Below are 117666 nucleotides of genomic sequence, written 5' to 3'. Positions count from 1 at the left end.
CCCAGGCAAGTCAGGAGTGTAGCATGGATTGGAAATGCTTTGAGGTGCCTATGTATAGATTTCTTTTTATTTATCTCGCCGGGGATTTGTTGAGATTTTTGAAACTGAATTTAAGCCATTCGTTTGGTTTCAGAACAATTGGAACCATTATACTGTCACATATTGTTTCAGTTCCATTTTCTCACTGTTCAAGGGCTCTAGTTAAATGTATGTTAGACCTTCTCAATGTATTCTTTATGTCTCCTCTCTTCTGTGTTTTTCTTTCATGCTTCTTTGGGGCTGTATATATGTACATAAGTGAGTATTCACTTATTTTTAACTGTAATTCAGTTGACTAATTTCTCCAGCAGCTATCTATTAATGGCTGTTAAAGCCATGAGATTATTTATTTCAGTTTAGGTTTCAACTTCAGAATTTTATTTTGGTGACTTTTTAAATCTTCTGTACCACTTTGTATAATAAATTAGAATGATACTACTATCTTTATTCTTTAAGCTATTGATGAGTAAATAACCTTAAATATCTTCTAATATTAAAATACTTTGCATTCTTGGATAAACCTGATGACTTAGTCATTGGTGTATTATTTTTTTATATACTTTAGAATTTGCTAATATTTTGCTTAGGATTTCTGAATAAATATGCGTGAGTGAAATAGGCGTATAGTTTTTCTTTATTGTGTCTCCTAGTCTGGTTTGGACATTAAGTTATACTAGCTTCCTAGAATAAATAAGAGAGTATAGAAGAAGAAATGACCCTTTATTAATTTTATATACAATTAAAATAACATTTGAATATTTGGTAGAACATGTCTATAAAACTTTGTTTTTCCCCACACTGTTTTTCACTAAATGGGAAGATTTTTAACTACTTCTTTAATTTATTTGAGATTTATAGAAATATTCAGAAATTTTATTTTTGCATTAGTTTTAGAAAATTTTATATTTCTAAAAATTTTTCTTTCTAAGTTTTCAAATTTACTGGTATATGGTGATTGATATTCTCTTATTTTAAATGTCTACTTTATTGTAGTTATGTCAACTTTTTATTCATAATATAATTTATTTCTGGCTTGTTTTTTTTTTACCAGAGACTTGTTAATTTTGTTAGTGTTTTTGAAATTTTATTATTTTTATTTTTATTTATTAATTTTTTTGGAACATGGAATTTATATTTTTTCCATGTTTTTAAATTTTATTGTTGTTCAAGTACAGTTGTCTGCCTTTTCCCCTCACCTCTCCCACCCACCCCAGACATCCCCACTTCCCTCCACTGATTTCACACCACCATTGATTTTGTCCATCTGTCATTTACAGCTGTTCCTGAAAACCCTTCACATTTTTCACCCCATTATCCCCTCAAGTTACTGTCTATTTGTTCTCAGTTTTATTGACTCTGGTTATATTTTGCTTGCTTCTTTGTTTTATTGATTAGGTTCTACTTAAATGTGAGATTATATGGTATTTGTCTTTCACCACCTGGCTTATTTCACTTAGCGTGATGCTCTCCAGGTCCAGCCATGCTGTTGCAAAGGGTAGGAGCCCCTTCTTTCTTTCTGCTGCATAGAATTCCATTGTGTAAATGTACCATAGTTTTTTGATCCATTCAGCTACTGATGGACCCTTAGGTTGCTTTCAGCACTTGGCTATTGTAAATTGTGCTGCTGTGAACATTGGGGTGCATAGGTTCTATGGATTGGTGTTTCAGGGTTCTTAGGATATAATCCCAGCAGTGGTATTGCTAGGCCAAATGGCAGTTTCATTTTTAGTTTTCTGAGGAAACTTCATACTGTTTTCCACAGTGGCTGCACCAGTCTGCATTCCCACAGATGGTTTACTAGGGTTCCCTTTTCTCCACATCCTTTCCAACATTTGATCATTGATTTGTTTATGATGACCATTCTGATTGGTATGAAGTGGTAAGCCATTGTGGTTTTAATTTGCATGTCTTTGATAGCTAGTGATGCTGGGCATCCTTTAATATGTCTCTGGGCCCTCTGTATGTCCTCTTAGTAGAAGTGTCTATTTCATGTTGTTGTGATTACTATGGCCTTATAGTCTACTGTGATATCAGGTAGCATGGTTCTTCCAACTTTGTCCTTTTTTTCACAAGATTTCTGAGGCTCTTAAGATTCTTTTTGGATTCTGTATAAATATTTGGAATATTTGTTTGAGTTATGCATTATTAGCTGCTTTTAATCTTTTTTATCTTATTTGAGTTTGCTATTCCTTCAGCTTTCTTTGAGTTTACTGTTTGGTTCTTTTATTTTTTTAATTTTTTTTTAGTTACACTTAGCTCATCAATTTTCAGTCTTCTTTCCTGATGTAAGTATTGTAAGCTATAAATTTCCCTAAAGGCATCATTTTAGTTGTATCCCAGAGGTTTTGATATGTGGTATCTTCATTATCATTTTGCTCTAAATTTAAAATTTTTATTATTATTTCTTCTTTGAGTCATGAGTTTTAGAAAGATGTGTTTCTTCTGATTGTGGAATATTCTTAGCCATTCTCCATTTGAATGGCACCACTCCCACCATTTTCTGTAACCTTTCCTTTCTTAACTCCTACAGGTATCTCCCCTGTATTTTTATTTATTTTAATGTTAAATATATCTATTTTATAGCTTTTTTTGAGTAATTCATTCTCTCCAGCATTTATGATGTCAATTCTCTTTTTTGGTTATCTGCTACTTTCTGTCCTGTGAGCCATATCTTATGCCATTTTTATTATTTTACTGTGATTTCATCTTTAATGGAGTATTTTCCCCCTGTGGGTATCTGGTTTGTCCATGGCCTATGACATAGCCATAGCCATAGACCTATGATTCATCTCCAGCTATGACTTTCTTGAGGAAATCTGGTTCATTGGTAGCAGGTCGAATCAAGTCATTAGCAACTGCATCATTATGTTCCTTCTGCTCTGGTAGCAGAAGCTGCAGAACAAATTTTGCCATGACACATTTCATGCCAAGATTTTGTGCCAAAATTTTTGGACATTGTAGTTTTTGGAATCCCCAGATCAGCTTCTAGTTATCTCACTGTCAGTTGCCAATCTTTGTTGGTTGCAGCCCATTCATGTTCAACATTCTCAGGTGTTCTGTTTGTTGTAGGACTTCCAGAACATGGATCACTTTCAACAGATTTTTGACCACCTTTGAAGCATTTGTGTCACACTTTTATTTGTGTTGCACTCGTTGCATCATCCCCAAAAGCCTTCTGAATCATCCAAATAGTTTCCATGGAGGAATGTTCAAGCTTAATGAAAAATTCGGTGTGCAGATTTATTGTTCTTGTCACCCATTTTGGATGCAATGGCCACATAGTACACATGCCCACTCAACAGTGTCTACCATTGTCACTGACTAGTATAGTGAAGTTGTCATTGTTTACGCACGCACATTCCAGTTCACTCTCCTTGGCTACCAGGTTCCATTGATGTCATGCAAACCATTCTCATTATATTAACAATGGCTGGACTTTTTCTGGACAGACCTTATATATGATAAGAGCAAACCTACATTACTTAGACCCTGAAACTTCCTAATGCTTCCATTCCCTGTGGAACATTCTTAGCCCTTATCTTTTTGAATAATGCCTTTTCCATATCCTAATCACACAAACCATACATTTGGAGGTTCTTTTTAGGCTCTAATTGAAAACCATTTGGTTTCTATTTGGAGGAATTTCCATTCTAGTTCTGTGGATTACTGTGGCTGTGGAGCCAGTCTTGCAGCTTGGAATGGTCTTTTGGCCATGCTGACTGAGGGAACCTGTGTGCATAGATATCTGTGAACCTGCAATAAGAATGCTAGTTTTTTTAAACATCACTTTTTAAGTCTTGATAAATGACCATCTTATGTCATCTCACCACAATCCTGGAAGTGGGTAGTGCTGATATCAACATCCACATTTTACATATTAGTAAACTGAAGGTTATATAGGTAAAATAACATCCCAAAGTCCATGGTTAAGTTAGAGGTAGAGCTGAGTTTATATTTTAGGCATCTCACCTCTGAGTATGGTGATTTTTCTCTCCACTCCATTCTTGCTGTGCATGTTTTTGCAGGCTTAAATGGAGATACCTAAATCTACACCCAGCTTTCTGTCGACTTTACCATAAACACACTGGGAAGATTCTCTGCTCCTCACTCCCACCCCATGGTGGTGTACCACACACTAGAGATTTAATATTCCTTCCTCCCCTTTCTCTTGCGGTCCCTGTATCTAAAGACATCCTCTACTGCTGCTAACACATCTCAGATAAAGGCAAATGAATTGTTGACCCAGATCACAGAATTTATAGCAAAATTTTAATAGCATTTCTGGGTAGAAACAATAGCCAACACCATCTTTCTTGGCATTACTTTTTATTGAATACAGACTTACAATCTTTAAGTAATTTGAATATAGTGTTTTAATATATAGTTCTTTAGTCATATATATTTCTTTAAAGCACTAAACTATAACTCAGAATGAATGGCTATAAATGCTCATGTACATATCACCATGAATCTAAAACTATTTTATAAAAATAGAACTCAAATAACTATATATTTTGGCAACATAGCAGTATTGTAAGGTGGCCACATACATTTTTATTATGCAGCACTATCCCAAAATGACTGTCTCAAGTTTCATTTTCCATCTCTTTGAGGATAGTCTGCTTTACTAGGGTCCCCACAGAGATGCCCATGGCCATGGCTCAGTGTCGCTTTTGCATAAAGATTCTGTGCAGCCACCTGTGCATGGAGGGGGAAGACCAGCTTCCAGCCCCTTCCTCTGAGAGAGGAGGTATCCCTCCTGCCAGATGTCACCATCAAACTTCTAGAAGCCCTCACAATGCATGGTTAATATCTGAACATACAGAGTCAGTTAGTTTCCTTTCCCTATACTCATAAAATGGCAGATGAGAGTTTGGTTCTGTCAAATCGGTATAAAATATTTGAAATAAAGACCACTCACATGGTGTCCACTGGGGAAACATCCTGACAGTGGGCGCCAATGCCCACCTGTTTGTGCAAGGCCTTTACACATGTGAGACAATCCTCATAGTCTTACAAGGTTGGGACATTCTTGTCCCTATTTGATGAATCTCTTGGCCAAAGTCAGCAGGGCTCCCTGACCCCAAATTCAGATCTTTCTACCTGCCCAGAAATCCCTGGAGGGAAACCAGAAAAGAACAGATCTGCACTATGGTCATTGGATGAGGGCAGACAAGTGGCTTTGGGTCAACTTATATCAGGTGGACAGGAATTCCCAATCATTCTCAAGATTCTTGGGCTGCCACTTCCCAAGTAGTACAAGAAGATGGATGTCTGAGAGACAGAGCAAGGCCCTACAGACCAATGACTTTGATGGGCAGTGCTGGAATCTCCAGGATTATTCAATAGAAGTCCACAATCTAAAATAGGGTCTTGAGGAATTGACTGCTTGGGAGTGCATGTATTTTTGAAGAGCTAAGCAAAAGTCAAAATGCCTGCTCCCCTCTCTACCCTGCCTGCTTCAAAACAGGTCAAAGTGCAGACAACATACACAGTAACCCAAGGAAGGGACAGGTGCAGGGTCCCTGGGCCAGAGTGGAGTGTTCAGGATGCCACAGAGCACAGTAGGATGGGTGGTGGTGGGGTGAGAGTGGGAATGACTTTTTTAGGACTCCCCCACTCCCACCCAGGAACCTACAGTGATGAGAGCTGAACTCTGCAGTTTCTCTGGTCAGAGACAGGCAGCCTCAGCTATGTGCCATTTGATTTTTCTGGCTGCTTTCCTACTCCTTTTTCCTTTTAGATTTTCTGTAAAAACATGTCCAAGTGGGAAGATCTCCTCTACAATCACAGCCTCTCAGGACAATTCCACTCTGGTTTTGTAGACTATCTGCCCTCCAATCAGGGTTGGCTTTGGATGTGGCTGTACCCCCATCTGGCCAACTACCCCTCAGCCTCTAAGGCCATAGGAGAGTCCTGCTCTGGGCTCCTCCATGTAGGTTTAAGTCCTAATCCCTGGACAACATCCCTCACATAAGGAAACCCACCCATCTGTCCAAGGATGTCCTACTTGGGCCACTGAGATCATTTCCTGAAATTATTGTCAGAACAGTTTTTTTAAAGCATCTCTTAAAGATAAATAAAACAAATCAACAACAACAGAAAACTCTCAGTGCAACCCTCTCTCCTCTCTTCTAAAAGGCAAGTCACCAATGGGGCACTTTTTGTGTGAAAGGGAGTAAGAAAGCAGCCAGAAAAACAGAAGTGGCAGGTTCTTTGGGGAAGTGTACTGGTCCTCCCTCCATCTCCACCGCTTTCCCTGGGCTACACTAGTTTATTCAACAAGGATTGTCCCTGAGGCCCCTGGGGAAGCAGGGAGCAGCAAGTACTCCAGAGCAGTGACAGACGAGTTTTTTTTCCTTTTCAGTATAGCCAGATCAGATTTTATGAGTTCAGTTGAAAGCTGTCCCTGGGAGGCAAAAGGTGAAATGCATTTGTGGGTCCAGGTCACTATATTTTAAATTAACTTGGGTGCTGTGTGTGTAGGGCAGTAAGAGCTTACAGAACTGTATGGCTCAGCACAGGTCACTCTGAGTGATTAGACTGTTCGAACCCAAAAACAAATCCTCCTACTCCTCCCCAAAAGAAAAGGGGTAATGACCTGGAGTTAGCCTCTTTCCTCATGATTCATTAGGTACATTGCACTCAATAAGGTAATTCATTCTTCTGTTGGGCAAAAATGTGACCTAGACATGCTAGGTCCTTTTGGGGAAGCAAATACCAACATTAAGCTTCTGAGGTGGTGAAGGGAAGTCAGTGTGCATTTCCCCAGTTCACCCTAGCCACTTCTGAACCAGGCTAATCAGATTTCCTTATCACCCATTTTATCAGTGCACAGGCCAGAGGGCAGCTCTACAACCAATGACAATTCCATGCCTAATGAGAAACAATTTCTCATCACTCAATGTGATGCCCCACTGTGGTCTGTGCGTTTGGCCCTGAAGAAAGCTAGGGTGAGGGTTGAAAGCAGGGGTTCAGCAGGGTCTGGTAGCTGTAGAATGCTGGGTTTGGGGAAGTGATATGCAGTGGTAGGAGTCAAGGTTGGTGGCACTGGCTGGGCCTTGTTGCTTTTCCTTTTGTCACCAGTGGCTTGCCTGTAGCAGACTGGGGCAGACTGCAGAGGTGTTTCATTTCAGTCAGGCTTTCTTCCACAGCTTTTGCAAACTTGGGAGAAGAGGTTTCTTTGCAGCTGTGGAAGCTTGAGATGCAGAAAAGGATGCTTTCAGCCTGAGGGTTGTAGCAGGCACCATACCCTTCGGGCATGACTGGCCCATAACAGCAAAACATCTCCATGGCTGTGGGCACCTGCAGGAGAGGACAGGTCAGGAGCTGATTGTTCTGAAATGCAATGTGTGAGCCTGCCATAATAAAATATGTTCTAACAACCCAGGGGTCTCAATGGAGTATTTGCTTCTCTGACTATTTTCCGCTTGGACATTTGACTGAATTAACCAAATCAACTGACTGCTTCAGCATAGATGGCCACACCAGAGTCATAATGACAAACCCATCTAACTGCATGATATGAGGAGAAGAGGGCCATAAGCCATTCCCTGGTGTGAAATCTGCTCTTCTTGTGGAGTTAGAAGCTCCAAAATTCAATTGCTGCTGGGTCTCAGGTGAGTTTCTCCTTCACCTGGGGGCCATTTGAGGCACTGAGGCAATCAGAGTAATTTACTAAATGGCACCCTGGTGACATCCAATGGTTCAATGTCTTTCCAAAAGGAGTAATTTATGAACTGGAGGAAATCTAGCCTGTCTCCTCTGTCAATTTCCCCCATATCCTTAATTACTGTCAGCATCGCCTATCTGGTCTGATGTTTTTTCCCCACAGTTTGGTCATGCACAATTACTCAACACTGGGTATTTCAAAGTTTGCCATCAACTGGAGTTTTAGTTCTGTATCTAATATGTTTTGAATTCAGAGCACCGATATTTTGTAATCCAGATCACAAACCCAGAAAATTGTTTCTGAAAGCATTTAAGTCATAAATGTTCATTTCCCATTGAAACAAAAAAGCCCCAAACCACTGCACTCCAATTAATTATATTAGCTGGTCTTAGGGAGAAAATAGAACACATTTTGGATCAGGTGCAGGGTAGTTTGTTTTAAACCCATAGGTTTCTGATGCTGTGTACTCAGGCCTTCAGAAATGGCACTGGTTGTTTTAATGGGGCAGAACAAACCATTAGTCTTGCTAATAGAATCACCTCATTGTCAGATAAATTTGCCATGCAACAGCCAAAGGCCATAAAGCCATTCCAAAGCACTTTTTGCCCATGGATGGTTTCCTGAAGAATTTATGTTGTGTTCTGCCCCCATTTAGTCACGTTTGTGAGCTCACTGCAGTAATAAGAAAATCAAATTACTGAGAGGACTTTTATCCTCAAACATGAGTTCCTTTTAATGACTTCCTTTTATTGCCCATGTCCAGCCTTTCACAGATGAGGTGGAGTTTAGGAAACTGACATATCGGGGCGGGGAGGGAGTGATGCTTTCTTTCCTAAACTTCTGCCTTTCTCTAATGGATTTCATTCTGTCTTTGTGACAGTGGTCCTCCAACAGAACAAGCCTGTGGTGCTGGTTAGGAGATGCTAGGCTGTCAACCAATCACCTACTATTGGTCACTGGCCCCTTATAATGACTGTGGCCTGTTTGGAGGATCCTGTCATACCAGGCACTGGGCTGGGCTTTCTACCTACATCATTACATATAGTTGAGTCAGGACTTCATTCTAGGCCTGTCAGATTTCAGAGGTAACACTGAAAGAGAGTAAGTATAATGGTTAGGGCACCAGGATAGGTGCCTTCCTGTTCTGTCCATCTCTACTAAGGTCATGTCTGTGATTACTCCCACTTAGAAGATGAAAACCATGCTCTGACCAGTTAGGTAATTTTTCAGGTTACAAAGCTCATGAGATGTAGATACAGGACTTTCTGAAATCCAACCAGTGGGCTATATTCACTGAGCTCTACAGAAAGCCCACTGGTTACACTAAGTGGCTTCTTGGGTGATGGCCACAGTAAGACTACATGTACCTGGCTGGTGGAGAGGGCAAATTGATTGCTCATCAAGTATGTTTCATCCATGAATATCTCAGGTAGCTCCTTGCACATTTCCCGGGCCAGCTCCCGCAGTCCCAGCAGGTGGTTGTCAATAGCCATCCCTGTTATGGCCTAGGCAGTAAGGAACAAAGAATAGTAAATGAGATGTCGGTTCCTGTTACCTCCTGCCTTCCTCTCCAGTTTACAGTACTAATGGAAACTCTAGTGGCCATAGTTACTCAGTTCTTGCTGCAGACAGTATGCATGGGAGGGAGACCATAACTGACCATTTTAACATGTGGCTCTGTTCCTTAGGCCCTTGTGCATTTGTTATGTACACAGGATGAGTCCAGATTCAGCTGTGTTCTAACCTGAGTCCCTTTCATGGTTACTACTGATATGTATACCATGTATGACCACTTAGTGCTGTAAGTGAAAGGAGCAGAGTTGCTGGGCCATCCTCAGTACCTTCTCAGATAGTGAAGGAGTCTGGGGAGAGGATAAGTTTTGGGCCCAGAGACTGCCAAGCCCTACAAATATGGTGAGGGGTGCCCTAGGCTGTCACTGGGCAGACTCTCACCATAACCAACAATTGATCCTCCTGCCAGAGCCCTAGGAATGAGGATAGAGGGTGTTAAATCTGTTCCTGTATCTTGGCTGCTATTTCATGGGCTCAGAATCAATTCAATTCAACTGCATTCAAAGTCTAAGAAATCATTTTGAGACAGAAAGTAGACATCTTAGCAGAGGCCCAGCTGATACTTTCAAGGGAAAAGCTCTTTAAATGGAGAAAGGTTTTTTTTCCTTTTTATCACAAGCTATCATCAAAGGATAAGATAATAGCAATGGGGGCTCCAGAATCTCATTGTAGGAGGCACTCAGTATGGTGGTGTGGCTGAAAGTGGGACAGTGGGTCAGGACACATATTCTACATCTTTCCCACTTTAGGCTGCATGTATAGGACACATGCTGGTTTTGCTTGGATTACATGTTTGTTTGGGACAACTTTTGGGGTCTGATGCAGGCATGGGGTCCACCTCTGGCCTGTAGCGATAACCTCTGGGTCACCCTCAGAGCAGTTGTAACTGTTACAGGGTACCCCCCTGCCCCCCGCAGCTATTAAAGCCTCCCATCACAGTGAACTTCGCTCAGATTTACAAAGCACATTTGGAGATTTTGACAGCTATTGTCTTTTAGTTGGGAATGAATGAATAAAGATGGCTCAGAGGCCCTAGTCTCTCCAAATTCACCTAATTATAGGCTGAAAAGACATGTTATACAACCTCAGCTGACTTTATTATTATTATTTTTCTCTCTCAGAAGCACTACTTTATTTTTTATTGATTATGCCATTACAGTTGTTCTATTCTCCCCTTCATTCCCCTCCACCCTGCACTCCCCCAACCCCTACCATTCCCCCCTTTAGTTTATGACCATGTGTCTCAAGTTCTTTGGATTCTATATTTCCCATACTATTCTCGCCCTCCCCTATCTATTTCCTACCTACCATCTATGCTACTTATTTTCTGTACCTTCTCCCCTCTTCTCCTCCTACTCCCCTGTTGCTAACCCTCCATGAGATCTTCATTTCTATGGTTCTGCTCCTGATCTAGCTGTCCTTTTAGCTTGCTTTTGTTTTCGATGTGGTTGTTAATAACTGTGAGTTTGCTGTCCTTTCACTGTTCATCTTTTTTATCTTCTTTTTCTGAGGTAAGTCCCTTTAACATTTTATATAATAAGGGCTTGGTGATGATGAACTCCTTGAATTTGATCTTATTCAGAAGGGTGAAAGGAACAGCCACCAGTGGAAAACTTATTTGAACAAATCATAAAGGAGAATTTCCCCAATCTGGCAAAGGAAATAGACTTCCAGGAAATCCAGGAAGCTCAGAGAGTCCCAAAGAAGTTGGACCCAAGAAGAAACACACCAAGGCACATCATTACATTAGCCAAGATTAAAATGAAAGAATCCTAGAAGCAGCAAGAGCTAAGGGGACAGTCACCTACAAAGGAGTTCCCATCAGACTGTCAGCTGATTTCTCAAAAGAGACCTTACAGGCAAGAAGGGGCTAGAAAGAAGTATTCCAAGTCATGAAATCCAAAGACCTACAACCAAGACTACTCTATCCAGCAAAACTTTCATTTAGAGGAAGGAAAGATAAAGTGCTTCTCAGATATTAATATTATTTTTCAATCTTCAACTGAGGACATTTTTAAGAGAAAGAGAAATGTCAGTGTGAGAGGGAAACATTAATTAGTTGCCTCTCTTGGCCTCACAACCTGGGGTTGAACCCGCAACCCTGATATATGCCCTGACTGGGAATCAAACCCACAGCCTTTCAGTGTATGGGACAATGCTCCTACTGATTGAACCACATCAGTGAGGGCAAGCAAGCACAGCTCTCTTTAGCCTTACACTGTTAGGACAAGGGAAGAACTGAGACCATCTATGAAGTAGAGTGAACTTCTAATTTCTCTGGTTAATTCTGTTTAATTGCTGATTTCTGTGGATCTGTAGAAGAAGCCAACTTACCTCTGTTTTCACCCTCTCTGAACTGACAATGTGGCAACTTGCATTGGTGTAACAGATTGTTTGGATTAGAGCTGTGAGTAGTGATGAGTAAAATGACAGATCATCAATCTTAATTGAATGCCTACTATGTGCCTGATGTTTCTTGGCACTGGAAAGACAACAGAGAACAAAGCAGTCCTAGATCCACACTCACTGGAGCCTTGTGTGTGGTGGGAGGCAGATATTAACTAACCATTCAAATAAACATGATCAAAACTGAGTTAAGTGTTATGAAGAAAACCATAAAGTGCTGTGAAAAAATATGATGGGGGTTCAGATAACATTTGCTCCTTCACTGTAATTTCCTTTCTTTATCACCACTACCAAATATATTTGCTAGATATTTGCAGGATTCCTTGATTCCTTCCCTTGTTCCTTACCCTGCATGGTCAAAGAAGAACCAGATTTACTTATAAAGCATCGTCATAGTTCTCCTCTACTTGTACTCTATTTTTTCAGTTGTCCCCATGAACTTAAAACAGTTAACACAAAATAACCCCTGGCAATGCTTTGGAGAACAGTTTTCCAATTTTTTCCCTAAACATTTAATTATCTATTTACGTAGTTTAAAAACCCCAATAAACCAAAGGCTTATGTCACCTTGCCAGCACTGATTCCCACCCTGCAGAGGCAACCACTCAGAACAATTCTGACATTTACTTTCTTAATTCTAAATAACATGCTTTGATAGTCATTGCTGCATTTTTTTGTTCTATCATAATCTTATGATAGAAGATGAACTTTGACTCTTTGGTACTCCTGCTCCCCCAATACACTTGCACTCTCCCACCTTCCCAATAGTTACATTTTAACCCTTTGTTGCTTAATCAGCATTCAGTGTTTACATGATTACAATTATGCAGTTATTCACAGATGAGTCCTTAGTGTATTATGATTAGATTTCCTTTCTTACTCAACTATTTTTTGTTTTCCCTAGAATTGATGACTTTTAAATTATTTTTCCCACTTGCTGAGCTTTCTATATATCTACAACTAGTTGATTCCTAAATGCTCAGCCAGCAGTATAAAACTTCTCTTAGTTGAGATGTATCTGAAAATTATCAGGTTCATTTCTCCTCTCAATTCTTGCTCTTCTATGGACTGCTGAACAGCTGCCAACTTGGAATCTCCCTTTACTATCATCCTCTTTCTCTGCCTCTTGTATTGATCCTCTTATTTTTGGATCCTGTAACTTTTACTTTTCTTTTTTGTTTTATTCTTACTTTAGTGGTCTACATCCTCGAACAGCTTTACAAGAAACAGAGCCTAATAAGTAAAAATTTTGAAATTTTATCTGTCTGAAAATATCCTTATTCTTTCTTCAAATTTGGCTGGGTATGGAATATGTTTTAAAAATTATGTATCCTTTAGAATTTGAAAGCATTGCTCCACCATATTTCACCTTTCAGTGATGCTGTTGAGAAGTCCAATTACATTTCCACCATATTTTCCCCCAGTTATTTTTATTTATTGAAAAAGAAATAAAATTTTATTTTTAAGTATGAATGCAATAACATCATTTATCTTTCAGAGGATTTCATTTATAGTTTTAATGAGTCCTTCTGTTTCCTGCATTGTTTTCATTCAATTTGGGCTTTAAGTTATTTTTAAAATTACACAAAATTATTTGTTTGTACTGGTTTTAATCTTTTGCATTAGCAGCCCTCCTCAATGTCTGATGATTTATGGCCATCTATTTATACTTAAGAATACAGCACTGAAATATGAATAGAAGAGTGAGATTATGTTTGCCAACTGGTGGACTTCCCTGTGAAGGAAAGTATAGGTTAGCTAGCTAGGTTTTTCACTGGGGATTCCCACTGTCAGTATTTGTGGCTCTGTTCTCTTGACCATATCAGTTTTACCACATAGAAACCCTTTAATCTCCTGCTTGGGGAGAGGTGGTAATAAAGGTCGTTAGTAGTGTAACTGGAGCTGAGTGGCTGGAGGGTCTATTATTAGGTAAGCCAACTTTGATTAATCCTCTCTTTTGGGGAAAATATCCACTCCCTCAGATGTACCTGGTGTCCCCAAATCTAGAGTGCTTCTTTGACTTCTCCAGAAGATATGCTTTTAATTTACCCTTGGGGAAGAGGAGGGTACTAGCCTGGCTGTGTAGAGTAGTGAAGGGGAACTGGAAGTCTGTTTCTTATATAAATCATCAACCAATCTTCTTCAGTACTACATGCACTCCTACTTTTTTAAAAGTATATTTTATTGATTATGCTATTACAGTTGTTCCATTTTTTCTCACCTTTATTCCCCTCTCCACCCTGCACCCTGCCTCCCACCAGCATTCTCCCCACCTTAGCTCATGTGCATGGGTCGTACATATAAGTTCTTTTGCTTCTCCGTTTTCTGTACCTCTCCCTGTCTATTTTGTACCTATCATTTATGCTTCTTATTCCCTGTATCTTTTCCCCTATTCTGCCCCCAGCCCCCTCTCTTTTATAACCCTCCATGTGATCTCCATTTCTGTGATATTGTTCCTGCTCTAGTTGTTTGCTTGTTTTTTTTAGATTCAGTTGTTGATAGTTGTTTGTTGTTACTTTACAGTTCATAGTTTTGATCTTCTTTTTCTTAGATCAGTCCCTTTAACATTTCATATAATAAGGGCTTGGAGATGATGTACTCCTTGAACTTGACCTTATCTGGGAAGCACTTTATCAGCCCTTCCATTCTAAATGATAGATTTGCAGGGTAGAGTAATTTTGGATGGGGGTCCTTGCCTTTCATGACCTCAAATACTTCTTTCCAGCCCCTTGTTGCCGACAAGGTTTCTTCTGAGAAATCAGATGATAGTCTAATGAGAACTCCTTTGCAGGTAACTGTCTTCTTTTTTTCTTGCTGCTTTTAAGATTCTCTCCTTATCTTTAATCTTGGGTAATGTGATTATGATGCGCCTTGGTATGTGCTTCCTTGCTTCCAACTTCTTGGGGACTCTGAGCTTCCTGGACTTCCTGGAAGTCTATTTCCTTTGCCAGGTTAGGGAAGTTCTCCTTCATTATATTTTCAAATAGGTTTTCAATTTCTTGCTCTTCCTCTTCTCCTTCTAGTACCCCTATGATTCGGATGTTGGAACGTTTATAGTTGACCCAGAGTTTCCTCATCCTTTTCTCACTTTTTGAATTCTTGTTTCTTCATTTTGTTCTGGATGAATGTTTATTCCTTCCTTTTGCTCCAAATGGGTGATTTGAGCTCTGGTTTCCTTCCCTTCACTGTTGGTTCCCTGTATATTTTTCTTTATTTCACTTTCCATAGCCTCTGCCTTTTTCTCTATTTTGTGACCATACTCAACCATCTCTGTGAACATCCTGATTACTAGTGTTTTGAAGTCTGCATCTGATAGGTTGGCTATCTCTTTGTCACTTAGTTGTTTTTCTGGAGTTTTGATCTATTCTTTCATTTGGGCCATAGCTCTTTGTCTTGGCACATCTGTTACATTGTAAGGGGTGGAGTCTTAGGTATTTACCTGGGCAGGACAGTTCGCGTCACTGCATTGTGGCACTGTATGTGTGGGAAATGTCAGAAAGGGAACAACGTCACTTTCTTGGCTCTCCGCTGGCTTTTAGTGACTTTCTCTGCTGTCTAGAAGCAAATTGGGCCCTTCTGGTGCTGATTCCCAGGTGGATGGGCTTGTGTACATTTTAGGACCCTACGGGTCTCTCCAATGAACTCTGCTATGAGGCTGGAAGTTTCTCCCACTACTGCAATCCCCACAAGTTTTTATAGCTAGAGGTTTTGAGGTTTTCTTTTCCCATGCTGGAACTCTGGGTTGCACAGTCTGTCTTTCTCTCCAGTTGTTCCTCCCAGTTTATCTGCATGCAAATGTGAGACCACCAGCCACCATTTTGTCCACATAGTCCTCCAACTGCCACCTTGCCAAGCATCCTCTTCAACCTTGCTGCCCATCTCTACCCCTCCTACCAGTCTGTATGAATATTTCTTTTTTAACTCCTTGGTTGTTGGGCTTCCATACAGTTTGATTTTCTGGCAGTTCTTGTTGTTTTTTGTTTTTAAATTTGTTGTTGTTCTTATTTTGGTTGTGTGAGGCAGCAAAGTGTATCTACTTATGTGTCCATCTTGGCAAGGTGCACCCCTACTTGTGGTGGGACCCTCCAGTGTCTGAGGTCTTACAGTGTAAGACTTGTTAGCTTTCTGAACCTCCCTCATGATTTGCTTGGGTTTCAGCTCCCTCAGATCTGCTAAATTAGTTGTCACCTATTTTACTTTTCAGCTCTGAAACTTTGCTGGCACCTCCTTTTCTATTCTCTTTTTCCTAGTGTATTTGTGACTTAAGAAATTCCTTTGCTGGCCTGGCTTGTGTGTCTCAGTTGGTTGGAGTGTTGTCTCATAATTTAAAGTTTGCAGGTGTGTGCAAATTCCTGTCCAGGTGTGTACAATCCCAAGTCTGGGCACATATGGAAGGCAACCAACTGATGCTTCTCTCTTGCACCAATATTTCTCTCTCTCCCTTCCTTTCTCTCTAAAAGCAATAAAAAATGTCCTCAGGTTAGGATAGAAAATTTTTGAAATCCCTTTGCTGATATTGGTGAGGGTTTTAGAAGGAGTGACAGTTAACCTTTGTGTTCAAGTCACCATATTTAATCAAGAGTTTGTGCTTCTTCTTCATCCTCCATCCCTGGTCTTCTTCAGTCCTTATACCAGCTCTTTGTAAATATATATATATAGGTTCTTGTACATAATCAGTGTTGCTACCTCTTGGCAGACCACTCCGTGCTCCAAACACTCCTTCTACCTGGTCATCAGAGTAGCTTTGTGACAGGAAAATCTAAAATCATGACCTCTCTTGCTCCTCTGTTCTATTTATTTATTTATTTATTTATTTATTTATTTACTTATTTTTTTAGACAGAGGAGAAGGGAGGGAGGAAGAGATGGAAAGAGACATCAACATACACCCTCTACTGGGGACCTGGTCCACAACCCAGGCATGTGCCCTGACTAAGAATCAAACCAGTGACCCTTTGGTTCACAGACCTACTCTCAATCCACTGAGCCACACAAGCCAGGGTACTCCTCTGTTCTTTGCACATACTGAACTACTTGCTTTTTCTCCAGTGTCTCTCAAGATTTTGTCTTTGCACATGCTGTTGCCTTCTGGAGCCATCCTTTGCTTCTACATCTGTTACAAGTACTTCCTCATCCTTCATGTCTCATTAAGCACCATGTCCTCCATGCAGTCATCTTAGCTTTCCCAAGCAGAAGAATGAGCAGTTCCTCCATGCTCTCTGCTGCTTCCTGAGGGCTCCTTTCATGTGGGGTTGAATTTATCATTTAAGGGCTTCCTCTCCTAACTGCACAGTAAACTCCCAATGATGGGCTTATTGACTACATTGTTTATTTCCTAATTCTCAGCACTTTATCTGGCATAAAGCAGAAAACCAAAAATTACCCATTAAGAGCATTTTTTAGAGTAAGCTTGATTTTCCCCAAACAGAACAAACACTTTAATCTTCAGAATTAGAGACCTATATTAGAGAACATAGTGAATTAGGGGAAAGTCTACATTGACTAGTTCTAAAACCCAAATATGCATTGTACTTGTTTTCAACTACATAGAGTAAAATCTGGTGAACTTTTCTTTTGAAAGGCTGTATGAGGATGATTTGCAATTAATATATTGATCACTGGCCCCAGTAATATTCTCTGTTTGCATGTTGGCTTTCAGAGCTAGAAAGTAAATTATTTTCCTAAACTAGGGAAATATTTTCCTTATGATTTTGATGTCACTATTAATTTTCAGAAAAGACTTTTTACTTACAAGCTGTATAAAAAAACATGAAGAATAAGATGGCAAAATGAGTATTTATTCCCTTGGTGGGAATAAACACTGCTTCATCTATGATAGTGTGAGGTATACAAGCACTACAATTTGGCAAGCCCAGGTGCAATCCCTCACATTTTACTTCTCTTGTAGTATAAAGTATAAATTGCTATATGTATTTGGTGCAATTATTATTGTTGTTGTTTCAAAGACTATTCATTGTATTCTTGTAAAATCCATGTAAAAAGTAGGAGAGGTGTGTTATCTAGGTTCTACAAATAAGAAGAAGGAGACTCTAAAAGGCAGGGAGGCCTTGCCAAGTTGCTGCACAGTTAGTTGCTCAGCTCTTACCCAGCTTGGGTGGTGGCCCTGCTCTGGTGGACCCCCCTCTGGCCCAGCCCGCAGTATGAGCTCAAGCAAGGAGGTGCCTTAACACTTACCATGACTGTGTACTCGGTCTGGGCTCGGATAGCATCCTTCAGAAGCAGCAACTTCTCCGAATCCTGAAAACAGACCGGACAGGTCTCAGATGGCAGACACTAAGCATATGGATTTTTAAGAGGCTGCTCAGTGACAAACAGGTCAAAGGAGCTAACTGTCACAGAGTCAAGACCAGGGCCTCCTTGCAACTTCTCAGATGGAGTAAGACTTACTGTGAGATCAGCCTTGTGGTCAGTGATGGCTTTCACAAAGCTCAGTGCCTCTGGAGTGGCTGATCGAATGTTGTCCACCCGTCCCTCCTGGAACCGGCGAATGGATGCACTCTCATAGGTGGGTGTAAGTCTGAGATGGAGCCTGCATCAATGAGGGATGAATAGTAAATAGTGATGCATTCTGGGGTATCTTGAAATGCTGAGAGAATGATAGTCCAGCTGGGTTTATTTTTATAGTCCTGACTTTACTTGGCATGGTATGTCATTTTAACCTTAATAGAATTTTAGAGGCAGTTTCCCAAAGATGAATGTCAGTGAGTCTAATATGAAGAGCTATGTATCTTTCCATACACTGGTGATACTGCAAAGATATAAAATAAAGAAGTGACTGGTTGCTTTAAAAAGAATCCCAATCTGGTGGGAAACCTAGCATTTTCTACAAGACCTGATGAATGTTTGATTAATGGCACAGAATAGGATAATTGTGCAATTAATCATTTACACCCTTGAGAGAATCCTGTTTTATTTAGAACAAGTAAAGCATGAACTATAGATGGAGGAAGGGAAGGGCCTCAGTGGTCACTGGAGTAAACTGTTGCAATGTATAGGGGTGGCTGGGCTTCCTACAGACCCATGGGCACTATGGCTATGCCTCTCCTCCTTAAGCCTATGATGGGAACAGTAACAGCCACTGCCCCTGCCACTGTCTCCTCCTTAAGCACGTGAATCAAATGAGTACCCCTAGGCTTGTGTACCTGGCTGGTGCACACCTTTGTTTACTGGTCAGTAAAGTCCTTGATGTTGGGGTTAAAAGAAAGGAAAGACACAGAAGTCAGAGAATAGTAGTGACAATCCAAAATTACACAGTAAGTCATGGCCTCCTCAGGACATGTCTGTGCCACACTGGGTTAGCTCCAGGAGGGTGGAGGTCAAGTCTGATTCAGCCTGGTTCTGTATTGCTTGGTGACCAAGTGAATAAACTTCTATTACACTTATATCTCATTTTCCCAGGGCATGGGCAGGGAGCTCATTTTCCATATCTCTGTGGCCCCTGGAGGCAAATGCTCTGCCAAGCACGAAAATAGTTGCCATCACTGGCTGGCAACTGATCAACCCCAACTGAGGCAGCTTCCAGTGTTTTGCTGAATCTAGATGTAGATTTTTAAAAATTTATTAAAGCTTAGACTGTGAAGAATGTTCTCCATGGGAAGCAAATCGTGTTTTTGCTTTTCAATGAAGTCCGGGATTGTCTGGCTACAACCATCTCTGGCCATCTCTGGTGACAGCAAAGATCATGTGAGGAGTGGGTGCTCTGTGTAGGTTACTTTTGGTTTTGGATCAGAAGCTCTGAAGTGCTCATTGAGTAGAGTCCCCAGTCATAGCTCCAGCAGGGACCTGACCTCACGGCCCATTTTAGCCCATTGATATCTGAGTATCAGAATGACAATGACTGCAGTTCCAGACACCAGGTCCTGCCACGGTTGTATGCTGGCAAGGTCTCTGTGTCCCAGTGATGCAGGGTGACATCAGACTTTACCAATGACTTGTAAGAAGATAGATGCTCAGAGTGGCTGCTCCCTTTGCTGTGAGTTACAGCCCCACATGGGACACTAGGATTAGGATACCGTGTCCACAGGGGTGCTGCCTGCTTATTAGTGAGACTTCCTTGCTCCAGCTTTAGACAAGATCACTTCTTGTTTCCCCCAGTTTTGCAAACCGAAAGCAGATCTGGTGAGACAACTGCCATTTGCCAGCCATGCCAGTTTATGACCAGTTGCTTCTGAAATTCTGGACCCAACTGAAGCCAGTCCTATCTTGAGGAAGATCTGCTTTGTATGTTAGTTTTAGGGTTCTATAAAAGTTGAGTCAGGTGCCCTACTCTACCTTCAACCATTACTTCCTACAACTATAGAGGTTTTTCTAAATCACAGACCTGACTATACCAACCCTAGCTAACACTCTTTTGGTGTCTTCTCATGTTTGACTCAGTACCTGATGCCTGCTCTGTGCCAGGCATGCAAGGTACCCAGAATGTCATGTTTGGGAGAGACAGTCTAGAAAACAAAGTTGACAAATTAATGAACAAGGTAGTTACCATGGAAAACAATTGCCATGAAAGAAAAAGAGAGCACATGCTAGATGTGTATGATAGAGAGCTGGGTGTCAAGGTTCTCTGAGGGCTGACACCTGAATAGTGGGAAGGAGCAGGCAGGTGAAAAGTGGTGGTGACAGGTGAATAGGCAGAGGCACAGTCAGAGCAACAGTCTAAAGGTGGCAAAGAGATTTGGGGAGGACCCCAGATGAGGCCAGGGAGCCTTTCTAAGTCTGGACTTTGTTCTAAACATGGTGGGAAGCCATTGGAAAGGTTCAAGGAAGTAAATGATAGAATCTGATTTTCATATTTCCAAGTTTATGTTTTATGAAGATAGGTTATAGTGAGTAAGATTGGGGGCAGAGATCCCTGGGAAGCATGTTGCAGTTGACTGAGCATGAGATGGCAGGGGCTTGGGAGAGGCCAATGGTGATAGAGGTAGAAAAGGAAATGAAGGATCACTGGCTGGTGTAGCTCAGTGGATTGAGCTTGAGCCTGCGAACCAGAGTGTCACAGTTCGATTCCCAGTCAGGGGTCATGCTTGGGTTACAGTCCAATTCCCAGCAAGGGACGCATGAAAGGCAACCATACATTGATATTTCTCTCCTTCTCTCCTTCTTTTCCCCTCTAAAAATAAATAAATAAATAAATTGTAAATCTTCTTAAAAAAAGAAATTGAAGGGTAGAGACAGGGAAAATAACTGACATGGTGGGAGGTGAAAGATAGGGACAAATGAAGGGGGAATCTAAAATCTTTGATTTGATCCACTGAAGGATGCTAGTCCTATTTCATTATTGAGGCCAGACTAATGGCCTCAATCACAACTCCAGAGGCCCAGGTGGATTGGATGGGATCTGGAGGAGGAACATCTTCTCAATCTTATGTCCCCATCACCTCCCTGGCCTTGGTTAGCTTTGCTCCTGCTCTTTGTGCTCTGCAGCCCTAGGGCATCACTCAGGCAAGTGACTGACTATGACATCCTTCCTTTTCTCTTCTGAGAAGGTTTCATATTTTGCAACCCAGTTAGGTGGCACCTCCTACCAAGCATTCTGCCCTGGTTATTCTCCCATCCTCTAATCCCATAGAAAGTCTTTCTCCCTCCAGGGTACTTCTAGACTTTAGAGTTTAGAGCAGCTTGTCAGTTAGCCCTTCTGGGCAGGTTTTGCTCACCTGTAGAAGGCCAGTTGGAGGGCCACCTGAATAAAGGCATCAGGGCTGCATTTCTGCTTCTTAATGAATGTCTTCCCATAGTTGTCAAACTTGTAAACAATAAAGTCGAGATTCTTTACTATTCTGTGGGGGGGGGGAGATGCTTTTATTTCATGCAAAATAGAATGCACAGAACACAGAATCTAGCACATTTCTTGAGCCTTGTCTATGTCCTACCATCCCAGAAGTTCAGGATAGTTCCTGCCCTCCAGGAATGGATCAGTATGTCAGAGACAGTCCTTGACATATGGAAGTGGCAGAGGGTGTACTGGACCAAGTTACTCTGAGTTGAAGATGAGGTGTGGCTGAGCAGGCTGGTGGCCCAGCTCTGAGGCTGGAGGAAGGTGGGCTTGGCTGCAGGGAGGAACATGGGGGAAAAACAGACATTTACATGGGCAGGGAAAACACTGCTAACAAACACAATCATAAAATCCCACTGCTCACAGAAGTGAACCTGAGAGAGGTCACTCATTTGACCTGTTTGGGAAGGTGTGTCAAGCATCTTTGTGGGTTTTTTGGGGGTGGGGTGGGGAGGGCATCCTGGCCATCCTGCCAGATCCACAAACCCTCTGTGCCCAGGGAAAAGCCAATTTCTTGGATAGCTGAAAGTAGTGTCTCCTCAGTGAGACTCATCCCTGTGCTTTGGAAAGAAAGGTGTGGGGCCTGGCTACTTAGCACCACAGTGAAGGCTGCTTGTCAGTAATTAAAAGTCCATTTTACTCAGACACTGCTATTGTGGCTGCCATGACATGCTCAGGTCTTTGCTGCCCAGGAGCCATTGTAAGAATAGTAGGAAGATTCCCTGAGTCTACACTGAGACCATTGAGCACCCCAATGATGACTAGTCTCCTCCTTCAAAATCAGCTTGGGATCTGGGATGACTGCCCCCTGGAACAATGTCCAGCAAGGTTCACATCATCCATCCACCAACCATATGTAAAATCAGAGTCTTGGGGGAGCAACCTGGGCCCCCACTCACACACTCACTCCCTTAGGACTTGACACTCCCTGCCTGCCCCTCCTTGAATTATTTCTCCTGCCTCACAGGACTTCAGCTCTTGTGGGGCCATGCCAGGTTCTGGGGACTCAGCAGAATTCAGAGAACCAGTTCCAATGGGAACTCAACCCTCATTCTGGCCTGTTGACTCACTGCCTTCACACAGGCTGAGCACAGAGTCACCACAGCCCCCTGGAAACCTTTTGCTCAAGCTCTGCACACTCAGACCCCACCCTTTCCTCCTACTTCCCCATCCTCCAGAAAGAGGAGCTGGGGGCCTTGGGATCAAGTGGAACCTGCTCAAACCCCTAAAAGTGTGCAGATTCCTCCTTCCCAGGGCTCAGCAATGAATTCACCCTCCTAGTGGCCTGCTTATCCCCAAACAGCTTCATATGGTTGAGATATGGACACCCTCTTATCAATGATCACCTAAGGCCACTTTTCCACAAAAGCCAGTCTCCACAGCAGCTTGCAGGGGACTTGTCCTCCCTGCCCTTGGCCTCAAGCCCAGCCACACTATATCCAGCTCACCGACCCTATTCCCACAGTCTCCTCCCTGGCTCTCTGGAACCTTCTGTACAAAATCTGCCAGGGCTCCTCACAGCTTCCAGGCCCTATGACATAAGGAGCATAAAGCTCTTCACAGTGTGGCCCCAGCTTCCCTTTAGTGTCTCCAGCTTTGACCACTCTCTCAGTTGCTGGTCTCCAAAGTAGTCTGGATCTTTTATGAACCCCTCTCCCCCAGCTGTCTGCAACACAAATTCCTCTCCCTCTTTCGAGGCCCATCTTTGCAAAGCCCTCCCTCAATGTCCTGGCAGAATTCAGCTCTTGTGTCCTCTGTGGGTTCATGTCTGTATGCCTTTGTCTGACTTTGACACTTAATGTATCACACATTTTTGCTCTGGGGATCCACTTCCTCCACTAAAGTCTGGAGAGCAGGTCTCATGCACATTCATTTGAATGTGCCTCATGGCACATTCATTTCTTTGTTTTTAGTGCCTTACCACAGACCTGGCACAAACCTGCCACAGAGCTCTGCACACATTGGATGAATGAATGAATGAATGCATTCATGCTCACTTCCTGAATGAGAGAATGAACAACCGAGTTCCAGACTCAGTTGTCAGCCTGTGGCTGACAGCCTGTGGCTCCCCTTGCCACTGCCAATTCTGTGCTCCTTAAGAGGGGCCCATACTCATCCCTGCACCTCCCCGCCTGGGTTCTGTTAAGGGTCCTTGCCACTCTGTTAGGGCCTTAACTGCCCTTGGGAATAAAACCTTCCTTGTCAAGATGCAGTGAAAATTCAAGCAAATTGAAATAGCTTGGATTCAAATGACCTATTCAAACCAGTTGTTTATTATTCCCCCAAACAGGATGATTTCCCCTTCTTGACTGTGCTCAGTCAGGTGAAACCCTTGAAAAAAAATAGCTCCATGTTTACATTTTATGGAAATGATGGATCCTTCAGCAAGGTTATGTCCCCTAGAGTTATAACTCCCCTTTAGTTTGACTACATTTCCATGAAGTCATGGGGACTGGAGGAACTGGGGTCTCTGGAACCTTTCAGAGAATCTCAGCAGCCAGGGTGGGAAGAAGGACACAGGTTACCCCCAGGGCATCACCCCAAAGGAGAGTTGTGCTTTTCCTCACCGTTGAAGTCTTTCTGCTGAAGAAGCTAAGAAACCTTGAATTACTGGGGAGCATTTCCACCTCAGCCTCCTAGGGGCTGGCAGCTCAGTGACGGAGTCAGCTCGAACCAGCTTCTTGCTATTCTTCATCCTACAGGCACAGAGAGATGACCTCCTCAGCCCTGTGAGCTGAGGCCTGCAGGCAGCATGTTTCTTTGCCCTCTGCAGTCATATCAGTTGTTGGGGGTTCATTGGTATGAGCTGCCCCCAGAGCACTGCACCAATGAACAGAGTGAAGCTCAGAGAGCCCACCCAGATTAGCAAGTGGCAAAGTGAGGATTCCATCCAGTTCTACAAGGCTGCAAAGCCTTTTTTTTTGCATTTTCCTGTTCTACTACATTGCACCATGACAATTATAAAACATTTGGAAATAAATTGAAGCAAATTATGTCATTTTGTTTGCGAGTGTTGGCTTGGGTTTTCAGAGATCCTAACCCATGGAAGAGGTTTAGAACTTAGAATCATGGAGAAGATTCTAAAAAAAGAGAATGAAGGAAGTAGTAAATGGAGGAAGGAACCCAGTGTGTTAAAAGTCGGAGAAGCCCTTAGTCAACCAGCTCAGAAGCTAGGGAGAGAGACCCTAGGGAGAAGCTAGGGAGAAGATGGAGAGAGCTGCGCGCTCAGAAACCTTCTGTCTGTGCTGGGTCATCAGTCAGACCATCCTGGACTCAGGACAAACAATAGGGATTGACTGGTGCTCCCCTGGTCAAAGCAGATGCTCCTTCTTAGCTAGAAATTCTTCGCCAAGCTTCTCCTTAACTGCCTGCATGGCCCCTTCTATCCATGGCTGATAAAATGTACAATGTTTCATTCTAGCTAGTTTGCAAACTCATTTTTGACTAAGACACTTTCTAGGCTAATGCAGTCCCCATGTGGCCACTGCAGTTTTTCTTGGCCTAGCTAGGCAGTCCAGTTTTGACACCATGGCTGCTCTGGAGGGGTCCTGTGCTCCAGACTCACATGTGCTTGAGCAGATGTTCCACACACTGTACCAGGACAATGCCATCGAATGGGGAGTGCTCACACACCACACCACAGGTGCCATCCTGGCCCACCACAAACTGCAATAAGGAAGAGAGAGGTGAGCAGACCTATGGTAGAGTTAGCATTTCAAACCTGCCCCTTGGCTCCAGGTCAGGTGCCCCTGGCCTCTCAAGGGGATCCCTCCTTAAGGACACCAAAGCACATTATTTTCTGAAAAGAACATGCATGCAGTTGCCAGGGCCTGAGAATATAGGAGTCTCAAACAGCACCAAACAGTGAAACCCCATTCCTAGAAAAACTCCAGGCAGTGAAGGTGCAGCATGAAGTTCACTGGCTGAAGTATCCCAGGGATTCCTGAAAGGCTGTACTTACTCTCCGCAGGTCATGGGTAAACTCCTTCAGCTTCATTTAGCCCTGTTTCTCCTTTACAGTGAGTGACAGGATCACCCCCCTACTACACTGTGTCATGATGTGCCTGATGGCCCCTGTGGTTTGGGCAACATTGACTTTATTCCCAGCCTCTAGACCAGTGTCCACCCTGCAGTAGGTGCTCAGTAATTTTATTGGATGACTGAATGAAAGATAACAATCCTATTTGAATGGTGAACAGATTCCTAGGGAGAAATAAAACTTCCCTTGATGGGAGTGAGGAAAATTGTGCTGAGGGTGCCCCATCATCTGCTGCCTGGGCTCTTTTGTGTCTGGGATCCAGATTTCAGTTCTGTTGTTGTGGCCAGACAGCTGGGAGAACTTCAACAAGACACTTCATCTCTCTGACTTCAGTCTGCTCTTATCTAACTTGGACCCAATAAGGCTAGTTCACAAGGTTGATATGAGGATTGGAGAGAAGATATATGAAAGGACCATGGGAACTTTAAAGATTACTTATGGTCTTTTTATGACCTTACAAAGGTTGTATTTAGCTGACATGGAAAAGGAACATACTCAGTGCTGAAAAGTACTGGGAGAAAATAAGAATGAGGTTTGATTCTTCAAGCATAATTCAAATAAAGTAGGGCTGCCTTGTAGCTTGTCCAGTGCAGCAGCGCACTCAGGAGGTATTTGCCTAACATTCATAATCAACAAGCAAACAAGCAAGCTATTGGAGTCTGTACAGCACACACTGAAGCTTTCACCAGGTCTCCCCCAATCTCTCACATAGTTGTCCTCTGCCCAAATCTTTGCTCCCATTCTTCAAACTTCCCATACAGTTTCTTTCAAAACACAGCTCTGCAGGCTCTTTTCTCTCTCAGTCCTTTCAATTCCTGTTCATGAAGCCAGTTGGGCTTCTCCAACTCACCTGATAATGTGTCCTACCTTCCAAAAGAACCCAGAGGTGGGTACAGCTACCCACATGAGGCACAGAGGGGAGGACTGTGCCCAATCACATGTTAGTCCTTTTCTGTCCCTGTCACTAAAAGAAAAAGAGGCAAACAGTGCCTTTTAAAAATTGCTACTAAGCCTTGCTATGTTTCAGTTCCTGTACATCCATTATATCATTTCCCTCCCACAGCTGCTCCATGAAAGGTTACAAGCCATTAGCACTGCTGGTGAAGGCTGAAACATCCAGCACAGCAGCAACAGGACTCATCAGAAAGAACAGAATCAATATGCACACCAATAAAACAGAAAAATAAGCCTAGAAATGCTCATTACATGTGAGCAACGATAACCAAAAGCATAGATACCATTGGCCACTATTTAATAAGGTTGTTGTGAAAGTGTGGTGGCTTTAAAAATAAACAAGATTAGATTCAGGATTGGCATGCTGGGGAAAAAAGAATGTAAGAACAAAAATGAATGGCCCAACCTCAACCTTATCCCCATATGCATGAGTGTTTTCCTCCAGGCCAAAGTGACTGTCTTGTTTCTGAGTTAATGTCATATAAATGAAAAAACAAAACAAAACAAAAAAACCCAAACCCAAATTGCTTTATTTCATTTTATGACTTTTTTCTGTGTAGACACTGGGATTCCACACTTCTCAAGGAAGGAGGAAGGTGTCAAAATGGCCAGGCCAGGGTGACAGAAATTTAGAAAAGCTGACATTCCTAGGAATCAGATGTGATTATTGCTGAACGTGTTGAAGATTTGTTCAGTGGGAGGAGCCCCTGGCATGCCCCCATCTTACAGTGTTTGATGGAAGATGGGGAGTGAGCCCAAGATCTGACCCAGAGGGCCCTCAACCTTTCCTCAGGTTGTAGGAAAATTAGGGAGTTTGAGTGAGGTTTGGCCACTTGCTCCTTATCCAAGGCCTTATCTCCTGGCCAGTCCATCAGATGACACCAATTATACATCTCCAACCCCTTTAACTTTCTTGGCCCCACATGCAGCATCCTGGGCAGCAGAGGCCAGTAATTGAGTCTGCCAGCTGTGAGCAGAGTTGGCTTGGGCCACTGGCCATACTGCAGGGGAGGCTTACCTGCAGGGATTTGTCATACCAACGATTTGCCCCATTCTTGCTGCAGCCTCCACCATGAAGGAGCTGGAGTGCCCTGTTGGTGTCGTTGAGCTCCAAGCCCCCTGGGGCATCCAGACACACCACACAGATGCAGCGCTCGATCATGTCCAAAGAGTCCCGATTGGTGGAGTCTGCAGGGTGGGCAAGCAAGGCCTTACTGCCTGTCCTACCTGGGGCCTGGGGTTCCCTCTGCAAAGCCTCACATACCACAGGCAGACATACATGGACTCCCAGATCTGTATCCAGTCCTGACCCTTTCTCTATCCCCAGTCCATGGTGTAGAAAGTCAGCCAGACTGTCTTGGGCTTCTGTACTAACTTCAGGGCCCAGCTCAGCCTCAGAGTCCCTCCAGCTGTGACCAGTCCTGAGTTCTGTCTCCAGCTGTGTGGTCACTTGGCCTGCCTGCTAGGATGAGAGGAGCTGGTGTAGGGCCTTCTCCATGAACATTAAACTCTACGCCAAGAAAGGAGTGCCACTTCTCTATTCAACAGTACCAGTAATGTGGCACCAGGAAGCTGCATCTGCAACATAGTCGTGTTTATTTGTCCTATGATTTTCAAACATTAGTTCCAGAATTTTAAAGTTAGTCACTTTTACATGAAAATCTTTAGTAAGAAAGTAAATCTTTAGTAAGAAAGGGTGTTGCTCTCCTTGTGTCCTGCCACCCCAGCTGTTACGTTGATGCGGGGGCAGATGGAAGGGCCAGGCTACCCTAAATCTATAACCACATGAACCACTTGGGGCCGTTTCAGGCCCATGGAACTCATCAGGACAAATAGTTTAAAAGCCACTGAGTTGTGCAGGAGATAAGTTGTCAAGGGAGCTTAAATCCTCTACAGGGACATTAGACAAGGTGTTACTCCTGGAATAGAGCAAGGCTAGCAAATGGGTTTCTGGTAGCTTCCTCAACCAAGCACAGAAGGGTTTACAAAGCCTGGCCAGTGGGATCATGGCTGGTGCTGCTTGCTACATGTTCCTTCTCTAAATCAGGAGTCTTTACAGTGGTGATTGTGTTCCTCTTCCACCATCCCATATGGGGTGTGGCATCAGGACCTGATGGGTAGGCTGCACATCGCCCAGAGATCCAGACTTCTGGGCTGGATGATGTAACAGGATGAGAGTTACCATCCCAAGTCTCAGAATATTATATGCATGGGAAGGTGGGGCATGTGGTGTTTGGTGGCAGAGGGTATCATGTGTCAGAGATTGCTAGTTGCATATCATAATATTCATTCTCTTTAGCCACAAAACACTTGGCTTTTAGCTTGGCACAGGGACAACCAGAAATAAGGATACATTGCCCAGCCTCCCTTACAACTGTGAGTAACCATGTGTCTAAATTCTACCAACAAGATCTAGAAGCACTATATGACAACTTCCAAGAAACTTCCTTAAAGACAGCTAGCATGTGGTCTTTGCTCTGTTTTCACCCTTTGCCTATCCTGCTACCTGAAATACGGGTGTAATAACTGAAGCTCTAGCCTCCATTTGGGACCATGAGGATGAGGGCCACACCCTTGTAGTGAGATGGAAGAACACTAGCCACCCTGTATCAACTCTGGTTCACTTCCAATATACATGAAAGAGACAAAAACCTGTGTTTTTCAAAAAGCATTATTTCAGGTTTTCTGTCAGATGTGGCCATAACCAATTCTAACTTATACTGTCTATTGATGTTGGATTCACATTCATAGACTGCAGGAATTAGCTGGAGCTTAGAGGCTATACCTTGGTTTGCCACAGTCCTCTCTCATTTATTCAGCACCTTGATTTCTTTGGGTATTTAAATTCAAGGTCCTTGTCCAGAAGGCTATCCTCTTTGTTGAATATGGGAGGCAGAAGATCCCTCCAAGATGACAGTCAAATCCCTTCTTTCTCCCTCTTGTGTCAGAATCAAGGCAGGTACTTTTGTGGCACTCATCTTGGGTGCCGGCCCTTCTATTTCCTGTTGCCAGCTCTGTGCCCCTTTATTCTGAGCCCAGGTACACATACAGCCACATGTACCTCTCAGCTCCTGCCTCTTCCCTTCCTTACTGGAATCACAGTAACTGCTTAGTCAGGACTCTCCTTTTCAGAGCCCCTGGCTCTGGAGGCTTCTCTGCTTCTAGAGCCTCAAGCTGAGAATTAAGCCCATTAACTTTCACAGTCATCTGGAATCTGTCTTCCTGAAGTCCAGGGCTTGTGTGGGAGGAGGTGCAGCTTTCACTTGCTTCCACTCTCAGGCTCGATGTCCCCTAGCAGCCTTTATTCACCAGCTGGGTCTAGCCTGTGGGGTGGGGCTACCCATAGCAGCACCTTCTTCAGGCAGTGGGAGGCTGAGTCCACACATGGCCTATGATAACAGTGGGTAACCACACCAGGAGTGTGCCTGTCCTTTCTTCTGTCCAGCAGGGGCCTGAAGTGGTCAGAGGTGAGTATTGTCTGTTCCTCCCTACTCTTGGCCTTGACCTAGCCTCTCTGGGCTGCTACCCCACTCAAGCATGTGGCAAGTTCCCCTTGCTGGTGTTGTCAGCCTTGAGTTAAACAATCCCTAAGACTCTCTCCTGGGTCTTCTCAACACTTGCTGGGCACACAGATGCTAAGGCTACCTGTGCTGTTCCCTATTCTGCCCAGATGATTCCTCCAGGTTCATGAGAAGTTTCCACATATCTTCATGTGAAAGGATTTTCCAGTTCCCACCCATCCCCTTCCGCCCACTTTTTGAAAATACTGGAGGAAGGAGCCATTGCTCACAGCAAGTCTTCTACTTTGGAAAAGAAGGTGTCCAGCAAGCTAACCCATTCTCTGCTATCCAAGCTCCCTTCCTGTCTGGAATAATGAGGGTTCAGGAAGCACTGTTCTTTCAGGATGCCTCTTAATCCCCATAGAGCTAGGATGACTCATCACCTCGCACTTGGCCTCTTGGGCTCTCCTGCTTCAATCTGCTGAAGCTCCAAAGCTCTGAGCCCTGCCCTGAGGAGCTAAAGATAAATGAGATGCCATAGTGGTCCTGCCTTCCACTCCTTAAGTGTGATGCAATTACCATGTTATCCCTTCAACCTAGAACAGCTCCTCATGTTCACCAGGTAGAATCCAAACTTGTAAATATAGCTCTTGGGCTCCAGGGATAGCCTTTGCTGCCCCTCATGGTTCAACTCCCCTGACTCTTGAGAATGACTTCACACAAGCCTCATGCCACCCCCTGGACATCTGTGCGCGTGCATTCCTCACCATTTCAGGCTGTCCCCAGGATGGGGGCTGTTCTCCTACTCTACCTATCAAATACCTTTTTATAGACTCTCCCCAAGCTCCCTAAACCTCTAACAGTGCTTGTCCTTTGCCCAAGATTAGTGGGAAAAATCCAGAAAGAGTTCCTGCCCCACCCCCAGGACTCCTCACACTTGGAGCTGCCTGCTTAGTGCAGATGAGGAACCTCTGCTCTGTCTACCTGGTCAGCCTCACATAGCATCTGAGTCAGAGCTGGCCAATTCCCTCTATATCAACAGTCTCCTACCACACAGCCCATGGTATAGCGCATGAACCTGCCACTATCCTCAGACCCCCATGCTTCAAGAAGTTACTGAGGGTCTAGCCCCAGCAGTCCTGTTCTGGTACCTTCTCCCATATCTGTAAGCTTACAGAGGGTGGGGTCTGGGTCCCCAGCTCAAGCAGGCAATTTCCATGTCTGGCAATGAACTTGAGAGTGCGTGGACAGGTAAAGTTGACATCTGTGTGCACAGCTCAGAGGAGCCCAGAGAAGCCCAGATGGCCTGCAAAAAAAAAGGCCTATGGTTCCTGGAGGGTCAGGAAACCACTACTCTGAGGGATCTGGAGCTTCATGGTAGGGGTGAAGGATGAGGAAGAGATGGGAGGCATTTGCAAAGCTCCAAATTCTACCCGTTTCTGCTCCAGTTCCTATTGGCCATGACCATGGTGCCTGGCCTTGTGTACCATGTGCTGTTCTGGGAGTTTCCTTGGGCTCCTAGGCTAGCTAACAACTTCAGATTATAGGGAGGCCTTAGTTAGGCCTGCGTCAGATTCAAATAGGCAGAGAGGAAGAGAGAAGCATGCCAGGAAGGACATAACAGTAAAGAAAAGGCTCTGAGGGCTGGGAGGTAGACATCCAGGATTGTGAGTAAAGGCATACAGGATTTAGGAGACTCTGAAAAAACACAGTACAGCAGTGATGTTAGCTAACCTTTTTGAGCACCTACTATGTGCCAGGAATCAATCTAAGCACTCATACAAAATAAATACTGAGTAGACACTATTATCATCCCTATTAACAGGTGAGGAACTGAAGAGCTACATGTTTTACCTAAAGTCACCAATAAATGGAAGGAGCTGAACTTGATCCAAACCTAATGCCAAAACTAGGAGAAGATCATCAAGGACTGAATGGCAGTATTGAGAATATGGACTTCATCTAGCAACAGCAGGGAACCACTGAAGGATCTACACAGAGACTGATGTGGTAAGAAAGAGTTGCCTAGGTTGCCTAGGAGCTTGGGAAGTGCATGAGACTGTAAATCAGACAAGAGGCCATGAGAAGCTCCATGGATGCACACCATGACCTTGCTGGCCATGTCTGGGTGAGGTCTGAGAACCCACTTATCTGCCTACACCAATGTTTGTTATCTGGTTACACCAAGGTTTGCTCAGAAAAAGCTCTAAGGCCAAGGTGGAGTGGGAAGGCTTCAGCTCTCCCTAACACCCCTAGGAGTCCAGCCAGAAGACTACAGAACTGACCTAGCAGAGCCTCTGGAAAGGAAAGTAGAGGCTTGACACAAACCTTCCCAGGAGCTGGTCAACTTGAGGCTGGCAGCAAGAAAGGAGAGCTTCCCAGGCATCACCACCGCATCCTCCTCCAAACAGGAGAGAGGGACTCCTGGGAAGGCTGAACCATCACTAGCCAGCATGCTGGTTGTGCAGGGCCCTGGAGCTTGGTGCCAACCAACAGGAGCTGGTCCTGTGTCATTAGACAGAGTAAAATGGGAGCAGGACAGTGGGGATGCCAGGTGGCCTTACAAATGAACTTCCTGCATACAAGGAGCTGATCAGTCAAATGCTGACAAGTTTATCATGTCAGGCAGAAAATAAACTACGGCCAAACTCTTCCACCATGACTCTTGCCCAGATGTAATGGAAATGGAGCAGTGGGCTGGAGGTACATGGCAGAGGCTGTTTGTCTTGTGAACTCCTCATTGAGCACATGGAGGCTCAGTTAATGTGGTAAATCAATCTTCCTCAAGGAGCCCCTGCTTAATAGTGAGAAGTCAGAGTTGAATAATAGGAGAAGCTTGCTCTGTCACTCATGCCTGGGGAGTTGACATCTTTGATGATGCAGAAATTCTAGAGGGCACAAGGATTTTGAGGGCCCTGGTGCTTCTGTTAGATGTGGAAAGCTTATAGACCATGACTAAGGCAAACAAAGAGAAAATCAACATGGCACCTCTGCCTTTGCAGGGTTGAAGAACTCTCAGGTGCTATACACACATATACACATACAGCCCTCTATGAGATGTTTGCTCTGGTCTATTACCTGGGAGGTTGGCTCAGGTCAGCCTCATATGGTCTGGGGAGATGGAGGTACCTAGCACACTCTCAGAAGCTTATAGCTTCTAAACCACTGTCAATCCCATCTGACCATCTTTCCTCCTCAGATGAATGAATCGTATCTTTCTTAGGAGGGAAATCTGCCCTGGTACATCCCATATACTTCTGTATTCTGTAGCTTATGGGGTAATGTTTATGCTCCCCACCCCTAGAGGTTATGAGAATTCTAACAAATACATCTCTTGCCCAGTTAAACCTGTTTTAGCTTTGACTTGAGTTGCAAAGCCCTCTTTAAAAAAGTGCAAGGAGGGACTTCCACCAAGATGGAGGCATAGGTGGAAGCACTATACCTCCTCCCACAACCAAGTTTAAAAACAACAAAGTTTTAGCAACAAAAACACAGCCAAAACCACAGAAAATTGAACTTCACGGAAGTCTGACAACAACGAACCCTTCAGCCAAACCAGTAAGAGGGGCAGAGCCAGCAGCAGAGCAGGGTCGGGCAGGAAAGATCCACAGATTGACCAGGGCACGCAACCCAGGTACGCCAGCAGCCATAAGCGGATCCCAGGTGTGGAGAAGTGGGCGGACCCACTGAGGGCTGACCATGGCCACACATTTGCACGAAGATAAACTGGTGAAGGAGTGAGCAGTGAGACAGACCATGCAGGCCCCAGTGGCAGGAAGTGGCAGAGGGGACCACCATTGTCCCTCTCTGACCCTGCCCCCACCTACAGCCTCACAAACCAGCAACCTGGGTGGCCCCGCCCTGATGAACAACTAAGGCTCCGCCCCTCATACCTAACAGGCACCAACAGATCAAAACAAGGCTCAAGAACAACTCAGGGCCCCAGAGCCGATAAATCTAAGCAATGAAGAAATAGCCAAACTTTCACATGCACAGTTCAAAACACTGGTGATCAGGATCCTCACAGAACTGGTTGATTTTAGTCACAAATTAGAGGAACATATGAAGGCTAAACTAATTGAAATGAAGGGAAATGCACAGAAAACCAATAGTAATGGAAAGGAAACTGGGACTCAAATCAAAGGAGTGGACCAGAAAGAGGGAAAAAATGACCAAACAGAAAAGAATGTAGAAACAAGAATTCAAAAAAATGAGGAGAGGCTTAGGAACCTCCAGGACATCTTTAAATGCTCCAACATCAGAATTACAGGGGTACCAGAAGGGGGAAAGGAACAGCCACAAGTGGAAAACTTATTTGAACAAATAATAAAGGAGAATTTCCCCAATCTGGCAAAGGAAATAGACTTCCAGGAAATCCAGGAAGCTCAGAGAGTCCCAAAGAAGTTGGACCCAAGAAGGAACACACCAAGGCACATTATCATTACATTAGCCAAGATTCAAATGAAGGAGAGAATCCTAGAAGCAGCAAGAGCTAAGGGGACAGTCACCTACAAAGGAGTTCCCATCAGACTGTCAGTGGATTTCTCAAAAGAGACCTTACAGGAAAGAAGGGGCTGGAAAGAAGTATTCCAAGTCATAAAATCCAAAGACCTACATCCAAGATTGCTCTACCCAGCAAAGCTTTCATTTAGAATGGAAGGCCAGATAAAGCACTTCTCAGATAAGATCAAATTCAAGGAATTCATCATCACCAAGCCCTTATATGAAATGTTAAAGGGACTTACCTAAGAAAAAGAAGATTAAAAAGATGAACAGTGAAAGGACAGCAAACTCACAGTTATTAACAACAACACCTAAAACATAGGCAAACTAAGAGGATAGCTAGATCAGGAACAGAACCATAGAAATGAAGATCACATGGAGGGTTAGCAACAGGGGAGTGGGAGAAGGATAAGGAGGGAGAAGATACAGAAAATAAGTAGCATAGATGGTAGGTAGAAAATAGATAGGGGGAGGGCAAGAATAGTATGGGAGATATAGAATCTAAAGAACTTGAGACACGTGGTCATAAGCTAAAGGGGGGAATGGTGGGGGAGGGGTGTGCAGGGTGGAGGGGAATGAAGGAGAGGAATAGAACAACTGTAATGGCATAATCAATAAAATATATTTTAAAAAGTGCAAGGAGGAGGGACTTCTTCTAGGAAGATCAAGTGGACTCTCTATTCCACTAAAAACTTTGGACATTATATTTCAAACAAACATAAGATGCTGAAAGATGAAAAGAGGAATCAGAGTGACTAAGAACCTCAGAACCAAACACATGATAGTGTTTCCTGGCTGTTATGGACTGAATTAGGTCCCCTCTCTCCACCCTCAAATTTATATTTTGAAGCTCTAACCCCCAATGTAACTATATTTAGAGATAGAGCCTTTAAAGAGTTATTTAAATAAAGTCATAAAGGTTGTCCCCTAAACCAATATGCCTATTGTTCTTAGAAAAAGAAGAGACACCAGCAATGTGTGTGGAGAGAGTAAAGGCCAAGACAATTCAGTGAGATGGAAGTCATATACAAGCCAGAGAGAGTGGCCTCAGAAGAATACAACCCTTCTAACACCTTGATCTTGGATTTCTAGCTTCCAAAACTGTGAGAAATAAATTTCTGTTGTTTAAGCTATCAAGTTTTGGGGCTTTCTGTTTTAGAAAACTTCAGACTTGGAGCTAACGTAGCCAGTGACATAAAGACACAAGTACATGTGGACCAAAAAAAAAAAAAAGCCTGATAAAAACCTGCTCTCTTTAGCCAAAGAACCAGGTAAGGGACAGACTAGCAAAACAGAATACTTTTAGATAATAACCTATTCCTCCCACCCTCGTGCCAGCAAAGAGAATGGGGAGGTTAGATTTCTACCATTACCAGTCTTTTAATGAGGCAGCTCATCCTGGGTGGTTTCAGAGAAGGTATAACTTCACATGAAGCCTGGGACTTCCATCTCCATTGGTCAGTAATCACCACCACAGTACACCCCAAACAGCATCAGTAGAGATCATGTGGGGAGTCTGAATTCTTAACCCATCACCAATAACAAAGTGTACCCACCCTTGGCGTGTCAACACAGACCACATGAAGAGCCTGAACCACAGACCACATGAAGAGCCTGAACTTCTACACACACCTGGCTGGAACAAGGCAGCATCTACTCCTGCCCTTGCTGGAGCAGTGTTGGAAGAAGCCAGCTAAAACAAAATATTTAAATAAGGTCCAGAGTCTCAGAACATAATATATCCAGGTTTTAATAGAAAATCACTTTTCATACCAAGAACAAAGGAAACCTCAAGTTGAATTTAAATAGACAATCAGTAGCCCTGGCCATGTAGTTCAGTTTGTGAGAGCACGATCCTGATATGCCAAGGTTGTGGGTTTGACCCCTGGTCAGGATGCATACAAAAATCAATGAATTCACAAATAAATGGAACAACAGATCAGTGCTTCATGCTCTCTCTCTCTCTCTCTCTCTCTCTTTTCCTCCCTGTCCTCATTTCTCTATAAAATCAATAAATTAAAAAAGTTAAAGACAATCAGTAGATGCCAGCACTGACAGAAATAATAGAATTATTTAACAAATATTTTTAAATTAGCCATCCTAAAAAATGCTTCAGAAGCAATTAAGAACACATTTGAGGCAAATGAAAAAATATCCAGAGAGTCTCAGCAAAGAAATAAAACATATAAAGGGGATCCAAGATGGCAGCAGGGCAAGTAGAAATTACACTCATCTCCTCCCAGGGCAAAACTGGGATTACTACTAATATATAGAACTATCAGTCTAAGTAACCAACTGATGAGTAGCTAAACAGAAGCCTTATAATCAAGGTTTTACATAAGAAGCCGTATAGAGACTTGTAGGCAGGGCAGAGATGCAAAAAAGACTGACCCAGCTCCCATGGATGGTGGCTGAAATTTGGGAGGGATATCTCACCTGCAAAGTTTCCTTGTGAGGAGTGAGGGGTCTCAGACCCACACCAGGTTCCTCAGTCCAGAGCACCAGAGTTAGAAAAGGGTTCTCATATAACACCTGACTGTGAAAATCATCACGGATTCTGTCCTCTAGGGAAAGATGGGAGTCTGCTGGAGACCCAGGCACCCTCTTAAAGTTCCAGTGCCCAAAATCTCATTTGCAGCCACTCAAGCTTGCACTCCAGTGGAGAGAAGGCAGAGTAGTCTACAGTTGTATGAGGAGAGACTGGAGTTTGTGGCTCATGGAAGAGAGTTGAAGAGACAGCTTCCAGGGTCCTTCCCAGTGCTGAGTCCCTTTTCCATACCCCAGATACCATATTTCTTGGGTGAAGCACTCCTCTCCTTATAGTATCAGCATGGGGAAATGCAATAGCCCCAACCTTCGGACTCCCTGTTGCTCCACTCTGCTGAGCTCATCCTGAGGAAGAGTAAGGTGTTTGGTGTAGAGGTCTGGGCAGACTGGGGGTTGGGGGACTGACTTGTGTGACTCTAAGGGAGGGACCTCTTCCTCCACCTTTCTGTGAGCCTGACAGAACTCATAGCACTGGTGTTTAGGGACTGACTTCAGGAAGTAGAATTCACCTTAGTAGGGTGTGGTGCCTGCCACGATATTCCTTTCAATATCCTGCTTGTGATGCAAATTGGATCCTGCTCTGATCTGTCTGAAGCTGGTAATTGGGTGTGTTGGTTGTGCAGACTCTTGAGAGTGACTCTGGTCTGCTTGTGACTGCTACAAGGTACAAGCTGCTGTGTACCTTGTACCTCCTAAAGGAAGATCCCAAAACACCATCCTCTGGGCTGGTGGGCCCACTCTACCAACCCCTGATTGACCCACCCTACTGAACTCTGGCCTTTCAAGGAAGTAGAGGCAGAATTTGGGACAGGCTAGGTTGTGTGGCTACAGACCTGAACCATGTCCCCACCTTCCCCACCTCCCTCTCACAGCAGATGCACTAGTCCTACTCTCCTGACTCCTGTAGCTCATGCCGTACTGAGCTCAGGTTCTCCAGGAGGTCCCAATAGAATCTGGGACAGACTGAATTTTGCAGCTCTAGGACAGGGGCCATTTTCCCCTTCCTACCCAATAGGTGCAAAGCCCTCCCTTCACATGGTCAACTCTTGGTCTGTATGGCTTGATAAACTCTACTGACCTCATCCTGACCACCCCCTGAAGCCATGCCCCACCACAACAGTCTGTGGGCACTTGATGGTTGTAAGGCTTGGGGCAGCTAGACTTGTTATATCCTGAGAATTTTTCTGAGTAGCCTCAGACCCAGCACTAGCACCAAGTTTGAATTTGTATCAGTCTGGTGAGCACTCACTACTACCTGGTGACTCACTGAAAACCTACCTCATACAACTCAGGTTCAGCCAGAGACTTCTTAGTGACTAAGCCTAACAGGTGGCTGGCAAGCAGAGGCAGGCAGAGGTGGATTTGGGGATGCCTTGGGACTTTTTCTGACCTGCCCCTAGGGTCAGTACTGGTGGAAGCTGGTCTTGGTGTGCAGGTTGGTCCTTCCCATGTGCACCCAGGCCAGCAGGGGCAGTCACAAACTATGGACCGCTGTGTAACTCCTAACAGTTACCCAAGGCCAGTCACAGGCAGACCAGAGTCACTCTCAAGAGTCTGCACAACCAACATACCCAATTACCAGCTTCAGACAGATCAGAGCAGGATCCAATTTGCATCACAAGCAGGATATTGAAAGGAAGATTGTGGCAGGCACCACACCCTACTAAGGTGAATTCTACTTCCTGAAGTCAGTCCCTACACAGCAGCTTGTACCTTGTGGCAGAGTCAGGCCCCACAATCCTGAGGGTTGACCCTAGCACAATAGGACCAATTACAATAGGAGAGCTCACATAACCAACACAAGGGACATTCATGGAGAATTTAGTTCAAGTGATCAAGGAGACTGTGCCACAGGTCTCACAAGATACCTACTACATAAGACCATCTTACCAAGACTGGGAAACATAGCAGATCTACCTAATATGTAGAAACTAACACAAAAGGCAGCCAAAATGAGGAGACAAAATAAAAGAACAGAAAAATATCTCCAGAAACAGAGCTAAATGAATAAAGGCAAACAGTTTACCAGACATAGAGTTTAAAAAATGGTTATAGGGATGCTCAAGAAACTTAGTGAGAACTTAAACAACATGGAAAATGACATAGAAACCATAAAAAACAATTAGAAATGAGAAATACAATAGACGAAATGAAGGATACACTGGAAGGAGTAAAACAGCAGGTGCAGTAGGAGCATAGGATTGAATAAGTAATATGATAGACAAGGTAGCAAGGAACACTAAATAAGAGCTTCAAAAAAACCAGAACTTAAAAATTGAGGATAGTTTATGCAGCTTTTAGAATGCCATAAAGCATAATAACAACCACATCACAGGGGTATCAGAAGGAGAAGAGAGCACAAGGAATCAAGAACTTATTTGAATAAATAATGACTGAAACTTCCCTATCCCCATGAAGGAAAAAGATGCACAAGTGCAGAGTCCACGAAGTGCAGAGAGTCCCAAACAAGATGGACCAAAAAGGCCCACACCAAGACACATAATTAAAATGACGAAGGTTAAAGACAAAGAGGGAATCTTAAAAGCAGAAAGAGAAAGACAGTTAGTTACCTGAAGGAAATTCCCATAAGTCTGTCATCTGATTTCTCAACAGAAAACTTTCAGGCCAGAAGAGATTGGTGTGAAGTATTCAAAATGATGAGAGCAAGAACCTACAACCGAGACTAATTTGCCCAGCAAGGCTAGCATTTAAAATTGAAGATGGAAAAAAGGAACTTCCCAGACGAGAAAAAGCTAAAGAATTTAATCTTGTAATACCAAACCAGTATTACAAGAAATTTCCTCCTTGAGGAAAAAGGGGAGGAGGAGAAAGAGGAGGGGAGGAAAGAAAAAGGAGAATATGAATGAAAGAAAAGAAACCAGAGGAACATAGTTACAAAGAATAAAATAGCAATAAATACCTACCTATCAATAATCACTTTAAATATAAATGGCTTAAATGCTACAATCAAAAGACATAGGGTAACTAATGAAATAAAAAAAGACCTACAAATCTACTGTCTACAAAGACCCACCTCACAAGGGAAGATATAGAAAAAGATATCTCATGCAAATGGAAATTTTTAAAAAGATGGGTTAGCAATGATTGTATCAGGCAAAATAGACTTTTAAGAAGGGTATACTAATAGATAAAAAGGACTTTACAAAATGATAAAGGGATTAATAAAAAAGGATACAACCCTAGTAAACATTTATACACCCAACATAGGGGCACCTAAATATATAAAGCAAACCTTGATGGACATAAAGAGAAAGAATGACAGTAATATACTCATAGTAGGGAATTTTAATACCCCTTTAACTTCAAATGATAGAAATTTAACAAATAAACAGCTGCCTTTAACAATACATTAGATTAGATGGATTTTATTGATATCTTCAGAGCATTTCATCCCAAAGCCACAGAATATACATTCTTTTCAAGTACACATGGAACATTTTCTAGGATAGACCATGTATTAGTACACAAAACCAATCTCAATAAATTTAAGAAGACTGAAATCTTATCAAGCATATTCTCTGACCATAATGATATGAAGTAAAAATCAATCGTAAGAAAAAAACTGAAAAACAAACAAAGGCATAAGGCTAAATAACATCTTACTAAACAACAAATGGGTAAACAATGAGATTAAGGATGAAACCAAATGAAAATTAGAACACAACAAACCAAAATCTTTGGGACAAAATGAAAGCAGCCCTAAGAGGAAAATTCATATTATTACAGGCCTATCTCAAGAAACAAACAAACAAACAAACAAACAAAAAGCTCAAATAAACAATCTAAATTTACACTAATTAACTAGAAAAAGAATAGCAAACAAATCCCAGTGTAACATGCTTTGTAGACTTCTGGTCAAGATGGAGGCAAAGGTAAACACAGCTAACCTCCTCACACAACCATATCAAAATTACAACTAAACTATAGAACAATCATTACTGAGGACTGTCAGAAATTGAGTTGAATGGAAGTCCGATAACAACAAAATTAAAGAAACTGCATCCATTCAGACTGGTAGGAGGGGCAGAGATGTGGACACGTGGAATGGGCTGGCCCCACACCTATGCATGTAGATAAAAATGGGAGGGATATCTCAGGAGTGAGCAGATCCAGCCTCACACCAGGACCCAAGCCCAGGGTTCTAGTACCAGGAAAGTAAGTCCCCATAATTTTGGGCTGCAAAAACCATGGGGATTGAGTTGGTGGAAGAAAATTCTGTATTTCCAAGCAGTTCCTCTTAAAAGGCCCACACACAAACTTACCAGTACTCAGACTCACTCCCTCTGAGCTCCAGAGGAACTGGGGAAGCAGCTTGAAAGGCATCCGTGGCATACAGGGGGGAACCAAAGTGTCTGACATCAGGTCAGGACATGAGAGAAAGTTTTCTCCCAGACAGAACTTCAGGCAGATGCCATTGTTCTTTTTCTTTTTTTAAATTAATTTATTTATTTTAATTGTTCAAGTATAGTTTTCCATTTTTTACTCCCATCCCAGCTCACCCCCCCAGTGCTCCCCACCTCCCTCCCATTTTCACCCGCCTTAGTTTTTGTCCATGTGTCCTTTATACTTGTTCCTGTAAACCATTATTCCCCTTTTACCCTGAAATTCCCTTCCCTCTCCCCTCTTGTCCCTGTCAGCCTGTTCTCTACATTGTTTTATTTCTGAGCCTTCCCCCTACAGAGCCACAAAGCTGACAGATGTGCCATTTCTGAGATTCCATCAACCTGGCTCACACTGTTTGCCCCACCTTGGTGATTTCCTGAGGCTCTGCCCCACCCATCTTAGGAGTCGACCCAAGCTGTTTTCTGTGGCTTTTCTATATAAATGGCTTGTCTTGGATCATGTTTCAGAGCTTCCAAAATCCTCTAAAACAAGCAAAAGCCTGGCTCAATAAGCCTCCAGCCCTCTGTACTCCTTGCTAAGTGGCTTCAGGCGTGGTATTAGCTTTGCAGGCAGCCTTGGTTCACAGCTTGGCTTTACTGGGAACATCCAAGACTAGCGCAAATAGCAGCCATCTTCAGATTAATTTGTAGCTCATGCTGGGTAACACACAGTAAAACACAGGTGGTGGATGATCTTAGCCTACACCATCTGGGAAACTGCAGAGCCTGTACACTCAGTGGACAGCTACAGACCATGTCAGAGCACTACTGCCCAACTACCTCTAAACTGATGTGTTCAAGGGGTGGACTACCTAGGCTCCAGAGTCTTACTAAAATAAATCCTACTTTGCTGAGTGGGCCCCTGCAGAGCTGATCCTCCATGAAGGATGGAGGTCAGTAGTCAGGGGTCATAGCCAGTCTCTACAGATGACTGGCCTAGGTAAATCCCTTCATTAACCTACCAATAGCAATCAAGGCTCAACTACAGAAGGGTTGTACAAAGAGGGTGTACAAAGCCAACAGGGAGGGTGTGCCTCAAATCCCCAGCTTGGGTGATAGGGGAGGTTGTGCCAATGGACCCTATAGTACATCTACTACAGTAGGTCCTGCTACCAAGACAGAGGGTCATAGCATCTCCTACCTAATACATAGAAACCAACACAGGGAGGCTGCCAGACTGAGGAGAAAAAGAAACATGGACAAAACATGTTATTTGTCCTTGTCCAAATGAAAGGACAAATAAAATTTCAGAAAAGAACTAAACAAAATGGATATAAGTGATTTATCAGATGCAGAACTCAAGACAGTGGTTATAAGGATGCTTAAGGAACTTAGTGAGGATCTCAACAGAACAGAAGAGATTCAGTCAGAAAGGAAGGATACATTATTGAAATAAAGAACAATTTACAAGGAAACAGCAGTAGAGTGGATAAAGCTGAGAATCAAATCAATAATTTGGAGCATAAGGAAGCACAAAAGCAGACAACCAGAATAACATGAAGAAAAAATAAATCCAAAAAATCAAGGGTAGTTTAATGAGCCTCTGGGACAACTTCAAGAGTTTCAATATTCACATCATAGGAATACGAAAAGAAGAAGAGAATGAGAAATAAATTGGAAATCTATATGAATAATAAAAAAAATTCCCTGACTTGGTGAAGGAAATAGACATGCAAGCCCAGGAAGCACAGAGAGTCCCAAACAAGATAGCAGCAAGGAGGCCCACATCAAGACATCATCATTAAAATGCCAAAAGTTAAAGATAAAGAGAGACTTTTCAAAGCAGCAAGAGAAAAGCAGTTAGTTACCTACAGGGGAGTTCCCATAAGATTGTCAGCTAACTTCTCAAGAAACTTTACAAACTAAAAGGGATTGGCAAGAAATACTCAAAGTCATGAAAAGCAGGGACCACAGCCAAGACTGCTCTATCCAGCAAACCTATCATTTAGAATCAGAGGGCAGATAAAGAACTTCTCAGACAAGAAAAAATTAAAGGAGTTCATCATCACCAAACTATTATTATGTGAAATGTTAAAAAGACTTATTTAAGAGACTTCCACCAAGATGGAGGCATAAGTGGAGACGCCTTGCTTCCTCACACAACCAAGTTTAGAGACAACTAAATAATAGCAACAGAAAACATAGCCAGAACACAGAAAATTTAACTTTTCGGAAGTCTGATAACAACAAATTCTTCAGCCTGACAGGTAAGAGGGGAGAAACCAGCAGCTGGCAGAGCGGGGTAGCAGAGGAAAACACGGTCAGACGGACTCAGGCGCGCAGAATCCAGGCGCAGGGTTGGACCTGGTAGGCAACTCAGAAAGCAATCGTGAGGAAACAGCGATGGAGCAGGGCTGCGGGTTGACTGTGGTCACGCATTCATCTGTGGATAGACAAACGAGGGAGTACGTGATTGGACGAGAGCCAGCAGCCCCAGCAGCTAGCCCAGGCAGAGGGTGCCGCCATTTCCCTGCTCTGACCCACCTCCACATACAGCTTCACAACCCAGTGACCTAAGTACCCCTGCCCCGGTTAACAACCTAAGGCTCTACTCTTCACCCAACTGCGAGAAATGGCAAAGGGGGCCACCATCTCGCCGTTCTGACCCCGCCTCCACATACAGAGTCAAAACCCAGCGACCTGGGAGTCCAAGGCTCCGCTCCTCATACTTAATGGGCACAAACAGACCAAAAATGGCTCAAGAAGATCTCAAAGCCCTAGAGCCTATAAATCTAAGCGATAAAGAAATAGCAAAACTCTCAGATGCACAGTTTAAAACACTGGTGATCAGGATCCTCACAGAACTGGTTGATTTTAGTCACAAATTAGAGGAACATATGAAGGCTAAGCTAATTGAAATGAAGGGAAATGCACAGAAAACCAATAGTAATGGAAAGGAAACTGGGACTCATATCAAAGGAGTGGACCAGAAAGAGGAAAAAAAATGACCAAACAGAAAAGGATGAAGAAACAAGAATTCAAAAAAAATGAGGAAAGGCTTAGGAACCTTCAGGATATCTTTAAATGTTCCAACATCTGAATTACAGGGGTACCAGAAGGGGGAAAGGAACAGCCACAAGTGGAAAACTTATTTGAACAAATAATTAAGGAGAACTTCCCCAATCTGGCAAAGGAAATAGACTTCCAGGAAATCCAGGAAGCTCAGAGAGTCCCAAAGAAGTTGGACCCAAGAAGGAACACACCAAGGCACATCATCATTATATTAGCCAAGATTCAAATGAAGGAGAGAATCCTAGAAGCAGCAAGAGATAAGGGGACAGTCACCTACAAAGGAGTCCCCATCAGACTGTCAGCAAACTTCTCAAAAGAGACCTTACAGGCAAGAAGGGGCTGGAAAGAAGTATTTCAACTCATGAAATCCAAAGACCTACATCCAAGATTCATCTATCCAGCAAAGATTTCATTTAGAATGGAAGGACAGATAAAGTGCTTCTCAGATAAGATCGAGTTCAAGGAGTTCATCATCACCAAGCCCTTATCATATGAAATGTTAAAGGGACTTACCTAAGAAAAAGAAGATAAAAAAGATGAAAAATGAAAGGGCAGCAAACTCACAGTTATTAAGAACCACACCTAAAACAAAAGCCAACTAAAAGGACACCTAGATCAGGAGTGGAAACATAGAAATGAAGATCTCAAGGAGGGTTAGCAACAGGAGAGTGGGAGGAGCAGAAGGGGGGAGAAGGTACAGAAAATAAGTAGCATAGAGAGTAGATAGAAAATAGATGGTGGGCAAGAATAGTATGGGAAATATAAAATCTAAAGAACTTGAGACACATGGTCATAAACTAAAGGGGGGGTAATGGTGAGTACGGGGGGTAGGGTGGAGGGGAATGAAGGGGGGAATAGAACAACTGTAACAGCATAATCAATAAAAAATAAATTAAAAAACTTATTTAAGAAAAAAAGGATCAAAACTATGACCAAATATGTATCTATCAACATTTGAATCTAAAAGAAAAAAAAACTAAGCAAAAAAGAAGAGATGAGATAGAAACATGGATCTAGAGAACATTTCACTGGTTGTCAGATGGGAGAGCTGTTTGGGGGACTGGGTGAAGAGGTGATGGGGTCAAGAAGTACAAAAGTTAACAGAATAGTCATGGGGATGCAAAGTAGAGTGTAGGAAATGGATTAACCAAAGAAATTATATGCATGAGCCATGGACCTGAACAAAGGTGTGGTAATTGCTTGATGGGGGTGCTGGGTGGAGGGAGGCAAAGGGGTAAAAATTAGGGCAGCTTTAATAGCATATTCAATAAAATATAGTTTTAAACTTTAAAATGTAAGTAGAAGAAAACATATAATGAAGATCAGAGCAGAAATAAAGAAAATAACAATGGAAAACAATGGAAAAGATCAATAAAACCAAGATCTGGTTATTTGAATAGACAAAGAAAATTATTAACTTACCCAGAATTATCAAGAAAAAAAAGAGAGGACCCAAATAAATTAAATCAGAATAGAAAAGAAAGAAGTAACAACTGACAGCACAGAAATGCAAAAGATTGCAAGAAAATATGCAAACAATTATATGTCAACAAATTGGATAATCTAGAAGAAATGAAGAAATTTCTATAGTTCTGTCTTCGAAAACTGAATCAGGAAAAATCAGAAAAACTGAACAGGCCAATTACAACCAATAAAATTCAAATGGGTATCAAAAAACTTCAAACAAATTAATGTCCTGGACTGGATGGTTGGTTTCTCAAGTGAATTTTACCAAATATTCAAAGAATAGCTAATACTTATTATACAGAAATTGTTCTAAAATATTCAAGAGGAGGGAAGACTCCCAAGCTCTTTTTATGATGCCAGCATTATCTTAATTCCAAAACCAGATAAAGACACTATCAGGATAGAAAATTATGCACCAATGTCCCTGATGAACATAGATGCTAAAATCCTCAACAAAATATTATGAAATTGTATCTAGCAATACATTAAAAAGATTAGTTACCATGATTAACTGGGATTTATTCTGGGGATATAGGGTTGGCATAATTTCCAAAAATCAATAAATGCCATACATCACATAAATGAAAGGAATGATTAAAACCACATGATCATATCAATAGATGCAGAAATAGCATTTGATAAAACCCAGTACCCATTTATAATAAAAACTCTGAGCAAAGTGGGAATAGAGAGAACATATCTCAACATAATAAAGGCCATATATGCCAAACCCATAGGCAACATCATAGTCAATGAGCAAAAACTAAAAGTGTTTCCTTTAAGATTGGGAACAAGACAGGGATATTCACTTTCACCACTTTTATTTAACACAGTACTGGAAGTCCTAGACATAGCAATCTGATAAGGAGAATAAATAAAAAACATTCAAATTAGAAACAAAGAATTAAAACTGTCATTGTTTGCAGATGACAGGGTACCCTATACAGAGAACTCTAAAGATTCCACCAAGAAACTACTAGAACTGATCGATGAATTCAGTAAAGCAGCAGGATACAAAAAAAAAAATCCAGAAATTGGTTGTATTTTTGTGCACCAAAAATGAACTATCAGAAAGGGAAACTAGGAAAATAATTCCACTTACACTTGTATCAGATAAAATAAAGTACCTAGGAATAAATTTAACCAAGGAGGTAAAAGACCTGTAGTTGGAAAATTATGAAACACTAAAGAGAAGACACAAATAAAAGCAAGTGAACACTGTGCTTATGAACAGGAAAAATTAATATTGCAAAAATGTCCATATTACCCAAAGCAATCTATAGATTCAATTCAATTCCTACTAAAACCCCAATGGTGTATTTCACAGAACTGGTGCATTTTTGTACACCAAAAATGAACTATCAGATTGTATTAGAAAACAGTCCCACCCACAAGTGCATAAAATATAATAAAATAAAATATCTAGTAATTAATTTAATCAAGTATGTAAAAATATTGTACTTAGAAAATTATATAAGATGCAGGCCACCAAGATGGGGGCGTAGATGGAAGCACTGTGCCTTCTCACACAACCAAGTTTAAAAACAACAAAGTTTTAGCAAAAAAACACAGCCAAACCACAGAAAATTGAACTATACGGAAGTCTGACAACAACAAACCCTTCAGCAAAACCAGTAAGAGGGGCAGAGCGGCATTGGGCAGGAAAGATCCACCAGACTGACCCAGGCATGCTACCCAGGCACACCGGCAGCTGTGGGCAGATCCCAGGTGTGGAGTAGTGGGTGGACTCACTGAGGGCTGACCATGGTCACACATTCTCGAGCAGATAAATCGATGAAGGAGTGAGCAGTGAGATAGACTGTGCAGGCTTTAGGGCAGGAAGCCGCAGAGGGGACCGCTATTGTCCCTCTCTGACCATGCCCCCACCTACAGCATCACAAACCAGCCACTTGGGCGCCGCCCCCCCCCAGTGAACACCTAAGGCTCTGCTCCTCATACATAACATGCATAGACAGATCAAAACATGGCTCAAGAACAACTCAGAGCCCCAGAGCTGATAAATCTAAGCAATGAAGAAATAGCCAAACTTTCACATGCACAGTTCAAAACACTGGTGATCAGGATCCTCACAGAACTGGTTGATTTTAGTCACAAATTAGAGGAACATATGAAGGCTAAACTAATTGAAATGAAGTGAAATGCACAGGAAACCAATAGTAATGGAAAGGAAACTGGGACTCAAATCAAGGGAGTGGACCAGAAAGAGGGAAAAAATGACCAAACAGAAAAGGATGAAGAAACAAGAATTCAAAAAAAATGAGGAGAGGCTTAGGAACCTCCAGGACATCTTTAAACATTCCAACATCCGAATTATAGGGATACCTGAAGGGGAGAAGGAACAGCCACGAGTGGAAAACTTATTTGAACAAATAATTAAGGAGAACTTCCCCAATCTGGCAAAGGAAATAGACTTCCAGGAAATCCAGGAAGCTCAGAGAGTCCCAAAGAAGTTGGACCCAAGAAGGAACACACCAAGGCACATCATCATTATATTAGCCAAGATTCAAATGAAGGAGAGAATCCTAGAAGCAGCAAGAGCTAAGGGGACAGTCACCTACAAAGGAGTCCCCATCAGACTGTCAGCAAACTTCTCAAAAGAGACCTTACAGGCAAGAAGGGGCTGGAAAGAAGTATTTCAACTCATGAAATCCAAAGACCTACATCCAAGATTCATCTATCCAGCAAAGATTTCATTTAGAATGGAAGGACAGATAAAGTGCTTCTCAGATAAGATCGAGTTCAAGGAGTTCATCATCACCAAGCCCTTATCATATGAAATGTTAAAGGGACTTATGTAAGAAAAAGAAGATAAAAAAGATGAAAAATGAAAGGACAGCAAACTCACAGTTATTAAGAACCACACCTAAAACAAAAGCCAACTAAAAGGACACCTAGATCAGGAGTGGAAACATAGAAATGAAGATCTCATGGAGGGTTAGCAACAGGGGAGTGGGAGGAGGAGAAAGGTGGAGAAGTTACAGAAAATAAGTAGCACAGATGGTAGGTAGAAAATAGATAGGGGAGGGCAAGAATAGTATGGGAAATATAGAATCTAAAGAACTTGAGACACGTGGTCATAAACTATAGGGGGGAATCGGGGGGGAGGGGTGTGCAGGGTGGAGGGGAATGAAGGGGGGAATAGAACAACTGTAATGGCAGAATCAATAAAATATATTTTTAAAAAAAGACACTTGGGCAAAACCAAAGAGGGGTAGGTTCAAAGGTGGGAGGTGGGGATGGGTGGGACAGGTGGTGTGAAAATGGAGACAACTGTACCTGAACAACAATAAAAAATAAATAAATTTTAAAAAGAAAAATATAAATAAATAAAAATTATAAGATGCAGAAGAAAGACTTTGAATAGGTGGAAGCATATACAATGTTCATAGATAGGAAGAATTAACATCATTAAAATGTCCAAACTACCCAAAGCAATCGACAGATTCAGTGCAATCTTTGTCAAAATATGAATGGCATATTTTGCAGAACTAGAACAAACAATTCAATAATTTATATGAAACTATTAAAAAACCCCAAATGACCTCAGCAATATTGAGAAAGAAAAGCATAGTCAGAGGTACCAGGCTACCCAACATAAAACTATACTATAAGGCCAAAATATCAAAGACACTATGGCACTGGTATAAAAACAGACATACAGATCAATGGAATAGAATAGGGAGCCCATATACCCAAGTCTATATGGTAAATTAATATTTGACCAAGTAGGCAAGACCATACAACAGGGTAAAGGCAATCTGTTCAATAATTGGTGTTGGGAAAACTGAACAGATATATGCAAAAATGTAAGAGTAAACCACCTTCTTACACTATACACAAGGATAAACTAAAAATTTATTAAAGACTTAAGTGTAAGACTCAAAATCATTAAAGTCCTAGAAAACAACATAAGCAGTAAAATCTCAGACACTTCTTGTAGCAATATTTTTCTGATATATCTCTTTTGGCAAGGGAACAAAAGAAAAATAAACCAATGCGGCTACATCAAACTAAAAAGCATTTGCACAGCAAGGGTGCCATAAATAAAATGAAATGACAACCCACTGGATGGGAGAATGTACTCACCAATGATACATTTGATAAGGCATTAATATCCAAAATTTATAAAGTACTCATACAACTCAACACCATAAAAAAATAATCCAATTTAAAAATGGGCAAAGGACCTCAATAGACACTTTCCCAAAGAGGACATACAGATGAACAATAGACCTGTGAAAAGGTGCTCAATGTCACTAATTATCAGAGAAATGAAAATTAAAACCAAAATAAGAAATCACCTCACACCTGTCAGAATGGCTATCATCAATAAATCAACAAACAACAAATGTTAGTGAGAGTCTGGAGAAAAGAAAATCATTGTGTACTATTGGTGGAAATGAAGATTGGTGCAGTTACTGTGGAAAAACAGTATGGAGTTTCCTCAAAAAATTAAAAGTGGAACTGTCTTATGACCCAGCGATTCCAATTCTGGGAATATATTTGAAGAAACCCATAACAGTGATTCAAAAGAATATATGCACCCCTTTGTTCATTGCAGCCTTATTTATAGTAACCAAGATTTGGAAGCAGCCCAAATGCCCATCAAGTAGATGGGGGGGATAAAAAAAGCTGTGGTACATTTACACAATAGAATACTACATGGCTGTAAAAAAGGATGGAAATCTTACCATTTTTGACATTATGGATAGACCTGGAGACTATTATGCTAAGTGAAGTCAGTCAGAGAAGGACATATACTATATGATTTTACTTATATGTGGAGTCTAATGAACAAAATAAACAAACAAATTCACAGATGTAGAAAACAGACTGACAGCAATCAGAGATGAGAGGGTTTGGGGGACTGGGTGAAAAAGGTGAAGGAATTAAGAAAAAAAATCAAAGACTCAGACAACAGTACAGTGATTACCAGAGGGAAAGCAAGGTGGGAACAGGATAGAAGAAAATAAAGGGGAGATAAATGGTGATGGAAAGAGACTTGACTTGGGTGGTGAATGTAATACAATATATGGATGATGTACTATGAAATTGTACAGCAGAAACCTATACAATTTTATGAAACAATGTCACCCCAATAAATTCAATAAAAATGAAAATAAAATTTAAAAGAAAGAGTAAGAGAGATCTTAGACATATGGTGCCTGAAGTTTCCGTGGAACACACAGAAATCTCCAGAAGTCAGCTGGATATGTGGTTCTGAAGCTCAGGAGGTGAAGCTCAGGAGGTGAAGCTCATCACTAAGATGAAAGAGAGGATTGGGAAACACTGGTATTTTGTGGTAACTGACACCAGCAGTGAATCGGATGGCTCCCTAGGAAAGAGACTGAGCAGGTGAAAGTCCAAATACAGAATGTGAGGGAACTCCACACAGAAGCCTGGAAGAATAGGCCATGGAAAGTGAGAAGTTTAATGAAAGGTTAAAATAAAATTAGCAACCTACATTAAACATATAGCTTTTTACTTATGGAAAGTAAACAGAAAATTTAGAAAGCAGAGATGTTTTAAGAAAACCAAGGGCATAATGGTAAGAACTAAGATAATCAAAACTAAACACAGATAAAACAAAATCATAGCAAAAATTGTCAGAAAACATTTTTATTCCAGTGTCTGTGTGTCTGTGGAGACAGAGAGAGAGAAAGAGAGAGAGAGAGAGAGACAGACAGACAGACAGACAGAGAACAGAAAACTGTTTAAACTAAAACTGACTGGAATTACAAAACGTTGCCCCAAAACAGGAAAGAATCCTCAAAAATTAAAAGTTGTCTGATTAATTGTGAAAATCAAAATTCCCAACTGAAAATAAACTTTCAACGGAAGGCCTGAAATAGAATAAACATATATTTTTAAAAAGTACAAATCTCCTAGATCATAGGAGAAAGGATAGAGACAGCCCAGTATACATGGGAGATCCCCAAAAAGACTGAGTCTTCTTTCCTAGCATTTAAAACTGTAAAAGTCCAGTCCAAGATGGCAACAGAGGAGGCTCCTGAATTCATTTCCTCCAATAGACACATTCAATCTACAAGAATAGCAAAGCCATTTCTTCAAAAAGAAATTGGAATCTAGTTGAGTGACTACTTTTTAATGGGTAAATGAGAAAATACCCACATCAAAATGGGTAGGAAGCCCTGGCCGCTGTAGCTCAGTGGATTAACCATGGGTTGCAAACCAAAGGGTCCCAAGTTCAATTTCCAGTCAGGGCACATGCATGGATTGCAGACCAGGTCCTCAGTGGGGGCCACATGAGAGGCAACCACACATTGATGTTTCTCTCCCTCTCTTTCTCCCTCCCTTCCCCTGTCTAAAAATAAATAAATTAAATCTAAAAAAAAATGGGTAGGAAACACTGAAACACAACCTTACCCTAAATCCCAAACTGCACCCCAATCACAACCTGCACTCAGTACCATACAATGAGAAGTGAACTCCAAACTCCAAGCTTCTCTTTGAGGAGCAAAGTGTTTGAACTCAACATTTAGTGCTCTAATTGTTACCCAGACTAAAGGATCCCCTTTAGTCTAGGTCTATACCCCTTCAGTCTAATACCTAGACTAAAGGGGTCTGTTTGCCTGCACACATCAAAGGCCAATAAGATCGGAACAGGAGTTTGCAGCAAAGAAAATAAGGGTTTAATTTCAGCAAGTGGCTCATACCTGGAGACACAGGTAAGCTAGCTCAATGACCTAGCCTCCTGATGTCTTGTAGGGCATAAGTTATGCAGGACAAAAAACTATTTATCATGGTGACTAAGGGAGTTAGAATCATGCTCAGATTCATGGAGTCTACTGATTGCTCAGCACCAGGATAGGGGATAGTTGGTCACTGCATCTGGTCCTGATGTCAGACACTGAAATATTATTTAGCCATGAAAAAGAAAAAATCCTGCCATTCCCAACAACATGGATGGACTTTCAGGGCATTATGCTGGGTGAACTAAGTCAGTCAGAGAAAGACAAATACTGTATGGTATCACTTATATGTGAAATCTAAAAAAAAGTCAAACTTATAGAAACAGAGTAGAAGAGTGATTGCTATGGGCTAATGGGTGGGAGAACAGAGAAATTGGTAAAAGGGTACAAACTTTCAGTATAAGAATAAGGTCTGAGGATCTAATGTATAACATGGTGACTATAGTTGATAACACTATATTGTATAACTAAAATTTGCTAAAAATAAGACTTGCATGTTCTCACACAAAAAATAAAATATGTGTGGTGATGGATGTGATATTTAACTAGAGGGAGGAATCCTTTCACAATGCATATATGTATTAAATCACAATATATACTTTAAATGTCTTATAATCTAATTTGTCAATTACACCTCAATAAAGCTGAAAAAATTAAGATTTTATTTATTTATTTTTAGACAGAGAGGAGGGGAGGGAGAAAGAGAGGGAGAGAAACATCAATGTGCAATTGCTTCTCAAGTGCCCTGAACTGGGTACCTGACCTGCAACCCAGACATGTGTCCTGACTGGGAATCAAACCAGCCATCCCCTGCTTCTCAGACTGGTGCTCAATCCACTGAGCCACACCAGCCAGGGCTGAAATTTTTAAAATAAAATAAAATAGCTACAGTTTTCCAGCTAGGTAGAAACACTGGGAAATAAGGCCACAAAAAGACTGAGAGTTAATCATAAGATTATAGAATGCTCCCCTCTCTGCAACTTTCCACTACATCAACAGATTCCAGTACAATAACAGTGGATCAGGTAGCAGAATGTAAAGGGGGGATAAATGGTGATAAAAGAAGATTACATGGGGCTGGTGGGGAGACACAATAAATATATAGATGATGTATTTATAGAATTATATACCTGAATCCTGTGTATAATTTTATTAACTAATGACATCCACTAAATTCAATAGAAATTCTTAAAAGGTAAAAAATAAAGATAAATAATAATTTCAGAACTAAGAAACATAATAGTCAATATGAAAAGGTCAGTGGATGGGCTCAAGAGCAGGGGGCAGAGGAAAGAATCAGTGAACTTGGGGATAAAGCAATAGAAATTAGCTGATCTGAACGGAGAGAAAACATACTAAAAAAGAACAAATCCTAAGGGATCCGTGGGACAAAAGATCTAACAATCATGTCATTAGAGTCCCAGAAGGAGAGAAAACAGAGCAGGAAAGGAAAGTACTAATAGAAATAATGGCTGGAAACTTCCTAAACTGGGCCAAAGACATAAACCTAAAGATTCAAGAAGCTCAGTTAATCTCAAACAGAATAAATTCAAAGAAATCCACACCAAGCCATATTATAGTCAAACTTCTGAAAACTAAAAACAAAGAAAAAACATCTTGAGAGCAAAGAGAGAGAAAGGATGCTTTACCTATAGAAAAAAATAAAAAATTCAAATTACTACATATTTCTCATGAGATACCATCAAGGCTGGTGGGAAGTGGTGTGACTTTTTTCAAGTGCTGAAAGAAAAGAACTGTCATGCCAGAACTCTACATCCAGCAAAATATCCTTCAGGAATAAAAGGAAATTAAGACATCCTCAGAAGAGAAAACTCTAAGAGGATTTGTACCCAGCAATCTTGTAAAACAAATGTTCATTCCCTTTTTGAGTTTTTTCAGTTATATTTCACTGTTATGCCAAAATTATAACACTGCCTGCTGTGGTCTTAAATTTATATTAAAGGAAATACTTAAGACAATTACACATGGGAACAGTAAAGTGATGTAAAGGGTGGTAAACTTTCTACACTTCACTAGAAGTAGCAAAAAATGAAAAGAAAGCACAAATGGCTGTATTAATATCAGAGTAAATAAACTTCAGAGCAAAAACAATTACCAGACATTACATATAAAAAGGGTCAATATGCCAAAAAAACATAACAATCCTAAATATGTATACATCAAACATACCACAAAACATGTGAAGCAAAAACTGACAAAACTGAAGGAAGAAGTAGACAAACCCACAATTGCATTTGGGAACTTCAACACACTTCTTTTGATAATTGATAGAACAGCTAGACAGAAAGTCGGCAATTATATAAAAAAACCCAACAACACAATCAATCACCAGGACCTAATTGGCATTTATAGAACAGTCTCCCCAACAACAGCAGAATGCACATTGAAGTTTGCATGAAATATATATGCCAGGGTCAACCATATCCTAGGCCATAAAGCATTCTCCGCAAACTGAAAAGAATTGAAATCTTATGAAATGCATTCTCTGAATCAAAGTAAAAATGTCACAGAAAATGTTCCCAAAACTTGGAAATTCAACAACACTCTTCCAAATAATGCATGGGTCAAATAAGAAGCCTTAAAGGAAATTTTTGTAAAAAAATTGAAATGAACGAAAATAAAGATACACTGTATCAAAGTTTGTGAGGCACAGCTAAAGCATTGTTGAGAGAAAAATGTACAGCACAAATGCTGACATTATAAAATAAGAAAAGTCTCAAATGAATAATATAAGTTCCCATCTCAAGAACCTAGAAAAGGAAGTCTAAATAAACACAAAGCAAGCAGGAGAAAGGAAATCAATGAGATTAAAAACCAAACAAAAGTAGAAAAATTAATGATAAGAAAGCTGGTTACTTTAAATTATCAATCAAATCTCTAGCAAGTCTGAAAAAAAAGAAATGAGAGAGAAAAGACACAATATCAGTATAAAACAGATGTCAGTACAGGCCCTGCACACATCAAAAGCATAATCAGGAAATACTATGAACAACTCTGCAGGTAAATTTGACAACTTAAATGAAATGGAGCAATCCTTTGAAAAGTATAAACTATTAGAATACACCAAATATAAAATATGAAGTTTGGATAACCTTGTAACTATTAAGAAAATTAAATTTGTAAGTTTAAAACTTCCAAAAAAGAAATTTTCAGGATCAGATGGTTGCACTGGAAAATTCTACCAAACATTTAAGGGAGAATTAACAGCGGTATATACAACTTCTCTCAGATATTATCAGAGGAGAAAACACTTCCCAATTCAGCTTATGAACCCAGAGTACAAACACACATACACACACAACTATAGACCAATAATCCTTGTGAATATAGATACAAAAATACTTAACAATATATTAAAAAAAATAGAATTAAGCAGCATATAAAAAGAATTATACTCCACGACTAAGCGAGTTTTATTCCAAGGGTACGAGGCTGGTTCAGTATTAAGAAAATTCATCTATGTAATCCAGCATATTAATAAACTGCAAAAAAGCATGATTATATCAATTGATGTAGTGAAAATATTTGACCAAACTCTATATCTACTCATGATAAAAATCTCAAAAAACTAGGAATAGATGGAACCTCCTCAACTTCATAAAGAGCATCTATAGAAAAAAGCCTATAGCCCTATCATACTTAAAGGTGAAAGATTGCACGCTTTCCCCCCAAAGATCATGAAAAAGAAAGGATACCATCCACTATTACCAGTTCGATTTCCAGTCAAGGGCACATGCCTGGGTTGTGGGCCAGGTCCCCAGTAGGAGACGCACAAGAGGTAGCCACACATTGAAGTTCCTCTCTCTCTCTTTCTCTCTCCCTTCCCCTCTTTAAAAAATAAAATAAATTAAATCTTTTTAAAAAAGAATATATAAACAACTGTTAGAACTCACAGTAAAACAAACAACAACAAAATCTCCAAACAATCCAATTAAGTAACGAGTAAAAGACATAAACTCATATTTCACCAAAGAAGATATACAGATAGCAAATTAGCACATGAAATGATATTCAGCATCATCAATCATTAAGAAGAACATGAATTAAAACTACAATAAGATATCAATACAGAAGTATCAGCATGGCTAAAATAAAAAATAGTGTCAAACCAAATGCTGACGAGCATACATAAAAATTGGATCACTCACACATTGCTGATGGGAATGTAAAATAGTACAGTTGCTCTGGAAAACATTTTAGCAATTTCTTAAAAAAACTGAACGTTCAGATTTCATTACTGGGTATTTTTCCTGAAATAAATACTTGTGATTACACAAAACCTAAAACCTATACATATATATTCATAGTAGCTTTCTGTATAGTAGCCAAAATGGAGAAAAACATCAGGCGTCCTTCAGTGGGTGAATGGTTATATTACACCTATTGTGATACACCCATTCTGTACAATACACGAAAAGGAATGAACTATTGACACATGCAACAACTTAGATGAATCTTCCAAAATTATGCTGAATGAAAAAGAACCAGTCTCAGAATGTTATATACCATATAATCTCATTTATATAACACTCTTGAAATAATACAGATTAGTGGTTGCCAGGGGTTGAGGAGTGATGGGGGCAGAAGGAAGTGGGTGTGGCTACAAGGGGCAACACTGGGGGCATTGTGGGGATACGAATGTTCTGTATCTTAACTTGTCTCATTGTCAATATCCTGGTTGTGACATTGTACTAGAATTTCGCAAGATGTTAGCATTTGGTGGGGAAAGGGCACAGTCAAGATTATTTCTTACAAGTGCATATGCATCTACAATTATCCCCAAATATGTTTAATTTAATTTTTAAAACCCTCAAAAGCCAATAATTTCTTCTTCCTTTATACTCTACCACCCTTCCCACAAAGGCAGATGTGCTACTGTACTTCTAGAGTTAGGGGTGGTGAGTAAAGAAAGGCAGGAGATATCAACAATATCTCCCAGCTGCCTTGTACTCCAAATACTATTGTGCTTCCCATTATTTCATGGAAAGTGAGAGCCAAAGGAGTGGCAACCACGGAAAAATGAAAGAGAGGTGTCTGTAGTTTATGCACACAGAGCATGTGGTATGTGGAGGGCCTGAGCATCCCAGAGTTAATAAGGGTTAAGGTTCCATGCAAGAAGTACATGCCACTCAGTCTAGGGCTATGGGCCACTGTCACTGACTGCATGGACAATGGCCATTCAACAGGTGCCTATTTTCAGTTCACTGGATTTTTCCAGAGAGGTTGTGTTCTTAGAGTGTTTCCCCAAATCTAACAAAACTTATCATTTAATGAACACTCATTGTGTGCCAGTCACCAGACCACCTCTTTGCAGCCCCTCTGTGTCCCCTTGGTCCTATTATCAGGGAGGGGCTGCCATCTTCATATCCGAGCCTAGGGAGCCAGGTTCGGGGGGACAAAAGAGATGTCAGGTCAAAGCCAGGCCTCTTGCACTAGATCACATGCTTCTTCCTGTATGGATTTTCTGATTCATAAAGGTCTTCATGCTTTCACTGTGGGAAGTAGGCATTGGTTCAAATCCCAGCTCCCCGTAAGAAAGAAAACAGCATTCAGCCTCAAGAGCTCAGGAGGTATTTCTGGGCCAATTAAATCAGAGAGGCCGTTAATGTGTAATTGGTTTTAAAATCAGCAAAATTGCCTGTCTCTGGATGAGAATATTTAAATAGCAAAACACCCCATCTGAGTGGTTCTTGTAAACCATGGCAGAGACCTTCTGCAGACACAGCCAGGCCACCTTCTGTCAGCTTCCTCCTTGAAAGCAGTATCTGGCTCTGATTGGTTGTTGGGGATAAATATTTATGGGTCTGTATAAATGGAGGCATCTGCTTCAGAGTCTGTTGGCAGGATCTCCACAGTAGCACCCAGGAAAGCCAGTAGGGTGGGGGAGGGGCCCCCCTGAGCTGGCTATCCTTTTTCTATAAATTGATAAGCACTGTAGTCTTGCAGGCTCAGGGCTGAATATCTAATTAAATTTCAAGACCAGGATAAGAGTGTTGGCTCCTCCTGGGTTCAAGAAGCCACAGCTCACTGGAGAGGAAGGTCCTGAGAGGATATAAACATCCCTCCTGAGACTAAATCTTAAGCCTGCTTGCCAGGCCCTGCAGATTTGGGATGCAGATGCCATTGGGTCAGTCCCAGCTCTGCAGCTGACAACTCCTAGAGTGGGGTTACCTCAGCCTGAAAGAGACACAGCTTCTCCTATTCCATGGGGATGAAATTCTTCCTTGTGGATTATAATGAATACCTAAAGTAACAAGGGACAGAAAATGCCCGTGGCGTGGACCAACATCGAAGGGACCTCTCGTGCACAGAAGCTGCTAACATCTGAAGAAGGGACTCTCAACTGGGCTGCACAAAATTATGGTGCTTAAAATACAGATTCCTTGGCCTCACTCCTGTCCCCCTGGAAAATCACTGGGCCTGAAGAATTTGTTTTCTTGTTTCTTTTTTATTTATTTATCTTTAGAGGGGAGAAGAGAAACATCAATGTATGGTTGCCTTTCGTGCATCCCCTGCTGGGAACTGGCCTGCAGGGAACTGGTCTGCAACCCAGGCATGTGCCCTGACTGGGAATCGAACCGCGATTGTCTGGTTCGCAGGCCTGCGCTCAATCCACTGAGCTATACCAGCCAGGTCTTGTTTCTTTTTTAAGAAGCTTGCTAGATAACCCTGATGTCATCAGCCATCAGCATTCACATGGACATCAGTTGGCATTAGCCTCAAATCCCAGTTGGCACAGAAAGCCCTTCTGGACTATGACAGGCAGAGGGGTGAGGCCCATAAAAACCTGTTAGGAAGAGAGCTGACAGGTTTTATCCTGTTGGCTCTTGTCATAACAACTCTGCTTATACCAGTCTCTGCAACAAATACCTCTGGAAACAGTGATGGGCCTGGTGGGCTCTCGTCACTGGCTGCAGATGACTGGCTGCCAGTGGAGATGACAATACACACATGTGTCCTGCACCATGCTGTCAGTGAGCCCTATGTGAGAAGTGCTGTATGAGGGGCTGTGGAGGTGTGTGGATTCCTGGCACAGAGGAACAACATGGGCTTTGCAGAAGACATCTGGCTCCACTGCTTTCGGGCTTTGTTACAATGGTGTTAAGGCCTCCATGAGCTCTACCCTTTCAGTGGCACAGCAGGGAGGCAGGGCTGAGAAACCTGGTAGTTCACAGAGAGAGCCAGCCTGTTTTGGGGCCAGGTGAACCACCTCTTTTCCTGAGGAGAAATGTTTAATGAAATCAATTGCTGTGTTGAGCCTCAGTTGACTCTATGAGAATTTAGGGTTAGATTTCATCTGAGCTCAGGGGCTTCTCTCTAGACCTCCACCAAGACAAAAGAAGCTCAGCTTGGCCATGGCCTCCTGCAGGAGAGCAGCTGACTGGGCCCAATGCCACAGACACCAGTTTCTGCCCAGTCCCAGAGAGAGGGGTGGAGACCTTGGGGCTTCAACAAAGATGCTCTGAAAAGCACCTACCCCATGGTGTTAACTGTGATACTGCTGTTGGTCAGAAAGCTGTCCCCGCCCCCATAACCACAGGCAGGAAGGCATACCTGGAATTAGGAGAGAGTAGCTTCCTGGAAGTGAAGGATTTGGGAATACTGTTTGCAGTGATGACCACAGTCCCTAGGCCTGTTGCTGGCACTCCCATGCCCTGCTGATCCAATGCTCCCTGTGTGGGCTCAGCCTCATTCCTCTCCTTTCCTACTTTTTGGATGCTTCATGATGCCTGAGTAGGGCTGGGTGGTCCCCTGCATCTTTAATCTCTTCTGTAAGTATTCTTGTTCACCTTCTGCCTCAAATGAAGAGCAGCCTTCCCCGAGGAGTACAGATCCCTGTGCCCTTTCACAGACTATTTTCCTTGATGCTCTTGTACTCCAAGTCCAGGTCAGGTAGGTGGCTTTCTTCTCCTTGTTCTTATTCTTATGTGACTCTTCTTCCCTCCTTTCCATTTGGAGCAGCAGCTTCATCCCCTTATTGCTGTGTTACACCAACCTCTATCATGCAGATCTGGCCTCCTGTTTCATCTTTCTCCTCCCCATCACTATTCCAATTATTGTCCCGGTAGCTTCAATGTCCATGTAGATAACCCAGCCTGCATTCTCCTCTCTGAGACCCTTGACTTCCCAACTTTGGCAGTCTAACCTCCCACCCACTCCCACAATTACATCCAGGAGCTCATCAGTACCAAGAACTGACACCCCCTGAAATCTGCTTCAAGCATCCAACCCTCTGACCACACACTTGACTTTTTGGTTCACACACTGTTACCCACACTGCAACATGGCTCACCCCACTGACACCCTAAAACTATGAGCTCCACTGCCTATTTCCACTACCCATTATCCACCTCTGTCTTCTCTCCTGTCATGGGCTAAATTGTGTTCTCCCAAAATTCCTAAGTTGAAGTCCTAACCCTCAGTATCACAGAATGAGACTGTATTTGGAGATAGGGTCTTTATTGAGGTAACTGAAGTCATTAGGATGGGACCTAATACAACATGATTAGTGCTCTTATAAGAAGAGGAGATTAGGACACAGTGAAAAGACTATGTGAGGACACAGGGAGAAGACAGCCAGCCACAAGCCAGGGAGAAGAACCTCAAAAGAAACTAACCCCATCAATACCTTGATCTCGGACCTTTAGTCTTAGACTAAATAAATTTCTGTTCTTTAAACCACTCAGTATGTGGTACTTTGTTATGGCAGCCTTAGAAAACTCAGTTTAGATTCCAACATTATACACATTCCCTTGCCACACCTTCCCCCCTTTCACTCAGTCATAATCACCAACCGTGGCTGAACCTGATGACCTACCTTCTCCTTGCCTGAACCTGAGGAGCTGAATATTGTGGAGGAGAATTGTAAAACAATGCTGATTAGTTTTTCCAAAATGTATAACCCCAAGTCCTCAAATATGAGCTCAAAATAGTCCATGAATCTTATCAAGTTTCATGAGTAAGCTCTCTTTCCCACTTTCCAAGAGGCTATTTCATGCATTCTCTTTTGTCTTCAGAATCCCATCTTCTGCCTCTCTGCTCATCTGAGACCAGACACCACCAGTTGGGAACATTTTCACACTTCTGCCACCACGGCACAGTCTTACAGACCTTGTGCTCAAGTTTCCATTTTCCTTGCACCAAAAAAAAAAAAAAGGCCTCTTATTCCCTGGCTCCTTTTGTTTTTTCAAAAATGCTACCCCCCCCATTTATCTCTTCCCTCCTGATTAACAGTTCTGTTATAGGATTATGTCCATGTGTTTGTCTGCATACAACCATGCCCTTGCCTTTCCCACTAAAAACACTTCCCTTTACCTTATCCTCTTGCAGCAACTTTCCCACTTTCTGCTCCTTTTATTTATTTATTTTTTAAAAACATTTTATTGATTTATTATTAGAGAGAAGGGAAAGAACAGAGAGAGGGAGAAAAACATCATGTGAGAGAGAAACATTGATCAGTTGCCTCTCCTATGCATCCAGATGGGAGACTGAACCCAAAACCTAGGCAAGTGCCCTGATAGAATATTAAACAGGCCACCTTTCACTTCGTGGGATGATGCCAACTGAGCCACACCAGTCAGGGCATTTTCCTGTTTCCTTTAATACCAAAATGACGTAAAAGAGCCATCCACACTTACTGATTGTACTCATTGATCTCATCAACAATTTATTCCTTCTGTTGGATCACTACCGTCAGCATACAACAATTCATTCTTCCTACTATTTCAGTCTGACCTTTGTGAAAGTCACGGATGACTCTTCCTTGAGCTCTCAGCAGCATTTGGTGTGGTTGGTCACTTCCTCCTCCCATCTTGGATCTTTATGTCTCATCTGGCTTTCTCTTGGCTCCAGGGCTGCTCTTTCTCAATCCCCTTAGCATCTTTCTCTGCCTGACCTCTGAGGCACCGTTTTTCTGCTTCTAGATGATCTCACCCAGGTCAATGACTTTAAATATAATTTAAGTGCTGATGACTCTCAAATTTATATCTCTGTACTGATCTCTTTCTTGAGTTCCAGATGCATAAATTTAATCTGATGTCTCCACTTAGATAACTCAAGGCATCTCAGCCCTGACATACCTGGAAAGGACTTCTCCATTTTATAGCCACCTCCTCAACCTGGTCCCATCTCAACAAATAGAACCACCATCTACTCAGTTGCTCAAATCAAAGATCTAGGAACACTACTCAATTCTTTTATCCTTCCTTTTCTACTTTGAACTATGTTTAGATACCACTCATGTCTTTACATCTTCCCCCTCAACCTTAGCCCAAGCTGCCATAGTATTTTACTTTGACACTGATATTGTTTTTTAAATAGTTTCCCCATTTGCCTTCAATGGGAAAGGGCTGCTCCAGAGAAGAAGGCTCCTCAAAGTATTGGTTTCCTGCTGTGCAGATGACACAGTTAGTGCTAAATGGATTTCCAAAGGAAAGAAATGTGCATCCCCCTTTTCTCTGTCGTGCTTCCCACAGAAACAGTACTTCCATTCAGAAAGCCAGATCGAGTGCCATTAACAAATTAATTCCAATTAGTACAGCTCAAGCACTGAGACCTCAAGACAATCCCAGCAGTCCTGCAGGAAGATGGCTTGGCCTTGCCTGCTAATAAAGTGGAAACCGTACTGGAAGCAGAAGCAATTATTTTGATGCCTGTCATTGTCCCTGGAGGGGAGAGGGTTGGATTTGATTACACCATGGTCTCCTAAGGGAATTAACTGACTTTCAAATGATAAGTTATTAATTCCTCAACTTGGCACTTAGGTCGTGAAAACAGGCTCAGCTCTCAAACTCCCTTGTGGCCCTTGCAACTCCTTGTTTAGAACCAAGCATTCACATGTGTCCAATAAGTGAATGAAAGGATAGTTAATTGGTAACTGGGAAATAAGTCTGGGGCCCAGCATCCTTAATAATCCTTCAGTATTTCATTTAACAAATATAATTGAACCTTTACTGTATTTGGCACAGTGAGTTAAAAGTTAAACCAAACAGATAAGGTCCTGGATCTCCTGGATCTTACTGACTGGGAGAATTTGAGGTGGGGCAAATAATCAGCATGAATCAAAGAAATGAAAAGCTGACTTTGGCAAGTGAGAAATATAATCTAGATAAGAAAATAGGACAAAGTGACAGAATATGATTGAGGAGAAATGTTCAAGGAGGTCCTTAGGTGGTGACAAATGACCCAAGCTCTGGATAGTGCAAAGACCCAGCCAGGCCTGTGGGAAGAACTTTCTAGGAAGAGGGATCAGACAAGGCAAGTGCCTATTGTCAGAGAGCCAGGTCTCCCTACCTCCTCATTCTCCCCGTACATTCAGCATGGCCATCCTTACCAGCCATGTTGCTGTCCTCATGGTACTGGGCAGGGTAGATATCCCTGGTGGGCAGTTGGTTTTGCCCACAGTCAGTCTGCCAGCCTTAATGCTATGCATCCCTCCTGTTGCTCTAATGTCACAGGGATTTGCACAATTTCCACCTTTTCCAACAAAACCTTTTGAAAGCTTCCCAATTAGAAGGGCCACCTTCCTGCTCTGAAGTCCTGAAACAGTTATTTGGCACCTGCTGTCTCTATTACCTTACATTACTAGATGTCATATTACCATGTATTTGAGCCTGCTCCATCATGCCCATTCCTATCTAGTGGCCTCAAGGGTAGGTGCTTCTTCCTATCTCTTACACTCCCCAGGCCTATCCCAGGTCCTCTGCAAGACATTTAGTGAGTCTAGATGGACACCTGGCCAGATGAAAACCTGAGAGGAAGATGGAGGCTCATGGGAGTCTCACTTCTCATCCAGGAGTCTCTAACATAGGCAGGAAAGGAAGGCTCTTCATCCAGTTCCTTGGAAAAAAGTGGGCCTCGGGTTTGAAAAATAGTTTCCAGAGATGACTTTAAAATGTTATGGCAATACTAGATTTCTTATAGGTATGCTTGGAAACTTTCAGCTTAAAGATGAAAAGTTTTAGGACCAAAAATTCATGTAAAGATGGCACCATCCCAGAGGTGGGCTCCATCCCAACTCTTCATCTGACAGCTCTCCCAGTAACTCAGACCCTCCCAGTAAGAGCCACCCCTGCCAACAAGTAAAACACAATTGCTAAATTGCTGCAAGCCTTCCTCCAGCTTGAAATTTTCCTGCCCCCAGCATTTTCAGACACCTCAGGATTCCAGTGCTAGTCAGCTTCACCCCAAAAGCTAGGGTATTGTCAGATAATATAAGAGGGTACCAAAAGTGCCTTCATCGTCAAGGCACCTTGGCTGACAGCAATGCTTGCCTCTGGGGCCTGAGTTGGAGGGAGGTTTCAGCTCCCCATGCAATGGCAAATAGGGATGAGGCATGACGCCCAACTCTGGAGGAGGAAAAACCAATGGGCTCAAAGGTGAGATGAATGTGGAGATGCACTGGGCACTGCTGCTGACCTTTCACAAGGACTGTCCTGGCCTCAGCCCACTGGCTCCTCCCGTCTGATGTCAGCAGGCCGATTGGAGGCAAGCGTTCATCCTCGTTGGAAGCCATTTTGACTATCTTTCTCAACTGAGTGAAGAGATCCCCCTCACTGAGACGGCGGAAATTAATGACAACATCCAAGACAAAGAACTGTGGGGGAAACAGGTCAAACACATCATTCATGGCAGCCAGCCCACAGTGCCAAGCCTTCACTGAACCTTCACATTTGAGAACAAATGGAGATGGTCAGGCCCAAGGTTGCCAAGGTATGTGATGGTTTTGAATAGTCACAATTTGGGGACCAGAATTCTGTCAACTGTGTTAGACTCCTCCAACCTGCCCCAATTGAACTTAGTCCAGCCTAGACTTAGCTAAAAGACCATTTGCTTTTGTGGTTCCTAGTTCATATAAAGGCCATCGTGTTTTGGGAAATTGAATATAAATTGGTACAATCACTTTTGGGGGGAAATTTCTATTAAACTAAAAATTTAGTTTAGTTTAATAGAAAACTAAGAGCAACTCAGCAGTTGTTCTTATAAATACATATTTTAGCCTAAGGCTTAGAAAACATATGCCTTTGTGCCCCAAAAGATGTACAAATGAATGTACATATTAGCATTACTTGCAGTAGCAAAATGGTAGAGGAGCCTAAATGGCTCCTGTAGGAAATGGCTAAGTAAAATGTAGTATACTTGTCCAGTGCATGTCTACCTAGCGGTTGAAAGAAATAAAATAGCTCCATATAAGCTTAGGGATAGATCTCAAACACACAAGTAGAGAGAGAAAAAAGCAAGGAGGTCTCAAGACTCTATAAAGCTGTTTTTCTGGTGTATAGTCTCTTAGAAGGCCATAGCTTGGGTGATTGCATGTGGAGGTCTGAGGCCATGCTGGGTCTCATTAATGACCCTGAGTCTATCCATCCAGGCAACTATTTTGACCTGACCTTCCTGGTCAGGGCTGGAATAAGAGCACAGTGAAAGTGTTTTCAACTGATGACCCTCCTCATTCTTAAAACCTAACCAGTGGAGAGAAATGGATTTAACAGGGAGTAAGGAGGCCCCATTTTGGGGCCACTGGGGGCTGAGCACCCTTGGGAAATCAGGAATGGATAAACACACAGGTGCCCTTCCCAACAGCAAGAGGCCGCTTACCTGGTTGCAGCAGGCCACAATGATATGTTCTGGCTCAGGCATGACACTGCTCTTCTGGGACACCAGTGTGTCCTGGGTGTGGCCAGGGAGACGGTAGGAGGAGAAGAGCCCATAGTATTGCTTCATACAGAGCTGCTGCCCAGAGAGCTGGCCCTTGGCACAGTCAGTGGGGATGGAGTGACTGGAAGGGGAGAGTGGGGAGGGAGGGAGGAAATCAGAATTGGTTCTACTGTAACCTAATTAGGCAAAGCAGGACAAAAAAAAATCATCATTTCTTCTAGAAGCATCTCTGAGTTCAAGAAAGAAAATTCTCTTTTTCCTGTGGTCTCAGCATGTCTTATTTTCTACCTCCCTCCCACTCCCTCCTCCTTTTTCTTTCCCTCTATTTCTCTCTCCTTCCTTCCCTCCATCATTTCAGACAACAAATATTACTGAGCATTGTGATGGCAGTCAAAGAGCTTGACTCCTTACTTTTAAAGTAGTGGAATTCCCCATTTCCATGCCCAAGAAGACCCTCGGGGTTTTCTCACATCTTCATTAGAGTCCCTTACCCCTGCCTCATGCACTACAGTGCAGACCTTACTATTTTAGCCCCCTTTGCCTTTGCTTATGCTTATCTTTGCTTGGCATATCTTCACCCCAAACTTGCATTCAACTAATTGTTTAGAAAACCCTTTCTACTCTTATAAGAACCTACTCCTCTAGAAGCATCTCTGAGTTCAAGAAAGAAAATTCTCTTTTTCCTGTGGTCTCAGCATGTCTTATTTTCTACCTCCCTCCCACTCCCTCCTCCTTTTTCTTTCCCCCTATTTCTCTCTCCTTCCTTCCCTCCATCATTTCAGACAACTAATATTACTGAGCATTTCTTTGTGCCAGGCACCATTCTGGGATCTGGGGTATAGCAACTAACAAGTCATGAGTTTACTACTTTAAAGGGATGCAGTGAAAAAGCAGAAAATTGGTAAATGTGAGGGTTTCAGATAGAGATTCAGGGTGGCAAGGAGGAATGGCTAAGGACAATCTTACTGATGATGAGATGTGTGAGCCTCTTGTCATCAGTAAGATGAGGCGAGAGGCTCATCTTACCCCCCTGAGGGTAAGAGGCAGCCATGAGAAGAGCTGAGGCCCATCCAGGGGTCCAGGTGGGTGCCCCATGACATTTCTGCTCCAGGTGTGGGTATTAAACTAAACTGTAATGACCAACCTATAACAGGGTGAGTATGGGAATCCAGAGGGAGCTTTCAGAAATATTGTACTAGCTGAAAAGAGAAATTTTATGTTTGTTGAATATAATAATAAAAGTGGTTTCATCACGTCAGAACATGAAACAAGTCTTGACAAATTTAAGAAGACTGAAACCATATGAAGCATCTCCTGTGACCACAGTGTTTTCAAACTAGATATCAATTACAAGAAAAAAAGCTGAAAAAACACAAACACATGGAGGCTAAATAATATGTTACTAAACAATGAAGGAGCTAATAATGAGATCAATGAAGAAATCAAAAGATACCTTAAGAGGGGACTTCCGCCAAGATGGAGGCGTAGGTGGAAACACTGTACCTTCTCACACAACCAAGTTTAAAGACAACAAAATTTTAGTTAAAAAAGGTGCAACCAAAACACAGAAAATTAAACTATACCAAAGTCCAACAACAATGAGCCCTTCAGCCACACCACTAAGAGAGACGGAGCCAGCGGCTGGCGGAGTGGGGTTGCACAGGAAAACGCGGTCAGACCGACCCAGGCCCTCGGTAGGTGGTTGGGGAATTCCCAGGTGTGGGGTGGTGGACCCAGTGAGGGCTGGGGGTGGCAGGCTGACCCGGGTCACACATTCCAGGGCAGATAAACCAGCAAAAAAGAGAGCATTGAGACAGACCACGCAGGCCCAAGCGGCGGGAAGCAGCAGAGGGGACTGCTGTTGCCCTGCTCTGATCCTGCCCCCACATACAGCATCACAACCCAGCCACTTGGGCAGACCCGCCCCCCCCGGTGAACACCTAAGGCTCCGCTTCTCATACGTGAGGGCGAGAACAGACCAAATGTGGCTCAAGAAGAACTCAAAGTCCCAGAGCCCATAACTCTAAGTGACGAAGAAATAGCCAAACTTTCAGATGCACAGTTCAAAACACTGGTGATCAGGATGCTCACAGAACTGGTTGATTTTAGCCACAAATTAGAGGAACATATGAAGGCTAAATTAATTGAAATGAATGGAAATGCACAGGAAACCAATAGTAATGGAAAGGAAACTGGGACTCAAATCAATGGAGTGGACCAGAAAGAAGAAAAAAAATGACCAAACAGAAAAATATGAAGAAACAAGAATTCAAAAAAAAAAAGGAGGAGAGGCTTAGGAACCTCCACGACATCTTTAAATGCTCCAACATCCGAATTATAGGTATGTGTACCAGAAGGGGAAGAGGAACAGCCATGAGTGGAAAGCTTATTTGAACAAATAATAAAAGAGAATTTCCCCAATCTGCCAAAGGAAATAGACTTCCAGGAAATCCAGGAAGCTCAGAGAGTCCCAAAGAAGTTGGACCCAAGAAGGAACACACCAAGGCACATCATCATTACATTAGCCAAAATTCAAATGAAGGAGAGAATCCTAGAAGCAGCAAGAGCTAAGGGGACAGTCACCTACAAAGGAGTTCCCATCAGACTGTCAGCAGATTTCTCAAAAGAGACCTTACAGGCAAGAAGGGGCTGGAAAGAAGTATTCCAACTCATGAAATCCAAAGACCTACACCCAGAATTCATCTATCCAGCAAAGCTTTTCCTTAGAATGAAAGGGGAGATAAAGTGCTTCTCAGCTAAGGTCAAGTTCAAGGAGTCCGTCATCACCAAGCCCTTATTATATGAAATGTTAAAGGGACTTATCTAAGAAAAAGAAGATAAAAAAGATGAACAGTGAAAGGACAGCAAACTCACAGTTATTAAGAACCACACCTAAAACAAAAGCAAATTAAGAGGAGAGCTAGATCAGGACTGGTACCATAGAAATGAAGATCACATGGAGGGTTAGCAACAGGGGAGTGGGAGAAGGAGAATGGGGGAGAAGGTACAGAAAATAAGTAGATAGAAAATAGATAGTGGGGAGGGTAAGAATAGTAGGGGAAATATAGAATCTAAAGAACTTGAGACACGTGTTCATGAACTAAAGGAGGGGAATGGTGGGGGAGAGGTGTGCAGGGTGGAAGGGAATGAAGGGGGGAAATAGAACAAATGTAATGGCATAATCAATAAAATATATTTAAAAAAAGAGATGCATATCAGTAGTTATAAAATCATCACAGGGATATGTAGTATAGCAATGTAGTCAATAATGTTGTAATACTATGTATGGTGCCAGGTGGGTAGTGGAAGTATAAGGGGAACACTTTGTAAAGTATATGATTGTCTAAGTACTTATCTGTACACCTGAAATTAATACAAAATAATATTAAATGTAAATTATAATTGAAAAATAAAAAATATAAAATTAAAATCTAATATTTTTTAAAAGTGGTCTCATATTTTGTACTTTTGTACCATTTTCTACTAATTCATTTTGTAGTGTTTTACAAACATTTCACAAGATTTAAAAGAACACTGCAGATTGTTCAATGAACACTGGTTTAAGGCAGAAAGGAAAGTGGGGTTGAAGCCAAGTAAAAAGGCTCAGAATGAGGAGACTATTTTCCTCAAGTAGCAGGTGGCAAGATTAACTCTCCTTTCTCTACCTTCTTGTGTGTTCTCTAGATTCCTGATATACATACTCTTGTGTACATGTAAGGTATGGAGGAATGGGAGCATTTTTAGAAGATCAAGGTAGAATAGTGCTTACACTAGGAAAAGAAACTGTTAACAGTTGGGCCAGGGAGAGTAAAGGTCATCCTGACTTTGGCAGGAGGTAGGGTCCTATTTACTCCTGACAGGAACCAGGAACACAGCTGAAAAAAATACAAGTTCCCTGCCCTCTTGAGCTTCTTGTCCAGTGTGTCAGGGAGACAAGTGAATGAACAGGCTGTGCCAGAACAGGGCACTACCTTTACCAGTCTGGGCCCAGTCCTACCTGTCCAGCAGGGCCTTGTAGTTCAGCACTCCAGAGATGAGGTTGGCAGCAAACCTGTGGGGAGAGATGAGGCCTTAGTCTCTCCTCTCAGGGGCCCAGGCTCCCTCTCTCTCTCTCTCCAGTCTCCCTTTCTGCTTCTTTCCTCCTACCTTTCTTTCTGTCCACCTCCTTCCCTCCCTCTTCAATCTCTCTCTCTCTCTCACTCTCCCTTCCTTTCTCCCTCCCTTTCTCCCTCCCACTTCCCCCAGTCCTCTCCTCCAACTTAATAACCACTCACCAGATGCCAGGTCTCAGTAGTACCCTAATAGGATGGTATACCTGCTGCTTCCTACTCATCTCTATGCTGTCAGCCCTTCACAAACTGGATTAAAAATTGTCCCTGGGAAGAACTCCCAGAGGAGAAGACACTAGGATGTGAATGAGGAGCAAAAGAAGGAAGGAGAGGACACAGAGCAGGCAGGAAAGGGCTAGAAGACAGGGGTTGGGCTCTTCCTAGGAAAGGCTCATGCTGGGGCTGGACTGAGCCGGAACCCTGGGGCCGTAGGAAATTCAGTGTCCTGGGAAAAAGTCAGTAATTTAGTTCCCTAAGTGCTGGGGAAAAAGAAAGTAGGTGCTGAGGCAAAAGGCACCAGAGAACCATGCTATGGAATTGTGTCATCTTAACTGTTCATTGAGGAATGAGCCCTAGCTTAACCACATCAAGAGGAAAATGCCCATTGGAATGTAATTTTGAGAACTGTTCTTAAAAGTCACTCATTCATCTGCACAAGTCCTTTTGACCAGGGAAGGCCCTTGTTGCAAGGGAAGAGGGAAGGCTGCCCCCAGACCTTTGGACAAGTCTTGGTGAGAAAGGACATGTTGGAAGACTCCCAAGCATAGCTGAGTAATGCCTGTAGGCAAGATGGGCTCTGCCTTTCTTTTTCTCCTTCTGAACTGTCCCCACACTGTGTCCCATTCAAGTCCTAAAATCAGAGACCTGGATTTGGGTCTGAATGACTCTTGCAAGGAGATCCTTTCTCCTTGCCCCACCCTTGCAAAAATGGCCCTTCCATTGTCATCAGTGGGCCCAGAGGGTATTCCAGTGGCTCAGTGAGCTGTGAAATTGTAGCAGATGCACAAGATCTAGCAAAGGCAGCTGGCAGGAAGAAACCATTGCCAACTGCTCGGAGCCTCTGTTCAGAGCTGGGGACTAGAGGGCAGCTGGGACCTATCAGATCACCTGGGGCATTGTGTCCCACCAACAAGTCCCAGCCTCAAGTACTGGCAGGATGAAAGTGTAACCACCTCCTCCCAGGGCCTCAGCCAGGTCAAGACTTGCCACAGGGATATCTGGGGGCCTATGCCCTCCATTAGTGTCCACCCACCCCAAATATGTTTGTTCCTCATGTGTAGCCTCACCTAATCTCTTTCCTGACCCCATGGCCTGGACAAACCCTGAGTCAGGGCCATTTGGTCTCAGAAAGCTCTGCCAAGACACAAGGTCCAGCCTTTCCTTCCTGGTGCTAGGGCCAGGACCCCTTCCCTAGGCAGACTCCCAAGCTGTGAGCCGAAAAGCACAGTGACCTCACCTTAGCTGGTCATTGGTGTCCTGGAAGTGTTGCAGAGAAAAGATTACAGCTGGACTGGAGTTGACAGGCAGAGCTAGGCGGTTATTGAGATACATGTCATTCAGCCAGTATTCAGACACCTGTTGGGGAGATAGGGAAGGGGAGGCATTACCCACAAGGTTCACGTACACTCTGTCCAAGAAAGGGCACCTTGCTTGTGGAACACACCAATCCCATCCTGAAAGCCCCAAGAGACAATTGAGATACTTTACTGGACCATTCATTCATTCATTCATTCTACAGTACCATGTGTTTCCCAACACACTTGCCTTTCCTTTCCCTGTACTCTATTGTTTCTTCCATCCCAGGTTCCCATCTGGGTTGTTTGGTATTGTATCCCTGTCCCCTGTCCATCCTTATGAGGGTCCAATCCTTTCATCCCTCTATGCTTCCCTGACCTCATCAATACCTTCTGCTGCTCATCCCTGTCACCCATCGGCCACCCAAATTGTCCTTGTCTGTTCATCCTTGTCCCCCATCCCTTCCCCCATCTGTCAGCCCTCTGTTTACATACTATCTCACATGCCACATCTTGTCCATTCCTTGCCCTTGGCCCTATCTTTCCCCACCCTTGTCTCCCATCTGCCCCATCTTTGTCACCTACTTGTCCTTCACCAAAATCCCTCTGTCTCCAAGTCTCCCTCCTGCCCTCCTACCCCATGAATCCTATGTCTGCCCTTCAGTCAGTCTCCTCCTAACAACTCTTACCCAGTTAGCTGTCTTCTCCTGCCGCTCCAGTAGCTTCTGCTGCAGAGTCTCCCCGAGGCCACCAGGGGCCCCAAACTGCTGCACAATGGTCTGGCTCCGCCTAAACTGCTCCTTAGGCACCAGGTGCTGCATGCAACGCAGATAAGTAGCCAAGGTCTGCTGCAGTGGGGGTACTGGAAGTTTGGGAAGCCCCTGGAAGAGCGAATTCACAGGCATCTGCTGTGTCCATCCTTATGTGTGACCCTTGCCTGTCCCAGAATTGATGCCAAGTTCTGTCTTCATCTGCTGCTATCCTTGTTCCCTATCCTGAGACTCATGTGTTTTTAGGCCTCAGTTTTGTGTAGAACAGAATTGTGAACTTAGGAAGTTCCTGTTTGCTTTCTCCCATACCCCAGCCCTACCCCCAGGATGGGACAAAGTGCAGAGGAAAAGACCTTGATATTGATCCCAGACAGACTTGGATTTATACATTGACCCTGCTGCTGACCAGCTGTTTGATTTTAAGCAAATCACCCCTACCTCTATGCCTCAGTTTCCTTTCCTGTCAGATGGGTGTAATAACCTCTCCTTCTCATAGGATCAAAGAGATCATTGATGTGAAAATTCTTATCAACCATAGCAAATGGGTCTAAGATGAAATAGTCCTGTTATTGATATTGACTGCTCGTCATTCTTAATTTAAAAACCATTCCCAGCTGGAACTCCACAATCTAATTCATCTCTGGATCCAAAAGGTGTGTGACTCTAATATTTGATATTAGAACAGGTGAAAGATGGTAGGAGATATAGTTCATTGCTTGTCCTAATGACCAGAATCATGCAAGATGTTTCCTGGGAAGGTAACTTATGCTTTGGACTTCTTATTAAATCCTTTCCAGTTATGATACCCAGAGAGGGGTATTCTACTTTCTGTGGGTAAGGGGATACAATGGGGAAAAAAGTGCAGTGGATGTTCCTCTTCTTTTAATCTTCCTAAGTCTCAGCTTCCTCATTCACAGGATATAAATAACAATTCCTACCTGAGAGGGGCCCAGAGAAAATTAAATTGAGAGAAACAAGTGGTCACAACAGGTACATTATTAAATATTATAATGCTTGTGTCCTTATCCTTCCAGAAGAATTTCTAAGAGGAAACTCATAATTTCCGAGGGCCCCCCAAAGTGTGAAAAGAGTCTGGGCTCCATACTTCCCAATTTACCAGTTGTGTTCACCAGGAATCTGACATACATTTTCAACCATTTTAAGGTTTATCCTCATTGACAGGTGAGGAAGCTTAGACCCAGAGAGTGGAGAGATAGTCTAAGGTCACCCAGAAATTTGGTGACAGAGTTGACAACTGAAATCAGTCTTCATCCAATATTCTCCTTGGATGAAGGAGAATATTGCTTGCTATTGTTTGCTCCTTCCTCCTCAACCATTTTGTTCTTCCTCTATTGCTCTCTTTTCTATCCCCTTTCTTTCTTCCTCACTCAGCTGGTCACAACTGGAAACCAGGACATTTCATATTATTGCTTAAATTTTACAAAGTAGGCTGTCTTCTCTCAGAGGTTTCTCCTCTGTAGGGTGATGGGGGCAGTGAATTTCTATCCCAGGCAGGCTGTGGAATGAATGGGGCCTGCTGAAAGCCTTCCTCCACTCTGCTCTACACATAGGCTGGAGTCTCATGGCTGCCCTGGACAGATGGGACTGAGTGAACAGGTCTTGATGAATAAATGGGGTTCCTCCACTTTCCTGATCCTGTGTCTAGAGTTCAATGCCTTAGGGGGAGGGAGGAGGCTGTCATTGCTAACTAGAAGCTGTTGCCACACTGGGAGCCACTCCAGAATGGGTCTGGACAGCATTTTAGGCTAACCAACCCACTCCAGAGAACCAGGTCCAGGTCCTCCATGTAGCTAATCTGGTCTCCTCTTCCTTCTATCAGGACCTAGGAGCCTTCGTGGTGGGTAAATGGGCAAGTACCTTCAGAAAGCCAAGCCCTGTTGGTGGCCTGGCCAACAGTGACAGCAGGTCTGGCTGGAGGCCCTGCTAGAGACGGGCCACCCTTCTTGGGGGATCTGACAGTGCCCTGGGATTCAGCTTGGGTCATGGGGAATTGACAATACACAAAAAGGAATGAGGCAAAAAATCTCTGCTCGATGTCAGCCTCTTGGGGCCCCTTGCAGACTCTCATGGGCTTCTGGCCCACAAGAACAGCAGCAAGGTCTTGTTTTTATCAGGGTGTTTGGACCCTGGGTTCTCAGGTCAATACATATTTCCTGGCCAGTTTATGTGAACCAGGCCCTGAGCTCGACTCAGGTTCAATAGAGAGACAAGGTAGCAGCAACCCAAAGAGAAGAACATACCAAGGAGCAGAAGGAATGTCAGAGGTGTCAGCTACAGTAAGCAGGATAATGTGGTGAACAACTTTACAGGGAGAAACCAGAAAGTTCTGTTCAGGGTTCTAAGTGAAACCTGGGGGTGGGGATGGAGAGTGGTGTGGGTATCAAGGAGGCATCAAGAAGACAAGTATAGCAGAGCAACCAACATGTGCCATACTGGAGAGATCGAATATGCTGCACTTCACTCTGAAAGGTGAATGGAGAGGGAGGAAAGATGCTTGCCCAGGGAGGGGGGCTTATCTCAAGGTTCCAGGGCTGAACCAGTGACAACAGGTGGGGCTGGAATGTGACAAGGCTTACTTAAGGCAACTCGTCTGGGCTCAAAGCCATGGGATTTGGAAATTGGAGTGGGGGTAAGTCCTAGAGGGAAAAAAAGTATCTAGCCTAGTTTAAGGGATCTCCCTGGACTTGGAGGTTAGGAAGTTTGGCTGTAAGCATTCCTTTAGCACCCCTTGAAGCTACTCCTAGTGCCCCAATGCCTGCCTGGGCTCCTTGACAGGATCAGGGCAGGGCCACAGCCTGGGCCTTGTGCCCAGGTGAGGGCAGGACTAGGAGCCAAGCAAGTACTGGGGGCAAGTCCCACTAAACACTGTTCTGGAAGCCAAGAACATGTGAATGGGGAGAGTAGGGATAAAAGAGCGGGCTCCAAAAGTCACTCACAGGTTCCTCCTCACTGCTGAGAGTTTTTGCTGACATCTTATGGGGGGCTTTTTCCAGGATGGGCATCTTGGTGACTCCTGGTTGAGGAAACAGAAATACAGATCTGGGGACCAAGAAGCAGAAAGGCATCAACACAATAGCCACATAGACCTGACATAGACCCATCATCCCCTGTAGTCTGATGCCCACCTATACCCTGTGAGGAGGCCAGAGGGGAACAGTACTGTACAGGAGTCTCATTAAGGCCTGGCCCCAATTTTCTGGCTTCCAGATCGGCTCCCCTGACCACAGTGTCTTTTCTCAACCCCCAAGTAAGGGAGCATGGGACCTGAAGTGAGCTTACATCTGGTACCTGCTCCGTCAGACTGCTGTCATCCAGGCCCAACTGACTGCCCTGGGGAGTGTAGGAGCAGCAGGGCTGGGCTTGCCCACTCCTAATCCTCACTTGCTTTGTTTTTGCCTGGGGCCTAAAAGATGTGTGCTCTGCAGATTAAAATCTCTCTTTCCCACTAGACTGTGAACTTCTCCAGGGCAAGACCATACCTGCAATGTTTAGTGCTTCATTTCTGGAACCTAGCAGGTGCCTGGTGTGGAGTAGTATTAGTGCTGGGGAACTGAGTAAAAGAAATGCCTGTATGCATGAATACATTCCTGGATAAATACAAGGCCCTCCAAGGCCCTTCAAGGCCCTGGTTTCCAGGAGGCTCTCTGAGTTGACTGGGAGGCTGGCATATGGCCAAGGCATGGAAGGTCCTGGTGCTGGCTGATGGCTGCGGTGTAGGCAGTCTCTGGTCTGCATGTTCCCAGTGTAGGTGCCATGGGAATGCTGAGGGAGGTGGTACAGGGAAGCTGGGCAGCCCAGTCCCCAGGGACTGCCTGACAGCCTTCAGAGTAGTGGATTAATTTTAAAGGGGCAGTAGAGTGAACCAGACCAAAGGAAGCAAAGGTCAGTTTTTAAGAGCTCAAACTCTACCTTTAGAAATCCCTCTAAGCTCAGTGTAAGCCAATAGAGACATGCTTGACTACTTACCCATTCCATATTTATTCCCAAGAGCCTAAAGCTGATGTTTAGACCATTCCACCCCTACCCTACATGAATCCCAGGTAGGCACAGTCCAGGTAGGGGCTGGGCATGGGCACAGCTGGTCTAAGAGCAGAGCATCCAGAAAGATGGATGAACCCAGTCCAGTGGTGGAGGAGCCTGTGGCTGCCTGGAAATGCTGGGCAGAAAATGTAGAGTTCTTTCAGGTACTGCACCAAGTTTTCAGGACTAGGTGGTCTCCAAACTGCTGGTGCAATAGAGTGTAGCGGCTTCCTCCACCCACCACGGAAACGGCAGTATCCAGGTGAGGGTCCATACCCACCAGGGCAGGATTTTGAAAGGGCAAAGAAAGGTAAGGTCAGGTTGATAAAGACCCTAGAGGCAGTGCAGCCCAAGCTTCCTCTTTGATCTGGCGCTCTGCCAGCACCACAGCTGAAAGATACTAGTCAAAACTCAGGGACCCTATGACTTGGAGAGCCACAGGGATGGAAGCAGTATGGTTTCCTGGGGGCCAAAGGAGAGATCTTGGTCCCTGAGCCAGCTACTCTTTCTCCTTGACTTGGGCCGGTGCCTTAGAGGGTGTATGTGTGTACATGTACCTTTCTGTCTATCCGTTTGGTGCTCTCCCACCATCCAGGCTTTCAAATGCTCCCCGCAGAGATCTCCGTTCTGCCCCGGAGGCCCAGCTCCAGCTTGATTCGGCACCGCAGGTGAGCCCCTCTGGACAGTCCAGCCCCTCTAGAGACTCCCCCAGACCTGGCTCAGGCTTGCTACCGTCGCCCTCTCCCCACCTCCTGCCTCTTCGAGAGTGGGAGAGAGGCGAGTGCTCTCTAGCACTTGAGGGTGGTCTGGGAGAGACTTGCAGACCCTCTGACTGGGCACAGAAAGTGCAGACCTTGGCACTCAGCGGATAGAGGTCCAGAAAAAGTGAGAACATGCACGTGGAGCCTCGGAGCCCCTGATGATCAAGGCTCTCCAAGCCCTTTCCCCCAAACGTCTCATCGTCCGGCTCCCTTGTTCCCTGCCCCCACTCTTTGTGGGTAAGCACCAGACCTGCGGAGTCCCTCAGTCTCCTGGTGGTGCCACGACGGCCGCTGCCGTTCAGGACTAGGAGGACTCCCAGAGTCCCGGGACCTCTGGTCCCTGCGCGGTGTCTGGACGGAGACTTCCTCTGCTCGCCGCCCTGCGTGCCGCCAGCCCAGCCCTTCTCACCTGCTCTCCTAGGCTGCACCGCTCAGTCGCCGCTGCACCTCACCAGGACTGGAGACGGGAGTGTGAGCTCAAGGGATCCGAGAGCTCATCAGCAGAGAGAGCGTGGGGGTTGCCACCTCTGTTGGCTGTAGAGCCTCCGACGACTTTTGTAGGGTTCCCCCGGGCTCCGGACCGGCTCAGCGATCCGGCTGCGCCTGTTCTCTCCTCTTCTTGTTCCTCCTCCCTCCCCTCTGTTCTTTTCTTCCCTTCTCCAGCCCCACCCCTGTCCTTCCTCTCTCTCTCTCCCTCCCTCCCTCTCTCTCCTTTATCCCTCACCACCTCACTCTCCGCAGCCTTCCCGGATCCCACCTCCTGCAACGCCCCCACTGCGCCATCCCAGCTGGGGTACAAGGGCAATAATCCAGGACTGAGAAGGGTGTGCAGAACTTCGCCCGAACCATGCCATCCGCAAGTCCCCTATCTCACCCAAGCCATTATCCTAGCCGCAGCCGTGTCTGCAGAGCTCTGGGGAGGATTTGGTCTGGGGAAATCTGTGCCCTTCCCATCCTCTAGGCCATACTCAAATACTACATACAACTCCTTCCAAAATAAAAGCAACAACGACAACAATGATGGTGGTGGTAACAGCAACCTGTTTGTTAATCACAGCAGGTCCTCTCCATCCTGGATGGCACTACTGGGATGAGGAAGGATACAGACTAGGGGATGCTTAGAGACAGGCAGCCAGACTCCTCCCAGACAAAGCACTCCTCCCCCTCCCCACATATAGATCATTACACACAACACACAGACAGACCCGTAAAGACAGACCCTGTCCAGACAAACACACAAAGCCGGACACACATACCGAGGGAAGACTGTGCACACACAGCATCCAGATCCATACAGCCGTTACAACCCTGGCGGGCTCTCCTCACACTGGAATGGGAGCACTCTGCAGCCTTAAGCAGGCCACAGGCTCCAGGACTGGGAGTGGCACACAAACGCATGCCTGGAGTTCCTGGGTACCAGAATTCAAAGTGGGCAGTTGCTTCCCACTTTGGGTTGGGTGGGGAGGGGTGAGGGGGTGGCACCAGATCCTACACTGGTATCCTCTCCAGTCCAGGCTCAGACCCAGGAGGCAGGGACACAGCAAGACACTGACAACTGTTTTCCTACTCCTCACAGGATAGACCCTGACTCTCAAACAAACACACACACATCACACACACGTTTCCAGAGATGGAACCTCTGCCCAGAACAGCTCTGCCCCTACACCTTGTGGGCATCTAGACAGGTAGGATGCAGGGTTCAAGGGAAGCCCAGCCGTTGGAGCCTCAGAAGTTTGTATCTGCAGGGCGTGTGCTATGGGTGGGGGGGAGGGTGGGCTATGTACAGTGCACTGAAGGGAGCGGATTTCAGTTTACCCTGGGCCGCATCCTGGGGCACTGTGCTGGGCTGTCTTGGGCTAAAGGGATATGAGGGCTTGGATGTCCATGGGTGAGAGAGAGCCCTTGTTGGGTTTGCTTCTTTCCTACTTTCTTCTTATTCGGGTAGCAAAAGAACCACAGGTTCCCCGCGTGCCTGCAGGGCTGGAACTTGGATTGGGGCTAGACTCAACTCACCCTCCCCTCTGTCCTGGCCCTGTGCCTGGCCACCCATCCCCATCAGTAAAGAGACTCAGTCTGGGACAGATTTCTTTATTGACTCGGCCCGAGACACCGCTGTGCAGCAGGCCAAGGAACGGAAGGGAGGGCAGACAGACATACAGTCCTACACAGGGTGGCTCCGAGATAGAGACTCGCATGCCTCGTTCTCTGTGCAAAGAAGCGCATCGCACTATGTGCCTCGGTGCTCCACACTACTAGACGAGAGGGAGAGGGACACAGAAAAGGTCATGGAGAAGGAACATGGGCAGAGGAACTAAAGACTGGGGCTGGCTCCAGGGTACTCGCTGGAGGGGCAGGCCCTGAGCCTGAGCTGGCCACTGTGCTCACAGAACAGCCACCTTGACCTGAGGGGTAGGAAGGGGGTGGTGGTCTGGAGGAGGAGCAGAGTTGCTAGCTGCGGGTGTAGTAGTCGTTGTAGTCGTCCTCGCACTCATCAAAAGGGCCCCGTGCACCGCGAGGCGCGCTGTCTGAGTCGGACACAGGGCACTCACGCAGGCGCACCGCATCGTACAGACCCTGCGGGGGCTCCTCCAGCAGGACGTCGCGCTCAGAGTGGGAGCGCGTCAGGAGGCCCACATTGCGCAGCAGCAGTAGGACAGGAGCGTAGAGCAGGTTGGCCAGGCCCATGCCAAGGCTAAGCTGCGCAAAGCCGAGCGAATGCACGATATGGCCCGCCACTATGGGCCCCAGCGCATAGGCCACGGAATAGGAGATGTCGGCGATGGCATAGACACTCCCGTAGACTGAAACGTGGCGCACGTCCACGAGAAAGGCGAGAGTGGGCAGCAGAGCCGTGTCGACCAGAGCAATGCCGAAGCAGAGGCCGCAGAGCGAGGCCACTAATGGTGCAAAGGAGCCGCAGGCAGGCACCACGCACGAGCTGGCACCGATCACTGCCAGCCCCAGTGCGCCGTAGAGCCACTGCAAGTGTGGGTAGCGCGCCGCCAGGCGCACGGTGAGGTAGACGCCTAACACGTGAGGCACAAAGGCCGGCAGCCAGACCATGCCCATCTCCCACTCTGAAGCCGCCATTGTGTGCTTCATCCACGTAGCGATGGTGGGTTCGAGGAAAGCAAGAGGGATGTTACAGGTAGTGAGTGCGCCGGCCACCACAGCGATGTAGGGGTCCAGCATGAGGCGGTGGATGGGTGTGCCCACAGGCAGGTTGGCCCGCGCCCGCGCGGCAGCTGAGAAGGGCTTGGCCACCACCAGCAGCAACAGCGCGTCGAGCAGTGACACCGCGGCGAGTACCAGAAAGGGCACCCGCTTGCCCGCGAACTCATAGAGGATGCCCCCGAAGGGCGGTGCCACTAGACTTCCAAAGCTGATGAAGGCCAGCGCTACGCCCAACGCGCGACTGCGCTCCGGCTCCTCTGGATACTTATCCGCGATCATGGCGATGCCAGATGTATCTGCGAACGCCGAGCCCAGGCCTTGCAGGCTGCGCGCGGCGAAGAGCGTGGCATAGTCCTCCGCGAAGGCAAACAACACTGTAGAGGCGAACATGACACCGAGGCCGATAAGCAGCGGCACGTCGTAGCTCATGCGATCGATGAAGGTACCGCTTAGGGGATTCACCAGAAGCTGCAGGATGGCCTTGGAGGCAAACAGCACCCCGATCTTCACGTCCTCGCTCTCCGTGGGGTAGCGGGGCCGCAGGGCAGACCCGGCCGGCCGCGAAGCCGTCGGGGGCTCTGAGCTGTTGAGCGTGTTGGCACTAGCATTGGCTGGAGTGGGCGGCGGCAGGGTAGGCACCCACACTTCTGGGGCTGGGATGGGACTCTCGCTGCCCCCGCGCATGTGGGCGATGTAGTCAGGCACGATGGGCACGATGACCATGTACAGCATGTTGTCCAGGAATAGCGCCACGCACACGATGACCAGCACCAGGCGCCGCTGCCGCCGGGGCTCCTGGAGCGTTGCGCCCACCGCCTCTGACAGCTTGGTGGCTGCTTCTCGGACCTGGTCCGCTGGTTCCATTGTCCCCACCCGGCCGCACTTCCGAGGACACCGCCACGGGGCCGAACGCAATCGCCCTGCAGGACCGACACTAGAGCTCAGAACTTCGGGGGCGCGGTCCGTGTCGCGCAGCACCCCCTGTGCCTCAGGTAGCTGTAAGGCTCATGGCCCTGCACCTCAGGAAAGGCAAAGACCCGGTTCGGAGAGACGCCGGCGCTGTTCGGGGTGGAACCTCAGACCCTCTGCGGCTGAGCTCAGGGGTGATCAGGAAAGGCGGGTGCGCAGAGGGGTCTGGGCCGGAGCCTTCCCCGTAGGGCGGAGAGATGGCTCGCGCGGGCCGAGGGGCATGCTGCCGCCTCCCGTCCGCCGGCTGCTCGCCCTGCAGCCGGTTTCCCCTCCCCTAGCGCTGACTCCTGCCTCCTCCTCCTCCGCCTCCTCTTTTTTCCCTTTCCACTCGGGGCTGTGACGATGCGAGTCTCGGCCCCCGAGTGGTGCCCGGGCCACTAGCGTCGCTCATGCTAATGCGACGTCCGCTGGGCGGGAGCCGGGGGCGGGGCGCGGCCCGGTGGGGGTCTCCTTCCCAGAGGCGCCGGGGCTGAAAACCCCAGAAAGGGGTCTTGGTACGGAAAGAGTCCTGGCTAAGTCCCTGAAGATAATGGGTGCTGCGTGCGAGGAGCTGGCTTTCTGCCCACCTTCCGCCCCTAGTTTGGACCCAGCGGGTCCGAGTCCCCTTTTTTCCCCCTGGGAGGGGGCGCACAGCGGCTGCTTTTACCCCGCCCAGCAGGAGAGGGGGGCGCCGGGGACTCCAAATTTCCACCGCAGCCTGGATCTCCGAGGACAGAGGGCAAGGAGTCCCCGAGGTGAGCCGCAGCCTCATCCATCCGTTCTAGTAGCTGGATTGTGGGGCTGAGACTCGAGGAGCTTAGGGTTCAGATACCCCAACCCTTCTTCTCGCCCCGCCCCCTGGCCCTTTCTACCCCTGGGAGGGGAGGGTGAGGCGCTTAGATTGCAGGGCGGTGTTCCGATGACCCGCCCTTCAGGAAAATGTCAAAGCAGAGAATTCCTAAGAGAATCTGGGGATTGAGGAGAAAAGTCGCTTAGTTCCTACCGGGCCGGGGCCCCCAGAGTATAAGCACTGCTTCTCCCACTCTCCTGCACAACCTCGCCATCCCCTCCCAGACAGTAGACCCCTTTTCCTCTTTAACTGTCCAGGTCCCCCAGCTCCGCCTCTTCTCCCCTCCTTCCTCCTCACCCCTCCTCCACTAACTCCTCCCAGGCTCTGTGCTCACCAGTGAATAACCCCGTCTTGGGCTCCTGGTAGTCCCGCCCCGTTCCCTACTCCCAACTCTCACCCCTCCCCAACCCCAACGCCACCCCCCCCCCACGCCCCGCCACCTCCGCCACCCATCTCCAAAGCTGCCTCCAAGTCCCGGGTGGACTCGGAGTGATGTGGCTTGGGTCTTTTCAGAGCTGTAAGAAAGACCCTTTGGGCACCACGCCCAATATCTCCCCTCCCCCATCCTTCGTCCCCCGGGCTGGACTCAGCCGCTTTGCTCTCATCAGAGACCTAAGAGAGGCTCACTTCCAGAAATGGCCGCACCCACTGAGACGCCCAGTTCTCAGCGGACAGGCTGAGCTTCCCTGGCTGTACACTGGATCCAGTGCGCCCCCAAAAGAGCGTTGACCCTGGATGGCACATCCTGTCCGTGTACCGGTCTGTGGGTTGGCAGGAAAGAGGTTCTGAGGCAGCTGAGTTTCGGAGAATTGTATTGTTGAGATTACAGTTTTTCTCTCTCTTCCAGAGTCAGAGAAGACTCTTCCTACTCTTCTCACCTCAAAAGCAAATTAGCATTAGGTTCAGCTTCCTCCCCTACCATGCTCCCTGCCCCCAAGAATAACTTTGATGCAGTGCAAAGTACTGGGGCTTTGGAGACTGGCGACTGAGCTGGCTTTCAGTTATGGCATTTACTAGTTGGGATGCAGGGGACATTTCTTCACCCCTCTGTGTCTCAGTTTCTTTATCTGCAATATAGAGTAATAGTACCTATTGATTAGGGTGGCTGGGACATAGGAAGAGCAATCTAACTGCTTGCTATTGGTATTATTATCACCTGTAAAATGTGCTATTTTGTTCATTTCACAGTCATGAGTTTTGTGAAGAGCAGGTAAAAGGTACAGGGTTGGCCTGGCTTCCCGGCTAGTCCCTCTGGTTGCATGGGCATTGTGATTCTAGGCTCTGTCCTGGCTGGTGGAAGGCTGGAGGTCATTGGAAAGTTGGCTTCTGTCCCTGAGATGGCTATGTGATGAAGTGATGAAGACCAGAACATTGGGATGAGAGGCAGCAGCCTATTGTCTAATCTCTCCCAGGCACTGGGAAGAAGGAGAAAAAGGAGAAAGTCTTGCACTTAAGGAGCTGCCCTTGCTTGCTCTGCAGCAGTCTAAGGGCTCTCTGCTTGAGGGAGGGAAAGAGCCCCAGAATGGGGGCAGGCCTGACTCTGGATGATTCTGGGCAAGTCAAAGCTTCTCTCTGAGCTCCAGCCTTGGTATCTATCTATTAAGTAGGGGTTAGGGAAGAGCCCTCTCACTGAGGCCTTTGAGCAGAAGTGGGTGCTGTAGAAGGGCTCTGTTGGGGTAAAAAGAATTATTTAAAATTTTATTTAAAGGCCTTTAGTCGGCACACAATCACTTTCCAGCTCATTGCAGGCTCCTGTCTTTGCAAATTTATGTCATCTGTCTAGCTCTCCAGTCCTTTGAGTTAGAAATTCATGCCCCTTCTGACTCTCATCATGAGGCTTTTAAAGAGGTATTCTTCCTTCCTGCTGAACAATTATTATTTATGCATATATTGTTTGCCCTGTCTGACTGGAAGGGGGGAATTTAAAGCAGAATTTTTCTCTTTAGTTACTGAGGAACTTAGAACTTAGTAGAATCTTAGAGAAAAGAAACTTCCCAGGGCCTTCAAGGTACAGATCCTTCTCCCAGCCCTCCGGCACACATAATTCATGGCTGTTTTTGAGCGTGGAGCCAAGTTATCTCCAGGTTCATGCTTAACTCCCCTCCCTGTCTTCCATTCCCTAATGGCAGGAAACAGACTCACTTATTAAACAGTCTGCCAGGGGTGTTATGTGTGCTGTTGTAGTTAATCCTCACTCAATCCTGGTGCAGTGTAGGTGCTACTCCTCCTGTCCTGATGATGGAAAACTGGACATAGAGAAGCTGAATCACTTTCCCAAGATACCAGCAGTGGATTTGAAACTGGGCTGTGTGACTTGTCTTGTGGTCCTCACACTGCCTCCCCACACCTTGTACCTCAATGTGCTTCTGCTATTTTATCTGCAAGGTGGCTATGGACTGGCAGTGTAGGAAGAGGGGCAGATGAAATTCATGGGAGGAAGAAGGTCCTGTGTTGGTTCCCTAAGGAGGCCCCAGGGACACTAAACTCCTTCACCTTCCTACTCCAAGCTCAGAAAACAGCTCCCCACACCCTTCCTTCAGTAGCCCCAAGGGCTAAGGTGCAGGAGTTGCAGGGAGGTGAGGACCCTCTGCTTCAAGAAAAGGATTGGGCCTGAGCTTTTGCAGGACATTGGGAACAAGGCCTCCATTCTTGCCTTTGCCTTAGGGGAGCTGTCCAGGGTGCTGTCCCTCACTACACCACTTGTCAACCAGCTACCCACACAGGCCCTGCCCCTCAGTCTTCCTGTACCTATGACTTTCTCTTCGAAAGAACTCTGCAAATTTCTTTATGGAGACTTCTTTTTTTTCCCCTGAGTATAATTTACAGGCATAAGAGAACTTTCCTTCCGATGCTGCTGAAGAAAACGGAAGAATTCTTTTGTCTCCTTTTTCAGCTAGATATAGGAACTATTGCTACAAAGTCCCTGTCTGGTACTTCAATGTAAGTCAGTGAGTAAAAGAAGGAATTTATTGATTAGAAACAGAAATGTTTATAATGTGCCAGGCACAATTCTAAACATTTTACAAACATTAACTCATTTAATCCTCTTACCAACCATCATATATTTTTTTAAAGATTTTATTTCTTTTTTGGACAGAGGGGAAGGGAAGGAAAAAGAGAGGGAGAGAAATATCAATGTGTGGTTGCCTTTCAAGTGCCCCCTACTGGTGACCTGGCCCACAACTCAGGCATGTGCCCTGACTGGGAATTGAACCGGCGACTCTTTGGTTTTCAGGCCCTCACTCAATCCACTGAGCTACACGAGCCAGGGCCATATTATCTTTTTACAGGCAAGGATATAGGTATAATAATTCATCCATGGTCAGATTGCTCACAGGTAGGGGACACAGGATTCAATGCAAGATATCTAGCTCTAGCATTCAGTTATCAGCCATTATGCTATCCTGGCCCTGGGTGTCTGAAGAATATGACTTACTTGAAAGAATCTAGCTCAATGCCTGACACTTTATGGGAGCTAAATTATGGTTTTGTATGGACAGAGACAGCTTGGTGATTTCCAGATGATAACCTTTCATTTTATTCACTGTATACAGTTGTGGTTTCAATCTGTTAGAACCAAGTTCTTTTCATGCTGGACTGGTACTTGTTGTGGACTTGGGGATTCCTGGTGTATGGGAGCTTGGGGAGGGGCGAGGAAGATAACCTTGCATCTGTGCCTGGATGAGTTCTGGCTTTTGTTGAGTGGGGGTCTTAGAGGAGTTGTGTGGAAGGGACCCATTTTGGAAGAAGGCATCAACCAGTCCTGGACTGTTTTCTGAGAAGGTCATGGGCCAAGTCAATTCCAGGGAGGGATTTGTTGCTTCACTGAGATGTCTGGTCCCTGAGACATAAAATGAATATGTTTCTGTGGAAAAGCATGTTGATGGTGTTGGCAGTATGTGGGTGGGGCACCTGCTCCTGATTTACTACTTTTTGTCTCCCTGGAAGCATTTAAGTGTCGGCTTAGTTTTAACAAAGCTCATGAGCCTCTTTGGATTCCAGTGCTGGAGGAGGGAGTGCAGTTTACCCTGGCCTTCCTTGCTACCCACCCCTGTGTCCTTATTTGGGAGGACCTTAGGGCATCGACATCAATTAATTAAGGCTTCCCCAGCCACATATTCTCTGATTCAAAAGAACAGAGCCACTCTGTCAGCTGTTCCCGGAAGCCTGTGAGTCTTGTGGCTAGAAGCCAGAAGGACTACGTGTCTGTCTGCCTTCTCTGGGACAACTGGTCCTCAGGGCCCAGATCTGCCTTATGAGTGTAGCTGAGCAATAAAGGGAAAAGAAAGGGAGTGAAGCTCCTGCACTGTGGGTGGGCCTCAGAGCTCCTCCATAGCTCTGAGAGCCGGGATTGCCCCTATCTGCTTTCCTTCTGACTTCTAACATTTTCCTGAATTATTGTGTGGCAGCAGAGCCTCAAAATCTTGGTTTCTCACTCCCTGGAGTCACTTCCCATTCCAATCCAATGAGTTTCTCAGATTCATCTACTTCCTCTATTGAGACCCTCCTGTCCCCTAATCTTCCTCCAACACTAATCATTTTTCATATTGGTGTAGTCAGTCACCTCCACTTGTCCCTTGCTTCCTGACCCAGCCAACCAACCCCTGCACATAGGATAAACTTCTTTTCTCTGTAAAGTTTCAGTTATGTTCCCACATGCTCACAGGCCTCATAGCACTCCTTGTCACTTGGGACTGGAGTCTGGGTTCTTCTCCCAGAATTATGGCTTTTCATAGTGTGCCCCAACCTTTCCTGTCTTCCCTAACAGGCCCCAGGAGCTCTCACCTCCACACTTTGAACCTGAAGTTCTCTCAGCCCATGCTAGGATTTGCCTTTCCTTGACTACCATGTGATTATGTTCCTTGAATCCTTAAATACTGTGAACAACCACCCCTCTCTCTCATCTCCAGGGATTTATTCTACATGGTAATGAACACGTTCCTCTACATCTGCCTGAGAAATGCTTGAAGGCAAGATCTACCTCTGTGCCTAGTAACAACACTTTGCTTACTATGCATTCTGCAGAGCATTGGCCACAGCACTTACATAGGAACTCATGTGTCAGTGGTTTTAAAATTCATCTCCACATTTATTAACATGAAAATTGATCATTTAAGTGATACATAAATAGAAATTGTTCATAGAGATGTTCATAGAAATTAGAACATATTCGTGTCCCCGAACCCTGGTTGTGTCCGCCACCTCACAAAAGCTACCACTGAATTTTTTCTTTTCTTTCTTAATTTTTTAATTAAATACTTTAAAATTTTATTGTTCTTCAAGTACAGATTTTGGCCTTTCCCTCCCACCTCTCCCCACCACCCCAGCCATCCTCACGTCTCTCCCCTGATTCCACTCTCACTTGTTTTTGCCCATGTGTCCTTTATTGAAAACCCTTTGCCTCTTCCCCCTCCATTTCCCCTCTGTTCTTAATTTCAATGTCTCTGGTTATATTTTGCTTGTTGGTTTGTTTTGTTGAATAGGTTCCACTTAAATGTGAGATCATATGGTATTTGTCTTTCACTGACTGTCTTAGTTCACTTAGCATAATGCTCTCCAGTTCCATTCATGCTATCTCAAAGGGTAGTAGTTATTTCATTTTTTCTGCTGCATAGTGTCCCATCATGTAAAAGTACCACAGTTTTCTGATCCATTAATTTACTGATGGGCACTTAGGTCATCTCCAGCACTTGGCTATTATAGATTCTGCTTTTCTGAACATTGGGAAGCGTAGGCTCTTTTGGATTAGTGTTTCAGGGTTCTTAGAATATAATCCTAGCAGTGAAATTACTGGGTCAAAAGGAAGTTCCATTTTTAGTTTTCTGAAGAAATCCCATACTGTTTTCTATAGTGGCTCCACCAGTCTGCATTGCCACCAGCAGTGCACTAGGGTTCCCTTTTCTCTACAACGTTTGTTGCTTTGTTTCTGATGGGCATTCTCACTAGTGTGAAGTGGTATCTCATTGTGGTTTTCATTTGCATATCTCTGATGGCTAGTGATGCTTATCATATGTCTCTGGACCCTCTATATGTCATCCTTGGGGAAGTGTCTGTTCAAGTACTTTGCCCATTTTTTAAAATTACTTTTATTTTATTTTACTGATTATGCCATTACATTTGTTCTATTTCCCCCTTCCTTCCCTTCCACCCTGCACACCCCTCCCCTGCCATTCCCCCTTTAGTTCATGAACACGTGTATCAAGTTCTTTAGATTCTATATTTCCCATACTATTCTTACCCTCCCCACTATCTATTTTCTATCTACTGTCTATGCTACTTATTTTCTGTACCTTCTCCCCCATTCTCCTTCTCCCACTCCCCTGTTGTTAACCCTCCATGTGATCTTCATTTCTATGGTTCCACTCCTGATCTAGCTGTCTTCTTAATTTGCTTTTGTTTTAGGTGTGGTTGTTAATAACCATGAGTTTGTTGTCCTTTCACTGTTCATCTTTTTTATCTTCTTTTTCTTAGGTAAGTCCCTTTAACATTTCATATAATAAGGGCTTGGCAATGATGAACTCCTTGAACTTGATCTTATCTGAGAAGCACTTTATCTGTCCTTCCATTCTAAATGAAAGCTTTGCTGGATAGAACAATCTTGGTTGTAGGTCTTTGGTTTTGATGACTTGGAATACTTCTTTCCAGCCCCTTCTTGCCTGTAAGGTCTCTTTTGAGAAATCTGCTGACAGTCTGATGGGAACTCCTTTGTAGGTGACTGTCCCCTTATCTCTTGCTGCTTCTAGGATTCTCTCCTTCATTTGAATTTTGGCTAATGTAATGATGATGTGCCTTGGTGTGTTCCTTCTTGGGTCCAACTTCTTTGGGACTCTCTGAGCTTCCTGGATTTCCTGGAAGTCTATTTCCTTTGCCAGAATGGGGAAGTTCTCTTATTATTTGTTCAAATAAGGTTTCCACTCATGACTGTTCCTCTTGCCCTTCTGGTACTCCTATAATTTGGATGTTGGAGCGTTTAAAGATGTCCTGGAGGTTCCTAAGCCTCTCCTCATTTTTTTGAAATCTTGTTTCTTCATCCTTTTGTTTGGTCATTTTTTTTTCCTCTTTCTGGTCCACTCCTTTGATTTGAGTCCCAGTTTCCTCTCCATTACTTTTGGTTTCCTGTGCATTTCCATTCATTTCAATTAGTTTAGCCTTCATATGTTCCTCTAATTTGTGATTAAAATCAACCAGTTCTGTGAGCATCCTGATCACCAGTGTTTTGAACTGTGCATCTGAAAGTTTGGCAGTTTCTTCATTGCTTAGATTTATTGGCTCTGGGGCTCTGAGTTATTCTTGAACCATGTTTTGATCTCTTTGTGCCTGTTACATATGAGGAGAGACACCTTAGGTGTTCACCAGGATGGGGCCACCCAGGTCACTGGTTTGTGACGCTATATGTGGGGGCGGGTCAGAGAGATAGCAATGGTGGTCCTCTCTGCTTGCCCAGTCAACCTCACTGCTCGACCTCGCCTGTTTATCTGAGCACAAATGTGCGAGCCCACCACCCTGCGCTGGGGCCTTCGAGGTCTGTCTCAATGCTCGTCTCTTCACTGGTTTATCTGCGCGCAAATGCATGACTGCAGACAGCCAGCCTCGCCGCGCCTTCCCTGGGTCCGCCCGTAGCTACCCTGCACCTGGGATTCGCGCCCTCACTTTGCCCATTTTTTAATTGGGCTGTTTGTCTTCCTGGTAGAGAGTCTTGTAAGTTTTTTTATATATTTGGAAAATCAAACCCTTGTCTGAGGTATCATTGGAAAATATGTTTTCCGATCTTCTTGGAACTCTTAATTTTAATGCTCCTTTCTTTAGACATGCAGAAGCTTTTTATTTTGATGAGATCCCATTAGTTTATTCTTTTCTTTATTTCCCTTGCTCTAGGGGACATATCAGTGAAAATATTGCTGCATGGAATATCTGAGATTTTCCTGTTTATGTTGTCCTGCAGGACTTTTATGGTGTCCTGACTTATATTTAAGTATTTTATCCACCTTGAATTTATTTTTGTCTATGGTATAAATTGGTGGTCAAGTTTCATTCTTTTTTTTTGCATGCAGCTGTCCAGGACACCCAGCACCATTTGTTGAAGAGGCTATTTTTACTCCATTTTATGCTGCTGTCCCCTTTGCCAAATATTAATTGACTATAGAGAGTTGGGTTTATTTCTGGACTCTATCCTGTTCCATTGGTCTATGTGCCTGTTTTGATGCCAGTACCAGGCTGTTTTGATTACAGTGGCCTTGTAATACAGTTTGATATCAGGTATTCTGATCCCTCCTACTTTCTTCTCTCTCAAAATTGCTGCAGGTATTCGGGGTCATTTATGGTTCCACATAAATTTTTGAAATGTTTGTTCTATACCTGTGAAATATGCCATTGTTACTTTAATTGGTATTGCAATGAATCTGCAAATTGCTTTGGGCAGTATGAACATTTTGATGATGTTAATTCTTCCAATCCATGAACACAGTATGTGCTTCCATTTCCTTGTGTCTTCTTTAATTTCTTTCTTCAATGTTGTGTAGTTTTCTTAGTACACTTCTTTTACCTCCTTGGTTAGGTTTATTCCTTGGTATTTTATTTTTCTTGTTGTATCAAATGGGATTTTTTCCTGATTTCTGTTTCTGATATTTCACTGTTGGTATACAAAAATGCCTATAATTTCTGCATATTGATTCTGTATCCCACTGTTTTTGCCAAATTCATTTATTAGGTCAAGCATTTTTTTGCTGGTGTCTATAGGATTTTCTATGTATACTATCATGTCATCTGCAAACAGTGACAGTCTTGTTTCCTTTTTTCCAATTTGGATGCATTTTACTTCCTTTTCTTGTCTGATTTGTATGGCTCAGTACTTCCAATACTATGTTGAATAGAAGTGGTGAAATTGACAATGTTGTCTTGTTCCTGATCTTAGTGGAAAAGATTTTAGTTTTTGCCTATTGAGTATGATGTTGGCTGTAGGTCTCTCATATAAGACCTTTATTATGTTGAGGAATGCTCCCTCTATTCCCATTTTGCTGAGTGTTTTTATCATAAATGGGTGCTGTACCTTATCAAATACTTTTTCTGCATCTATTGATATGATCATGTGATTTTTGTCTGTGCTTTTCTTTATGTGATGTATTGCATTTATTAATTTTGGAATATTGTACCATCCCTTGCATCCCTGGGATAAATCCCATTTGGTCATGGTGTATAATATTTTTAATGTGTTGATGGATGTGATTTTCCAATATTTTGTTGAGGATTTTTGCATCTATGTTCATCAGCAATATTGGCCAGAAAATTTCTTGTTGTGTCTTTATCTGGTTTTGGGATTAGGATGATGCTGGCTTCATAAAAAGAGTTCAGGAGTCTTCAGTCTTTTTGGATTTTTTAGAAAACACTGTGAAGGATAGGGGTTAGCTCTTCCTTAAATGCTGTGTAGAGTTCTCCTGTGAAACCATCTGGTCCAGGGCTTTTGTGTGTCGGGAGTTTTTTGATTACTGCTTTAATTTCATCTGCTGTTATTGGTCTGTTCAGGCTTTCTGCTTCTTCATTGAGTTTTGGAGATTGTATTTTTCTAGAAATTTGTTCAATTCACCTAGGTTTTCAAATTTCTTGGCATATATTTCTTCATAGAAATTTCTTCCAATCCTTGTATTTCTGTGGTGTCAGTTGTAATTTCTCCTCTTTCATTTCTGATTGTGTTTATTTTGGTCCTCTCTATTTTTTTCTTGATGAGTCTGCTAAAGGCTTGTCAATTTTGTTTATTTTTTCAAAGAACCAGCTCCTGAACTTATTGATCCTTAGAATTGTGCTTTTAGTCTCTATGTCATTTAATTCTGCTGTGATCTTGTTTTTTTTCTTCCTTCTACTTGCTCTGGGCTGTCCTTGTTGTTATTCCTTGAGTTCTTGTAGGTGTAGGGTTAAGTTGTTTGTTTGAAATGTTTCTGTATTTTTTTAGGTAGGTCTGTATTGCTATGAACTTCTCTCTCAGCACTTCCTTTCCTGTGTCCCATAAATTTTGGGTTGTTGTGAGTTCATTTTCATTTGTTTCCAGAAAGTTTTTGATTTCTTCTTTACTCTCATCCTTGACCTATTTATTGTTTAATAGAATGCTATTGAATATCCATGAGTTTGAGTGTTTTGGGTTTTTTTTTCTTGAGGTTGGTTTCTAGTTTCAGTCCCTTGTGGTCAGAGAAAATGCTTGATATGATTTCAATTTTCTTGAATTTGTTGAGGCCCGTTTTGTGTCCTATCATGTGGTCTATCTTTGAACATGTTCCATGGGCATTTGTAAAAAATGTGTATTCTTCTCTGGGATGCACGAATATACCAAGGAGATATATATATATTCAGTTAAGTTCATTTAATCTAGGACATTGTTCAATGCCACAATATCTTTGTTGATAATTTGTTTGGAAGACCTATTCATTTTTGAAAGTGGGGTGTTGAAATCCCTTACTATAATTGTGTTGCTGTCAATATCTTTATTGAAGTCCTCCAAGATTTTCTTTATGTATTTGGATGCTCCTATGTTGGGTGTATATGTATTCACAAAGTTTATGTCTTCTTGATGAATTCTTCCCTTGAGTATATTGACGTGACCAAAAAGGGTCTCTTTATGGCCCTTTTTCTGAGGTCTATTTTGTCTGATGTGGCTAGCTAAGCTGGCTTTTTTCCCCTTTCCATTTGCTTGGAATATTTGTTTCTAGCCCTTCACTTTCAGTCTTTGTAGGTCTTTTTTCCTGAGGTGGGTCTCTTATAGGCAGCATAAATCTCATGATTTATCCATTCAGCTGTTCTATGTCTTTTAACCCATAGAACAGCTTTGAAACATTTAATCCATTTATGTTTAAGGTTATAATTGATAGGCACTTTTTTTGTACCTATGTTCCTCTCTCTCTCACTTTTTTTTTCTGTTCTTGAAGCAACCTTTTTAGCATCTCTTGAAGAGCTGGTTTGGAGAAGGTATATTTTTGTGGCTTCTTTTGTCTGAAAAGCTCCTTATTTGGCCTTCCATTTTAATTGAGAGCCTTGCTGGATAGGGTAGTGTTGGTTGCAGACCTCCGGTTTTCATTACTTGGAATATTTCTTGCCATTTCCTTCTGGCCTAGAGCGTTTCTGTTGAGAAGTCAGATTGTAGCCTTATGGGGGCTCCCTTGTATGTTACTTCCTGTTTCTCCCTTGCTGCCTTTAAGATTCTCTCTCTTAAAATTTTGCCATTTGAATTATGATGTTTCTTGAAGTGGGCCTCTTTGGGTTCCTCTTGATTGGGACTCTCTGTGTTTCCTGGATTTGTGTGACTTTTTCTCTCATCAGATTAGAGAAGTTCTCCATCATTACTTTTTCAAACAAGTTTTCTATTCCTTGCTCTTCCTCTTCTCTTTCCAGTATCCCTAATATACGAATATTTTTCCATTTCATGTTGTCTTGCAGCTCCCTTAGCATGTGTTTGTTTTTTCTGACTCTCTTTCCCTTTTCTTGCTGTTTCTGGGTGCTTTGTTTTCCTACCTCTTCTTCCAGCTTGCTGATTCGATCCTTTGCTTCATCCAGCCTGATTGTAACTCCTTCTAATGTGTTTTTATTTCTGAACTTTTATTGTTTATTTCTTTTTGTTTTTTTTTACAGTTTCTATTTCCTTTTTCATGCTGCTGTAGTTCTCACTCAGTTCTTTGTAGTTGTCTGTGAGTTCCTTGAGCATCTTTATAACCATAATTTTGAATTCTATATCTGATATTTTGGTTACCTCCATTTTGTTTAGCTCTTTTAGTGGAGAGCCTTCCATCCCTTTTAATTGCATGTTCTTTTTTGTCTCCCCATTTTAGGTGACTGTTTTGGTTTGTTTCTGCACTTCCTGATATTTTTCTTTGCTAGCTGCCTTTATAGAGTGAACTTCTATGGTAGGAATTCTATGTGGTTCAGTGGTGTGGTTTCTTTGATCTGTTTGTCTGGATGCTCTAGGTTTGCCCTTTCTTCTGTTTGTGTGGACTTCTTTGTACTTGGGTTTTTACCTTTTGGTGGTTCTTTTGTTGGTGGTTTCTCTCCTCCCATGGGTATACCGATGCTCACAGCTCCCACCTCTCTTTTTATGTGGTCAGTAGCAGGGGGTAGGCAAAATGGATTAAGACAATGAGAGAGTATTTTATGGGATTTAAAGTGCTAGCAAGTAGAGAAGAGATAGGAAATTCTTTGGATAAGTATATCCAAAGCATTAACTGTGATATTTCACTCAACTAGCTACTTTTTATAAAATTTGAAAGAGAGATAAGACTCTTGTTAGAAGGAAGGAGGATTGTGAGCTGAATCCAGAAAACAGATTGCTTGTACAAGGTTAGATGATGAGATATTGTGAGACTAAAGGATAGAAAGTAGGAGTAGTGGGCAAGACAGTAGAGTTAAGCACAACAATAATAATGCTCAGGAATAAAGTGAAGTGGGCTAATGTGGCAGATCCTGGCCTGTAGGATCCATGTATGTTGTGGCTGCTAGTGAACAAATACTCATGGACAACAGAAGTCCTATGGAGAAAAAGGGATGGCATGGACACTCTCTGGGGAGGGGGAGAAGGCCAGAGGCCCCCAGCCCCTGCCTGGACAGGCTTTTACTGCTCTTCTGGGTACATTACATGGAGGGTAGCCCTCATTTACTATGCACAGGTTCACTGCAGGGGATTACCTTTTACAGATAACAAAGGAAATTATGTTGCTAATTACTTCAAAGCAATGGATGTTACAGATCAGAGGGAAAAGTGGTTGAACTGGTTATGCTCCATACTTGGGAGGTTTAGCCCAGACTTTAGGAAGTTACAGTAAGCACTTTCTACCACAATTCAGGGTAAGGGAGTTTTAGTAAAAGCAAGTCTTATAGCAGTCTACGTATAATGCAGGCCTGATTCCTCATGGGAAAACCTCTCCATGGATGTGGTCCTGCATGCCACTTGCTCCCTTCTGGTTTTCCACGTGAGTGCTGAGTTACATTTCCACGCCACACAAAATGGTTCCTACAGGCTAAGATCAGGGAGGGTTGCTGTGTAATATGTACACTTGTGTGGAACAACAATTATTTACAATAGTACTGGACTAACAATAATATGACAAGAAATATATGATTTGGATCACCAGAATAGAAAGTACATGATCAAGAGTAGAGTGTTATTGGAACAAGTGAAATGAAAGAAGGACAATTAAAATAAAATAAATAGAGAATAAGGGAAACCAGTCAAACAATACAATTAAAAGAAGAAAATAACATGAAGAAAACTAAACATAAGGAGAAATTTCAAAAATACTTATAAAGCAAAAATAGTAAGAATAATGAAGGAGAGGGAGGAAGATGGGTCGGAGTAGGGTGGAGCAGATTCTAGCTCCTGCACTCGTGGGTGAAAATCCTGGCAGATCTATAAAAAAGCAGCGCACTAATCCATCAGTTATCCAGCATTTGTGAAATTAAAAGAACAGAGACTGTGTTGGATGCTGAAACACCAGAAAGTGGCAGGTCAGTGGGGTCTTGGGGACCAAAGTAAAGACAAAGCAGTGGTGGGGGCTGGCGGGGGCTGGCGCCCCAGCCCAGGTGGCCCTGGTGCTGCCTCTATGGCCAGGGTCCAGAGCCATTGGTCTGAGACCAACACCAGAGAGGTCTACCACATGAGCTTGGGCACCCAGCGGCCCCAGTGGCCACCAGCAGCTCCCCCCGCTTCCCATATAAGCAAAACTGGACAACACAGGGCAGAGACCTGTCTGCTTGCCGGCTTGCATTTTCAGGGAGGGGTACAAAGACACAGAGCCCTGTTCAACTGCAGACTCTGTGATCGCAAGCCTGGGAGAATCGAGAGAGACGCATTGGCCTCATGGGTCTGGTTGGGGACTGAGCGGGAATGAGAGACAGGCTGTCTGGAGAGTTTTGTTTTGTTTTGTTTGTTTATTGAAAGTGGACTGAGGTGTTCTCCTGCCAGGGCAGCTTGGCTTGTATCCTATCTGGCCTTGAAGCAAGCCAGGGGGAAAGTGGAGGCATTTGGGGACTAACCACAGGACTGGGAAGCGCCCTGCTGGTTACTCCGGGTCCCAGACGGCCTGGTGGAAGCAGAGGCCTCTGAGCCACTGCCAGGAGATTGGGAAGCCCACTGCCGGTTTCGCTGGTCCCGGAAGGACAAGCGCGCGGGCGCAGAGAATTCGGGGCCTGTGCCACAGGACCAGGGAAGCGCCCTGCCGGTTTCTCAAGCGAGCGCGGGCGCACAGAACTCTGGGCTGGCGCCACTAAGATCAAGAAGTGCCCTGACGGTTACTTGGGCGCAGGCCTGGAGACTTTGGGGCCAGCGCCAGAGGACCAGGAAGCGCAGGTTGTGCAGTCCCGGTCTGCCCCGGTCTGCCCCGCGAGTGTGCCCGCGAGTGTGCAGGCGCCCACACCCCAATCTGGTAACGGGGCTGGTGCGCGCACTTGCGCGGGCATCCCAGCACACAGAGAGATCCTGCTACAACTAGAAAAACCAGTCTGGACAGTTTGAAACCAACAAGGGAAGGGTTTCTCTGTTGTTGTTATTGGTTTTTTGTTTGTTTGTTTTGCTGTTTGCTTGTTTGTTTTGGTTTTAAAAATTTTTTTTTCTGTTTTTTTTCCTTTTTTTAGTAACTTTTTTTGTGCATTAGTTTAGTAACCTTATATATTTTTAATTTTATCACTGCTTTATCTTTCTATACTTTGTTCCTCTCCTTTCTTTTTCCCTGTTTTAGTCCTTCTCCCTTTCCTCTTAAACTCATCGCTTTTGCCTCCCCTCTCCTGCCTTTTCCTTTGATTGTTTGTATGTTGCTTCATTTCCTTTTACCTGCAAGAGACACAAACAACTAGGAACTTTGAAAGGAACAGAATGGGACCCGAAGAGGGGGCATCTCAACAGTAGAGACAGAGAAACAAATTTCACCTTCCTATAGCAGAGAAGCCACGAGGAGATGCATATTTTTTCATTATTTTCACCACTTCTATATTTTAATAATATCTCTGTATTCCTCCTCTTTCTGTAGAGGCTTCTTAGTCTCGAGTAGATATATTGTATTATTAGACAGGCTCCCCCTGTCCTTTCCTCCACAGTGCTTTGCTAACCCTCTAAACTACACGCCACTTGTTTTCCTTTAGCACACTACCTAAAGCTCTATACCCCCTACTCAGACAGATCACATAGAGATTGTTATATGAGTGCTGCTCTAATATTAGTGTAAATAATAGCTAATCTATACAACAGTAAATACTTCATAACACATCTCCCGGATCTTAGCCCATTGTACAGGTCCCTGAATTCTATCACTGTAGTGTTTAACTCTATTTGCTCACACACTACACCTGTTTACTGTTCCTTACCCTCACCTTACCTCAAAATCTGAACATCTAAAACCTCACTGCTTTCTAGTTACAACTAACAAGACTTCCCTCCCCAACAAGAGGCTTATCTTTTGTCCATCCTCTCGTAAAAGTGTCAAGTTGGGCTGAAGAATACAGTTAACACAATATATAGTCTAAAGATCGCCTATCTCCTCTCTACCAGCTGTAACTGTAAATATCATAAAAAACTCTTATGCTGTCATAAACCATTTTGCCTCCTCCTACAACTGATTACACATACACAATAAAAGGAGTAGGTGGAAACGGAGAACGTTAAGATACCTGAAGGAGTCTTCACCACTGAAATTCACAGAGGTTATACCACAGAGGTTCACAGCATAAACCCAGGGAGTCAGAACAGATCAATTTTAGAAGCTGAGGCCAACAAGAAGAGTCTCACAAACAATGGGAAGACAAAGAAACAATCCCCAAATGAAAGAAAAAGCAGAGGCTTCAGAAAGAATGTTAGATGAAATAGAGGCTAATCAACTAACAGATAGTGAATTCAAAGCACTGGTAGTCATGAAGTTCAAAGAGCTCACAATGAGTTACCAAAAACTACAGGGGAGCTACAATGATCTCACCGCACACTATATCAACATGAAAAAGGAAATAGAAACTATCAGCAAGGGACAAGAGGAAATGAAGAATGCAATTTCTGAATTGGAGAACACAGTAGATAGTTTCAAAAGCAGGATAGATGAAGCGGAGGATTGGATTAGTGAGCTGGAGGACAAAGTAGAAAGCATCTCACAGAAAGAGCAGGAATATGAAAAGAAACTTAGAAAGAATGAAGAGGGATTAAGAGAACTACAAGACAATATGAAACGTAATAATATCCGAATAATAGGGATACCAGAAGGAGACAAAGAAGAACAAGGGATAGAAAACATATTTGAAAGAGTAATGAGAGAAAATTTCCCTAATTTGATAAGAGAAAAAGTCACACAAATCTAGGAATCACAGAGAGGCCCAATCAAGAAGAACCCAAGGAGGCCCACTTCAAGACACATCATCATCAAAATGGCAAAATTCCAAGACAAACAGAATCTTAAAGGCAGCAAGGGAGAAAAAAGAAATAACATACAAGGAAGCCCCAATAAGGTTAGCTACTGATTTCTCAATAGAAACACTCCAAGCAAGAAGAGAATGGCAAGAAATATTCCAAGTAATGAGAAACAGAGGCCTACAACCAAGGCTATTTTACCCAGCAAGGCTATCAAACAAGATAGAAAGCCAAATAAAGAGCTTCCAAGACAAAAGAAGTCTAAAAGAATATGCTTCCACCAAACCAGTCCTACAAGAAATACTAAAAGGACTACTTTAAAGTAAGGAAAGGAAGGAAAAGTGAGAGACAGAGAAGAACACAGGTACAAAAATGGCAATGAATAAGTACCTATCAATAATAACCTTAAGCCCAAATGGATTAAACGGTCCAATCAAAAGACACAGAATAGCTGAATGGATAAGAAACCATGACCCTCACATATGTTGTCTACAAGAGACCCACCTCAGGACCAAAGACCATCACAGACTAAAAGTGAAAGGCTGGAAACAAGTTTTCCAAGCAAACGGACAAGAAAAAAAACGCTGGGGTAGCAATTCTCATAACAGACAAAATAGACTTCAAAAAAAAAAAGGGTCATAAAGAGAGACCCAGAAGGTCACTTCATTATACTCAAGGGAAGACTCCACCAAGAAGACATTAACATCATAAATATATATGCACCCAACATAGGGGCACCCAAATATATCAAGAAAATCTTAGAGGACTTTAAGAATGATATTGACAGCAACACAATTTTAGTAGGGGATTTTAACACCCCACTATCAAAAATGGACAGATCTTCCAAACAAAATATCAACAAAGACATTGCGACATTAAACAACACCCTAGATGAAATGGACTTAACTGATATATATAGAGCCCTTCATCCCAAAGAAGCTAAATACACATTCTTTTCAAATGCATATGGAACATTTTCAAAGACAGACCACATGATAGGACACAAAACGAGCCTCAACAAATTCAAGAAAATTGAAATCATACCAAGCATGTTCTCTGAACACAAGGGACTGAAATTGGAAACCAACCCCAAAGGAAAAAACCCAAAGCACACAAAATCATGGAGACTGAATGGTATGCTACTAAACAATGAATGAGTCAAGAATGAAATTAGGGAAGAAATCAAAACGTTTCTGGAAATAAATGAAAACAAAGTCACAACAACCCAAAACTTATGGGACACAGCCAAGGCAGTTCTGAGAGGGAAGTTTATAGCAATACAGGCCTACCTCAAGAAGATAGAAACATTTCAAACAAACAACCTAACCCTATGCCTACAAGAACTCGAGGAACAACAACAAAGACAACCCAGAGCAAGCAGAAGGAAGGAAATAACCAAGATTAGAACAAAAGTGATGACATAGAGACTAAAAGCACAATTCTAAGGATCAATGAATCCAGGAGTTGGTTTCTTGAGAGGATAAACAAAATAGACAAGCCTTTAAATAAGCTCATTAAGAAGAGAAGAGAGAGGACTCAAATAAACACAATCAGAAATGAAAGAGGAGAGATTACAACTGATACCACAGAAATAGAAGGGATTGTAAGAAATTACTATGAAGAGCTGTATGCCAAGAAATTTGAAAACCTTGGGGAAATGGACACATTTCTAGAAAAATATAATCTTCCAAAACTTAATGAAAAAGAAACAGAAAATCTGAACACACCAGTAACAGCAAAAGAAATTGAAGCAGTAATCAAAAAACTCCCATCACACAAAAGCCCTGGACCAGATGGTTTCACAGGAGAATTCTACAAAGCATTTAAGGAAGAGCTAACCCCTATTCTTCACAGACTATTCCAAAAAATCCAAAAGAATGAAAAACTCCCAGATTCATTTTATGAAGCCAGCATCATCCTAATTCCAAAACCAGATAGAGACAGAACAAAGAAAGAAAACTTCAGGCCAATATTGCTGATGAACATAGATGCTAAAATCCTCAACAAAATATTGGCAAATCGCATCCAACATATATCAAAAAGATCATACACCAAGACCAAGTGGGATTCATCCCAGGGATGCAAGGATGGTTCAACATTTGCAAATCAGTAAATGTAATACACCACATAAACAAAAGCAAAGACAAAAACCACATGATCGTATCAATAGACGTGGAAAAAGCTTTTGATAAGGTACAACACCCATTTATGATAAAAACACTTAGCAAAGTGGGAATAGAGGGACCATTCCTCAATATAATAAAGGCCATATATGAGAGACCTACAGCCAACATCATACTCAATGGGCAAAAATTAAAAGCTTTTCCACTAAGATCAGGAACAAGACAAGGATGTCCACTTTCACCACTTCTATTCAATATAGTTTTGGAAGTTTTGGCCACAGCGATTAGGCAAGAAAATAAAACAAAAGGCATTCAAATAGGAAAGGAGGAAACAAAACTGTCACTGTTTGCAGATGACATGATAGTGTACATGGAAAATCCTATAGACTCTACCAAAAAACTGCTCAAACTAATTAATGAATTTGGCAAAACAGCAGGATACAAAGTCAATATCCAGAAATCAAAGGCATTTTTGTTTACTAACAATCAATCAGCAGAAGCAGAAATCAAGGAAAAAATCCCATTCGATGTAGCAAAAAGAAAAATAAAATATCTGGGAATAAACCTAACCAAGGAGGTAAAAGAGCTGTATGCAGAAAACTACACAACATTGAAGAAAGAAATCAGGAAAGACACAAACAAATGGAAACATATACCTTGTTCATGGATTGGAAGAATTAACATCATCAAAATGTCCATACTACCCAAAGCAATATACAGATTCAATGCAATACCTATTAAAGTACCATTGGCATATTTCACAGACATAGAACAAACACTTCAAAAATTTATATGGAACCATGAACTACCCTGAATAGCTGCTGCACTTTTGAGAAAAAAGAAGAAAGTAGGAGGCATCACAATGCCTGATATCAAACTGTATTACAAGGCCACTGTAATCAAAACAGCCTAGTACTGGCATCAAAACAGGCACATAGACCAATGGAACAGAACAGAGAGCCCAGAAATCAACCCAACTCTCTACAGTCAATTAATATTCAAAAAAGGGGGCAATAACATAAAATGGAGTAAAGATAATCTCTTCAACAAATGGTGTTGGGAGAACTGGACAGCGAAGTGCAAAAAAATGAAACTTGAGCACCAACTTACACCATACACCAAAATAAATTCAAGGTGGATAAAAGACTTAAATGTAAGCAGTGACACTATTTAAGTTCTAGAGGAAAACATCGGCAAGAAAATCTCAAATATTTCACGCAGCAACATTTTTACTGATATGTCCCCTAGAGCAAGGAATATAAAGGAAAGAATAAACAAATGGGATCTCATCAAAATAAAAAGCTTCTGTGTGGCTAAGGAAAACAGTATTAAATTAAAAAGACAACGAACTGTATGGGAAAACATATTTGCCAATGATACCTCAGACAAAGTTTTAATCTACAAAATATACAAAGAATTTACACAACTCCACTCTAAGAAGACAACCAACCCAATTAAAAAATGGGAAAACGACTTGAACAGACACTTCTCCAAGGAGGACATACAGAATATTCAGAGACACATGAAGAGATGCTCAATATCGTTAGCTATCAGAGAGATGCAAATTAAAACCACAATGAGAGACTACTTTACACTGGTCAGGATGGCTATCATAAACAAAGCAACAAACAACAAATGTTGGAGAGGTTGTGGGGAAAAGGGGTCCTTAGTTCACTGTTGGTGGGATTGTACAGTGGTACAGCCATTATGGAAAACAGTATGGAATTTTCTCAGAAAAATAAAAATCGACCTGCCTTTTGATCCAGCAATTCCACTGCTAGGATTATATCCCAAGAATCCTAAAACATCAATTTCAAAGAACCTATGCACCACAATGTTCATAGCAGCACAATTTACAATAGCCAAGAGCTGGAAACAACCTAAGTGCCCGACAGTAAATGAATGGATCAAAAAATTGTGGTACATATACACAATGGAATTCTATGCAGCAGAGAGAAAGAAGGAGCTACTACCCTTTGCAACAACATGGATGGAACTGGAAAGCATTATGCTGAGTGAAATAGGCCAGGTGTTGAAAGACAAATACCATATTTGGTATTTGGTTAGAGATCTCACCTCTAACAGGAAGCTAAACAACAAAATGAACAAGCAAGCAGAATAAAAACAAAGACACTGAAATAGAAAACGAGGGGACAGTGACCAGAGGCAAGAAAGAAGGGAATTTAAGGGGGAAGGGGGGAGGAATTTGGGGGAACAAATGTGAGGGACGCAGGGACGAGGCCTGGGGGGTAGGGGAGCGGGGAGGTGGGGAGCGCGGGATGGCAGGTGGGCTTGGATGGGAGAAATAGACAAAACACTGTACTTGAAAAATAACTAAATAAAAAAATAAGGAAAAAAAGAATAATGAAAAAATAATATTACACATAAACAATAAAATGCCATTTCTATGGGATAGCAAAGTGACATTTGTCTCAGTTTCCAATTTTGGTGGTTAGCCTTTGGATCTGTCTCTGGACCTTTTATAACTCCATGTCTTATTGTCTCACTAGGAGGGAGAAAAAAAGGAAAACAAAGAGAGAGGGAAGAAAAAAATAACACTTCTGCTGACTTTAAACCCATTAAGCGAGTTCTGCTGGTCTTTCTGGGTGCCATGGGAAGAGGGGGGCTGGGCTTCACTTTTCTCCCTTTCTAACGGTTTCACGAGGATGCGGGCCAGGTCTGGGCTGCACTTTTCACATTTTCCCAGCCTCTAGCCCAGGTTCTCTGTGAGCTGCCAGGCTCAAATCAGCCACTCAGCCTCTGGGCATGCAGTGGGAGTCAAGCTCAGGGCCAGAGGTTCAAATCACCCTCTAGGCAAGCCAGCAACTGCTCATGAAAAAAAGGAAAACAAAGAGAGAGATAAGAAAAAAATAAGACTTCTGCTGACTTTAAACCCATTAAGCGAGTTCTGCCTTACAAAGCAGCTGCCCTCAACACTGCCAACTCTTCTCCCTTCTCCAGGTGTCGCCCAGCACCCCAGTTTCTCTGGGAATGACCTAGTTGGTGTTCATAGTCCCAAGGGATGTATACTATGTCTCTGTGTCTCCCACTCTGTCTCTATTTGCCCCAGCAACTTCCAGCATTCAGGTTTCTCCTGGTGCTGGGCTGCCCTCCCTGCTCTGGTAGGGGAGGGAGCTGGTGATCTAACTCTCCTCCCCTTGTCCTGTGGCAGGTGCTGGCCGGGGGCCATAGTGGCGTAGATCCCTGCACAGATCCCAGGGACCTTATTGTCCTAATGCAATCTCCCCACCACCTGCTTTTCAATGTCCTCTACAACTTTTGGCCTCCAGACTCCATATAAGGAGAGATTCCGTTGGCTGTTCACTCTGTTCCTCAGCAGATCAGCTAGGTGTTCCAGCTGGGCACAGGGAGAACTGGGCTCTGCTCCCACCTACCTCACCACTGTCTTTTTCCTCTGGATTTTCAATATGATGATCCATCTGCCCTGGATGGTGTGGCTCAGTAGATTGAGCACTGGCCAGTGACCAATAGCCAATTTTCCTTCACTGAAAGAAGAAAAAATAAAAGAAACTACTACAATAACTGTCTTTATGGGTATTTTACAAGCCCCTTTCTAAACTGTTTCCAACCATATCTATGAGCCCATATAAAATGTAAGATAAACAGCCTTTGTGTTTAAATAAGTATATTTTAACATAAGTATTATATATGTGTCATTCTGTAATTCTTTCCTTTTCTACTCAACAATATATCCAGTTTAGTTAATACAGGAATAGCTCAATTATCTTTGCTACTACATATTGCTTTTCATTATGAACATATACTGTAGTGTTTGCAGTTGTTTTCCTATGATGGACATTTAGGCTATTTCTAATTTTCAGGTATGAGGTTGTTTCAATGAGTCTCCTTGTATTTGTGTGGAAGTGCTTCCCCAGGGGGTACACCAACAACTTGGTTGATTGTGCAATCTGTGCATATTTTTTATTTTAAAAGACATTGCCAAATTGCCTTCCAAAGTGGCTGCATAAAGATATACCCCTACAAGCAGTGTATGAGAGGACACAGATCCCAACACCCTTACTTGCCAACTCTTAATTTTTTTCTTAATTTCTTGTCAATCTGATGGGATAAAAATGCTATTCAATATTGTTTTAACTATATAATCATTTATAATTGTTTTAATTGGGTGGGGACCTTTTTATATGTTTAGTGGCTATTTGTATTTTTTTTGTAAATTGATTATTACTTTCTTTCAAAAATTTTCTATTAGATTGTCTGTCTTTTCCTTCCTGAGTTGTAGGAATTCCCATTAAATAGAATTCCATCACTGAATAAGGTAACATCATTAAATAAAAACCAGTTTCCCTGGACATGTCCAGCTAATAACTGTTGTTACTTTTTCACTATTATAGTTTGTGGTTTATGTTTGTTGGGCAGGATAAACTAGAGTTGATACGAAGTTGCTACACAAATTAAAAACCTACAGAGCCTGTTTGGCATCAATGCAAGAGCAGCTAAATTATTTAGCTTTATATAAAAGAGCCTCTTTAACCCATCTACCTCTGTGGTCTCAATATGATACCCAGATTTGATCCCTGATTCAATCACATTTTACCTGTGTAATCTTGAGCAAATTTACTCAAATGCTCTGGATCTAGGTTCTGACATTTTAAAAAGAATACAGAGCTGTTTCTTCTTTGCAAGTCTTTTAGCTCTCTGACCATGTGCAAGTTAATTTCTCCAAACTACTTGCACATCTATAAAATGTGTGCATTGACAATGTCTCCAGGGTTAGGTATTGATAGTATGAGATTCTTTGTGAAGTAAGTTGATGTAGTTGTTAATTACACCCCACACCTTTCTGTCTGCTTAGATGACTGCTACTCATCTTTTGTACTTAAATCATGCCATGTGTCACTTCCCCCAAATAAAACTGATCTCTCTCCTTTGTGTCAAAACTATGCAGCTGTCACTGTCCTTGTCACACTGCATTATGAGAATGTGTTTGCATGTCTGTTTCCTTTACCAGAGGGGATCTGAGATGGCACACTCAGTGCCTAGTACACAACATAACCAGGAGAAGCCTGTGCAATGGAAGAATGAGTCAATTTGTCACTTTTGCAAAGAATAAAGCTTCCTCATTGTGCCAAAATTTTGCTGAGCCAGAAATGGACAGAGGGATACATAGAGGAAAACTGAAGTGTTCCTTAAAACTATCCCAGATGTACCTTACGGAGAGCCAGGAAACAGATTTACTTTAATGCACAGTTGACACTACAGCCTCACTGAAAATCTCCCCTGATTGTCTAGTTGGGCAAGCAAAAAGATATTTAAGAGAAACTCTGCATTTTACAATCAGTATTGCCCCTGTTGGGAAAACCAAGAAGATAGATGAAAGCTGTCAGTCATCTTTCCTGGTTTTGGAGGTTTGTCTTGATCCAGAGAGAGCACTGACCAGTCAGAGCTACTTTCATCTTTACAATTGAAAAGTGCATTTTTGGGGTAGTGAAATTCCAGAGACCAGCACAGAGAGGGGGCAGAGGACTGCCCTCAAACGATGACCCCTGACCAGATGTGAACTGCACAGGGCTGTAGCATGCTTGACTGCATCAGTATGTCCACAGCACCCAACACTCTTTGCACATAGAAGGGCTGAGTTAAAATTATAGAGAGATACTTGTTTGGCAGCAAATTGTTCTTAATGGGGATGTAGTGACCATCTTCACTAAGAACTGTGGAAACCCTCTGTTTTGAAGCAATGTGGCCACAGGTTCAAGAATCATCTGTCTTGAAGCCTCTTAAAATAGATTGCCTCTCAGAAGGGCCTCAGGTATGGATGGTGGAGATGCAAGGAGAAGGCTCTGTTTGCTAAAAAGGCCGATCCTACAGGGCTCATGTACTGAACTTGCCAGTCCTGTGCTCTAAATCCTCTGGACAGGTCTGAGTTGTGAACATGGGCTTGGAGGGTGTAGGGCAAAATCAGCCCAGTTATCGTGACTTGTCCCACTGTGTCTCAGTGGCCGGAAGTCAGTCCTTTCTCAGGCTGCCTGCCAGTGTCTTCTCCAAGTGTAACTGTGATATGAGATAGAGGTAAGAAAGCAGTCCTAGCATTAGCCCTGGCCCTATGCCAGACACAAGGCTTTTAGCATTATTAGCTTTCAATCTCATAACACTTCTACGAGCCAAGTTCTCCTCTGGGCCCCATTTCATAAACTGGTGGTGCAGGGGATTGAGTAATGTGCCAAGATCACCTGCTTGTTTGATTCGGTCCCACAGGTTTATTCACCTGTCCATGTGGCATTCATGTTTTGGACACATGTGGGATCCCTCTGTGGTGTTCAAAGCCCCAATCTTTCCCCCTGCAATCTGTGCGCAGGATCATGGCTACATCCAGCCCCAGGTACAAAAGCTATTCCTATTTTTTTCTTCTTCAGACATTCTCACCTCTGTCCTGATCACATCTCTTTTTTAAAAAATTATATCTTATTATAATGCTATTATAGTTGCATTATGCTATTGCAGTTGATTATGCTATTACAGTTGTCCCAATTTTCCCCTTTTGCCCCCCTCCACCAAGCACCCCCCACTCCCTCAGGCATTCTCTCACCATTGTTCATGTCCATGTGTCGTGTATATAAGTTCTTTGGCTTCTCCATTCCATATATTGTACTTTACATCATCATGGCTATTCTGTAACTACCTATTTCTACTTCTTAATAACCTCATCTCTTCACCCATTCCCCACAAACCCCCCTCACCTGGCAACCATCAAAACACTCTCCATATCCATGATTCTGTCTCTGTTCTTCTTGTTTGCTTAGTTTGTTTTTAGATTCAATTGTTGATAAATACGTATTTATTGCCATTTTATTATTCATAGTTTTCATCTTCTTATTTTTCTTAAATAAGTTACTTTAACATTTCATATAGTAATGGTTTGGGATTGATGAACTCCTTTAGTTTTTTCTTGTCTGGGAAGATCTTTATCTGCCCACTGAATCTAAATGATATCTTTGCTAGGTAGAGCAATTTTGGCTCTAGGTCCCTGCTTTTCTTGTAACTACCTATTTCTTAATATTTGAATATTTCTTTGAATATTTCTTGCCAGTTCCTTCTAAGTCTGCAAGGTTTCTTTTGAGAAATCAGCTGACAGTCTTATGGGAACTCCTTTGTAGGTAATTGTCTGCTTTTTTTTCCTGCTGTTTCTAATATTCTGTCTTTAACACAACACTGAAGAAAGAAATTAAGGAAGACAAGCAAATGGAAGCATGTGGTACTTACCATGTTCATGGATGGGAATAATTAACATCACCAATATGTCCATACTACCCAAAGCAATTTATAGACTCAACACAATCCCTATTAAAGTACCAATGACATATTTCACAGACATAGAAAAAACATTTCAAAAATGTATATGGAACCATATATGACCCGAATAGCTGCAGCAATTTTGAGAAAGAAGAACAAAGTAGGAGGGATCAGAGTACCTGGTACCAAACTGTATTACAATACAAGTCCACTGTCATTAAAACAGCCTAGTACTGGCATAAGAACAGACCCATGGGCCAATGGAACAGAACAGAGAGCCTAGAAATAAACCCAAGTGTCTATGGTAAATTAATATTTGACAAAGGGGGCAGCAGTATAAAATGGAATAAAAATAGCCTTTTCAACAAATGGTGTTGGGAGTTCTGTACAGCTACAGAAAGAAAGAAAGAAAGAAAGAAAGAAAGAAAGAAAGAAAGAAAGAAAGAAAGAAAGAAAGAAAGAAAGAAAGGAAGGAAGGAAGGAAGAAAGAAAGAAAGAAAGAAAGGAAGGAAGGAAGGAAGAAAGAAGAAAGGAAGGGAGAGAGAGAGAGAGAGAGAGAGAGAAAGAAAGAAAGAAAGAGAAAAAGAAACTCAGTCATCAACTTACACCATACACAAAAATAAATTCAAGGTGGATAAAAGACTTAAATATAAGTTGTGATGCCATAAAAGTCCTAGAGGAAAACATCAGCAGGAAAATCACAGACATTCCAGGCAGCAATATTTTCACCAATATGTCCCCTAGAGCAAGGGACATAAAGGAAAGAATAAACAAATAGGACCTCATAAAAATAAAAGGCTTCTGCAGGGCTAAAGAAAACAGCATTAAAATTAAAAGAGAACCAACTATATGGGAAAACATATCTGCCAATGATACCTTGGACAAGGGTTTGATCTCCAAAATAATATAAAGAACTCACATGACTCCACTCCAGGAAGACAATCCAATTAAAAAATGGACCAAAGACTTAAACAGGCACTTCTCCAAGGAGGACATATAGAGGAGAGGATCCAGAGACATATGAAAAGATGCTCAGCATCACTAGCCATCTGAGACATGGAAATTAAAACCACTGTAAGATACTACTTCACACCAGTTACAATGGCCATCATCAACAAATCAAGAAACAACAAGTGTTGGAGAGGATGTGGAGAAAAGGGAACCCTGTGCACTGTTGATAGGAATGCAGACTGGTGCAGCCACTCTGGAAAACAGTATGGAATTTGCTCAGAAAACTAAAAATGGAACTGCCTTTTGATCCAGCAATTTCACTGCTGGAATTTTATCCTAAGGACCCTGAAATACCAATCCAAAAGAACCTATGCTCCCCAATGTTCAGAGCAGCAGGATTTACAATAGCCAAGTGCTGGAGGCAATGTAAGTGCCCATCAGTAAATGAATGGGTCAAAAAACTATGGTACCTTTACACAATGGAGTTCTATTGTGTAAAGAAAGAAGGAGCTCCCACCCTTTGCAACAGCATGGATGGAACTGGAAAGTATTGTGCTAAGTGAAGTAAGCCAGGTGTGAAAGACAAATACCATGTGATATCACCTTTAAGTGGAACCTAATCAACAAAACAAACCTGCAAGCAAAATTACCAGAGACATTGAAATTAAGAACAATCTGACAGTAACCAGAGGGGAGGTGGGAGAGGATAATGGAGGGGGAAGGGGAAGGTTTCTGGAACAACTATAAGGACGCATGGATAAAACCGAGAAGAGGGGTGGAATCGGGGGAGGGATGTGAGGATGGCTGGGGTTGTGGGGGAGTGGTGGGGTGGGTAAATGCAGACAACTGTACTTAAACAATAAAATAATTGAAAAAATAAATAGAAGGCATTTCCCATAAAAATAGAAAAAATAGATTCTCTCTTTATCTTTAACCTTTGGCATTTTAAATATGATGAGTGGGCCTATTTGCATCCACCCTGTTTGGGACTCTCTATGCTTCAGGGACTTACATGTCTACTTCTTTCGCCAAATTAGAGAAGTGTTTTTTATTATTTTTCAAATGGATTTCCAATTCCTTGCTCTTTCTCTTCTCCTTCTGGCACCCCTACAATGCAAATGTTGGAATGTTTGAAGTTGTTCCAGAGGCTGTTTACACTATCTTCATTTTTTTTATTCTTTCTTTGTGTTGTTCTGATCATTTTTGTTTGTTTGTTTTACCTCCTTATATTCCAAATCATTGATTTGTTTCTCAGCTTCATCCATTCTACTATTGTTTCCCTGTAAATTCTTCTTAATTCCATCAGTGTATCCTTTGTTTCTGACGGAATCTTTTTTATGCTGTTGAGATCCTTGGTAAGTTCCTTGAGCATTCTTATAACCAGCGTTTTGAACTCTGCATCTGATAGTTTATCTCCATTTTGTTTAGTTCTTTTTCTGAAGTTTTGATCTGTTCTTTCATTTGAGCCATGTTTCTTTGTTTCCTCATTTTGGCAACCTCCTTTTGTTTGTTTCTATGTATTAATTAGGTATAGCTGCTATGATTGCCTGTCTTGGTAGCAAGGCTTAATGTAATAGGTGTCCTATAGGATCCAGTGGCACAGCCTCCCCTATCACCCAAGCTGGGTACTCCAGGTGCACCCTTATGTGGACTGACTACACTCTCCTCTTGTAGTTGAGCCTTGATTGCTGTTGGCAGGTCAATGAGAGGGATTTAATCAGACCAGTCAGCTGCAAGCACTGGCTGTGACCTGTGCCCACAAGCCTCTGCCCTCCATGGAGGATCAGCTGTGCAGGGGTATGATGGTTGTGCTCCAATGTGTCTGTAGCTGTCTACTGGGTGTGCAGGCTCTGGGGTTCCCTGGTGATGCAGGCTAAGGTCAGCCCTGACCTGTGTTTTTCCCAGGGCCACACTCCTGATCTATAAACTAATCTGAGATGGCTCTTACTCATGCTGGGCTTAGAAATTCCCAAGTGAAGGCAAGGTGTGAATCTAGGCTGGTTGCTGCTAGTGCCAAGCTTGGGGCCACTGAGCAAGAGGTACAGGGTTGGGTGCTCACTGATGTTGACTGTTGCTTGTATGAGAGGATTTAGGAAGTTGTGAAGCATGAGCCAAGACTGGCATTCATATGGAAAAGCAGCTTGGGTGGGCCTGTAAACTGGGTGGGACAGAATCTCTGGGGATCTCCAGTGTGGAGCAACCAGTGTTAGCCAAATTGATAGTCTCAGATATGGCACCCACCTGCCAGCTCTGTGGTTGTGGGGGGAGTGTTCAGAAAAGGGACAGTGGTTTCTGCCCACCTTTCTGTATGGGAGAAAAATGTCTCCTAGCTCTCACCTTGCTGCCAGACACTTCAATTTCTCCATCTATGCCACTAGTAACTTTCAAGCTACTACCCTGGTGCTGGAGCTTACATGGAGTGAGTCTGAATAAGTTTGTGTGTGTTCTTGGAGAGGAACTGCTTGAGACTCTAGAAGTTTCTTCCACTGACTGAATCCCTGCTGGTTGTAATGGGGACTTATCCTCCTAGCACTGGAATCCTGGGCTGGGGAGTCTGATGTGGGTCTAGGACTCCTCATTCCTGAGATATCCCTTCTAAATTTTTATCCACCATACTTGGATGTGAGACCAGCCCATTCCACACCTTCACCCCTCCTACCAACCTGAATGAATGTAGTTTCTTTAATTCTACAGTCATCAGATTTTCATTCAGCTTGATTTCTGACAGTTCTGAGTAATGGTTGTTTCATATTTTAGTTGTAATTTTTATGTGGCTGTGTGAGGGGCAAGCTGTGTTTATGTATGTCATCATCTTGACCAGAAGTCCCCTTATTATATCTCTTGCTAGGATTATTGCAGTAGCCTCTTGGTAGATCTCCCTGCTTCCACTATTGTCAACAGCTTTTGACTCTTTAACTGCTGTCACATTCAACTTTTAAAAAGTTAAATCTTCCCCATAGTTCACTGAGGCCAGGCACTCAGTGAATATTTGTTCAATCAGTTATCCTCTTCCTTTAAATTTCCATTGCCTACAGTCAAATTCATAAGCTAACCATGGCTTTCAAAGTTCTTAGTATGTGACCCCAGCTCCTCCCTATGCTGCCTCTCCTAGCACTACCTGCCACATGTGCACAGCTGCTTGTCTATAATACCTGGGTTCTGTCATGCCCAGTTCCACTGTTGTCCATGTTCTCTTTTCCCGCATCCTGGAGGATGTGCATATGCTTCTATCCTGGCACCATCAGGAGGGATTCTTGAGTTTTCATTCATGTCTTCTCCCTACTTTGGCCTATTCATGTAATATCTCCCAGGCCCCAAAATAGGGCTTCACAGGTGGAAAAGCATCTGGGAATAGTTTGTGCCACATGCGCATGTAGATGTGTGTACCAAACCCCACAAAGCAAGGCATACTCTTATTTCTACTGTATTTACATTAAATGCTGGTTACAACCAGCATTGGTTTTATAACCAACAAATGGTTGGTCACATACAGCTTGGAAAGCTTGGCACTGGCTTACTCATTCCTCACACAACCTTATTGTGTTGATACTATTATCCTCTCCCATTTGTATTCATGAGACAGAAATATAGATATGAACTCATTCATTCCAGATAACACAGCTAGCAAGTGACAGAGCTGGGGTCTGTCCCTGGCAAGTGACACCAGAGCCTGTGCTCCCACACACACAAATATGGTTTTGATAATAGGTCAGGGCTGGAGGGGTTGGGTGACTTGGTAAGACAGGAGGCTATTCTGAGCCCACTGCAAGGCTGGCTCCCAGCTCCCTACACACCTGTGGCAAGTGATTAGCAGAAAGGAAAGAGCTTGAGTATCCCTCCGCCCCTATGGTGTCTAGCTACAGCTGTTGCTGAAGTGAAGTATCCTCTCCTCACCTACAGTCTGTATTCAGGGAATGAGGCTGAGACCAGACAGAACAGGGGTGTTGGGAGTGGTGTTGGATACACAGGCAGGATGGAAAACTTCAGGATAATGACACCCCTAATCCTGCCTGTGATTGTGCTCTGATGATAGCCAATGCTTCACATGCATGAACTGTGATTTTCTCAGATCTCTCACCACCATGTCCCCGGCACCCAGCACTATGCCTGGCACATGTGGAACAAATAAAAAGTGTCTCTTTTTGAAGGTGTTCTTAAAAAAGCAAGTGACTGAAGTTCTGACCCTTTCTTGTTGAGGAAGGAGATGCTAAAACATACCTGAAGAACTCCAGGAGCCTGCACTATAGATGCATGATAAGATGAAGCCCTGAGAGGAGGTTTCTGGGAGAAGGTCTGGGTCAGTAAGGTGGGGATTCTGATCCCCAAAATATTGGTGATGCCGTGAGAAGTTCTGGAGAAAAAAATCTGTATCTTGATGGAAAGAACTGATCATTTGGGGTGTAGGCAAGTGGCTCAGAACACTCTGACTGACCCTAACTCTGGAAATGCTAGCTACCTGAAGCTTCATTTCTACAGAGTTCCAACTCAAGGTTGAGTTGGGGAGGGTAAACCCTGAATAGTCTTGGAACTACAGATGGTGACACAGGCAGGAATATAGAGTCTTCCTACCTGGAGATGTGAATGCAGGTGTGGTACCCCTCTCTCCATAGGTATGTGGAGACCAAGCAGTTGTGGGTGGCAGCCATGGGGAAGGTCAGTGGCAGGGCACTTTGACTCAGGGCACATGATCAGCTTTTAATGTTAAGACTAATGATAGCATTGTTTCTCCAGGAAATTAAGATGCTACTAATTAAACTCCATTTAAAGCTAGTTTCAAACTAATACTTAATGAAATGTGTCTGCATCCCTCATAAGAAATGTCTTTGTCTCTTGTGGGCTGTGAGGACCCAGTGGGGTGCTTCACCATCTGTGGGAGCTCCATGCTTGGCCAGGCTGGCACAAAGTGGACCATCCCTGGGTTTGCAAATGAACAAGTGACAGGTGGACCATTGCCATTTTCTCACTTGAACTTCTTGGATGCTTTCTGGTAGCAAACTGTATGATCTGGAACATTCTTTTCATCTCACCCCAGTTATTGAGCAAATTCCAGCCTCCCTTGTGGAGTGTTTAGTCTGCACAGTTGATGAGCTCAAAGCCTCTGTTCACACCCTAGTGGCTGGCAGGAGGGAGAACAGCAGGGCCAAGACTGTCCTTGAGTAGGCCTTCTCAGCCATCCCTAGTGAAAGATGGGATCCACTGAGAACTCCCAGGGGGCCCAAGAAGAGCCTAGGCTATATCCCATATGGAAGACCACCAGATAATACCCTTTACTCATGGTGGGAGTGAGAGGCTGGCCTACCTTCAAATCTTAGTAGGAAGGATGGAGAGAGTCACCTGGCACAGGATCAGTCTTGAATGTTTATTGAAAAGTTGAGGATGAGAATATTTTCTGAGCAGGGTGTGGAACCTGGCTGAGAGGAGAAGATGAAGATCACATACCATGACAGGTGCTCCAGGTGGGAGGCCAGGCCAGGGACCAGGTGTGGAATGGGGCACTGGAGTGCATAGTCCCGGGACTGGAGGGGCAACATGCCAGGCCCTGGGGAGCCAACTAGCTTTCTGTGGGGTATTGAAGGGAACCACATAAGGACTGCCATGTTTGAGATTTTTCTTAGATATAGTCCAAGATGTAGAAAGACTGGTCCAAAGAGTAGGATCATTTTACATCTCTATCTTTTTTTATTTAGTTATTTTTCCAGTACAGTTTTTTGTCTATTTTTCCCATCCCAGAACCCCACCCAGGGCTCCCCACCTCCCTCCCATTTACACCCCCCTTAGTTCTGGTCCCTGTGTCCTTTATATTTGTTCCTCCAAATCCCTCCCCTTTTTCCCCTTTAAATTCCCTTCCCTCTCCCCTCTGGTCACTGTCCCCTTGTTCTCTAGTTCAGTGTCTTTGTTTTTATTCTGCTTGCTTGTTTGTTTTGTTGTTTAGCTTCCTGTTAAAGGTGAGATCATATGGTATTTGTCTTTCAACACCTGGCCTATTTCACTCAGCATAATGCTTTCCAGTTCCATCCATGTTGTTGCAAAGGGTAGTAGCTCCTTCTTTCTCTCTGCTGCATAGAATTCCATTGTGCATATGTACCACAATTTTTTGATCCATTCATTTACTGATGGGCACCTAGGTTGCTTCCAGTTCTTGGCTATTGTAAATTGTGCTGCATGGAACCATAAATGACCCCGAATAGCAGCTGCACTTTTGAGAAAATAAGAACAAAGTAGGAGGGATCACAATGCCTGATATCAAACTGTATTACAAGGCCACTGTAGTCAAAACAGCCTGGTACTGGCATAAAAACAGGCACATAGACCAATGGAACAGAACAGAGAGCCCAGAAATAAACCCAACTCTCTTCAGTCAATTAATATTCAAAAAAGGGGGCAATAACATAAAATGGAGTAAAGATAGTCTCTTCAACAAATGGTGTTGAGAGAACTGGACAGCGAAGTGCAAAAAAAATGAAACTTGAGCACCAACTTACACCATACACCAAAATAAATTCAAGGTGGATAAAAGACTTAAATATAAGCTGTGACACCATTAAAGTTCTAGAGGAGAACATTGGCAGGAAAATGTCAGATATTTCACGCAGCAACATTTTTACTGATATGTCCCCTAGAGCAAGGAATATAAAGGAAAGAATAAACAAATGGGATCTCATCAAAATAAAAAGTTTCTGCATGGCTAAAGAAAACAGTATTAAATTAAAAAGACAATGAACTGTATGGGAAAACATATTTGCCAATGATACCTCAGACAAAGTTTTAATCTCCAAAATACACAAAGAATTCACACAACTCCACTCTAAGAAGACATCTAACCCAATTAAAAAATGGGAAAAGGACTTGAACAGACACTTCTCCAAGGAGGACATACAGAAGATCCAGAGACACATGAAGAAATGCTCAGTATCGCTAGCTATCAGAGAGATGCAAATTAAAACCACAATGAGAGACTACTTTACACTGGTCAGGATGGCTATCATAAACAAAGCAACAAACAACAAATGTTGGAGAGGTTGTGGGGAAAAGGGGTCCTTAGTTCACTGTTGGTGGGATTGCAGACTGGTACAACCATTATGGAAAACATATGGAATTTTCTCAGAAAAATAAAAATCGACCTGCCTTTTGATCCAGCAATTCCACTGCTAGGATTATATCCTAAGAATCCTAAAACATCAATTTCAAAGAACCTATGCACCACAATGTTCATAGGATCATATTATGTCTCTTAATGCATAAAGCCAAATTGCTTTCTAAAAGCATGATTCCAGATTCCATTCTCTCTAGCTGTGAAGGTTCTTTTCTCCCACTTTTCCAACCCCTACAGCATCCAGGGTTATTACCTTTAAAAAAATTTCAGTGAGTTAATGGGGATCAGTGCCATCTCATTTAATTACTGTCTTTTGAGGATTAGAAGTCAGTGTCACATCCATCCTGGGGCCTCCAGGTGCTCTGATGTAGACCCACCCTCTCAGCTCAAGGGCAGGTCCTGACATGCTGGCTCCACCCACTGAGCACTTTGTATCTGCTCTTCCCTCTGTCTGGAAAGTGATCCTCCTGCAGGTCTCATTTCCTCATCTCCTTCTTACCTGCTCTTGTTAATAGAGCCTTCCCAGACCACCTTGCTTAAAATTGCACCCAGTACTTCTCATCCTCCTTAGCTGCTTATTATTTTTTCCAGTGTGTGTGTCTCCATATGCATAGTTTATAGATTAAGTTTACTGTCTCCCCTCCTTGGAATAGATGTCCTAGGAGGGCACATGGAAAGGGGAACAAGGTCCGGGTACAGAGTTGAATGTCAGCTAGAAAGAGGGGACAAGCCAGCCACCCAAGGACCCAGCACTGGCTGCTGGGCTGGAGTGGACAGAGGGGCCATGGATACTACTGAGAAGATGGGGCAGAATGGGGTACCTCCCAATGTCTGACCCCTTTGCTGTTCCTGGAGGAGGGTCGGAAGGAGGAAGAATCTCACCCTCCAACCACGTATGAAGGTATGAAGCCTGGATGTGCTCTTTCTTGGTAAAAAGCAGAAACCACATCTCATGAGTAAAGACCACCACTCACAGCCATTGGCCCTGGGCTTTCCGAAAGAAAGAACAAGATCAGTTTCACTCACATGGCAAGGTGGTGTCCTTGGCAGCCACACAGGAAGTAAAGGAGGCACAGAGGGTCTCTGAATGGCTTGTTCAGGAGGCCTGGAAATCCCAGGAGACAACCAGGAGCTGCTGGGAAGCCTCCATGCCTCCCAAATTCTGAGTAAACCATGCATCAGATTCCATGGTACTGGGCCAGCAGGTCCAGCCACTGAATGATGGGGAAGATGGTGACCCATTAAATCCCACATGAGGCCATTCCTTCTAGTCAGCCCTTCAGCATCAGTAGTTGGGCTTGAAGATCTGGGGTAGGAAAGAGAAAGCTGCCAGGCAAAGTGTTAGTTTGGCTTTTCTCCTGAATTTGGGAGGCCAGACTGAGGGTTCAGAGA

At 43.4% G+C, this 117666-nt stretch overlaps 2 protein-coding genes across 2 annotated transcripts; both read right to left on the bottom strand.

The window, feature by feature from the left end:
- Window positions 1-7074: 7074 nt before the first annotated feature.
- Window positions 7075-77968, bottom strand: CHAT (choline O-acetyltransferase). Its single transcript, XM_037143127.2, has 15 exons — window positions 77919-77968; window positions 75665-75741; window positions 72627-72818; window positions 71880-71998; window positions 70312-70365; window positions 66255-66435; window positions 65076-65253; window positions 27490-27659; window positions 25044-25144; window positions 24046-24174; window positions 21360-21482; window positions 18097-18238; window positions 17884-17946; window positions 9079-9216; window positions 7075-7344 (listed from the first exon to the last, which is right to left on the bottom strand). The coding sequence occupies exons 2-15, from the start codon at window positions 75728-75730 to the stop codon at window positions 7075-7077; spliced, it is 1926 nt and encodes a 641-aa protein (XP_036999022.2). The 5' UTR covers window positions 75731-75741; window positions 77919-77968.
- A 1615-nt stretch (window positions 77969-79583) lies between these two features.
- Window positions 79584-81915, bottom strand: SLC18A3 (solute carrier family 18 member A3). Its single transcript, XM_037143126.2, has one exon. The coding sequence runs from the start codon at window positions 81545-81547 to the stop codon at window positions 79958-79960; it is 1590 nt and encodes a 529-aa protein (XP_036999021.1). The 5' UTR covers window positions 81548-81915; the 3' UTR covers window positions 79584-79957.
- Window positions 81916-117666: the final 35751 nt, after the last annotated feature.

The sequence above is a fragment of the Artibeus jamaicensis genome, unplaced genomic scaffold (genome assembly GCF_021234435.1).
Source record: "Artibeus jamaicensis isolate MK-2021 breed Jamaican fruit bat unplaced genomic scaffold, CSHL_Jam_final contig_468, whole genome shotgun sequence".
Taxonomy (NCBI): Eukaryota; Metazoa; Chordata; class Mammalia; order Chiroptera; family Phyllostomidae; genus Artibeus; species Artibeus jamaicensis.
This window is presented reverse-complemented; position numbering and strand designations above follow the sequence as displayed.

Coding starts and splice junctions, on each gene's coding strand:
- CHAT (XM_037143127.2), bottom strand. CDS start 75,730: ATGCCCATCCTGGAAAAAGCCCCCCATAAGATGTCAGCAAAAACTCTC. Junction 72,819..75,664: donor TCAGCAGTGAGGAGGAACCT/GTGAGTGACTTT, acceptor TCGCTCTTCCAG/GGGCTTCCCAAACTTCCAGT. Junction 25,145..27,489: donor GGTATGACAAATCCCTGCAG/GTAAGCCTCCCC, acceptor TCCTTATTGCAG/TTTGTGGTGGGCCAGGATGG.
- SLC18A3 (XM_037143126.2), bottom strand. CDS start 81,547: ATGGAACCAGCGGACCAGGTCCGAGAAGCAGCCACCAAGCTGTCAGAG.